Below are 121,896 nucleotides of genomic sequence, written 5' to 3'. Positions count from 1 at the left end.
GGCTGTTGTCACTTTTTCCTTCAATATTTTTTAGATGTTGCCCATGTAAGGGCTTGTTCTTCCAGCCATTTAATCTATTCTCAAACTGTTTTTTGTTGTATTCAGCTTTTATTTTGGTTGTTTTTAATATGTACTCTGTTTTCACAGCCTGAAGTAATTTTTCAGTACTTCTAATGATTTAACCATTCAGGCCTCTCTTTTCTTCTTCCACTACCTGATGTACTTGTAACAGTCCTCTTCCACCAATTTGCTATGGTAAATATAACCTGTCAACATCACTTTTCGAGGGTAAAAAGTAATGCATGTTCATTAGTTTTTGCGTTTTTCAATCCAATTTTTCTGAATCATTTTGAGTCTAACCTATTATTCCAGCTGGATATCTGATCACTGGTATCACCCATGTCTTTATGGCCTTGATTGTATTTCCACCACCACCACCACCACCATCATCATCGCCGTCATCATCATTATTATTCTCCACTTATGCTGTGTATACATATTCCAATCACTCTTTGATTATAGAAAAAAGAAAGGAAAAAGCACTTGTTAAAATGAGACAATTCCTTATCAAATTTGTAGAACAGAAGATCTGGTCATGACTAGACATGGGCACAAACAGAAAAAAAAGAACATGGTGTTTACATTGACGAACATGACCTGTTCATGAACATGTTCGTTGTTTGTTGTTCATGGGGGCCAGCAGGCTCTCCTGCAGCCATCAAGATCCCTACCACACCACTCCCAGAAACCCTACCAGAGCAGGCAGCAGGAAATGTACCAATAATAAATAATAGCTTAGCCACAGAGCCCCTCACCCCCCTGCTCTTTGCTTCCTTGTAACAAATTTGGAGCTCCAAACTTGAAAGGAAGACCTACCTATCAAGCTATATTGGGCTTCGATTGGGGTTTCCAGGGCAACCGCAGGAGTTCAGACAGAGTTCAGACAGTCCCTGCCTGAGTTGCCAAGGGAATTGATTGCAGGTGCCAGACTGTCTGGTTTGACCAACAGCAATGAATGAGGCTTGCAACAATCACCTGTTCGTTTAGAATGGGGCTTCACGAACACCTTGTTCGTGAACAGCCGATTGGGCTGTCCGTGGCTTTTTTTAGTTCGTATTGCTGTTCGTGTCCATTTCTAGTCATGACTATCACATTCAAAGCCCTGCATGGCCTAGACCCCTCATATCTGTGAAACTGCCTCTCTACCAAATGTCCCACCATGGCAGCTTTGCTCATCCGAACAGGGCCTTCTGCAGATACCAGTAGGATTGCCAGGTCCCCTGCACATGGAGGTATTGTGTGCACGTGCGGCAGCAGAAACACAAAAACACGCGCGCACACACACTGTTTTTGCAAAGGGGGAAACACTTGGGAGAAAGGCAGGAGCTTTCCCTCCCCCGGCGGCAGCTTTCCAAGCCCGCTTGAGCTCTCCTTGAGCCATTTCCCAGAGCTGCTGTGTGTCTACATGAGCCCAGTTGGCTCTGTGGCAAACTCATGAAGGAAGTAATGTTTAGAGTGACCCACTGTGTTAAAAATTATACCGAAAAGACAAATAAAAACAGGGATTTTGCCAAAGAGAATAGGTGGCACAAAACTGTCTTCTTGACCATGCACAAAAATGATAAGACATGAAAGAGCCAGTGTGGTATAGTGGTTAAGAGCAGCAGAACTCTAATCTGGATGAGCTGGGTTTGATTCTCCACTCCTCCACTTGAAGCCAGCTGGGTGACCTTGGGTCAGTCACAGCTCCCTCAGAGCTCTCTCATTCCCACCCACCTCAAAGGGTGATTGTTGTAGGGATAATAATAACACACTTTGTAAACTGCTCTGAGTGGGTGTTAAGTTGTCCTGAAGGGCGGTATATAAATCAAATGTTATTATTATTATTATTAACAAAGAAAAAGAGACATATTTGCGTATCCATCCAGTACAGACCTGAATAAATCAGTGCTCTGATTTACATTTAAGTTGCTTCATATTTTTCCAAATATTTCCCTTTCATTACAGGGTAACAGTGATGTCTGAATCCGCCTTACCTGGCAGCAATTAAATAATTGCTAAAATAAAATCATCCATTACTAACCTCTTGTAACTAATGATCCCTTCTTTCATTCCCGTTGACAGCAATATGTTTGAACAACCTGCCGAGAAAACCATCTTGAACCGGCATGCAATTAACATATGCTGCAGCGTCTCCTTATCACTTGGGGTGCCTGTTATCATTTGCCTCCTCATTAAACATCTAAGTTCCTTTTTGAAGTGCTCCCATTTAGACAGCATCTCACCATCATTTAATGGATTGAGACTAATTAATAATGGGTCACATTAAATCCCGTAATTGGCAAAATGCTCCAGATCACTTGAGACAAACCAAATGGGAAAGTGATCTTTGGTCTGTACCACTCCGTGCTCCAGATGGAGGGAGAGGGCTTGGAAATGGAAATGTGCCCCCATGTCACTACTTTAAAAAACTCTCCCTACTTATACAGAATTGCAGTGCAATTCTGGGCAGCGTTGGCCCAGTGTAAGCCCATTGATTTCAATGGACTGGAATAACTCTGCATAGGATTGTATTTTTAGTATGCTAGGGACTTTTTCCCTGACATGTTGCTTTTCTTCATGCAGGGAGTTGGGACAAAGAAGCTGCAGGAAGGAATGGAACAGAACTCACCCAGGACTTTTCCTAGTCCTTTAACAAGTGATATATATTTGGATGCTACAAATCCATTCTGCTGGCACTTTTCCACAGGTCAAGGAACCTTCCTCACATGCAAAGCCAGGCAGGAATCCAACAGGTGTAGCTTCCCCATCACTGCCTCTGAATGTCAGAAGACAGCGTTCTACTTCACCTGATGAATTTTTGGCCTGAAAGACAATTGTTAAAAGCATAAGAGGAATCCTTCAGGAAATAAAGCGACATCTGTAAAACGTTTATAAGTTGAACTTTTAAAAAATACGGCAAATTTCTCTCCATAGGAATAAGTCCAAAATTAATTCCAAAATGTTTGACAAGAAGCAGGGCACTTTTTTGTGTGTGATGGTACCCGCCACCAGTACTAAGTACTTTTTTTTTATGATACCTATGGTACGATAAAATAAAAGCAGACTCTCTGTTTCTGTATCATTATATTAGAAGAAGCCTCTTCACAATTTGGAAGAAATATAAGATGTATCTGGAAGATCAAATCCCCTCTTGGGTGGTCCCATATGAAGTAATAGACCCGAGAACTGTCGATAACGAACAGTAATGCTTAACCTACAAGGAGATAATACAAATACAACATTTAATGCCAAAAATAAAATCAGAAGAAGAATTGTCTCCTTGTTATAACTGGTTTCAATACAGACAGATTAGAGATCTTTACAAATCGGACTGTTCAAGAGGAGGAATAAGAATGGAAAACTCAGAATTGGAAGAAGTAATGCTACAAGAAGATAAGAAACAAATTTCAAAGATCTACAAGATACTTCTAAAATGGTATACTGAAGATGAAGTAGTGAAAGTACAGATGGTGAAGTGGGCAATAAATTTTCATAAAGAAATAGCAATGGAGGCATGGGAGCACTTGTGGAAGAATACAATTAAGATTACAACATGTACGAATATTAGAGAAAATGTATACAAGATGATATACAGATGGTACCTAACACCGAAGAAAATTGCGCTGGGGAACGCTAATATGTCAGATAAGTGCTGGAAATGTAAAAAGCACGAAGGATCATTATATCACATGTGGTGGACTTGTGAAGTAGCGAAGCAGTACTGGGGAGATATAATAGAAGTAATTAATGAGGTGTTACAAACCCAAATAAACAAGAACCCAGAACTGCTGCTACCAAACTTGGGAATGGAGAATGCAAAATAGTGCAAAATTGTTATTTTATATGACAGCTGCAGCAAGATTACTGTATGCGCAGAAATGGAAAATGCAAGAAGTACCTACTGTAGAGGACTGGATTTACAAATTGTTGTACATGGCAGAGATGGATAAAATGACAAGAAAACTCAAAGACCTGGATCCGGGACAGTATTTGGCGGACTGGGCGAAATTGAAACAATTTTTGGGAAAAAATGGGATGTGAAAGGGGAACTGTGGCAGTTTCAGAATTTTTAAAATAAGACATTTTAAACAGAAGAGAGAAGTGACTTTACCATTAAGAATTTATATCTATTTTAATCTAAGCTTGGATTATAATATAGTAGAAAAGGGGTGAAATTTAGAACTGATTTTGTAAAGAATAAGATAGGGAGGTTAGGATAAGTAATACCTTTTTTAGAGTATATGAATAAGGGAATAGTTAAATAAATATACTGATGGGGCATACTATATATACTATAATGTTAGTGGATCAGATTGTATATTATATAATGAATGTGTAGTACGGTGTTGTATGCCGTGCCACATTGGTGGCAGGGCACACAGTAGGGGTTTTAATACATATTATAATGACGATAGTATATTTGATAGAATATATGTTTAAAAGAAATAGAATATGTTTAAATTAAGACTTCTGTTATATATTATACTATATTATACTGGTCTGCTATATTGAGGGGTATAAGATCTATACTATATTGATAGTATAACTGATAGATGTATATTATACTGATAGAATATTTGATAGCATAATTGATAGAAGTATACTATATTGATAGGATATTTGATATATATGATAGAATACCTGGGCGGGGGGGAATTAGAATGTGCTTAGAGTAAGGGATTTATTAAGTAATAAGAGGGGTTAAGGGTTGGAAAACTGTTGGAAGTCGATAGAGAGGGGGGAGGAAAAGGGTGGGGGATAGGGTTAATTAGATATTGAGGGAAAGTATGTACTGAATTTGAAAAGTATACTCACCAATAAATTTTTTTTTAAAAAAAAACCAGTACTAAGTACTGAGTGGGCACCTTTTGTCAGGGCTCTTCCAGGTCCTAAAGGGGGAATGGGTGGAAATGGGTGCAACCTTATAAATGAGTAATGGCCCCTTTTGTTAACCCAAAATGGACTGACAAAAAGCGTTCTACAAAGCAGCAAAAATGTCAGCCTTGTGCCCCTAAACACAACCTCCTCCCCCTTTGTTGTGGCTGGAGGCAGGCTCAAAGGTTCCTGAAAGTGATATGATAGAGGCACCGTTTCCTGTGCACACACATTTCTTTTGCTCCCCGTCAACTCTGGCCAGAAAGACGGCATGAATGTGTACCTCTTTGAACCAAGAAGATACCACAATAACTCTGAGTTGTTTGTATGCACGCATTTTTCAGGCAATTGCACTTCTACTTGCCCGCCGACTGCCCCTTAAACAAAGCACCCTGTCTTCTGTCTCCTGGTGGCCGGCACATCCTCAAGGGAACCGGAGGGTGGCATAAAGAGGAAGTTGGAAGGGTGGATTTCTGCTACTCGAAGGAGTTTCTGACTGCTAGGAAAGGAGCCCGAAGCTTGCTGTCACTCAGCCCAGGGGGAGGGAGCTCAGCTGCAGGCATCTTAAGTTCCACCTCTGGCCCTGGTGGCATCAACCGCTATAGAGGAGGTGGCGTGTGGGTGTCTGGCTGAATGACAGGAGCAGCTGAGTCTAGCCACAAGCTTATAGCTCGAGCACAGCTCCTGAAGTGTCTTCTGACCGAACTAGCCTTTGGAGGGCACAAGACAGACGGAGGCCTCAGTCTGGAGGGCAGGTAAGGGGGTAACAGAGAGAGGGCAGGCCGGCACTACCTACGCATTGCAAGGCAAACCCAACTTAACTGCTGATCTTCAAGCATTCAGGTGCAATGCATTTTTCATACAACTCTTCTAATGTTGTGTTGGTTCTCTGAACTTAGCAAAGCAAGCAGAGGAAACGGTCCTTTGCCACTCCAACTCTGTTTGAGGGTTAAGATCCGGGTCCAATCACCCCTTAAAGACCAACCAGCCCCTATAGCTCTGCCTTTGTTCCACAGCTATTGGGGAAAGTTCACACCGATTTCTGTGCACCTAAAATCTTTCCGTTCATTTCTTCAGATAATGTTGTCGTTCAAAGCCAAAAAGCAGGCTGGGCTGGCTTTTTCTGATCAGTTGGCAACCTCTGTCTTTAGCTTTCTAAAAAAAAATCACCTGCTCTTTAGCTGCCAGAGCTTGAAAGGGCAAATACCCTGCAGCCCAGGACTCCTGAGTTTTCAATAGCTTCTCCTATTCCTGTGCTGTCATATTGAAAGAGACTGCATCTTGCCAACCCCCCCCCCTTTTGCATAGTTTTTAAAGCAATGCCTGAAATGATATTTGGCAACCCCCAGTAGGTGATGCAGTTTTGAGGGTAAAAATAAGCATGTGAATTAGGAAACCAGAATGTGGATGTATGCCGGTGAACATTTCTTGCCCTTGATAAACCAGGTGGCCCGGAAGCTTTTGCCCCATGGTAAGGAGAATTTTACTGTCCCTCTGCTTCGCAAAACTCGTGGTCAGGCGTGATACAATCCCCTTGCCTGTTTTACGGTTGGTGGGCTTATAAAGCAATTTCATGTACTCTGTCGTAAGTTATCAGTAAATTGTCCTCTGTATTCTTAGAAGGTGGGCTGCATTTTCTTGAGAAACGTTGTGTGAAACAGTGGATTGTTTATATAAGTATTCTTATTTACTTTTTAAATTATTAAATTATGCTTTTAAAATTATGCTTAAATTATGCCAAAGTGGCTTACATTGTTCTCCTCTGTTTTATCCTCACAATGATCCTGTGAGGTAGGTTAGGCTGAGAGGGTGACTGGCCCAAGATCGCCCAGCGAGCTTCTTTGGCAGAGTGGGGGGTTTCGAACCTGGGTCTCCCTATCAGCCTATCCGCTACACTGCATTGGCTCTAAAACATGTTAATGCCGCCTCTCCATGGAACTTAGGGCCCCCAAGGCAGTGACCATCAGAAACATTAATCATTTTAAAATAAATATACAAAAAAACCCAACCATTCAACAAAACACAAAAACAGGAAGGCGTGTCCGTGAGGGAATGCCAAGCAAAAGAGAAATGTGTCATTTTTGTGTCAAGAGACTGATTGCATAACTTTCAGAAAGATCCATTATGTGTCAATGAATTTGGAAGTCAGGTGGGTGGCAACCAGAAACGGGGCCTCTTCCGTGCTGGCACCCTGTTTATCGAATGTCTTCCCATTGATGGGATACCTGGCGCCATTGGGGCTCACTTTTAGGTGCCAGTCTGAACTTTTGCTCAGAACTTTTTTTGTGCTTCTGTTGGTAGTGTTTGAAGCTTCTGTTTCCTGTCTTGGCCTTGGTTCCCTTTTACTTTTTATTTAAATCCCTCATCAGGGATCCAAAGTGGCTTTTCTCATTGTTCCCCTGTCTTCCGCTTAATCCTCACCTCAACAAGCGTGTGAGGCTGTTAGGTTGTAACAGACCCCAAGAGTCACGTGACAGGCCTCCATGGTTGAGTGAGGGATTCGAACCCAGTCATCACAGATCCTAGCTCAACAGCCTATCCACTATATAACACAGGTGGACTCCAATTCACCTTTCTCCCCCAATGAGAATTCAAAGCAGCATTCATCGTTCTGCTCTCCTCCCTTTTATCTTTACAACAACCCTGAGAGGTAGGTTAAGGCTGAAAGGGTGTATGGTTGCATAGCAAACTTCCTTGGCAGAGTAGGACTTGAACCCGGGTCTCCCACATTCTAGTCCAACACTCTAGCCACTATGCCACACTGGGTGTTGTAATGTTAATTTACTGGCTGTTTTAATTTTTTAAAAATTAAGCCTTTCTATCTCAACTTAACTCCCTCATTTGGCAAACAAAATGGCATAGAAATGTTTTGAAGTAATATGACAGAAAGGGCATCTGTCCCTGAATGTTAATTAGGGAAGCATGGCGCTGTGGCTTGGTGGTATAGTCTACCGAACACCCAGGTTCAATCCCCAGCATCTCCAGTTAAAAGGATAAGGTGGAAGGTGATGTCAAAGACCTCTGCCGGAGACCCTGGAGTAGGGCAGCCAGCCTCCTGGTGCTGGCTGGAGATCTCCCAGAATGACAGCTGATGTCCAGGCCACAAAGATCAGATTCCCTAGAGAAAATGGCAACTTTGGAGGGTAGACTCTGTGGCATTATACCCTGTCAAGGTCTCCCCAAACCCCACCCTCTCCAGGCTCCACCCCCAAAATCTCCAGGAGTTTCACAACCTGGAGCTAGCAACCTATCAGAGTTTGGTAAAGGACCCTCTAGCTTGAGGATAGAATTTTGCCTCATGGGGGTGTGGCTTTCCACTCAAAAGGGGTGGGGCTTTGTAGGCAAGGGGTGGGGCTTGCATCTTGTGTGTGAAGAGTGCCCTCAAGTCATAGTTGACTTATAGCGACCCCTATCGGGGGTTTCAAGCCAAGAGACTAACAGAGGTGGTTTGCCATTGCCTACCTCTGCAGCCCTAGTCTTTGTCGGAGGCCTTCCATCTTAAGGTCCCCCAAACCATGACTCTGGTTGCCAAACTCCAGGTGGGGCCTGGATATCTCCTAGAATTACAACTGATGTCCAGGTGACAGAGATCAGTTCTCCCAGAAAAAAAGGCTGCTTTGAGGGTGGACTCTCTGACATGATATTGTCCCTCCCCTCCTCAAACACCGCCCTCCCCAGGTTCAACCCCCGACATCTCCAGAAGTTTGCCTATGTGTAAAACATCAGAGAAACTGTAACAATGCATAACTGTGGGGATGTCGTTTGTGAGTGACAGGAGGGCGCATGGCTCAGAGGAAGAGTACATGCCTTCTGTGGAGAAGGTCCCAAGTTCTATCCCCAGCATTTCCGGCTAAAGGGTCTTCTAACGGATGCTGGGAACCCCTTTCTGTGCTGAACAGTAACTTAAAACTATAGTGAGACCAATGGTGAGGGTCCTAATCCTAAGACTGCCAACCTCCAGGTGAAGCCTGGAGATCTCCTGAAAACAGTATCTAAAAGGCTTGGGTTCAAGTTCCCACTCTGCCACGGATGCTCACTGGGCAGCCCCGGGGCCAGTCACTCTCAAGCTGCCCCACCTCACAAGGTGGTTTGTTGTGAGAGTAAAAACTGAGAAGGGGAGAACAATGTTGTATGTTGCTTTGAGTTCTCCATTGCAGAGAAAGAACGAACGAAAGAACAAAAGAGCGAAAGAACGAAAGAACGAAAGAAAGATTACAATTACATTTTTCGTCAACGGGCTAACAGTAATTCAGCAGAGAGTCTTGAATGTTTGGGGTTGGGTTCTAGGACTGTGTAAGTGGGACTCTACTGGATAAACTGGGAGTTTCCTGTCTCCTGCAGCAACCATCTACCCCTCCCCACCCCAATATTGTGATCTTCTGTGTTGAAATGATCTGTAAGCTGCTCTGGACACCTTTGGCGAAGGCAGAGGCAAAGACATGATTTAAAGAGACAAACATAATATAACCAGCAACCGACCCATCTATATTCTTATACTTTTGAGAAACAAAACTATTCAACATGCAAACTGCGTTTCTATTTTTCTTTTCTTGTCTCTGTTTCATTCAAACAGCTTTCTGTTTCCTGGAACCTCGAACTTTCTGGCACGCAAGCTTCCTGCCCCAACCACACATTTACACACACCACCACTTCATTTTTACCCTTTTCAAAGATACTGGGGAGGGGCAGATGGAAAGGTGCCCCCCCGGGTACTGCAGCTTCTCCTTATCTCCCTCCAAATTTTAAAAAGGTAAGCCCTCTTCTGCACTGAATACAAGGCCTGTTCAGAGCTGAATCAGCATATCTGAGAGTCCAGCACAAATACAGACCGGTTGCTTGAACACACACAGTTAAAGGTTTATTTGGTTTGAAAATGAAATCTTGTCCTTCCTCCTTCCCTAGAGCATGCCTCAGACATTTCTGTCAGGCCCTTTACCAACACTGCCTTTTGTTTCTCACCTACAAACCCAGATTTTAAAGTGCCGTTTAGTATCCTAGTTCATAAGGCCCAAGCCAGACCTGAAGTGACAACTGATCTCCAGACAACAGAGATCACTTTCCCAGGATAACATGGCTGCTTTGGAGGCAGGATGGTGTAGTGGTAAGAGTGCTGGACTAGAATCTGGGAGAGCTAAATCTGAATGCCCATCCTGCCGTGGTGGGAAATTGGAGGGGGATATTGGGATAGTCTCCCCCTCCCCCCCCCCCCAATATTGTGATCTTCTGTGTCACTGGCCCAGGGTAGCATAAATAGTTCTCCACCTTCCATTTTATTTTCACAACAACCTTATAAGGTAGATTAGGCTGAGAGATAGTGACTTACTAAGATCTCCCAGTGAGCTTCTTGACCAACTGAGGATTTCAACACTAACCATTATACTACATCAATAGAAATTAAAAGCCAGCAGAAAACATATTATTTTTCAAAAGAAAAGAAAAACTGCAATTAGAAATTAAACCAGCAGTATAGCGTAAAATGACTAAGTGGTCAAAGAATTGAAACAAAGGACACATTGCTCTGTGTTCATAATCTTGCAAACCCTCATTTTGAAACATATTTTTCCTTCTAATGGAAGCAGTTAGCCATTCTCTGCCACTCCGTGTGAAAGTATTTTTCATATTAAAAAGGTGGGGCATATTTTAAACAGAGAGGAGGATGATAGGAAATTATGACTGTAAGGTGAAAAACGTTTTTTAAAAGCAAAGGGCAGATTCTAATGCAACTGCTCGACAGATTTACCAGAGGTTCATTTCTCTGTTTCTTGGTTGAAAACACATTCAGTTGAAGGGTTGCCAACTTTTTCCATTAGCCATACTCCTGTTTCTTCAACAGCTATCAACCATGCAGAAATCAAGCAAAAGAAGAGTTTCCTAGCAGGAAGGCCCAGTGATGGGGGGTGGGTGGAAATCACCTGGAGCCTTTCAGACTGACTGTTGTTAAAAGGCCTCGGAAAGGGGCCATTAAAAGTAGCTGGTTGCATAGTTCAGCTTTCAGATACACATGATCGTATGACGCAGAGATGGCACGAACTGAAATACGAACCAAAGTTTGTGATGAACCAAGCTGATTCGTGGTTCACGAACCGGTGGTTTGTCACAGCCCATTTCTGATGAACCACCATGAACATTAGGCTGGTTTGGTTCATTTTTTGGTTTGTCACTGCAGACAGCCTGGCACCGATCAATCAGTTTCCTAGGCAACAGGGGATGGACCTTCTGCTGGCCTGGAAGTGACAATTTGCTGATCTGGATGTGATGTTTTCACAAACCAAACGAACCAATTCGGGAACTGGGGCAAGTTCGTGAAATGCGATGAACCACGAACCGCACAGTTCGGTTATTTTTCTGGTTCATGCCCATCTCTAATATAAAGGCATTGTCACAGCCTCTAAGCCTAGCCCACCTCACAAGATTGTTGTGAAGGCAAAACAGAGGAGGGGAGAAATATGCGAGCTGCCCTGAACAACTTTAAGGAAGGTAGGTTAAAATGCAATAGAGTTACAGCCCCTGTTATCAGCTTTCTTTATTCATTTAGTACATTTGGATAGCTCAGGTGAGCCTGATCTTGTCAGGCCTCAAAAGCTAAGCAGGGTCCACCTTGGTTAGTAATTGGATGGGAGACCTCCAATGAAGACCAAGGTTGCAGAGGCAGGCAATGGCAAACCACCTCTGTTAGTCTCTTGCCATGAAAACCCCACCAGGGGTTGCCATAAGTCAACTATGACTTGAGGGCACTCTCCACCACCACATTTGTTATCCCACCCTTCTTCTAAGGAGCTCCAAGGGATATAAATCCTCTCTCCATTTTATCATCACAACAGCGCTGAGATTAGGTTACAATGAGAGACTGTGGTTAGTCCAGGGGCACCCAGCAAGCTTCTACTGCATAACGGAGATTCGAACCTGGATCTCTCAGATCTGAATCGGGCATACCAGCTCTTACACCATGTTCATGCTAGCACGTTCACATGCTTGCCTGAGGCTTTTCAATTTGCTATTTATGCTTTTTTTAAAATGTATTTTTATTTGGGCTTTGCAAACTTCCTTATGTTCTATTTTTAGTAGTAGAAATGCAAGATAGGCTGTCTTTCTGTCTGCCGTATGGACATTAAGAAACCCCTACAATAAAGGGGGCTTTTTAATCTGCGCATGATTCATCCACTTCTGTTTTTAATCTTCGCCTTTGCACCTGAGGAAATGTAAACATCATTTTCTCTGAAGTAAACAGGGAACTGTGGATGAGACATCCAGATGGAGGCTCCCCGACAGACTCTATAGGGAAGGGAGGGGCAGAGCTAAGCTCCATCTTCAAAATGGTAGAGCTAAACTCTGCAGTCCCCTCCCCTTTTTCTGCTCTTTAAAAGGCTCTTTTCATTACTTTACTAAGCCACGCTGTAAAGATATAGAAGAGCTGGGAAAAATGAAAAAGAAAACCATTGAAAAGGGTCTAAAGGGGACTGTAGGCCAGGGGTGGGTTGTGTTATGTAGGGTTTCCAGCTCTGGAATGGGAAATTCTTGGAGATTTAGGGGTGGAGCCTGGGAGGGCAGGGTTTCAGCTAGGTAGAATGCATAGTCTGTCCTACAAAGCAGCTATTTTCTCTAGGAGAATTGATCTCTGTGGCTGGAGATTAGTTGTTATTCCAAAAGATCTCCAGCTACCACCTGGAGGTTGGCAAATATAGAGTCGCCAACCTGTTGGTGGGTCCTAGTAAGGCTAAAAATCAACGTGTTCTGGAGGGTGGAAAACAGTCTTTCAGTTAGAAACAGGCCAGATCTTAGAGGAAAGAGAGTCTGGGTTTGTGGAGAGATAGAGCCTGCTGTTACTTTGGAGGGAGAAATTGAAGGAACAATAGGTAAGCTTGCAGATCTGAGATATCCTCCAAATGAATGTGTCTTTATCTGCAAAAAGAATTAACCAGGAAGGAGGACATGGACTGGTGCCAGGGCATTGTGAAAAATACTGAGGATGAAAGCAAACTGAGTAATATAATAATAATAACTGTGCTTATATACTGTTCCTCTAGACAGATTAGTGCCAAACTCACAGCGGTGAACAAAGTCAGTGTTATTATCATCGCCACAATCCAGGTGGGGAGCTGAGCTGAGAGGAGTGTCGTCTGCTGAACTCGTGGCAATAGTGGGAGTCAAACCAGCAGAGTGCTGATTCACAACCCAACCACTTACCCAAGGCCACCTGCTGAGCTCATGACAGGAGTGAGATTCGAACTAGCAGATAGACATGGGCACAAACGGGAAAAAAAACCAGAAAGCCCTGTTCGTCGTTCGTTGCCATCCACGAACAACGAACATGGATGAACATGAACTGTTCCTGGACATGTTCGTTGTTCATTGTTCATGGAGGCCAGAACCCCACCCCCAACACCCCCACTTAGCCCCCCTCCCCTCAAACCCTTTAAACTATCAGCCGGCAGGCAGCAGGGGGGAATCCTGCCCTGTCCTGGCAAAAACAGCAGTGTCTGCTGGCAGCTAGTTTGAGGGGTTACAAAAGTGACCTTCCCAGTGTCCAATACCCATCAAATTTGCAGGGGACATAGTCCTCACTGTCCTCTGAAGACCCCCCCCCCAAGTTTCAGAGACATTGCACCCCGGGAAAGGCATGATCCCTGGGTCTCCCCGTTGGCTGTCATTTTTTCTTCACAGTGGCAAAAACGGGACTCTCTGCTGGAAATACTTTGAAGGGTTAAAGCCAGAAGGAAAGCCAGAAGGAGTTCAGACAGAGTTCAGTCCCTCCCTGCCTCCGGTTGCCAAGGGGATTGATTGCAGGTGCCAGACTGTCTGGCTTGACAAACGGCTGCCAAAGGCAACGAACGAGGCTTGCAACAACCACCTGTTCGTTTAGGATGGCGCCTCATGAACAGCTTGTTCGAGAACAGCAGATTAGGCTGTTCGTGGGTTTTATCTGTTTGTAATGCTGTTCATGCCCATGTCAACCAGCAGAGTGCTGATTCGCAGCCCAACCACTTACCCAAGGCCACCTGCTGAGCTCATGGCAGGAGTGAGATTCATACCAGCAGAGTGCTGATTCGCAGCCCAACCACTTACCCAAGGCCACCTGCTGAGCTCATGGCAGAAGTGAGATTCATACCAGCAGAGTGCTGATTCACAGCCCAACCACTTACCCAAGGCCACCTGCTGAGCTCATGGCAGGAGTGAGATTCGTACTAGCAGAGTGCTGACTCGCAATTCAACCACTTAACCACTATTCTGCCCATAAAATCTTTTTTCTAAGGGGTTCCAAAGGTAGCCTGATGTTATCCTCCCAGAACCCCTACATGCTAAAGGCCAGAAGATGCCAAGGGTGAAAGCCAATGGAATAAAATCAAACAATACTTAAACCCATAAAGTTGTCTTCTACTGAGCCAGATGTTTGATCTATCTGTAGCCACTATAGCACAGTGGTTGAGTGGTTCAGCTGCAAATCAGCACTCTACTGGTTTGAATCCCGCTACTGCCATGAGCTCAGTAGGTGGCCTTGGATCAGCCACTCCTCTCAGCCCCAGCTCCCCAGCTGTATTGTGGGGATAATAATAACACTAACTTTTTTACTGCTCTGGGTAAGGCTCTAATCTGTCTAGAAGAGCGGTATATAAGTGCAGTTATTATTACCTATCACAGCAGTCCGTCTACATCTGTCATCAATGTCTACATCTCCCATCAATGTCCTTCATATCACCTTTAAGTGGGAATGCCAGGAACTGAAACTGTGACCTCCTGGCATGCAGTTGCTTTGCCACTAAGTTACAGCCCCTCCCCTCGCTGCTGTCTCACAACAAAGCAAGCATCTTTATGAGCCCCCTTCATAAGGGCTTGTCTCATGACTCCTTGAAATCTGCCTAAATCCACCTAACAGCAGTTTGAGACATGCACAAACATCAGCCTATTCCCTTGTAGATTCCCAGGCCAACCATCAGGCAGGACAATCAAGCTCTTTCTCTTCCTGAGCAAATCAGCAAAGGAAGGGCCATCTCGTTTGTGGTGAAGCAATTGTTGACTTTCTACAGCTATCACAAGTTCCAAAAAGCCAAGGGTTAAACACACTGGCTCCTAGACTGTCAACGGGAGACAGCTTCCAGCTCTAAGGGCTGCCTTCACTCCCAAGCTGCTGTACCAGGGCAACGAGACCACGGTCAAGCGTCACATCTACCAGGCCACGTATGAATCCCTTCCCCCTCTTCTCTTTCTCTAGCCACCTCTTTCCAAGCCACAAGCTCAAGTCTCCATCCGAATCTCTGGTTTCCAATATCCTCCCAAGCTCTCTTTCATTTTCTCTCTTCCTTCTAAATAAGTGTCACCCTTTTCAGAACTTCAGTTCCCACAAAGGTTCTCCCCGCCACCCATGTTTTTACTCTATCTTTTCTAAAGTTGCCAATTCCAGGTTGGGAAATTCCTGGAGATTTGGAGTGGAGCCTGGAGAGGGTGGAGTTTGGGGAGGGGAGGAACCTCGGCAGGGTAGAATGTCCTACAGTCCATCCTCCAAAGCAGCCATTTTCTCCAGGTGATCTGATCATGTAGTCTGGAGATCACTTCTAATTGCTGGTGATCTCCAGATCCCATCCGAAGGCTGGCAACCTTAGCTATGTTAATATGTCTTTTTATTCCCTTCCATTCCATGCTAAAATCTCCCCCACCGAAGATCTCAGCCTATTCCCCCGCCCCTTCACTGAAAATTCACCTGTTATTCAAGATTGGGAACCTCAGGTGCAGGATGTGTTTCGTAAATTTCTCATGTAACTGCAAAATGTTCATTTATGGCGGTCTTAAACTGGTGATATTGCAAATTTTGCTATTCATGCTGGGAGTTATAGTAGCCAGTTCCAGCTTGGGAAATTCCTGGAGACTTGGTGGCAGTGCCTGAGCAGAGCAAAGTTTGGGAAGGGGAGAGAACTCAATGTGGATGTTGCATGTCCTGTGATGTCACATCCAGGTCAACAATCAGTTCTTCCAACTCCACATTCAGGCTAACTGTCCAAATGCTTCTTCCCCTTCCTTAGGCATTTGTCCACAAACAGATATTTTTAATAACAACAAAAACATTCGATTTATATACTGCCGTTCAGGACAACTTAATGCCACAAGTCCCTGCCTCCCTTTTCACAAGGCAATTGGTTGTGCAAGAGTTTCCCCCTGTAACATTGTAAAGAGTCCAGTAGCATCTTTAAGACTAACCAACTTTATTGACGAAGAGATCTGTGGTTCTTGAAAGCTTATGCTTAAATAAAGTTGATTAGTCTTAGAGGTGCTACTGGACTCTACTGTTTTGCAACTACAGAAAACATGGCTAACTCCTCTGGACCCCTGTAACATTGTACCTCTTTGGCAAGTTTTCCCAAGTGCGTGAAACAATTGTGTTTTTTGAATAGATGGGTTGAGAATGGAGCTGGGTTATTTTCTCACCAGTTCTTTGAACAGGTCTAAGTGAGCCATGTAGAATACTAATGAGGTAATGTTAGATGCTGGGCATGCAATTTAATCCTTTTGGTTCTCAGTCTACGCATGTTTTAATTAGGGGATGGAGAAGTTATTTCCTGGACTCATTTCTTTCCTAGGCTACTGGAAGCTGTTGGCATGAATGGTGTGCTTAATTTCTGAAAAAGAGCAAAGATTCTGGATTGTGTCTAGAAAAATGCTCTGCCTCTGATCTATAAGCCCTTCCTCCAATATGTTTGGATTGTGTTGTTAGTGGTAGATAAAATGGAATCCACATAATATGAAATGCATGTGCTGTTAAAGTCTGTCTATCAAGGCAGCCTGTAACAACAGTAAATAATATTAAAAGTTTACATGAGAGTATAAAATATTTATAAGCTTGAGGCCCACTGGATTTTCCAAATTGTCCTTTCCTCCCAATTTCTGGCTGATGGAGCAAGAGTTTGATACGGTGTAAGGCAAGTTTCAGTGCAATCCTAAACAGAGTTACTCCAGTCTAAGCCCATTGATTTCACACCGTTTGTGTGTTAATGTATTTATTTATTGTTTGTTTATTTATGTCATTTATAATCCGCCTTTCTCACTGATACTCAAGGCGGATTACTAACACAGTTAGTATCAAGGACACTTCAATAAATAATGCCATAGGATAAATAAATGCAAGTTTTCAAAGACACAGCATTAGCAAAAATTTGATACAAAATTGAAGAAATGCCAAAACATAAGCAATAAGCAAAATTGAAGAAATGCCAAAACATAAGCAATTCTAGGACTGACGTTAGACAACACGTTACTAAGTACCTGGGGATGCTCAAGTGAATCTCATTTCATGTGTCCCCCCCCTCCAACTTTCCATGTGCTCGCTGGCACAGTCACACTTCAATTTGCTCCACGTGAATACATTCAAGCATTTGATATCAGTTCCTCCACAACTGCTAAAAGGATCCTAGTTTCCCCCACCTCCATTAACTGAAATGTAGATCTTGAGACTTTCTCACACCTCAAAGAAATGCAAATTGGCAAGTCAAAGGAGCCCACAGTACTTGATCTCACAGCGAAAACAGAGCATTTCCCAACCTGTGGGCCGTAATACCAGTGAAAGTGGGCCCCAGATTTTTGTAGTTTTTTATATTGCTGCATGCTATTTTTTTAAGTTGGTCACCATACCAAGAAATTTGGACTTGTAGGTCACCATACCAAAAAGGCTGGGAACCGCTGGTCTAATCCCCTTTAAAGCCAACCAAAATTAATAGACAGGCATTAATGGCTACATCCCATGGCAGTGAATTCCACAAGTTAGTTACTCTTTGAGTAAAGAGACCCTTCTTTTTGACACTCAAACATCCACTGCCCATCACTTTCAAGGGGCAGATTCTCTAATGCTACACGGGAGGAAGAAAGAATTCTCTCTATCCACTGTCTACATCCCATGCATAATTTTATAAATTATCATGTTTTCTCTTCAATTTCAAAAGTTTGCAGAAGTGTGGCCTGACTGCAACTGCTGCAAGCATCGTGGGATTATACAGGAAAGGGTGCATCGCAAGCTGTCTGCAGCTGCATTGCACACAGATAATTCAGCAGTTCTCTTGACAGCGGGGTGGTGTGCTTACCAGCTGAGTATTAGGAGACAGCAGTATCTGCTTCTCCTGAATCAGCAGTGCAGGGGAATTCTCTGGGTTGCAATCTGGCAACCCTAACCACAGCTATTGTGTCTTCTCATTAAACCTCTGTGGTTCTTGCTGTTCATGTGCAACATACTGTCATTTGTGATGGTGTCTGATAAACCTCTAGAAGCACACCTGACTAGTAACCGATGGAATCCCAGGTTGACTTGAGCAGACAGCCAGTAGCAGTTGGGCAATTAGACCAGGCTTCTAGTCTACACTGTTCCATGGGTGAATTTGACCTAGTTACAGTCCTTGATCATAACCAACCTCTCAAGGTTGTTGCAAAGACAAAGGGAGGGGAGAGCTTCTTGAAGGAAGGGGAGCATAAAAAACTGATAATCATAATTATGCTTGGGAAATTTTGTTTTCCAAGAAACAAAATAAATTGAACATTAGACACACACACCCGGACACTCACTCACTCACTCACTCACTCACACACACACACACACACACACACACACACAAGGAAATCCTGTTGCATTCCTAATCAAGAAGTACAAAAAGCCCTCAGGAATATACAATAGCCACAAATATCACAATTTCATATATTTAAAGTGCTGAAGTGCTCAGTGCAAACCATTCCATCCTACAAATTATCTTATTTCATGTACACCAAATATCAGCGGTGGTAAAAAGTCGCAGAGTTCCTACAGACAATGCATATAATGAGATGCTTGGAAGCAGAAACTTAACAGTCCATAATGATGCAAAATTTTGCCACAAGTATGTGGTTTCCAAGTTGTAGAAGTTGTAGAAGTCTTCTCATGAATAATGTACACTGCCTACGGGGTTCGCAGGCATGTAAGGGGTCCAGTCCCGTTTCGCACCAAAGGCTTCTTCACAGGCAAAACATAGCGAGCATAACAAGCAGTCTCATTCGACCATTGCAATTACTTCTGGACAATCTAGCGTCCTATTTATATGGTCACAATAGCAACAGAACAAAGGGTCTCAGTCTGTCTCTCTCTCCCCTCCCTTCTGACACTTTGAATTATTATTATTATTATTATTATTTTGATTTTGATTTTGATTTTGATTTTGATTTTGATTTTGATTTTGATTTTGATTTTGATTTTGATTTATAAACCGCCCATCCTCAAGGGCTCTGGGCAGTTAAAATCAATAATAACAAGAAAACAATAATTCTAAAATCAACATACAATAAGCAATAATAAAATAAATTAACCAAGTACATTAAAGTGCAATGGTGGGGATAAGCCCCTCCCCCAAAGGTGGGAGGCCGACATGGCACCACCCCGTTCAACCACCGAACGCCTGGCGGAACAGCTCTGTCTTACAAGCCCGGCGGAACAATAATATGTCCCGCTGGGCCTGGGTCTCCATTGACAGAGCGTTCCACCAGGATGGGGCCAGGACTGAAAAGGCCCTGGCCTTGGTTGAAGCGAGATGGGCTTCCTTAGGGCCAGAGACCACCAGTAAACATTTATCCACTGATCGAAGCGGTTGTGCTTAGGTTGTGTCCCAAGTAACAGGTGCCCTGTGATATGTTTCCAGGGCACTTGTGGAGAAATAAAAGGAAAGGAATATCTCCTCAATGGAAGGGACTAGAGAGTTGCTTTTTAAAAAAATGAAAGCTGGGAATTCAGAGAACATGCTGCATCTTTTATTACAACGTTAGGGTGATCTATTGATGTGAAACTGATGTGAAACTGAAAAAAGGTAAGTCTCTGCCCTTTCTATTGCAGAGATGTGCTTTTTCCTTTAAGGGAGAGGCTAGAGACTTACTTTTTTAAAATGAAAGCTGGAAATTCAGAGAACCTGCTGCACCTATTCTTACAATCAGGGCTTTTTTTCAGTGGGATTGCAGGAACAGAGTTCCGGCACCTCTTAAAAATGGTCACATGGCCAGTGGCCCCACCCCCTGATCTCCAGACAGAGGGGAGCTTAGATTGCCCTCCGCACCACCAAGCGGCACGGAGGGCAATCTAAACTCCCCTCTGTCTGGAGATCAGGTGGCGGGGCCACCGGCCATGTGACCATTTTTGCTGAGGGAAATTTAAACTTTAAAAAACTCCCCCCCCCTGTTCCAGCTGACCCAAAGTGAGGTCATTGTGCAGTCTTGAGTTCTACCACTGAGTTCCACCACCTCATTCCCCAGAAAAAAAGCCCTGCTTACAATGGTAGATCAATCTATCAATAGGAAATTAATTATTTTAAAAGATCAAATCAAAACCAGGAAGGGGGTGGGGGAAGAAGGACGGGGTGTGGTCTGACAATAATGAATGTATTGTCCAGTCATCAAAAACTGGGTGAGACAAACAAAATCAAAAGAAACATTATGCACAAGGAGAAATTGATTTAAAATTGACTTCCAGAAAAAAATCGAGGTAAAAGTGGTCTTAAAGAACTGGGGGGGGAAATGAGAGAAAACCAAAAAACTCAAAAACTAAAGGCAAAAAAATGCATGCTGAACTGGAAGCAGTGGGGGGCCAGAACCAAAGGTGGGGGGCGGGGGGTGGGATGTGCTGAAAAGCTCAGAGTCATCACTCATGACTAGTTTGGAAGGGGATTTGTCTTTGGGCCGGTGAAATTTCTTGCCACTTTGGCCTTTGTTTATAAAACATTCAACGTTCTCCCATTAGAATTGAGGTGAAGCATTAACTTTCAAGTGCTTGAACTCTTCTAGCTTAGGCAGCTCATGTTTTTAACCTTGCGTAGAGTTAGGGCAGGAAATGCCCCTCTGACTCAGTGGTTTTCTGTTTGTGGCAGCAAAAACATCACCTGTGTCCCTTTTGTTACTGTACAAAGCGATACCACAGAAATTACAATAAACCACCCTCTTTTCAAGGCACAGACAAGCGGCTGCTTCTGGGAGAGCAGGCAACCTTAAAGAAGGGGAGAAGAAGTAGTTGAGGCTGCCGAGACTTCGGGAAGTGGGGGGGGTCAGTTTGCCAACTCACTCGAAAACCCCAGCGTGGCTCACTCCTTTCACTTTGGTCTGCCGATAGAGGCAGGTGATGCGCTTCACAGCGTAGAGATAAGGGGCGTGAGGTGTTCATATCCGTAGATCGATGTGTGGTTAAAGACGCAGCACAGAGACTAGTTGAAAAGTTAGCACCCTAGAAGTGGGGCCTGGATTTTGCATAAATGCTCAGCTGTTTGTGGGGATGTGAGGACCACAAGCAATGACAAGCCTACATAAGACACAGCTCAAAGTGTCTGCAAAATCCTGAAGAGAAGGCCGATTCAGGGCAATATACGTCGCAGGAAAGCTAAGCTGAAGGTATCCTTTCGAAAGAGGGATCCCGTTCCTCCAGAGGGGGCAGGGAATCTCCTGCTTTTACCCTCCGCACCCCATCACCACTTACCTAGATGGGGGGGGGAGGTCCGGAAATGGGCCTCCCAGTCATGTTCCTAGGATGGTGCAATGATGTCACTTCCTGGGAGTGATGTCATCACGCCACCCCAAGAGCTCGCCCGTGCTTTGCAGCGGGCCAGTTTGGACCCCAAGTGGGCCAAAAATCAGGCCCGCATGTGTGTGCCCTCGCTGGCACAAGGAGCATGATGGGAGCGGCGAAAAGGTAAGCACCAGGTTCCCCCCCCCCCTCTCACCGGGAGGGTAAGGAGATCGGGCAACTCTGTTTCGAGATGACTTTATGGATTTTGGGCTTTCTCTGTTACAAACTAAACTACATTTCAACATTCTTAATTGATGGGGCTGCCAACTCCAGTTGGAGAGTAGCACCTTAAAGACCAACTAGATTTCCAGGGTATGAGCTTTCAAGAATCAGAGCTCCTTTCCTGACGAAGGGAGCTCCGCTTCTCAAAAGCTCGTACCCAGGAAATCTAGTTAGTTGTTAAGGTGCCACTGGACCCAAATCTTGCTCTTCTATTACAGACAGGGCTCATTTTGAGGGGGAACGTGCAGGAACGCAGTTCCGTCAGTTCCCCAAAGAGGTCACATGACAGGTAGCCCCACCCACCTGACTCTCAGCCATTTTGGGCCCGTTTCAGCCTGGATTGGGGCCGAAACAGCCCGGATCGGGCGTCTGATGGGTGGTGGATCACTCTCCCGCTCAGCAGCGGCCCGATCCCAACCATTTTGGGCCCCTTTTTGGCCATTTTCATCCCCTTTTTCCCATTTTGGGCCCTGAATGGCCAGGATTGGGTCCAAAACAGCAAGGATAGGTGACATCAGGGGTTGGTATATGCAAATCGGTTATGCTAATGACACACTTCTGGTGCTGGCAAGGGGTGTGGCATATGCTAATGAGTTATGCTAATGAGTTCCTCCAGCTCTTTTTCTATGAAATGACCCCTGATTACAGACCAACACGGCTACCCACCTGAAACCAACTCCAGTTGGGAAATTCCTAGAGATTTGAAGGTGGACCCTGGGAAGGGCAGAGTTTGAGTAGGAAAGGAGCTCAGCAGGGACGTGACGGCATAGAAACTGCCCTCCAAAGCCACCATTTCCACCAGAGGACCTGATCTCCATAGTTCGGAGATTAGTTGTAATTCTGGAAGAACACTTTGCCCCACCTGGAAGTTGACAACAACATTAATTCCTGGTTTTATCGTTTTAGTACTTCAGTGCTGCTAGGAGGATTGTCTGGTTGATTGATTTGTATTTATTGCAATACATATTTGTGCACCACCTCAAGCAGCTTAAAGAATTGGGTGGAATAAACGGAACGGTTGAAATAAAGAAATACTTGAATGCTAGCTCAACCTTCGGCTTTTCTTCTCTAGTAGCTCCCACTTTGTGGAACAGCCTGCCTGAGGAGGTCAGAAAGGCCCCCACACTTCTATCATTTCTCAGATGATGCAAAACAGACATGGACCATTTTCACACTGCTTACCGGCCAAGGAACATTGCACCGAGCTCTCGGAACGACAGCGTCTTCCTGGCGCAATTTTGTTTCGTGGCCGGTAAGCAGTGTGAAAACAGCCATGTTTCAGAGAACATTTTTAAAAGGGAGTAGAACTATAGTTATTCATTCATTCGTTAGGAAATGGAACATTTGTATGCCACCTTCCTACCCAAAATAGGGGTCCTCCTAAGTGCTGGCATCCAACAGGAGTTGTAGTGGATTAGAACATGCAAAATGGGCATTGTCACAATGCCACATCACTTCTGGTGCAAACCTGGAAGTGACATCAGAACATTGGTGTGACACTCTAGGATCCCACCAAAACTCTATGTGGGCACCCAAGTTCCAGGGAAGGAAGTTTCCTGCTATAGTTGGGACTTGAACACCATAACCATAATACAACAGCTTCAGAGGTTGCTTTTATAAGAGCTAGGAATGTCGTCTGTTACAAAGTTTATTGTCTGTATCCCCTTCCTTTTACTGCATCGTCTTCTGAGTTTGTAGTTCACTTTCTGCGTTCCAGTATGTCGCGCCTTTGACCATTTTTATTGCTGTGCGAAATTTTTTTTGTTTGCATTGTTTTCCATTTCTGTAATCCTAGCTCTTTCCAATTGGTTTGAATTTGATTTTTATATTTTGTAACCTGCTTGAAGTTAAAAAAATAACCCAGCCACGCACCCCCTGCTTCAGGCAAATTGCCTTTTTAAAAAAAAGTTAAAAGCACTGCACAAATATCAAGTAATGTATCCATTCAGTTGTCCCTTAATTTTTTTTTTTATTCAACACTGCTCTGGAGGTTGGGAGGAAAGTTTAGTAATATCACAGGGAGCAACCAATCAGTGCTGTGCAAAGCAGACTTCTTCCTTCATGTTGGCAGACTTTTTTAAAAAACTAGTGCTTGGCCTGGAAAGAAAAGGTACCTTTGAGATGAATGTTGGACCACAGAGAGGTCAAGAATCTTTGAATGCCCTGGGAGTGCTTCTTGATTGGTCAGCTTGCTGTGAATATGCTGATTTCCTCCTTGAAGTTTGGAGAAGAGCTGATCTCTTGTTTTTAATTTTTAAAGCAAGGCTGCCAGCTGGCTGGCTTCATTTCCATCTGGGATATAAATAACACTCTAAACGGCATCACGTTGAACTGAACCGGCTTCCTAGCAGTGGTTTGCAGTGTCATCTGTAAGCAGAAGTGACTCTGCTTTTTTCCTTCTTCCCTTTGAGAGCCATTTGTGACTTCTGTGAGCCTCGCTACAAGTGACATCTTACACGCGAACGGCACTTGATCATTTTCGCAAGTCTTTCTGGGAATTGAAGTCCCTCTCCCCCACCCCTTTTCCTTCTGTTCCTTCCCCTCTCTGTTAGAATGGCTGCCTGAAGAGACGGAGAAAGCCTGCTTTTGCAAATCGCTCCTCCAGTCACAAGCCTGCTCTCAATGATCTTTGGCGGTGGGCAGCTGCGACTTTCTCAGCTTTCTCCAGAGCATCTCCCCCCCAGCAAGACGATTAGCAAAGTCACAGCTGCCTGCCCCCAAAGATCACTGAAAGGACACTAGGACTTCACCGACATGTCAGCTTTCTCCAGAGCATCCCCCACCCCCCAGCAAGACGATTTGCAAAAGCTGCTGTCGTAGTCTTTCTCCGTCTCTTCAGGCAGGCATTCTAACAGAGAGGGGAAGGAACAGAAAGAAAAGGGGTGGGGGAGAGGGACTTCAATTCCCAGAAAGACTTGCGAAAATGATCAAGTGCCGTTCGTGTGTAAGATGTCACTTGTAGCGAGGCTCTGTGTTAACTTTTTTTTAAGAGTTCACCAAGGCAAATGCCTTTCCCAGCCTGCACTGACCAGTATCTCATTTCATGCCTTTTCCAGCCAGCAGGTCTTTTCCATTGAGCAAAGTCAGTGTGATGTTATTGCTGGGAGAATGCTGGGTCTTCTAGCAGAGCAGCTGAGCCGACAAATCAAGCGACATGGCCTAGTGATATCACAGGGAGTCCCCAAGCACAGCTATGTGGCCAATTTCTGCAAATTCAGCAGGTTGGGAGGCAAAAAGAGGAAGTGGTGTCAGGCGGGATAAAATGTTCTGGTCTGAATTCTTGGGCTTGCCGGGAATGATAAAGCAAAGCAGGGCATTTTTAGAAAGTGCCTAATAACATCCGCTTTCTGCTCGACACAGAGCCGACCATGTCTCCCTTTCTTCGGATCGGGTTGTCGAACTTTGACAGCGGTCCCTACCTGCCTTCGCAAGGCGACGTGATCGATCCATACTGCGCTGTAATGGTCAAAGAAGCAGTGGAAGCTGGTAAGCGTGTCTGAGCACGCGTGTGCTTCTGGGCATGGATGTAAGCTGTGTGTGTTATGTGCCATGAAGTAGCTTTCAACTTACGGAAAACCTATGAATTAATGACCGCCAAGATGTCGTATCATTAACAGCCTTGCTCAGGTCTTGCAAACTGAAGACGATGGCTTCCTTTATTGAGGAAGGGTGTAAGCTAGCCAAAGTGGGAGGTCCTGGGGGGAGGGATAAAGCTTGATCCTATATAGAATGCATCTCCAACAGCACATCTCACTGAATTAGGTGTGGCTTCTTTCCCTCTGTTCTTTTCTAAGCCAAAATTATAAGATATCAGCCAAGACAAAGAAAGGGCACAGAGTGTCTTTCTCTTTTGGTCCTGTACAAATTTGCCTTCCTCAAGCTGTTGGTGGAAGATTTGCGTTCCCCATATTTTCCCCATTATTTCTTCCCATGGGTGTAGGGCTGCTAAGCTCCCAAATAAGAGTGGGGGATCCACTCCGAGATGCAGCAGCAGATTTTTCTAAAAGCAAGACCATGTATGGCGCTAAGTCACTTCTGGTAAAAACTGAGGAGTGGCATATGGTAGCTCTAGGAATTGCTGGAAACTCTATGGTTTACCCAAGTTAGTTTTGCCATAGCATTTCCTAGTGATTCTTCAAACTACCCTATGTCACTTTTGGTTTTTAGCAGATGTGACATAATGCCACAGAGAGTGTTGCAGCCCCACCACATCCCACCCACAACCCAAACCTTCCCACCAGTTGTCACAACCCAAACCTTCCCACCAGTTGTCAGGAGATGAACAAATGCTTCTCATTTTAAAAGGTGACTGAGGTAGGGTCCCCATATCATTGGATAGAGAGCTGCAGTAAATATCCACCACTTGGGTTTTCCTGTGTGGAACAAGAAAACTCAGGAAGTAAATAATTACAAAAGAGCATTGTTGGATGACAAAGACGTCCAACCTAAGACAGACGCTGTTTCCACGGGGAGGATTTTCCCCACTTGGAGGACAGGAGGCCCTCACGCTAAAGGGAAGTGTCTGGACGACATCATACCCAATCTTTGCGCAACTCATCTGGTTCCTGATTATTTCCCCTCATTGCTAGGGAGAAAGAATAAAGTCATATTATCCAAAGTAAAAAGGAAATGGTGGGATGACAGTGGACAGAGAGTCCATTTGGACTTTCCTCATGACCATCGCAAGAAAGGGGCAGAAAAGTTCCTCCTTCAAAATGGCGGCGCAAAGCTCCGCTCATCGGCCACATACATCCAATCCTGTCAAGAGATTCTTCTTTTCCCCCTTATTTCTTTACTCAGCTGTGATTTAGCCCTACAGCAAGTCTTTAGAAACAAAAAAAGTGCTTTAACGGAATTTCAGGCAGTAGAGTTGCCAACTACTGGGAGAAAAATCCCCTGACCCTTTAATAGTGGCTTAATGGGATATTGTTTGCCAGGTGATGCCCATTTCTACACATCAAGCCTCTCTTAAAGGGACAGGGCATTTTTTCGATGGGCCTGTTGGCAGGGATGGAGTGCTGCACAATGCCCAGGTGTGACTGGGGAGAAGCAGAGATGAGAAGGTAGCTGTGGAGCAAGTGGTGCTGTACTGGATCACATGGATGCTGTTCCCAACTGGTTACTCTTACTGCACCTTTGTGTGACCCACATGTGAATGCAGTCAGGTGTTTTTACTGAGGAAGCTGTGGAAGACACCACAGCGTATTTTTTCCAGGCTGTTGTTGACTTAAAAAAACAGAAAATGAAATTGCAGTCCAAAAGGGCTGGCGAGCTAAAAATAAGTCCGCAGTAAATGCAGGAAAGCATTTAGTCATGCAGTGAAAGGTCAGTGAGTGACTGCAATGTACTTCACACACCCACATACATCCCGTAATGTCCTGTCAGGAAAATACTAAGAATCTTGAGAAGATCATATTGCCCTTATGGACTAAATTAAGGTAGCCAACTCCAGCCTGGGAAATCCCTGGAGATTGAGGGGCAGTGCCTGTGGAGGGGGGTTTGGGGAAGGGATTTCACCTAGAATCTGTGGTCTACCATTAGGGTTGCCAGGTCCCTCTATCCTCTCAGCGGGAGGATAGGGGCCTGGAAGTTACCCTCTGGTGGTGACGTCACTTCTGTAGGTGGGGCCAAATGGGAGCGCAGGGATGCTCCCACAGCCAGCGCGAGGGGTGGGAATGCGCGCACAGGGCATGCTCCTGAGGTGCATGCCAGTGGCAGGCATGCTCCGGGAGTTTGCCCCCTCCCTCCGCGATCGGCGGATAAAGGGGCAAATCCCCGGGAGTTTGCCCACCACTGGCGGGCGCCTGGTAACCCTACCTACTGTATATTTTGCCCTCTGACGCTGCCATTTTCTCCAGTGCAACTGATCTCTGTCATCTGGGGATTGGCTATAATTCCAAGGGGAATCCAGGCCCCACTAGGGGTTGGGAACCCTGCTGGAGGTGTTTCTTCCTTCTGTACTGAGACTCGGGGCCAATTCAAATGTGCTTTGGGTTTCCTTTGATTTACAGCCACATTTATTTATTTATTTTGTTTCATTTCATTACTTTTGTAACCTGCTCTCCCCACATGCAGGCTCAGAGCACTAACAACAGTCAAGAATGCATTGAAATATATTAATTACATTAAAAAACATACATTGCATTACATTAAAATCATAAAATCATGAAAATCTGTACAAGAGGCAACAACTTTTAAGAGCATATGCTGAAGCACCAGGGCTCATTTTGAGGGGGAACATGAAGGAATGCAGTTCCGGTAGTTCTCCAAAGAGGTCACATGTCAGGTAGCCCCGCCCACCTGATTTTTGGCCATTTTGGGTCCATTTTGGCAAGGATTGGTCCCAAAACAGCCTGGATTGGGCTTCTTACAGGTGGTGGATCACTCTCCCACTCAGCAGTGGCCCAATTCTGACCATTTTGGGCCACTTTTCAGCCATTTTCAGCCCCTTTTTGCCATTTTGGGCCCAATTTTGGCCCTGAATGGCCAGGATTGGGTCCAAAACAGCCAGGATAGGTGAGGTCAGGGGTGTGCGGCATATGCAAATCAGTTATGCCAATGACACACTTCTGGTGATGTCAAGGTGCATGGCATGTGCCAATGAGTTATGCGAATGAGTTATGCTAATGAGTTCCTGCAGCTCTTTTCCTACGAAATGACCCCTGTGAAACCCAATCTAAAAAACCCTATGGTATGGGTGATGGCATGTCTGTGTGGTGGGTTGGCAGACAGTCGGGAGGAGGGGGCTGTATTCTCCACTCAATAGGAGACTGGCTAAAAAAGTAGTCCACCCAGCCCCGACCTCAACCACATGCCTGGTGGAACATCTTTGTCTTGCAGACTCAGTGGAAAGATAATAAATCCTGCTGGGTCCTAGTTTCGACCAACAGAGAGTTCCACCAGGTGGGTGCCAGGACCGAGAAGGCCCTGGTCCTGGTTGAGGCCAGGCAAGCTTCCTTGGGGCCAGGGACCACCAACAGCTGTTTATTATCACTCGACCTGAGTACCCTCCAGGGAACACATGAACACACCAAGACTTCAATAGCTGCTGTGCCTTCTCTGTTAGAGTTAGAATTTGACTTAGGGTTGCCAGCCTCCAGGTAGTGGCTGGAGATCTCCCAGAATTACAACTGGTCTCCAGGCCACAGAGATCAGTTCACCTGGAGAAAATGGCTACTTTGGGGGGTGGACTCTCTGGAATTATGCCATGCCAAAGTCCTTTCCCTCCCCAAACCCCACTTTCTCCAGGTTTTTCCAGGTTTCACCCCTAGATTTCCAGGAATTTCCCAGCTTGGAGCTGGCACCCCTAGTTTGACTCCCACTACTGCCATGAGCTCAGCAGGTGGTCATGGATAAGTAGTTGGGCTGCGAATCAGCATTCTACGCTGCTGGTTCAACTTCCACTACTGCCATGAACTCAGCAGGTGGCCTTGGGTGAGTAGTTGAGCTGCAAATAAGCACTATGCTAGTTCGACTCCCACTACTGACATGAGCTCAACAGGTGGCCATGGGTAAGTGGTTGGACTGCAAATAAGCACTATGCTAGTTCGACTCCCACTACTGCCATGAGCTCAACAGGTGGCCTTGGGTAAGTGGTTGGGTTGCAAATCAGCACTCTGCTAGTTCGACTCCCACTACTGCCATGAGCTCAGCAGGTGGCTTAGGTGAGTGGTTGGGCTGCAAATCTGCACTCTATTAGTTTGACTCTCGCTACTGCCATGAGCTCAGCAGGTGGCCTTGGATAACCCACTCCTCTCAGCCCAGTTCTCCAGCTGTGTTGTGGGGTTTATAATACACTGACTTTGTTAACTGCTCTGAATCTGTCTAAGCGCAGCTGTTATTATTGTCATTGCTATTGTTGGTATAATAAGAGGTTCATAAGAGACAGTGAATTGAAAGGGTTTTTTTACTCCATGATAGTAGAACATGGGGTCATCCAGTGAATCTGGTTGCATCTGTTTAAGGGAATGTTACTACATCTTCAGGCAATTTAAAATGAAATAAAGGAACTTGCTGCTTCTGGATTATGCATTTATTTCTGTTTACACCTTGCCCCATGCTTTGGTCTCCAGGCTGCTTGCAACAGTTTTGTCAACATCCCCAAAGGGCTGACTCTCTACAAGATGTTCAGAGCTGAACTAAAATGGGCTTTTTCATTTCCTTTTCACTTGGGTTATTTTTATTGAAAACAGCTTTGTTTTACAGTGTTTTTTTTATTCTCACACACACCCCGACACACACACAGAAATCACTTTGGTTCCATCCAGGTTCCAGAAATTAAAAGAACTTTGCAAACACTTCTAAAGATGTTCAAATATGTAAGAAAATATGTTTGATTTAATTCACAAGGCACCTCTTTGGAGATCTGAACCTTGGGACCAATGAGGTTGCACAGTCCCTGAACTAGAGTTGCCAGGCAGGAACTGGCAACTGGTGGGAGAGGATTGCCAACTCCAAATTTGGAAATTCCAGGAAATTTGGGGATGGAGATTGGGGAGGGGAGAGACCATAATGGGGAATAATGCCATAGAATCCACCCTCCAAAGCAGCCATTTTCTCCAGGGGAACTGATCTGTGTTGTCTGGAGTAGAGATGGGCACGAACCAGAAAAAACCCGAACCATGCGGTTCATGGTTCGTCAAATTTCACAAACCACGAACTTTCACAAACCTGCCCCTGGTTTGCGAACCGGTTCATTTGGTTCGTGAAAATGTCACATCCGGGTCAGAAAATAATCACTTCCGGGCCAGCAGAAGGTAACTTCTGGGTCAGCAGAAGGTCTGCAGGAAGTCCATCCCCTGTTGCCTAGGAAACTGATTGATTGGCACCAGGCTGTATGCAGTCACGAACCAAAAAATGAACCAAACGAACCAGCCTAAAGTTCATGGCGGTTCATCAGAAATGGGATCTGACGAACCACAGTTCGCGAACCACGAACCAGCCTGGTTCATGCTTAATTTTGGTTCGTATTTCAGTTTGTGCCCATCTCTGGTCTGGAGATAAGTTGTAATTCCAGACTACAGAGATCAGTTCTTCTGGAGGAGATGGCAGTTTTAGAGGACAAACTCTATGGTATACCATAGATTCTAGGAGAAATCTTTCCCCAAATACCCTCCACTACAGAACTGCCCCCAAATCTCCAGGAATGTACCAGGCAAGAGTTGGTAGCCTCAGGAACCGGGAGTGGGAAGTAGCACTTGAGGAAGTGGCTTTTCTTACTGATTTCACTGCTTTTCTGATCTGCAGGCCCCCTCCCAACTGCAATTTGGCCAACAGGAGGAAACGTACCAATTTTCAGGTTTAGGGATGAGCAGTTTAGAGTTGCCGGCCTCCAGGTGGTTCCTGGAGATCTCGCAGAAATACAACGGATCTCCAGCTGACAGAGATCAGTTCCTCTGAAGAAAACAGCTTCTTTGGAAGGTGGTCTATATGGCATTATACCATACTGAGATCTGCCCCCGCCCCAAACTCCACCCTTCCTAGGCTCCACCCTCCAAAATCTCCAGGAATTCCCTAACTCAGAGCTGGCAACCCTAGTTTAAATCACAGAGAAAATAAAGTGCAGAATGTCATAGAGAGATAAAAACAAGACCAAGGGCAGTGGTGCAAAAGCAGGAAAAAATATTACTTAGCTATAAAAATCCCTATGCATGTCACCAAATAGGCCTTCAGGGGAATCTGTAATACAATATACAAGTACATTTATGTATTTGATGAAAGGCGCAGGGAATTTTTTTGCTGAGTTATAAAATATTCTTATCCTTTCTTGCACCAACAGCCTTGGCCGTGTTTTTATCTCCCCGATTTAGATCAAGACGACAACACAGGCAGAAACAGTTAAGCCTTCCCTGCCCCAGAACGATGCAAAATCGAATTATTCAAAAAGGCTTTTTACTCAGATAGGAGGGCCGTATTGTAGGGAGAGAGTCTCAGATGTTTCGCTGATGGGTTAGGGACTGTAGACTTTGTGAACTTGTATCTATTTACCCTATGGCGTTGTTTACGGAAATGTTCGTGATATTGACTGTACTAATCTTACACTGTGTAATCCACCTTGAGTCTCAGTGAGAAAGGCGGACTATAAATAAATAAATAGATAGATAATTAGATAAATAAATAAACTCCTCCTTTCCCAGACCACCACTGCCACCAGATTAGATCTGCAGTTTTGCTTCTATTTTTGCAAGTCTTAGCAGCCGTCCTGGGAAGCCATGCGTCTCCCATACCCTTCATGAAAAAATTCTCTCTTTTTTTCCATGAAAACATTCTCAATCTCCAGTCTAAAAACTCAGAATGTTATATTCCGTGTTCACTTCCAGCAAAGCAGTCCCTGTGTTCTCAAAGGTACGTGCACCTCTATGCTCTTTTGTAGCCCATAGCTGCAAAAGCCTGGCTTCTAACGTTTTTTTTAATCCCGCTGACTGCATAGCAATTGCTCCCGGAATAAAACCTAGCAGGTGGATAGTGCTTCTGAAGCTATCTTCTGAAAGAAGGCTTCTGAACACCAATGAACCCTGTGAAGTTCAAAGACCTTGCTCTTTCAAGACTGCCCGTCACCAAACCAGCCACCTGGATCCCTGCCTTTGTGGCATTTCCTTGATGAAAGTTGTGTGATTGTCACTTCTTAGCCAGGGAGGAAAACCTGCCCTTCGTAGCCTTCTCGTGATGCTTTAATCTTCCAAGCACTGGACTAAATTCATTCTTGGCATCGGGAAAAAGCTGTGGCACAAATAGATTTGCTTTAGGCTTACCATGATGAGCAAATTCCTCCCCTACACACACACCTATAACCCCCTGTACTGGATCAATGGAGTAGCAGGAGAAAAAGTGGAGCGGTAATAATGGAATGGCTGCTGTGACATCACTTCTGAGTGATCACCTAGAAGTGATGTCACAACTCCTCCCCCTGCCCATGACACTTTAGGAATTTCTGCAATCTCTATGTACTTTACCATAGAGACTGGGAATTCTGGAAAATCACCTGGAAGTGATGTCACAACAACTCGCCTCCCCTGTTACGCTCTAGGACTTCCTGCAATCTTTATGGTCTTTAGCATAGAGCCTGTGGGAATTCCTGGGACCCTTGTGACATCACTCCCAGGTGATTGCCCAGAAGCGACATCACATCATCTGTGACATTCCTCCTCCCCAGGGCTCACTCTTTACAGCTACACCAGTTTTATGCTATAACATAGTGGTTGTGGTTGGGATGGGAATCAGTACTCTGCTGGTTCGAATTCCGCTACTGCCATGAGCTCTGCAGATGGCCTTAGATAAGCCACTCCTCTCAGCCCCAGCTCCCCAGCTGTATTGAGGGGATAATAATATCACGGAGTGTTCTGAGTGGGGCACTCATCTGTCTAGAAGAGCAATCTGTAACTGCAGTTATTATTATTATTAATTTCCCAACCTGGAGATGGCAACCATACAGCATAATAAGGAGCCTCACATTGTCTCTGAAGAAGTGGACTCCGGTCCGTGAAAGTTCATGCTGGAGAGCCAGTTTGGTGTCATGGTTAAGAGCGCAGGACTCTAATCTGGTGAACCGGGTTTGATTCCCCACTCCTCCACTTGAAGCCAGCTGGGTGACCTGGGGTCAGTCACAGCTTCTCAGAGCTCTCTCAGCCCCACCCACCTCACAGGGTGATTATTGTTGTGGGGATAATAATGACATACTTTGTAAACCACTCTAAGTGGGCATTAAGTTGTCCTTGAAGGGCAGTATATAAATTGAATGTTGTTGTTGTTGTTAATAATAATGATGATGATGATAATAATAATAATAATAATCAGGGCTTTTTTTCTGGGAAAAGAGGTGGTGGAACTCAGTGGGTTGCCCTTGGAGAAAATGGTCACATGGCTGGTGGTCCCGCCCCCTGATCTCCAGACAGAGGGGAGTTTAGATTGCCCTCCATGCCGGTGTGGAGGGCAATCTCAACTCCCCTCTGTCTGGAGATCAGGGGGTGGGGCCACCAGCCATGTGACCATTTTCAAGAGGTTCTGAAACTCCGTTCCACCGCGTTCCCGCTGAAAAAAAGCCATGATGATGATGATGATGATGATGATGATGATGATGATGATGATGATGATGATGATGATGATGTTAGTCTAAGGAGCCTCAAGATATTTGTTGATTGTTATGGGATGCTAAAAGGGCTCTGATGACACTAATACGTTTTCTGCAGAACTGTAAGTGAAGAGTTACCAGTCATGCTTGATTACTGATGGGGAAAGATATGTTGCTCAATGGTAGAGCACCTATTTTGCATGCAGAATAACCAAGGCTCCATATCTGAACCGCCTCTGCGGCCGCATGCCAAAGCAGATAGCACACATCTGAACTGACCTATAGTCCTGGCCAATAAAAGGCGGCACCGTGTGTCCATTTGGCCCATTTACAATTATCACTTGTTGCAGAAGCCATCAGGTGACTATCACTAGGGCTGGACTCCGGAGGCCTCAACAACACCTACCCGGCAATGGAGGGGCACGAAAGGAGGAAGTATGGTTGTAGAGGCTCAGATTGCATCTCCAGAGGCCGCTGCTCCTACTCAATGGCAGTGGCTGTTCCCAAAAGGACAGTGGCAGTGGGTGGCCCCGGCGGGGCGTGCCTCCTCAATCTTTGAGCCCACTGGGACTTTCCCCAGTGGCCTTAATGACCGATCCACGGCAGAACAGGCCCATTTTGGGGTGCTGCGGTGCGCAGGAGCACTCCTGCACTCTGCAGCTGCTGAAAACGGGCCCAGTTTGCCATGGATCGGGCCCATTTTGAGCGCTGCAGAGCGCAGGAGCACTCACGTGCTCCACAGTGGCCCCGATCCGGGCCAAAATGTGCCTGATCCCAGAGGCTGTGGTGAACGGGAGCGCGCCGTGCTGCGGGGGAGTGCGCAAGGAAGGTGTGCGCCCCCCCTACTGCTCAGATAAGTGGGGGCAGGGTGTGAGGAGTGGGGATCCCCCACCCCCACCGGGGGTCTGGGATCCCTACTGCTGAGTCCTAAGTGTAACTTAGAATTTTAATATGTTTCCTTCACACACATTTGTACTCTTAATTTTACTGTTTGGGAGGCTAAATGCGCAAGAAAGGATGCTAGGAGGTGTGAGAGCAGAACCAAATAGGTGTGCTGTTATGGGGAGGAGTGTGGGAAATAGGGCTGGATAAATAAGTTTGCTGACCTCCAGGTGGGCCTGGAGATCTCCTGGAATTACAAGTGATCTCCAGGTGACAGAGATTAGTTCCCCTGGAGAAAACAGCTGCTTTGGAGGGTGGACTCTATGGCATTATCAGGGCCGGATCTAGGGTTGCTGGCGCCCCGGAGCAACCACGCACGCGCGCGCTCCCGGTACAGCGTGATGATGTCATTTTGACGACGTCATAACGCAGGGAGGTGGAAGCAGCATGCGGGGCTGGGAAGCTGCCCGCGCCATTCGCCTCCCCGCAGGTGAATGGCGCAGGCAGCCTCACAGCCCCCCGTGCTGCCTTTCGCCTGCCCCGTGGGACAGGGGGTGGCTGGCTTGCCGTGCACCCCCTGTCCTGCAGGGCACGCAAAAGGCAGCGCGGGGGGATGCGAGGCCGCCCGCACCATGCGCCTGCCCCACAGGACAGGGGGCGGCCAGCTGCCCCCTCTCCTGTGGGGCAGGCAAATGACGTGGGTGGCTGCTCTGCCCTTTGCCTGCCCTGCAGGACAGGGGGTGTGCGGCAAGCCGGCTGCCCCCTGTCCCACGGAGCAGGCGAAAGGCAGCGCAGGGGGCTGTAAGGCTGCCCATGCTGCCACCTGCGTGCTCCGGCAGCTGGCAGCTGCTCCCCTGCCCCCCCCCTTCAATCCGGCCCTGGGCATTATACCCAGCTCAGGTCCCTCCTCTCCCCAAACTGTCCCCAAATCTCCAGGAATTCCCCAACCCAGAACTGGCAACCTACAGCATGCTTGTCAGAATCCCACATATGTAAAAGCAGCCTAAATCAAAAACAGCAGCATTAAAAGCACACAAAGACAATTCAGCAAGCAGTCTGTTGATAAAATTAAGTTAGCAACCAAGCCAAGCACCAATTTAATACAATTGAGCAACAGTTCATATGCCCGTTTATGGACTCCCAACATTTGTTCAAATAGCCTGCTCCTGGACTATTTTAATGATTTTTAAAAAATTATTATTGATTTTATGTTTTTGTGATTTTAATGTATTTTTTAATGTTGTTAGCCACCCTGAGTCCATCTGTGGGGAGGGTGGGGTATAAATCGAAATAAATAAATAAATAAATAAACTCCTTTGAATGCAGAGGACCAAAAGCACAGCACAAGGCATACAACATTGCATGATCATAAATAACAACAACGTTTTCGATCCTAGAGAATGGCCAGGTGTACCTCCAGAAGAAGCCCACCATGTACCCCCCTTGGAACAGTACTTTTGATGCACACATCCACAAGGGACGGGTCATGCACATCATTGTGAAGGACAAGAGTGCTGAGATGGTGTCTGAAACGACGGTTGAACTCAACGTAGTTGCGGACAAGTGTAAAAAGAATAATGGGAAAACGGAAATCTGGGTAAGCTTTGAGGTCATGAAACCCTTGCTCGCATTTTTATTAAACTGCTTTGGAATGACCCCGGATGAGATTATTTTGTTTCTGTACATATGGCAATGAAATGTACTATTATACCTGTATATTAGTGATTTTATTATGTATATATACAAGGTTTTAGTACTTATATCATGTAGAACAATATTGAGGATGTTTTTAATCTAACTTTTGTATTTCTATTTGATTTATTCAGTTTTCAGGTGTTTCTAATTCACATTTTTAGATATATTTAATAATTTTAAATGTTTTCTTTCCTTTGTTCCAACCTCCTTGGTTACCCTGAGCTATCAACACACCAGACCACAAGATAGAGAAAAATTGAGTTTTAGATGAGAAATACTTCACGGTGGCTGTAAAAGCTATTTGAAATTCTCCGAGTGGGCGATGAATCACATTGACAATACTTGTTCCTGCAAGACTGAAACACACCTGGTTTCAATAATAATGTGAAAGATGGTGTCCTAATAGCTTTTGCTTAGAAAGAAAAGCCCTTTGGGAGGATGAGATAATAATCGACAGTCGTCCAAGTGACCTAGGGCTTGAACGACGTGAGGGCTCAGTGGGGTATTTTCTCCTCAAATCGAATTGAGAAATTAATGCAGCAGTGTAGATTGTATCACAGTTCTCTCGAATTTCGCCAAACTGCACTCACCGTTGTACCGTTACAGTGATAATGATATGATCTGGTGGACTAAAATGTGCTGAATCTCACAGATTGCTAGATTGGTTTTTGAAAACTCATTCTCAGTCAGAGGACATGGATCCTCACAACATCAAAAAATGCTACTGCCTATCTGTTCATCTTCTAAACATGAGGCCAAAGGCACATAACATTCCCTCCCCAATTCTATGTTATCCGCACGTACCTATGAGTTTCCCGCTAGTCAAGACCTCAGTACAAGATGAAAAGAGACTTCAGCCTTACCCACCTTGTTGTTTTCTCAACCTGAAGCAATTTTGGGAAGCTATTTGCCCCTCCTGGGGAGGGGCCTATATGTATTGACAGCTAGGTTGCCAACCTCCAGATGGAGCCTGGAGTTCCTTCAGAAGGACAACTGATCTCCAGGTTATAAAGCTCAGTTCCCCTGGAGGAAATGGCAGCTACCGGGGTCGCTTTTATTGGCATCACACTGCTGAGTGCCCTCCTTAGCTTCCACCCTCCTTGGGCACCACCCCCAAATCTCCAGAAATTTTCCAGGCTGGAGTTGGCAACCCTAACTGATGGGGAACACAACGTCTTCCCCAGTAGCACTCCAGGGCCATTTCAGGAATCCAGCATGAGGCTGAAGTCCCTTCTCTTTATGTGCTGGAAGTCCTGATCCAAATCAGCAAGCCACCATTTTTAACAGCCATTAATGTCCTTCTTCTTCATGACTTTGTAAAATCTCTATTTAAAGCCACATGAACCAGCGATTGTCATTATACGTTGCAGCAGTGGGTTCCACAAATCAATCACACTTTAAGTGAAGAAGTCCTTCCTTTTGTCAGTTTTGAATCTACTGTACCTCAACTTCATTGGGTGTCCGAGTTCTAGCATTATGGGGCAGGGAGAAATAAAGTTCTCTGTGTCCATCCCATACAAAATTTTATAGAGCTCTATCATGTTCCCCTGATATCTTTTCTTTCCCTGTACCTGGAAAATCTGTGTCCCTATTTCCCCTGGCTTTGTCTTTTAGGGATCCCTTGTTAAAATTTGCTAGCGTGAATGGTCTTTCTGTAGTATGACTGACCCAAGCAACCAGTGGGATGGTTGGGGGTGGGGACATGGGGTGTGCAACATTGGCTATTTCTCTACATCACTTCTGGGGGAAACCATAGAGTTTCTGACAATTCCTAGAGCTACATGATGTCACTTTTGAGTTTTCCCCAGAAGTGAGATAGAATCACAACCATAGAGTTTCTGGCAATTCCTAGAGCTACATAATGCCACTTTTCAGTTTTCCCCAAAAGAGACATAGAATCACAAGCAATGTCACCATTTTAAAAATTATTATTTTCCTCCCACTGCTGCTTAGAACAGCAACAAGCAACTAGGAGTGCCAGTGTGAGATCTCCCACCACACCTGGAGGCCCGGCAGCCGTATCCTGCAGGTGCATGACCTTTTATCTCACTAGAAATTAAATCCATCTCCCCATGTATGTTGTTTCTGAAGGAAAAAAATACATGCAGATGGAAAACAATAAGGACACAGCCACACCGGCTCCATTCTACTGCCATTGCTGCATCAGGCTTGCTCCTAGTTGGAGATTTCACAATTCTCACTTCTCCAGAGGGGGAAAAAATTCTTTTTCTGTGCATCACCAATGAGTTCATCATTTGCCTTTTCCATTAAGGTCTTCCAGAAATGATTGCTTGCTGGTTGTGTCAAAATCACTCTTCCCTTAAAACCAAACCAAAACCGATCAAAAAAACCTCTCTTCTTTTTTAGCTAGAACTGAAGCCCCAGGGCAGAATGCTAATGAATGCAAGATACTTCCTGGAAACCAGTGGCAAGTGACATTATTATTACGTTATTTGTTTCTATGTCTGGAGTCTGCTCCCCCCATCTCAAAGGCTTGAGTTGGGGGCACATCCATTTCAAGAGAAAAAAATCAATCCGGAATGGGAAGGACTTTTAACTAATCTCGGTTCAATAAAAAAAAGATTTCTCAGTCTTCAAAGACTAAAATGGTAGCAGAAAGCCCAAAGACTGACATTATGGTATAATTTTAGTTAGTATTTGCATTAGTGTTCCTTTTTATTTGGTATTTCATCTTTCCGAACTTTAATTCACCCATACAGGGACAATCGAGGGAGCATCAATGGTAGATGAGTACATTAGTGGCCTCCAATCTAAAGTATGTGTCTTTTCAATGAAGTCAGATTACGTGTTACCAGGAGCGTCTATTTCAGACATAAAAATCTTTACTGGACACTAGGGAGATTAATAATATCCATCTTTGCCACTTGAATTTCTCTCCGGATTTGAGAGCTCCGAATTACCTCATTGTTACAGAATGGCATCCGAAAGTTAATTATTCTTCTCTCATTTCCAGATACTATTCAGATCACCGTACATGTGAAATTCACGGCATTTTTTCAGTTCACTTTTCCCCTTAAAGACTTCTCCCCTTAAAAGTAACAGTTCAAAGGGTTTCCTGCCTACCCAACTAGGCAGTACTATTCAGCTTGGCTTACAGACTCTTTATCTACTGAGTCATCCACAACTAATTATTTTGTTAATGTAATAACTACCACCTTTCCCCTCTGCTTTCAGTCTTTTTAAGTCATCCTAACCAGAGGTACACTCTTCTAAACACTTTAACTTCAATTGACTTAGAAAGGTGTAACTCTGTTTAGGACTACACTCAGCAGCCAGTTTGGTGGTGGTTAACAGCATCAGGATTCTAATCTGGAGAACCGGGTTTGATTCCCCACTCCTCTACTTGAAGCCAGCTGGGTGACCTTGGGTCAGTCACAGACCTCTCTCTGAGCTAAAATACATGAGACGCATGACATGTGTTGGGCGTCTCGTGTAGTTTAGCCCTCAGCCCCACCTACCTCACAGGGTGTCTGTTTGCGGGGATAATAATAGCACTGACTCTGCAACCCCTCCTAGTGTGGCACTAATCTATCCAGAAGAACAGTATATAAGCACAAGGTTGTTGTTGTTAATACACAGGAGAACATAATGCACATCAATTAAACAACATCATGCAAGTCACAGGACCAAGCTACAAGTGAAAAATGACACAGGTTGGACACTTGTCAGTTTCCCTCAAGTTTTGATGGGAAATGTAGGCATCCTGGTCTTGCAGTTTGGCTCTCTGACTGCTGTCCAATGGACTTTTCAACTGTCACTTGTCCAACATTCCGCCAAGCTGCCTACATTTCCCATCAAAACTTGAGGGAAGCTGACAAGTGTCCAACCTGTGTCATTCGTCACTTGTAGTTTGGCCCATAGTCTGTTGTAGCAGAACAAAATCCGAGTCCAGTAGCACCTTAGAAACCAATAACATTTTCCACTGTCTAAGTTTCCATAAGTCAAAGCTCACGATGCTTTGACTCACGAAAGCTTATACCTTGGAAAATGTTGTTGGTCTCTAAGGTGCTACTGGACTCGAATTTTCTTCCACATCGTCCAAAGAATCACGTGATGGCAGCCTTTCTGGGCCATGCTTTAATCCATGCACCTGGGCACTTGTGTGCATCAGTAACCCGTGACAAGAAAGCAAAACAAAACAGTGAAGTGAAAATGATCACAAGCCGCATGTGACAAGCTGAAAATTTCCAGTGAAGAAACCAGCATGGGAGGGAAAGGGTTAAAGTTCTCCTCCTCCTCCTCCTCCTCCTCCTCCTCCTCCTCCCCTCCTCCATAAGGCAATCCCAGAGGACTAGTTTGCAAAAGGGAGCAAAAAGCAACTGTAATGTCTAGTTGAGATCTGCAGTTGTGATCCTGGGACTTTCTGCTGTAGAGCATGTCCAACTCCGCTTTCTTATGCAAAACTGCATGAGTCACGCTGTGTCTATGAACCCAGAAAAACAGCTGAGGAAGGAAATAACCTACCTAAACTGTCTAGATGAAGATTGGGGAAGGTGGCTTTAGAGGAAAGAGCCAAAGAGAATCAGCAAAATCACATCATTGCCTCATAAAGTAGCGTACCAGTTCATAGTAACCTGAACACATGAAGCTGCCTTACTCTAAATCACCTGACAATTGATATCCATTTCGAAACTAGAGGAGAGAGTGCAGCTTTGTGGAACCACACAACCACAAGTATATAGCGCTCTTGATAAAGAAGATACGAAACAGGAGTTCAGCTTGCACCCTGTTGAGCGCACGGCGGCTTTCCATCCTCCCTGCAAGGTTGGCGTCCTCCTTGTGAAATCTCCTGACTGGGGGCTGGTCATTGGAATGTGTTCATCATTTGACCACCGTGATTAAGTAAAAAGGAGTGACTCGCTTCATTAAGAGACAATTTTGGGACGTCTTCCCCGTAGGGGAGTGTGGACTTTCTGTTTGTGCAATCCTTGTGTTCATTTTGTATTGAAAAGGAACAGGCTAGTGGCCTTTGTGATTAACATTGTTCATAAAAGTGGTTAGTAACTTACACCATAAGTGTGTGCTGTACTTTGTAGACTTTATGTTAAGTTGCTAGTTATTACAGTTGTGGGTCTTTTGATTCATTACTCTAAATCAGACAATCAGTCTATCAAGGTCAGTATTGCCTACTCAGGCTGGCAGCTGCTCTCTGGGGTCTCAGGCAGAGGTCTTTCACACCACCTACTGCCTGGTCCTTTTAATGGAGATGCTGGGGATTGAACCAGGTTTAACCCTCGACATCTCAAGTTAAAAAGGACCAGGCAGTAGGTGATGTGAAAGACCTCTGCCCGAGACTCCAGAGAGCAGCTGCCAGCCTGAGTAGGCAATACTGATCTTGATGGACCGATGGTCAGATTCGGTATAAGGCAGCTTCGTGTGTTTTCATGTAATCCCTGCCCCTGCACGCACACACATTGTATAGTCCACCAAAAGCTATACCATGGAGACAGGGCTTTTTTTCTGGGAAAAGAGGTGGTGGAACTCAGTGGGTTGCCAGCACAGGGGGCAACTCCTGGTGGGAGGTGGTGCCCCTCGTACCACATGCTCCCAGGCCCACACAATGATACCACTTGGGGTCAGCTGGAACAAGCGGGGAGTTTTTAAAAGTTTAAATTGCCCTCGGCAAAAATGGTCACATGGCCGGTGGCCCTGCCCCCTGATCTCCAGACAGAGGGGAGTTTAGATTGCCCTCCGTGCCGCTCCAGCGGCGCGGAGGGCAATCTAAGCTCCCCTCTGTCTGGAGATCAGGGGGCGGGGCCACCGGCCATGTGACCATTTTCAAGAGGTGCCGGAAGTCTGTTCCACCACGTTCCAGCTGAAAAAAAGCCCTGCATGGTGACCATTTGATGATCTCACTAACAGCTGAGACATTTTAGGAAGCTTGCCTTACTATTTTTGGCATGCGAGCGAGGCAACTTGCAGGCTGATTTAAATAGCGTTATTTTGGCTTAGACCCTGACCACAGGATTTCTTCATCAAACCCAACGTCACTCTATCTTTCCTCTGCCCAGATGCTTCCAGATTCATTGACTGTGAAAAGGAAGGCTTCTTCTCTCTGCATCAGCGCCGAGGGGCTATCAAGCAAGCCAAGATCCACAACGTCAAGTGCCACGAGTTCTCCGCCACCTTCTTCCCCCAGCCCACGTTCTGCTCCGTCTGTCATGATTTTGTCTGGTAGGGCCTCTGGGTTTTCCGTCGGCCTGCGGTCTGTGAAGGAGGAAGAGGCTTGGCTCGGCTTGTTCCTTCCAATGCCCCGTCTCCTTTTATTTGCAACTTTTTTTGCATCCCTCCCTCCCCAAACTCCAAACGATGCAATAAATTAAGAAAAGGGAAAGGTATCTTGATAAATTACAGTCTATCAATTGGGGACATTGTTACTCACAAGCAGGGGTTTTTTTCTGGGAAAAGAGGTGGCGGAACTCTCAAGAGGGAAATGAGGAAGAAACGCGCAGGATTCTTTGAAATAATATTATTTTCAAGCCCTATTGCTGAGTATTTTCAAGCGGTGCGGGAACTCCGTTCCACCGCGTTCCCCCTGAAAAAAAGCCCTGTTCACAAGGAAGCTCACGCAAAACATTATAGAGGAGGGAGGGAGACAGCAGTTCCCCGGTCTTTGGGATATTGTGTACAGTTCTCGTTGCTGTGTCTTAAAAAATAGGCATTGCAGAGCTGGAGAAAGGGAGCATGCAAGATGATTGACAGGTTGTAGTACTTTTCCTAGGAGGATGGGCTGGAGAGTGCAGTGAAAAGATGGCAGGCGGTTCCATATGTTCGGGCTGCCAACCTCCAGGTGCAGCCTGGAGATCTCCCGGAATGACAACTGCACCAATTGCCTTCCTTCAAGCCTGGAAAATCACCCCAGCATCTTGTTTCCAAGAGTGGCCAACCAGATACTTTTGAGATGCCCACAAGCAGGGGGCCAAGGCAACAGCTATCCACAGCTCTCTGCCCACACCTACTGGTGCTCAAAGGTATACTGCCTCTGGATACAGAAGTTCCTCTGAGTCATCTTAGCAAACTGACGCTGATAGAGCTATCCAGGAATTGATTTTGGTGTGGCCTCAATACCACTACAGGAGATGCCACGTGCCAGACTTTGGGGCAAAAACAAGTCTGGGTAATTCAGGACCTCTCTAACATGTGTGTGAGACAGAGGGGAACCCCCCCCCCCCCACACACACACACACACACACTCCCTTAGGAACTACAGGGAATCATGTTTTTGAGCAAGCTCCATTAACTTGCAAAATATCACTTTAGGATGTGAAACCAGGAACATTTCTAGGCTTGCAAACCTGTAGAAAAGGTGGGGAAGGATTATGGAAGAGAAGACAGAATGCAAAACCAAGGAAGTTTTCCACTATCTCTAGTTTGTGGGAGAGGTTGGATTTGTCTAGGTTACAGTGCTAGTTTCTTAAAAATTAATTTTTCATTGAACTTAAATATAGATGGTTGGCATTTGCTATACTGTTCTAACAACTTTTTCTCCTTTTTATTGTAGGGGTCTTAACAAGCAAGGCTATCAATGCAGGCGTAAGTCTTCATAATATTGCCCTTTAATTATTATGTTAGTTGTTGTTGGTTTTCCGGGCTGTATTGCCGTGGTCTTGGCATTGTAGTTCCTGATGTTTCGCCAGCAGCTGTGGCTGGCATCTTCAGAACTACAATGCCAAGACCACGGCAATACAGCCCGGAAAACCCACAACAACCATCGTTCTCCGGCCATGAAAGCCTTCGACAATACATCAGTTATTATGTTACTTTGTTATTATTGTTTAATTAATTGATTATTATTAATATTAATGGCCAGAGAAGATATTGCAGTGCCTCTTGGATACAGTATGGGGAGGGGGATAAGGACTTTTTTGAGTCAGAGTTTGGCTGCAGCTTTGGTTTCTTAACTACATCATCGACGTCCCCTTACACACAGTATTGTTTGCTGGTTGTGTGGTAGAGAGTCAAGTCACAGCTGACTTATGGCGACCTGTTCCCCATTGTACTTCTCCCTTTTTTACCTTGCACTTTCCCCATGTTTTATCAGACCATAGCAAGAGATCAAACACTGGCAAACAATATAATATATAAGGGAGAGAGAGAAAGTATGCAGTTGTATCCAAGCTAGAGCAAAAACCTGATGCAGAAAAGCCCTGAAATTATAAACAAACAAACAAACAAACAAACACTCAGATCAGCCATAGGCAGGGTTTTTTTCCAGCTGGAACACGGTGGAACGGAGTTCCGGAACCGCTTGGAAATGATCACATGGCTGGTGGCCCCACTGGAATGGCGCAGAGGGGGATCTAAACTCCCCTCTGTCTGGAGATCAGGGGGCGGGGCCACCAGCCATGTGACCATTTTCGAAAGGTGCCGGAACTCCGTTCCACTGTGTTCCAGCTGAAAAAAAGCCCTGGGTCTAGCCCATGAGGAACCAATAGCAGTCTCGGAGCAGTCTCTTCCTGGCCACTCTCCTTTCTAGCCTACAAGGCTGAGCCCACCAGACTGTCATACAGCCAGCTGTTAAAGGGCCGGGTGTCATCTTTACAGGGTGCATTCACGCCCCCACTGTAACCTCTCTAATGTCCAGCCTGCATTACAATTCATATTCCAGTTCCTGCCATGCTTCAACAGTCTTATTCTAATGATGCCAAGAGTTTTTTCTTTTTCCCCAGAATGCAATGCTGCCATTCACAAGAAGTGCATTGATAAAATAATTGCAAAGTGTACAGGATCGGCAATCAACAGCAGAGAAACCATGGTGAGTCTGTGAACAAAGCAAAGCCTCGGGCATCTTCGGAGGCAGCTGAATACAATATCCGGCAGGAGTTTCAAAACGTCTTTCCCCATAAAGGGCTTTGAAACCCAGCACACGGGTGGGAAATCATGCCATCCTGTGTTAATTGGAGTGTGGGCCAGCAGAGAGTGTGATTTAAACCTGTGAGGCATGAGTTCTACCTCTGCCCGTTAACCTTCCAAAATGGAGCTTTGGGATTGCATGGTACAGATAGCCATTGGTTTAAACTGCTGTAAAGGGGGATTAGACACATTTGTGGAGGACAGAAACATCCACGGCACCTTGGTATTCATAGCCAGAGTTTGCTGGACCAGTTGTGCAAGGCAAGAAGGCGAACACACACAAACATGGTTGTTGTGGATTTTCTGGGCTGTATAGCCATGGTCTTGACATTGTAGTTCCTGATGTTTCACCAGCAGCTGTGACTGGCATCTTCAGAGGTGTAGCACCAAAAGATAGAGATCTCTCAGTGTCACGGTGTGGAGAAGATGTTGGCAGGTCATTTATATCTACTCAGGAAGGTGGGGTCGGGCTGAGTCATCCTGTAAGAGTTTCCCAGGGTGTGGAATGCTAATGGAGGGAGGCTTCACTGTATTCTGAGGAGGTTCCTTATACTGAGAGCCAAGCTACAAGTGACGCCTTACACAGGTTGGACACTTGTCAGCTTCGCTCAAGTTTTGATGGGAAATGTAGGCGTCCTGGTTTTACAGTTTGGCTCTCCATTACAGCTGCAAGACCAGGACGCCTACATTTCCCATCAAAACTTGAGCGAAGCTGACAAGTGTCCAAGCTGTGTCAGCCCATTTGTCCATCAAGGTCAGTATTGTCTACTCAGACTGGCAGCTGCTCTCCAGGGTCTCAGGTGAAGGTCTTTCACATCGCCTACTGCCTGGTCCTTTTAAATGGAGATGCTGGGGATTGAGCTTGAGTTTTTCTGCATGTCAAGCAGAGGCTTTTAAAAATTATTTTATTATTTATTAAATTTATAGACCACCCTCCCCGTGGACAGGCTCAGGGCGGATTACAACATACAGATAAAAACACATTGATAAAATGGTACATGAAATAATGATAAAAGCCAGATTTAACACCATAAAAACAAACTCTGCACTACGTTCTGACTCTGCACTATGTCCCAGGTTCACTTCACCCTTCCCTGCCAACCATGAGGGAAGAGAAGGGTGGGGACATGAGTTGGTGCAACATTAGCCACCGTTCCCTTAAGCCACAGCCCCATCCCTTCACAGGCAAAAAAAACCCCTGCTTGTAGAATAGGAGTGAGCCAAGGGAAAGACTTCTAGCCTCTCTTTGTCACTGACATGTTGGTTTACTATGTACAGAGAGGCTGCCTTTGGGATAGCATTAAATATAAAATTTAAATAGAAATGGAAAGGGACCGTGGCTCAGTGGTAGAGAATTTGCTTGGCATGCAGAGTGTTCCAGGTTCTAGCCCTGGCAGCAGGTGATGTGAAAGGCTTCTGCCAGAGACCCCAGACATCATCTACTGCCCGGACCTTTTTAAATAGGCATGCTGGGGATAGAACCTAGTGTTGGAAGAAGAAGAAGATCCAGCTCTGTCCCTCTTCTCAGGTTTCCGAGGGGGACAAACCGAAGAGTTAGAAAGATAGAGAGGTCAGGGCACTCTGTTTACTGCTCTCACTGTCCCTTTGATATGCAGATTGCTATTCTCAGGATTTCCTCCTCCTGACTTCCTCCCTCTCTTCCTGGCTTTGTTCCAGGCAACACCTTTCACTTTCTCCTCCCTCCATCTCGGCAGCAGGGATACAGGCCTTGCCCTGCAATCCATGCCCATCCTTAGACTGGATAGGTAGTTAGGATCTGTCTCTCCTCCTTTCCTATCAAAGTATGGAGTTCCTGCAATAAAGAACTCTTATTTCTTTTCTAAGTATAAACCAAGTGTATGCTTTTATTATTTTCATTCCTGCACACACACCAGAGCCAGCAGAACGAGCTCACAACCAACTATAATCACGTTTCCTTGCCACATGATAGACTCAGCTAACGGCCCAAACATGGAATCCTTTAATTCGGTTTCTGGGGCCTACGTAATGATTTATTTATCACCTAGGACCTTCGGCATGCCTAGCAAATGCTCTACCACTGAGCCATGATCTCCCCACTCAAGACACTCTTCCAGGATATGTGTTTGGCCACCAGGGGGAATGGGATGCTGCAATGGATGGTCCACTGATCTGATCTGGCAGAATTCTTCTTATGTTCATGTGTTATCAGAGACCATGGCACCATGCCATAGTGTCTGGGATTATAACCCTGTGAAGTAGGTTAGAGTAGCAATCAGACTAGAGGTATCTAGAGAGCTTAAATGACCGAACAGAGATCTGAACTCAAGTCTCTTGGTCTAAATCCAGCATAGGACTTTCAGAAACTTCCATCTACCAGACTTTCTATAACATAGGAATGACAGTGGCCTACTTTACAGGGTTGTTGTAAGGGGAGAACCAGAGGCTTGGGTCATATGCCTGGCTTTTGCTTGCATTCCTCGTCACCACTGCAGGAATAGCTGCTTTCTGGTTATTCAAGGGTACTGGATTTGCCTGAGCAGAAACACATAGTGCTGGAGGAATGCACGTGTCAATGGACAAAGAGAGGCCTGAAAGGATCCAAGCCCTAGAAAAAGAAGAACTTGCCTCATGCAGTTGAAATGATAGAACAAAGCAAAATTCTGCAACCAGAAAAGCCTGCTTCTGCAATCTGCATAGGTAAAGGTAAAGGTAGTCCCCTGTGCAAGCACCGAGTCCTTACTGACCCGTGGGGGGATGTCGCATCATGACGTTTTCTTGGCAGACGTTTTGTTACGGGGTGGTTTGTCATTGCCTTCCCCAGTCATCTACCTTTTACCCCCAGGAAACTGGATACTCATTTTACTGACCTCGGAAGGATGGAAGGCTGAGTCAATCTTGAGCCAGTTATTTGAACCCGGCTTCGGCCAGGTCGTGAGCAGAGCTTGGGCTGCAGTACTGCAGCTTACCACTCTGCGCCACGGGGCTCCTAAGCAATCTGCATACCTTCTGCATATAAAGAACGTTTGCATGGTTTTCTCCTTGCTTAATGTGTTCCTCCAGTTTGCTAGTCCTGGGAAAGGGAAGGGGTTTTCTGAAGCCTTGTACAGTAAAAATGATATTAATCTAACAAAACAAAATTCTGCAACAAGAAAGGCCTGGTTCTGCAATCTGCATCCCTTATGCAAATAAAGAAAGTTTGCATATCCTTCCAGTTGGCTTGTCCTGGGGAAGGGAAGAGGTCCTCTGAAGCCCCCAAATTCCTGGAAATCTTGCTCAGATGCTCCTACAGTATCTGAGATTAGAATTGTGAACACACTTTCAAATGTACCTTTGCAATCATAAGATCTAGAAACCTCACATTTTCAGGAGGTTGGATTCCTTGTTCAGCACCACTCTCTGCATGCTGTCTGTACTCATGTAGATACAAAGCGTGGTTTTCGCTAGGCTAATAGTCTGCTGTTCGTCCAAAGAGCTCAGATCAGCATTGCTAACGTTCCCAGGTTGTCTTTCCACCCAGGCAGTTAAGAGACCAGCCGGGTGGACTTGGCTTTAGCAACAGTCTTGTGCCCTGTGCCTTCAGGCATCTCTCTTTCTTGCAGTTCCACAAGGAGAGGTTTAAGATCGACATGCCCCACCGGTTTAAAGTCTACAACTACAAAAGCCCGACCTTCTGCGATCACTGTGGCACGCTGCTCTGGGGCCTTGCGAGGCAGGGATTGAAATGCGACGGTGAGTTGAGGTGATGATTGTGGCTCTTGCACACAGGCTTTCAAACTTTCTCCACTACCATCCTGCCCAGAATGGTGGTGGTTGATAGCCCAGAAGTTACGGCACATTCTTGAGTCCCTCCATCTGTTGTCTTGCAGCTTGAGGGTTGGCAATTGGGTGGGAGCCTGGCAACATGTTGGGAGACTGGATGAGGGACCCCAACTTATAGATCTGCTGAGACTTTGCCAGAACCCCCATGCTTGATTCAGAGATTATGCCCCTATCCTTCAGAAGTGTCTTGCCCCTGTGCCTAGGGCAGGGCTGACATTTTGAAAGTGTTAAGTGTGGGGGATGAACATGTTTGGGATGTGGGAAAAGAAAAACAACCAAGATCACAGTGTACAAACCCAAAGACAAACCATCACTGCAATTTATGGCCACTATGTTTATACTTAATAAAATTCCATATGATATTTACATATTGCATAAATGACAAAAAGTATCACAATGAATAATGTGATCCTGTATCACAAATTTATTCCCATCCTTGTGATATTGTTTAACAGCATCAACGAGCATCTAGATGTAAGCCCGTTCTATAACTGACCTTCCTCAGAAGTTATTCTTGCTCTTTCTCATGTTTTACCAGATAATATTAGAGCAGTAGGTTTTGTACCTGATTAAAGAAAAGCTACCAGACTGGCTTTCTTCCAATGTAAGTTTTGTGCTGTAGATAACAGGGAGCCAATTTCTGAGACAGATCCATTAAGAATAACTTCTAAGAAGGTTGTGGAGCTGTGGGCACATTTGCGCATTGTTGGTGGCAATGTCCATCAGTCATGACATTTTGGAATGAAGTTCTCGCCCAAATAAAAGAGATTACAGGTTATGACCTTCAATTTGATCCCCAAATTATCTTCCTTGACTTCTGGCAAAATATAAATGTTCTAACAATCAGGCGTGAATTAATTGACAGCTTACTGGTGGTGGCTAAAACACTAATAGCAGCAAGATGGAATCAGAGAAGTATCCCAAATGTAGATCAATGTTAAAGTCTGGGATCAGTTCATATTAGAAAAATTAACATACGTTGTACGCAAAAACGAGAATCTCTCTCTCAAATCATCTTTCTTTGAAAAGTGGTGGCCCTTCTTTGAATTTATTGCTAGTGAAGATATGTCTCCTCCGAATGACTTACACCAGACAATTCTTGATAGTTAATCACTCCATCTGTTAGTATATATAGTTAAGACTGTTCTATGTGTATCTTATCTTTGCTGTTGTTACTCCATGAGTTTACTGTTATTGTTCAACTTGTTGTTTCTTCTGTAGTTGTAGTTATGTTTCTTCATAATAATTTTCTTTTTAAAAAAGAATAACTTCTGAGGAAGGTCAATTACGAAACGGGCTTACATCTAGATGCTTGTCGGAGCTGTTCAACAATATCACAAAGATGAGACCTTTCTAAATTTATGATACAGGTTCACATTATTCGTTGTGATACTTTCTTGTCACTTATGTAATATGTAAGGATCATACATAATTTTGTTAAGTATAAATATAATAACCATAAATCACAGCGATTGTTTGTCTTTGGGATTGGGAAGAGCAGCAAGGTCCACACCACTCTATTCTATGTGGCTTTATTGGAATGCATTCAGACAGCATTTTTTAAAAACCATATTATGTCTCCTTCATAGCCTGTGCCATGAACGTCCACCACAAGTGCCAAACCAAAGTGGCAAACTTATGTGGTGTAAACCAGAAGCTGATGGCTGAAGCGTTGGCACTTATCGAGAGTGCGCAGCAGGTGGGTACGGGCTATGATTCTGCGTCTGCTTGGCAGAATGCAGAGGGAATTGGGTGGTACTCTCTGGTTCCAGGAGATGGTCTAATGGGGTTTTCAGGTGACTTGGCCGCTTGAGAAAATTCCGTAGCACCTCCAGAGCAAGAAACACCTGAATGCCCAGAAAACTATGCAAGAGTAACAACAGATTGGAAATCTGAAATTTGCAGACAGTGAGAAAACCAAATGAGAGGTCACCTGTGAGACTGGAGATTAGTATCTCCCCTAGTTTTTTAAAAGCAGCCATGGGTGGGGGCTGCTTTTAAATTGAAGCCATTCCCCTGGGAAATTAATGCCCCCCATGATAGATTCTATTTCCACTGGGCTCTATAATTTGTGTGATGTCTACAGACCTCTGGTATGCATGTCTTTTCTCTCTCTCATGTGAAACAGGCTCGACATTTGCGTGATCCAGAGCAGATTATGCGAGAAGGGCCACTTGAAATTCTCTCCCCTGACAAAGATGCGTCTGCCGCCCCTTCAGTGCCAGGCCTGCCAGGGGGGAAAAAAGGTACTGTGGATTATCGTTTGAGCATCCCCCTCAGTTAGTACCTTCCTCCATACAAGGTACTTCCCCTGCCCCAACATATATTTCTCCCTGTTTTCAACTCTTTCCCTGCCAGATTAGGAGATTTATACTGCAATCCTATACAGAGGAACAGCCTTCTAAATCCATTGAAGTCAATCAGATTGGAAGGGTATAAGGATTGCACTGTAAATGTGTGTCTATGCTGCAGGCTAAAACTGATTTAATAGTGATTCCCCCTCTCTCCTGCAAATTGCTACTAGGGCTTCCTGTACTCTCACAGCTTCAGGTGGGTACCTTTGTTGTAGTAGAAGAGCAAGATTTGGAACCAACTAGATTCCAGGGTATGAGCTTTTGCCGAAGGGAGATCTGACTCTCAAAGGTCAGAGTTCATACCTTGGAAATCTAGTTGGTCTTTAAGGTGCCACTGGACCCGAATCTTGCTTTACTCTTCTTGCAAGAATTCATGAAGCCCTATTGCCTAGAGCTGGCAACTGGTGGGCGATTGTGGGGGGCGGAGACCAACCTGATCAGCATCACACTGATGTTACGACATCACTTTTGGCACAAACTGGAACTGGAAAGGATGTCATCATGTTGGTGTGCAAGACTCTAGGATACACTCAAAACTCTATGGTCTAACCTAGATTAACCTAGTTAATCCTAGAGTGATGTGCCAACGCAGTGGTGTCACTTCTGGTTCATGCTAGAAATGATGTTGTGGTGTTGGTGGGGAGCCAATCTCTCCCCCCATTTTCCCTCTGCTGCCCTATCAAGTGGTAGCAGAGGACAGTAGGTTCAGGGTGGTAGACCTAGGGGAGCCCAACTTACTGGTCATGTGCAGCTGGCCATCAAGTGTTTAGAGGTGCTTGGAGGGGCGAAATGGGAAGGACTTTTTGGCCAGTTACCCAAGGTGATGAGGACTGAGTGGAGGCTGGTGGGAAGAGAAATGCCCCCCAAGATGAGCCACCATTGAAGCTAGCGCCCTCTGGTGGTGAGATGGAGGCAGCAGGGTAAACATATCAAGCAGCTGAGACTTTTGAGAGGGAAAAAAATCTACCTTTAAAGTAACTGAAGACTATTTTTAAATAACTTTTTTATTTCTAAACTTTCAAGACAGCAATAACAAAAACATATCAATAACAATAACATAACAGTAACTAGATTCCAAACATTCTTAACTAGACAGATAAATCTAACAAGGAGCATATTTACAGGTCATTATTGATCAAAAAAGACAAATATCTACCAAGGGCTTTTTTTCAGGGGGAACGCGGGGGAACGGAGTTCCGGAACCTCTTGAAAATGGTCACACGGCTGGTGGCCCCGCCCCCTGATCTCCAGACAGAGGGGAGTTGAGATTGCTCTCTGCGCCGCTGGAGCAGCACAGAGGACAATCTCAACTCCCCTCTGTCTGGAGATCAGGGGGCGGGGCCACCAGCCGTGTGACCATTTTCTCTGAGGGCAACCCACTGAGTTCCACCACCTCTTTTCCCAGAAAAAAAGCCCTGTATCTACATATTTCTTAGGTACAGTATAATCCTCAATGTGGGACTCTGTAATATAGTTTTAAAAGGGAAGCCAAAGAACGATTGATAGTTGGGGTTCTCAAGAGGCTATTTGGTCAGTTATTTTGTTAGAGATTAAAAGGTCCCAGACCTTTGATATCAATTGTTTGATAGTGGTTATATGGCCGGTTTTCCACTTTTGAGCAATAGTCGTCTTAGGGCCTACTATCATTATTAAAACAAGATCTACCCTGTATGAGGGTACTGTGTTTCTGTGCCGTTAAGTTCGTAACTGGAGACTATGAGCCAAGCTACAAGTGAGGAATGACACTTGCCTGGCAAGTGAACAGACTCACGTGTATTCCTCCCTGTTCACTTGTTGTTCACTTGCTCGCCACTTGATCAAGCGGAGAGCAAGTGAATGGCAAGTGAACAGGGAGGAATACACATGAGTCTGTTCACTTGCCAGGCAAGTGTCATTCCTCACTTGTAGCTTGGCTCTATTTTAAATGTCCTGTGATGCATTATAGAACCTCAAGGCGTCTCCTGGGAATCTCCAATAGAAGATGGAATGAGCCCCGATGCTCCAACGGTACCAGAACCGAGGATAGATCTGCCAAAATTAGGCATAGATGATTTTGTCTTGCACAAAATGTTGGGGAAAGGAAGTTTCGGCAAGGTAAGTTGTGAAAGGGAAACTGGGAAGCAAATTCAATGAGTGTTTCACAATTTGAGAAAACACTGCCCTTTCATATTCACTTAACAAAAGGCTGGTTTTACCACATGCCTATATATATAACAAATCTTGCCAGGCCTTAGTCTCTTCAGACAGAGCATTCCACCAGGCTGGGGCCAGGATCAAAAAGGCCCTGGCCCTGGCCGATATATATATATATATATCAATATGTGTGTGTGTGTGTGCGTGCGTGTGTGTGTGTGTGTGCATGCGTGCTCCAGGGAGGCTTGCCTGGCATCGACCAGGGCCAGGGCCTTCTCGGTCCTGGCCCCAGCCTGGTGGAATGCTCTGTCTGAAGAGACTAAGGCCCGGCAAGATTTGTTACCCTTTCGCTGGGCCTGCAAGTCAGAGCTGTTACGTCAGGCATATGGGGCAGTGCTAGGTGGAGCCCCCCTGGCCGGTTGATGAGGCCCTCCCCCACCACCGATAACCCCCATTTTTAAAAAACTTTTTAATGCAGAGGAGCTCTGAAGTTGTTTTAAATTTTTGATCAGTTGAATTCTGTGCCACTATGCTGATATTTATAATTTATAATTGTATTTTAATTGTGTAAATTAGATGTTTTCAGAATCATTAATTATGATAATTGTTTTATATATTTTAACCTTTATGAATCTTGTAATCCACCCTGAGCCTGCTGGAGATGTGGGGAGGGTGGAATAAAAATTGAATATATATATAATAAAATAAAATGTATAAAATGGAATATGCTCTTTCTAAGTTATCATGTCAGACACAAACCCTTCTTGCTTTGACATTTCTCCTGCCCAAAATGATATGTAGTAAATGGTTACAGTATCTTTTTCTGGTGTATTTACAAACCTGTAGGCTTCCCTTTTATATGTTGATTTTTTATACTGTTATCCAAAAGAAAAAAGTCAATACTTGTTTTTTAAGAAGTCCTATGTATATTTGCTGCAAAATGCATGACTAACATTTCAATATGTAACAGAACTGGCCCCATCTGGCATCCACCACAAAGATAAGAGAGAGAACAAGACCCATGTCATTTTTCAAAGCAATAGCACTGCATGCTATCAGAAAAGAATGTGCAATGCGCTTCAGTGCACTTGAGTGCTGCTCAACTACAGCTAATACTGTTTAAAGAAACAAAGGAGACTACCTGACAAATATTCTCAAGGCTGAAATTCAGGAACCCCTACCCAAAAGCTGACCAATATCTTGAGTTGCATGCTTATTTTGCACAGTGCAAGACTGGTATCAGTGGCATAGCATGGGGGAGTCAGGGGGGCAGCTGCCGCAGGTGCAAAACTTTGAGGGGGCGCCATGTCCATGGCCCCTCCCCGAGAGTGCTCCTGGCCCGCCTCCCTGCTCCCCTCCCTGCCCCTTCCCCTCCACCGCCCACGCCGCCACTGCCAGCTCAGCACCCAGTGAGCCAGGTGCCCCAGCAGCATGACAGGCAGTGCAGCAGGCAGCCCACCTCCCTGCTCGTCTCCCTGCCCCCATGGTTCGGGCCACTTGCCTCCCCTGCTCCTTACCTCTTCGCTGCATCCACCCATGTCGCTACCATCAGCTCAGTGCCCAGCAGTGGCACGGGCAGCTACAGCGAAGTGGTAAGGGGCAGTGAGGTGAGTGGCCTGAACTGCAGGAGCACTCAGGGGGTGTGTCCCTACATGATGACATCACTTCCAGGAAGTGATGTCATCGTGCAGAGCCCAGAGTGCGTGCGTGCTTTGTGTACGTGCACGGGGTCAAGGACACCACCTCCTGCCCCAGGTGCCCCTATCCCACACTATGCCACTGACTAGTATTGAGGGTTTCCACGACTGACTTGCAATCCGTATTCCATGTAGCAAAAACATTTTAACAGGTGACTTGCCCAAGTTTACACAAAGCGTCTGAGGAACAGCCGAAAACTAAACACAGAGAATCTTTTTTTTTTTTCTGGCAACTTTGGGTGCTTGAGCACCTTTAGGCTTAATGCACATTCAGTGAAATGGTTCGGAGCCGAAGCTGAATTTTTAAAAAATACTGTTAATATCGAGTGTATTCAGTGCTAAACCAGGAATCCATTGCAAGAAAATTCAGATTCTATACCAAGAAAGGCTAAATTATGTTACCTGTAAAAATAAATACAAGTTTTCTCTTACTTGGATTATTTATTCTTCTGCTAGTTGTCTAATTTTGGGGAAAGGTGACAGGGATTTGGATGGTGCTGAAGTCCTCCTCTTGGAGGCTTCCCATCCTACTAAGCCTTCTCTTCTCACCTTGAACATTTCATCCTGATCTGGGTTATGTTTTATTTTGTTAAATGAAAATTGGGATTCTTACAGTGTGATCCCATGCAGAGTTACCCCAGTCAAAGTCTATTTCTTTTAAGGGACTTAGACCAGAGTAGCTCAGCATAGGATTGCACTTATAGCCTCAAAACAGGTGAGATGCAGGAGATCCATGGCTAGATCGAGTTAAATCTGTGTAAAGTTCTGATTTAGATAAAAAAGATAGGGCTGCCAACCTCCAGGTGGAACCTTGAGTCTCCCGGAATTGATAAATAAATCGTTATGTAAGCCCAGGAAACCTAATTGAAGGATTCCATGTTTGGGCCATTAGCAGAGTCTATCATTTAGCAGAGGAAGCATGATTATAGGTGGTTGTTGTGAGCAGGCTCTGCTGGCTGGTGTGTGTGCAGGAGAGAAAATAACAAAGCGTACACTCGCTTATATTTAGACAAGAAATAAGAGTTCTTTTTTGTAGGAACTCCATGCTCTGATTGGAAAGGAGGAGAGATGGTACCTAACTACCTATCTAGTCTAAGGATGGACATGGATGCTAGGACAAGTCCTGCATCCATGCTTCCAAGATGGACGGAGGAGAAGGAGAGAGAGGTTGCCTGAAACAAAGCCAGGAAGAAAAGAGGTGAAAGGGAGGAAGTCAGGAGGAGGAAATCCTGAGAATAGCAGTCTACATATCAAAGGACAGACAGAGCAGTAAACAGTAAACAGATTGTCCTGACCTCTCTATCTTTCTAACTCTTTGGTTTGTCCCCCTCTGCAACCTGAGGAAAGGGACAGCGCTGAATCCTCCTCTTCCAACAGGAATTACAGCTGATCTCCAGTCCACAGGGAGCAGCTCCCCTGGAGAAAATGGCTACTTTGGAGAAAGGGCTCTATAGCATCACATTCCAGCTGGGCTCTCTCCTCTCCCAGACTCTGCCTTCCCCCAGGCTGCACCCCCAAATCTCCAGGATTTTCCCAACCCAGAGCTGGTAACCCTACATGTAAGTCCACAATATTAGCACGGCCAGCAAAGCTACAGAATTTGGATCTGGGTGAGAAATTCGTAGGGTGAGATCAGTTGTAATTCTAGGAGATCGCCAGGCCCTGCCTGGAGGTTGGCAACCCTACTTACACCCTACGATGCCAATCGATGAAGACAATCCCTTTTAACTTCAGGTCTTCCTTGCGGAACTGAAAGCCTCCAGCCAATTTTTTGCCTTGAAAGCGCTGAAGAAGGACGTGGTGCTGATGGATGACGACGTCGAATGTACCATGGTGGAAAAGCGGGTCCTCTCGCTTGCGTGGGAACACCCCTTCCTCACCCACGTCTTTTGCACATTCCAAACCAAGGTAAACAAAAAAACCTTTGTTTCTTCAGTTTATTTTGGAAACAAGAAGAAAAATGTTGGCTTTGGTGTGTTGTCCCATGTGAACACACCAACTTGGTGTAGCTGTTATATCAGACTGAGGCTACCTGGGGTCCAATCACAATTCGGACTTAAAGATTACTGGGTGATCTTGGGCCCATCACACAATCCCAGCCTAACCTATCTCCCAGGGTCGTTGTGAGGATAAAAAGAACCATGTACAGGCAGAAGAAAACGTCATTAATTTAATCTGAGGGGAGTTTTATGTTATACCTCTTAGCAGGGGTTTTTTTCTGGGAAAAGAAGTGGCGGAACTCTCAAGAGGAAAATGAGGAAGAAACACATGGGATTCTTTGAAATCATATTATTTTCAAGCACTATTGCCGAGTATTTTCAAGAGGTGCCGGAACTCCGTTCCCCCGCGTTCCCCCTGAAAAAAAACCCTGCTTCTTAGTGGCCTTTGGCAATTAAGGTTTTATCCTCTTAGTTGCCGTTGGCAATTTTGTGTGAACTGGCCCCATTTAAGAGCAATAAGTGATTGTTTGTTTGCTTGCTTGCTTCAGTTATACCCTGCCTTTCAACCCAATAAGTCCCATCTTTCTCCTCTCTTCTATTTTATCCTCACAACGACCCTGTAAGGAAGGGAGATTAGGCTGAGAGAGTGTGACTGGCTCAAGTTCTCTCAGTGAGCTTCCATCGCAGAGTGGAGATTCGAACGTGGGTCTCTTAGAGCCCTGTCCAACACTCTAACCAATATGAAAAGAGGTCCCAAATAATTGTTTTCATTCTTCAGACATCTTCAACTCCTGCCTAATCTAAGGACCAAGATGTACAGTCATGATTTGCTTGCTCTGCACGAATATGCGATTCTTTGCATTTGTAAACTGCTTTGAGTTTTCATGGTGGGATGTGTGTACACTTTCGTATTTTATATCACTTTTTTCAAAAGTGATCCAATCAGTAATATTGTAGCCTCTACAACTGTCTTGTAATCTAGACCTTATTGTCGTCTATACTTGGAGGCTGAAAGAGAGAGCAGAATAGGTCTGGTTACCTAGTAAATTTGTAGTGTAGTGGTTAGAGTGTTAGATCAGGATCTGAGAGTCCCGGGTTCAAATCTCCGCTCTCCCACGGAATCTCACTGGGTGACCTTGAACCAGTAATTATCTCTCAAAATAGCCTCCCTCATAGGATTGTCGTGAGGGATGAAGGAGGGAAGACAGATATAAGCGCCTTTCGGTGCCTACTGGGGACAAAAGTGGGGTATACATTTCTAAATAAATAAATGAGTAAACTCTTGTGCAACGCCTCTTCTCGAGCACTTAGCTGCTAGTTATGTTCCACAAGCCCTCGTGCAAAATCTCTGAGCCCCGTGGTGCAGAGCAGTAAGCAGCAGTATGCAACCCAAGCTCTGCTCACGACCTGAGTTCAATCCTGGCGGAAGCCAGGTTCAAATAGCCAGCTCAAGGTTGACTCAGCCTTCCATCCTTCTGAAATCGGTAAAATAAGTGCCCATTTCCTGGGGGTAAAGTGTAGATGACTGGGGAAGGCAATGGAAAACCACCCTGTAACAAAAGTCTGCCAAGAAAATATCATGATGTGATGTCGCCCCTCACCCCATGGGTCAGTAATGACTCGGTGCTTGCACAGGGGACTACCTTTACCTTTTTACTACAAGAGGTGAGTTCTGTAGCAGATCTCCAGATTCTGTTTAAGTGAGAGGTTGTACCACCACTTGGGTAACTTTGTGTCCAAGGGAAAGCATTGGTGCTTTTCCACAGTTGCTTCCACAAGAGCTTGTGCAAGCATCCATGCAGTACTTTGGTAGGTGAATTCCATAGCAATTCTTATGCTCCTGCTTGTGTAAGAGCTCTTGCACAGGTGGGGGGACATCTTTGAATTGGAGGCAAGTGGCACAGCACATGAATCTGTGGTGCAAAACAGCACTTCCACGTGCCGAAAGGCTGCATACATGTGCATCTTTGTAGACAACACATTTTGCTTGGAGATCAAGGAGGGGTAGAGGTAGTAAATAGAAAGAGAGTTGGTGTCAGTGTTTATAAGAGCATGCAGAACGGTTCCTATTTAACCTTGGACTCATTGGTGGTACTGACAGTACCTCATTTGCCCATCTGTAAAATGGGTATTTTTTGAGCATCAGTACAAATTCATTAACTAATAAAAGAGTAGCTTAGGCAATATTCCATTTCCTGCTCTGGTGCTTCCGAATGGCTCACAAATTAAAATCGTACCATTATTTGCCATCATTTGCTAGGAAAACCTCTTCTTTGTAATGGAATATCTCAACGGGGGAGATCTGATGTTTCATATTCAAATCTGCCACAAGTTTGACATGAGCCGAGCAAGGTAAGATGGGGTCAGTTTTGCTGCCCATTCTGAGAGATTATCCAACAATAACATTTCTGATTCGGTACAGTCCTTGCAGGAACATACCACCTCGGAATGTGGTGGTGGGGATCCTTGGTTTGAAAGGTAACATTTTCTGTGTGATATGAGCAGAACAACAGGGCTACCAGGAGAAGCCACTGGGTGGAGAAGATTCCTCCATGTCTCTGACCCTTGGGTGGTTCTACCCTATGGTAGATCTAGTGGTAAGGAGACTTACCTTAGGGGGCAATGATGCAGTCAATTCCAGCACAACCCGGAAGTGACATTATCCCATAGAGTTGACCCTCTCTCGTTCAAAACACTATGGTTTAATCATAGAGTTTAGGGTGACTGCTAGAGCAGCACGTAACGTGATGATGTCATGTCCAGGTTATGCCAGAAGTGATGTCATCATGGCATCTGTGTGCCATGCTGATCTCCACATTTTCCTCAGCATTTCCCCCACTACCACTCACCAAAGCTGCGTTGGAAAGAGCCAGTTATTTTGGACTGTAGCTCAAAGTTCTGGTGTTGATGCAAGTGAGTTCATAACTCTAGCTCCTCCTCTTCCTGTCACATGACTTCTTATCTAGTGAGCTCAGTGAGCCTCAGGCTTATTCAGTCCCAGGTGTGGAAAGTCTGACCAACACAGTATTCAAATATTCTTCTAACGTTTTAGATTTATTTTAGTCAGTTGACTTGTTGATTTCTTCCTCTGTGGATGTTTGCAGAAAGACAACTCGTACATATGAATAGAAACCAGTGCTTTTTTCCTAAAAATGTTTAGGAGGTACTCTCAGTTTGACTCAAGAAAATCACCATTTTATAGTTCAAATCGGGAAAAAATAAATGCAGTCAATGGACAAAATTACCAAGAACATGCATTACCTCATATTACACAGCTCACAATAACTTTCATCAGTAAAACACCACACTACTTCACAGATTAAACACTCGCTTCCATCTGAGACTCAGGAAACACCGTGAAAGGAAATGATGTCAGAAGACTGTCAGTGTTGAGAATTATGGGTATCAATATGCCAACCAAGCCCCTCTATAATGACACGTGCGCACAACCAAAGAGTTTCGGTATAGACAAACTCTTTGCACTCTTTGTGCAAAACGTACACAAATACACAAATTGGTCACCGCCATCAGGGGTAGCAACAAGACTGACCAATCACCGTGCTAGATTCCAACTACCAGAGCTCCAAGTGGCTTAGAGAAGACTTGTTTGTATTTGTCTGCACCCTAACGATCACCGATTATGCCAGCGATCTCGGTGGCGTGTTCGATGCTCAAAGACGTTCCATTTTTTGTAAGATGAACAGCACTCCTAGTGAGTTTAAATATAACTAAACATCTTTGTTGCCAACATACGCTACATAAAACGTAACAAATCACATAAATATCCATAATAATACGTTTGGAGTTGGTTTAGCAGGAATTCCAACATTTTAAATTTTTTACTTTCTCCCGTTAGATTCACATAATGTTTAGGGGTACGTGTACCCTTGCGTCCCCCCAGAAAAAAAGCACTGTTAGAAACAATGAATAAAACCAAGACTCTTGACTTTTTCAGGTTCTACGCTGCTGAAATTATTTGTGGGTTGCAATTCCTTCATTCCAAAGGAATCATATACAGGTAGGATTGTATTGTATTTTGCTGGAGAAAATGAGCACAGTTTTATCAATGTCAATACCGATAAAGAGTGTACTAGCAGAATCAAAGAAAAACACCAGCATATGCTGCATTGCTGGAACGTGCATTTTAAAAGGTAACAAATGCATATTTTATAATTAAATCCCCTTTTCCCTTCCTTACTCTGCCCTATTGCAAACTAGTTAGAAGAAATGCCACTGTGCTAAGACAGAAAGTCCAAATATTTATTTACCATTCAATATATTTGCAAAGGATATTCTTACAAAGATACACAGTTCTTTAGAGATAATACAAATGTTGTTTTTACAAGGATAAACAATTCATTAAAGAGATAGTACAACACTCCAAAGGTAAGAGCAACGAACACCAAAGTCTCTTATATTTTCTTTCTTCCAAGTGCTTAAAGAGATCTTCACACTTCCCATCGACCAAACATGCTACTGCTGTGGGTGCATTTTCGCAGACTTCCTCAAAGTTGCATATTATGCAAAATGTCACATGAAGCCTAAGCCTTTAGTTATTAAGTATTATTTTCTGACATCAAATTGTTCTTCCCGGAGTAGAATCCTCCAAGAGAAAGACAACCACCTGGTTCCTTACAAAACGGCCCAAAGGTTCTTGCAAACTAGGGCCATTTCCACACAGCTTACCTTCCCTCGGAACGACCCGGAACATCACGCAAAAAACCCAGAAGATTGCATTTTCTTGCACGAGATTTGTGCAACATCACGCAAATCTCGCGTGAGAAAATGCGATCTTCCGCCTTTTTTGCACGATGTTCCGGGTCGTTCCGAGGGAAGGTAAGCTGTGTGGAAACGGCCTAGGCCTGCTTAAGTCTGTGATATGCATTTCACAACTGGAAAGAGATGAGCGACCTTGTCACACCTGTGGTTTCCCACAATGTAGGCATGTGCTGGATTATTTCAGTTTTCCAGCTGTGGTGGAATTCACTTAACAAATCTGATGCCCCTGTGAGTATATCTCGATCCAGTGCTGTGTCCAAGTATTTTCTAACACATACAGATGATGAATTCCCAGGTTCTGTGAGCCTCCCACGTTACACGAGAGCTGTCCAAGTACATAAAGTATATGAAGACATATAGGACATGCTATGCTATAAAGACCCTTCTGTCTCGGTAGCATTTTCATAGAAAAGGCTTCACCCGTTTTTGTCTTGCAGAGACCTAAAGCTTGATAATGTTCTCTTAGACAAGGAAGGACACATCAAGATTGCTGACTTTGGGATGTGCAAGGAGAACATATTTGGAAATGACAAGACAAGCACGTTCTGCGGAACTCCCGACTATATTGCACCTGAGGTCAGTAGGCGTGACCCTATTGCTTAGAATGGCCACCGCCTCTGTTAGCCACAATCAGTAAATGGAACCTCCCTGTACACGGGCAGTATATCTTTTAACATCATGCTTGGAGAAAAGAACAGCAGAATGTCTCTTCCTTTATGCCTTATTTAAGAAGTTTACATGACTATTTGTCAAGAATGCTCTAGCTTTGAATATCCTGGACAGATCAAGGAGTTGAACTAAAAGGCCCCTTCCAAAACTAAGACTCTATGAATTGAGCTAGACACTGCTGGAAAGAGAATGCTGAACTAGAGCAACCTTTGAGATGATCCAGCCGTGTTCTTAATGGTCCCCATTTTGGGGGGAGTGCTTCTCCCATGCATACTCGCTGCATTTTGAATTTTGCAAACACACGAGTCTAGCTATCTTGATTTTGCAAAATGTGCGATCCCCCCCCCTCCAGAATTCAAACTTCCCAATCATTGTTGACATTTCTACCCTGGGCCAATAGTAGTCTAACCTCCAGTGTGAGTTTGAAGCCATATGGAGTGATATGAGTCCAGACCATCTTCTGAATTTCTCAGCAGATTTTTGACACTATAAATCAACATTCTATTAAGTCCTCTGATAGGGTGTAAGGAACGGCTTTGAAGCAGCTCTGTCCTTTCTGCTCTGAGCATTGCCAGAAAGAGCCTTTCTTATTCCAATGATTTAATTCAATGCACGATTTTAATCTTTTAATGTACTTTTACAAGAAAGTTGGTTTTCTTGCACATCCTTTTAAACCACTGCATACAACTTTTAAAGGTCTGACTAAACAATACACTGGGAGAGCCATAATCAACTCTTCCCAACATTTTTAAAGACCATGCAGGACTCTGGCTGACATAAAGGCCACTGAACTAGAAGAAGGGGGAGAAAGAACTCATAAAGCCCCCAAGTTATATCCCAGGCATTCTTAATTAAAAGAGATTCAGAGCCAAGCTACAAGTGACACCTGACACAGGTTGGACACTTGTCAGCTTCCCTTAAGTTTTGATGGGAAATGTCTTACAGCTTGGCTCTTCATTTAATTGAAGTTTACAGAGTGGCAGTCTATGGGAGGGAGAACATGTGGTCAGGAGGGAAGTGCAGGCATCAGGATCTTGCCAGGTGCCTCCCTTCCCCTCTGCTGGGTGTGTGTGTGTGTGTGTGGAGGGGGGGTCTGTAAACTTCAATTAAATGGAGAGCCAAGCTGTAGGACCAGGACGCCTACATTTCCCATCAAAACTTGACGGAAGCTGACAAGTGTCCAACCTGTGTCAGGCATCACTTGTCGCTCGGCTCTCAGTGACATCCTAAGAAGAATTATACCCTTCTAAGCCTATTGACTTTAAAGGACTTCGAAGGGTGTGACTTTTTGGGGAAGGACTGTGGCTCAGTCTAAGAGCCACAGTTTTGCGTGCAAAAGGTCCCAGGTTCAATTCCTGCCATCTCCAGCTGAAAGGACCTGGTGGTAGGTGATGTGGAAGACCTCCACCTGAGACCCTGCAGAGCCACTTAGACAATACTGACCAATGGTCTGAGCTTCATGTGTGAACTCTGCTTAGGATGGCTCTGCTCATGTTACATGTTTTGTTGGAGAAGACCTTTGTGCCCGAGACCTTGGAGAACTGTGGCCAGTCAGAGTAGATCGGGGATCCCCAACCTTGTTGAGCCTGTGGGCACTTTGGGAATTTTAAGTGGGTGCCACTACCAAATGGCTGTCGTGGGGTCTAGCTCCAATCATCAAATATTGGAAGGTTCCCATTTGGGAGTTCCAAGCCGGGGCCCTCTTATGATGAAGAGAGTTTTCTTCATGTGGGTTCTGACTTCAAACTAAAGGCCTCCTGGACTCTTCAGAAGAACCAACTGGTGCAAAGAGATGGAGGAAAGCCAGGACTTTGCTTGGGGGAAATACGGTTTTTTGGGGGGGGGGAAGGAAGTGGGCACCAGAAAACATGCTGGCAAGCATTGTGGTGCTATGGGCACCATGTTGAGGACCACTGGAGGACATATTACTAGCTTTGATATACCCTGGCTTGTCTCAGTGAAGGGCAACTTTGTATGTTCAAGTCCTCCTTTTCTTCAATTTCCAATTCCCTTCAATGGCAGATTCTCTTGGGACAGAAATACAACATGTCTGTAGACTGGTGGTCCTTTGGCGTCCTCTTATATGAAATGCTGATTGGCCAGTCACCATTCCACGGCCAGGATGAAGAGGAACTTTTTCAGTCGATCCGCATGGATAGCCCATTCTATCCTCGCTGGCTTGACACCTATGCAAGAGACCTTTTAGTGAAGGTGAGAAGGGATATATCCCACACAAAGAATCCCTTTTTTCCTAAATACGTCTCAATATTTTTTTAAGGGGGAGCTGTTTATATGGGGAGTTCATTTCCTTTTTCATTAAAATTGGAGCCTTCGCAAATAGAATTACCTTTACCAGAGGAATAGCACTTTAATTAACTAACATTTGGTTGGCAATGTTTCTGTTATTTGTGTTTGTTTATAACGTTAACTAGCCGCATTCTCTGCCCCAAGGCAGCACCGAGCGTGTTGAAATTCAATAAACACTGTCATTTGAGAAAATCAGAGCAATAAAACAGTATCAAACACTGACAGTCAGTTTATTAAATAGCAAATGATCATTTCTGATCTCTAGAGAAGGTCACCGGCTCAAGAAAAACATTGAAAAACAAAGTGTTTTGATTTGCCATTGAAAAATATCTAAGAATTAGTTGAGATAACGAGGGCTGCACCTGGGACACAAAAACAGTAGCATCAAACTGCATTTTTGCACAAGAATGAAAGAGAAAAGGGGTGAGAAGTAAGGGACAGGGGACAATGGCAGCATGTGGAATGGGTAAAACTCCTTTCCCACACTTCTTGTTGCTGTTGCCATGGCAGGGCCATGTTTTCATACCCCTGTCTTGATGAAGCCCTTGATTCAAAGTTGGTGGTCCGCGAGAGGCCAAGTACAGTTGATTCCCTGAGCTACGAATTGGCCATTCCTTTGGGGTAATCTGGTTGTGAAATAGGTCACTCCTTGGCTAGTGAAATAGGTCACTCCTTGGCTAGATTCACTTGATCTAGACAGGAATCACCCTTCCCGTCATTGCAGGTGAGTCTCTCCTGACGAGGGCCGTTTCCACACAGCTTACATTGTTCCGGAAAACAGCGAAATCTCGCACGACATTGCATGAGAAGACGTTGTTATCGCACAAAATCGCGCGAGAAGATACAATAACAGTGTCTTTCTGTGAGATTTTGCGCGAGATTTCGCTGTTTTCCGGAACAAGGTAAGCCGCGTGGAAACGGCCGAGGACAATTCCAGTCTAGTAGCACCTTAAAGACCAATAAAATTTCCAGAGTATGAGCTTTCAAGAGCCGAGCTCCCTTTGTTGGATTCTTTGTATAATGTTTTGCATATAAATAAGTTTTTGTATTTTGTGTTGCATGCAAATAAGTTTTGTTATTTCTGATGGTTAATGTTGGGTTTTTAATATTTGTTTCCTGGGGGTTTAAATAAAGGCCTCTAATATAAGAAGGAGTGGGGCTGGATGGGTGAGTGAAGTGCACTATGAAGTGAAGTGAACTGCAGTTTTTAGCCAAAATGCTGAGGGGAAAGTGTCCATTTTGTCAAGTTCAGTGAATATGTGTGGAGTTCTGAGAAATTCTGGCTAAGTCAGATAAACTGTGTGCGAGCCCAGCTCGCTCTGTGCGCATCTCAGAGTCTCTCTACACAAGACGTCATACACAGGAATGCTCAAGTGAAAGAGCTTACACTTATTCTCCCGTTGTGAATACACATGCACTGCTAGGGAGACAGAGTACATTTGAATATAAGACCACACAGAAAGTAAGTCACTTGAGCATCCCCGTGTAAGATGTCTTGTCTAGAGAGACTCTCAGAGCCAAGCTATAAGTGACGCCTGACACAGGTTGGACACTTGTCAGCTTCCGTCAATTTTTGATGGGAAATGTAGGCATCCTGGTCTTGCAGCTGTAATGGAGAGCCAAGCTGTAAAACCAGGATGCCTACATTTCCCATCAAAACTTGAGGTAAACTGACAAGTGTCCAACCTGTGTAGGGCATCACTTGTAGCTTGGCTCTCAGAGAGAGGTTATTCTAGCTAGGTCAGGCAATCTGTGTGGAAAAGCCTGAGGGCCAAGCTACACATGACGAATGACACTTGAACAGCAAGTGTATTTCTCCCTGTTCACTAAATCCACTTGCCGTTCAAGTGTCATTCGTCATGTGTAGCTTGGCCCTTAGTGAGTCTGTGTCTGTCCGTTAAGGTCTGTGTGGAAAATTCCTCTTTGTAACTAGGTCTGTGAATATGGCTTTAAGAATATATCGCTATTTTTTAAACAATCAAGCTTATGAACTTATTCTGAAACCGTTATGCTTTTCAGTGCTGTGCAATCATCATGCTTATGTACTTATAAATAAATTCTACTTTTGGTTATGCAAAAAAGGATAACTTTTTTACCTCGCAGCTTATGCAAAAAAAGGATCCCTTTTTTACCTCACTTGCTGACCATTCTGTCATACAACCATCCATAAATAAGCCTTCCTGTAATACCAGTTAAACTGATGAGATTTAAGGCAAAAACCTTTCATGACAGCAAAAACCTTTTGGGAACACTGAGGGAGTCAGGGTGGCTGCAAGATATAGGTCACACAAAATGCCACAGACAGTGTTAATGGTGGGAAGGTGTTCTTGAGGTAAAAGCCTGCGTAAGTAAAGAACACCTGAAGCTCTGTGTGTGTGGAAATAAAAGGAGTATTGGTTGTGTCCAGAGCCCTCCTGAGGTAAAAGTTTAAGGTAACTTAAGGAGGAGTTGTAATAAAGGTCTAAAAGCAAGGTTAAAACAAAACCTTGACTCTTGAAGCTCATACCCTGGAAATCTTGTTGGTATTTAAGGTGCTACTGGGGCTCAAATCTTCCTCTTCTGACATAGACCAACACAGCTCCCCACAGAAACTATCTCCTGAAGATGCATGCTTTGTTGGAAAAGATGGCCGCCCTTTATTGAAATATGGCCCAGCTTGGACATTGCCCTGAATTGGGAAATACCGGTTTTTGTTTGATCATCTGTTGCTTTTCCAGCTTTTTGTAAGAGAACCGGAGAGGAGGCTGGGAACGAAAGGCAACATCCGCCAGCATGCCTTTTTCCAGGAAATCGACTGGGTAGCTCTGGAAGGAAGAGCGGTGGAACCCCCTTTCAGGCCCAGAGTGGTGAGAACGCATTGTAGCAGATTGTTCCTTTTTCATTTCTTTGGTTCTCTGCACAGTGAACGGAGCAAATGGTAGCATGAAGGTGAGGGCAGATCTGCTTCTACCCAGACATTGGCTGCTTCCACACACGTTGGATAATGCACTTTCAATGCTCTTTAGTGATCATTTGGAACTGGGTTTTCGTGTGTGAAACACAAAATCCACGTCTAAAGGATAACTAAAGCGCATTGAAAGTGCATTATCCAACGTGTGTGGAAACGGCCATTCTCTTGGGGTTGAGCATTCTTGCAAAGGTGCTCCCATGTGGTCAGACTGAGAATACATCAGGTTTACAACCACCCCCAAACTCAAGCAGTTTGGAAACATGTTTCGATATAATTTTGATCACTTAGTGACAGCTTTGCTAGAAAGCATAATATGGGGGAAATAACAGGGAGAATTCACCACATTGTGACCTTTTCCTGTATTTAAAAAAATTCATCCTCTATAGAATTGGCCCATCCTCTATGGGCCAAACTACAAGTGACAAAATACACTTGATCATCAAGTGTATTCCTCCCTGTTCACTTGCCCTCCACTTGCTCTCCACTCAATCCACTTGCCATTCCAGTGTCATTCATCACTTGTAGCTTGGCCCTATGTTTGCCATTTGGAGGTTGGGAAATTCCTGGTGATTTGGGGGGCGGAACGTGAAGAGGGTGGGGCTTGAGGAAAAGAGAGACCTCAGTGGGGTATAATCCCATAGAGTCCACCCTCCAAAGTAGCCCTTCTCTCCAGGGAAACTCATCCCTGTTGGATGGAGATCAATTTAATTCCAGATTTCCAGGGCCCACCTGAATATTGGCAATCCAATCATACATTACTCATGCATTACTACCATGGCATGTAGGGACCAGTTCTATGAGGTACATAGTAAAGTGGGAAGGACCTGATTGGGCTGGGGAAATTATGACATTCCTTTTCATGCAAGCATGACAGCTTCCAGGTCCCCCGGTGTAACTCGGTGGTAAATACCACACTGGAAGAGACACAATAAATAAACACTATTAAATTTTATAAATATATAATTTTTTGAAAATTATTTTAGGTGAAAAATGACTAGTGCTTAATAAATATGTACCAAAATGTCTCTATAGAAAATCAATAAATATTACAAAATGACAAATTTACATACGTGTCGGCCGAATACAAAAAGCAAACAAGGTGCCTCTTGTTTTGCTTTCAGGTCCCCGAATGTGGGCAGTAGATTCCCCACCCCCACCATCTGCCCCCAAAACCACTCACCTGGCATGTGGGGGGAGGAAAGTCGGGGGAACAGGCCCTCCAGGTACGCTCCCGGAGCAGTGTGACGACGTCAATCCCAGAAGTGACGCCATTGCACACACCCCCCAGGAGGGCTCCCTCACTCTGCAATGGCCCAATATGGGCCCCAAATTGGCCCAGACCAGCCCACTGCAAAGTGTGGGAGTGTGTCTGGGCCCTGTGTGATGGCATCACTTCCTGGAAGTGACATCATTGCACCACTGTGAGAGCACATGCTTTGTGCACATGCACAGACATCAAAAAGGTAAGTGCCAAGTCCCACTCTCCTACTGGGAGGGTAAAGGGGCCTGGCAACCCAATGGAAGCCAGAGGTGCTGATGCTCTACCTAAATAAGTCCTCTTGAGATCCATTTCTCGGACCAAACCTCTTTCAAGAGGCTCCTGTATATATGTGTGAGTGCTGTCAAGTCACAAGCAACTTATGGCAACCCCAATAAGGGGCTTTCCAGGCAAGCGAAGAGCAGAGGTGGGTTACCATTGTCTTCCTCTGTGGACATAGTTCCAGAGGAGTTACCCGTCTTAGTCTGTAGTTGCATAATAGTAAAGAGTCCAGTAGCACCTTTAAGATTAACCAATTTTATAGTAGCATAAGCTTTCGGGAACCACAGCTCTCTTCGTCAGATGCATCTGACGAAGAGAGCTGTGGTTCTCAAAAGCTTATGCTACTATAAAGTTGATTAGTCTTAAAGGTGCTACTGGACTCTTTTCTATTTCCTCTGTGGAGGACCCCTGATCTTCCTTGGTGATCTCCCACACAAGTACTGGCCAGGGGCAACCCTGCTTAGCAGCCAAGGTCTGACGATATCCAGCTATATGATGCCACCTTTCCATCCAGGGGCTCCTGTCCTAGTAGAAATATATCCATTGCCTTTCAGGGTTCTTTTTCAGAGAATCCCAGGTGGTTTTCATACATATTCCTAGAGAATCAATCTGGGCTGCCAGCAATGCTGGACTTTTTTTAGGAGGGGTGTGGGAAGCCACTTGAAGAGTGTTACCCAATCGTATTAGTCTGTTTTGCTCTAGCCACTGGACCTCCAACCACCTGTTCCCTGTGACACGATTGGTGAGAGAAGTTCCAGAAGCATGGTGGGTGTGATTGTCTGAGATGGCCTTTTCAGCTGCAACTCCCAGACTCTGAAATTCCTTGCCTTTCCTCCTTCTCCCAAAATACTAGAACTTGGGGGCACCCAATTAAATTGATGGGCAGTAAGTTCAAGACGGACAAAAGGAAGTACTTCTTTACTCAATGAGTGGTTCAAGAGTGGCGTTTGCTGCCAGAGGACGTAGCCATAGCCATGGGCATAGACAGTTATAAAAGGGGAATAGACCAATTCGTGGAGGAGAAGTCCATCAGCGGCTACTAGCCTTGGTGTGACTAAAAGGAACCTCCACATTCCAAGGCAGTCAACCTCTAAATCTCAGTAGCAGGAGGGGACATTAGGGGAAGGCCTCAGCCTCTATGCCATGGCGTTGCCCCTCCAAAGTGACTGGTTGGCCACGGTGTGAGGCAAGATGTTGAACTAGATGGGCCACTGGTTTGAACGTGTAAGTCTCTTCTTATGTTCTTGTGTTCTGGTTCCGGGGGTGGGGGGAACTCAGTCAGCAAGTGTAGGGGGGCCCTGTCTGACCTGCACCCACCTCCTACCCGCCTAGCCAACTGCATGCCCTTGCTCTTCCCCAAAGCCTTCCTGAAATAGGCTTCTCTCTGTTGCACTTCAGTGGGTATGTTTGTGCTGTTTTTCTTTTCGTTGCTGTTCTTTTACTGTTGTGCTAGCTTGCTAACAATAATTGTTTTAATTTTGGCTGTTGTTTTACTGCTTTTTTTTATTTCTGTCAGCTGCATTGGGGATCCCCAGATGGGGATGGAAAGGTGGGTTAGAAGTGTTTCAAATAAATAAATAGAGATGTCAATCAATAAAGAGAGCTGCTGTACCACAGTGGTAAAGTGGTTCGGCTATGAATCAGCACTCAACTGGTTTGAATCCCGCTACTGCCATGAGCTCAGCAGGTGGCCTGGGGGAAGCCACTTCTCTCAGCCCCAGCTCCCCAGCTGAATTATGGGGTTAATAGTAACACTAACTTGTTCACTGCTCTGGGTAAGGCACTAATCTATCTAGAAGAGCAGTATATAAGTGCTGCTGCTGCTACTGTTGTTGTTGTTGTTGTCGTTGTTTTTTAAAAAGCCTTTTCAGGGGCACGATCTTCTCCTCCTCCCAAAAAATCTCTTCTGCAAGTGACATTAAAATGAACTGTCCTTCAGTCCAATGTATGCCTACCTAGGAGGAAGCTACACAAGGGCATATTGAGTTACTTCTTTGTTTCTTGCCCCTCCCCAAGATTATTCTGTTCTGGCTCCCTAAATTCCTTTTGGCATTTTTAGCTGAGACGTTAGGCTAGCTTTGTTTCTGGAGTGTAGCAACACCCCCCATAACCTTTTTGGGCAAATCCAGCAACTGTTCCCCAATATTCCCAGCCATCCATGCCACCTTGAATAAAGATGTGAAGGCCCCATGAAAAATAATCAAGGAAAAAAACCTACATTTTTTCTAGTATTTTTTCAGTTTTTCTGAAAGAAAAATTAGAAATTTTGGTGAGCGGCAGGTGAAAAACCTTCTAAGAAAGGTTTTCTCTTTTGGAATGAATGAAAGACTTTTTAAGACAAGGTTACTCACTCAACATGTGTAGCGTGAACATTTTAATATATGGCAATATAAAACTTCACAGAATGATTTCTGTTTGTACTGTCAATATACACGCATATCTTTTCAAGCATCTTTATCGTTTTATATGTAAGCAATTTTGTCCATTATCGTTGACATGCTATACTATAGATATCTGTCAAAAATATTAATGTTATGTAAAGTTTAACTCAATATCTATATCTGTGCTGCTAGTTCCACTGTGACATAATGAGATTGTGTCCATATCAAATACTTCCTTTTGTTTACTGCAACATTGGTTTTCTTCTATTTTCAACTTCTGTTTTTCCCTGCCTCTCCGCTAGCAAAAAACAAGGTACATGTGCTAAGGAAGCCTAGAGTACGGCAGTTTGAAGAGCTTTCTCTCTTTAATGTTGGATGTATATTCAGTTTCGCTGGTAGGAAATTAAAAACAGTGCATTACTGTGCAGAAATAAGTTGCCAACCTCCAGCTGGGGTCTGGGGTTCTCTTGGAATCACAACTGATCTCCAGACTGCTGAGATTGGATCCCATGAAAAAATGGTAGATTCAAAAGGTGGAGTTCATGATGACATCACACCCCTGCTAAGCTTCCTCTCCAAGCTTCACATTTACCAAGCTCAGCCCCCCAATCTCCAAAAAATTTTTAATCCAAAGTTGACAACCCTAAGTCCAGTCTAAACTTATTGGAACCAGTGAGTTTACACTAGAGTAACTCTTTTAAAAAATGTATTTATTTAAAATATTATGTGCCTGTCTTTCCTCTGACCATCTCAGGACCCAAAGTAGATTGCATTGTAAATATTTCAAAAATATGCCAAATAGTATAATGTAATATGCTGGGTATGTTGTAAATGATGAATGTTATGTCATTTAGGCACAAGTCTTGCATATATTTCAATTTCCCTTGAAATATCTGCAATTTCCAACAAAAAACAAGGACATTTTTTCCTAGGGATTCAAAATTTCCAAAAAAATGTACATCTCTAGCCCTGACACAGGGCTTAAGTATATGTTCCAGTTTCTTCTGTAAATGGAAATCTTATTTTATTCCATACGTTTTCATGGACTAAAGTTTATTTCTTCCTGTACATGAAACCTACTGCTAGAATAAAATGTTGATAGTCATTAAATTAATTCATAGGATCACCATAAGTCAGAAGTGATTCGCTGGCACTTAACACACACAAGATCATAGAACCATAGAATCATAGAGTTGGAAGGGGCCATACAGACCATCTAGTCCAACCCCCTGCCCAGTGCAGGATCAGCCTAAAGCGTCTCTGACAAAGATTCATCCAGCCTCTTCTTGAAAACTGCCAGTGAGGGGGAGCTCACCACCTCCCTAGGCAGTTGATTCCACTTTTGAACTACTCTGACTGTGAGAAAGTTCTTCCTAATATCCAGCCGGTACCTTTGTGCATGTAATTTAAGCCCATTGTTTCAGGTCCTACCCTCTGCTGCCAACTGGAACAGCTCCCTGCCCACCTCCAAATGACAGCCTTTCAAATACTTAGAGAAAGCAATCATGTCCCCCCTCAATCTCCTCTTCTCCAAACTAAACATTCCCAAGGCCCTCAGCCTTTCCTTGTAGGGCTCAGTCTCCAGACCCCTGATCATCCTCATCGCTCTCTTCTGCACCCTCTTGATTTTGTCCTCATCCTTTTTGAAGTGAGGCCTCCAGAACTGAACACAATACTCCAGGTGTGGCCTGACCAAGGCAGTATAGAGAGGGGCTATGACCTCCTGCGATTTTGACGCTATGGCCCCTTTGATACAACCCAGGATTGAATTGGCCTTTTTTGCCACCACATCACACTGACTGCTCACTAGACAGTTTGGTGTAGTGGTTAAAAGTGGCAGGACTCTAATCTGGAGATCCAGGTTTGATTCCCCACTCCTCCACTTAAAGCCAGCTGGGGGACCTTGGGTCAGTCACAGCTCTCTCAGAGCTCTCAGAGCTCTCTCAGCCCCACTCACCTCACAGGGTGATTGTTGTGGGGATAATAATAACACTTTGCAAACCGCTTTGAGTGGGCATTAAGTTGTTGTTGTTGTTGTTGACTCCCATTTATGTTTTCACTACAATACACTAACATGGCTACCCCCTCTGGAGTTTTTTCTGTGTTTATTTTAAATGACCTTTCTTTAGCAAAGTTTTAAAATACAGCTATCTGTAAGTTTTCCCCAGGAGTAAAGCAAGTTTGAGGGCAGTTTCTATCAGTGAGCAACTGTCCCTCTCTCCCAACCCATTCTCCTCCTTGATAAAGTGATCCCAGAGGCTGCGTTTGAAAAGAAAAAAGGGGGAAGTCATTTAAAAAACAAATATTTTAAATCAAATGCGAACAAAATTGTTAAAATAACGTATTACCGTCCATGACGTTGATCATCCTCCCACCACACCTAACTCTGGTTTTTCTTTCCCTTGGCAAGAAATCACCAGGTGATTGCAGCAATTTTGACACAGAATTTCTGAACGAGAAACCCCGGCTGTCGTATGGAGATGGAGCTCTCATTAACAGCATGGACCAAAACATGTTCAGGAACTTTTCGTTTACCAACCCCATCATGGAGAAGCTGATGCCCTGACAACCTGAGCTTGAAGAGTTGCTAGCTGAAAAGAATCTACACGTCGGTTGAACTCGTTCTTCTCTTCTCCTGAAGGCTGGGAGGTGGAACTTAATCGTAGCTCCAGACAGAAATCAGGGTGGCCAACTTCTAGGGGGGGCCTGGAGATCTCCCGAAATTATAACTGATCTCCTGACTACAGAGAACAGTTTCCCTGGAGAAAAATGGCTGCTTTGGAGGGTGGATTCTATGACATTATACCCCACTGGGGTTCTTCCTCTTCCCAAATCCCACCACCCCCAAGTTTCAACCCCAAATCTCCAGGAATTTCCCCTCCTGGAGTTGGCAGCCCTAGCAGTAATACTCAGTCTGAAAGCATTCATCTTGATCTACCCCACAGTGTATTCTCTGTGTTTCCCTTAGTTTAACATGTGAACTGGGATGGATCCTGCTTCAGATCTCTTCTTACCAATAAGGGGCCATAGCTCCACTGTAGAGAATATGTTTTGCAGGCAGAAGGTTACAAATTTCATGCTTGCAAAGTGCAGGCACTAAGAAAGACTTCTCTCTGCCAGTGCTGGAATGGAAGCTGCAAGATCTGAGTACAAATCTGTTTGGGTGATCTTGGGCCGCTCACAGTCTCTCAGCCTAACCTACCTCACAGGGTTGTTGTGAGGAAAAATGGGGAAAGGAGAACCAGTTGAGCCGCCCTGAGCGTTGTGGAGGAAGGGATGGATAAATAAGGTTGCCCACCTCCAGAGATCTCCCAGAATTACAGCTGATTTCCAGACTACAGAGATGAGTTCCCTTGGAGAAAATGGCTGCTTTAGAGGGTGGATTCTCCAAACTCCTTCCTCTTCAAGCACCCCCTCCAAATTTCCTAACACAGAGTTGACAACCCTAGCATTATATGGCTCTGAGGTCCCTCCCCTCCCCAAACCCAACCCTCCTCAGGTTCCACCCCAAGTCTCCAGGTATTTCCCATCTGGGAGCTGGCATGCAACCCTCTGCCAGTTAGAGAAGACAATACTGCTAGAAAGGTCTGAGGCAGTTTCATATCTTCACTCAATAGCCTTAAACAAGCTTTTCTCTCCATTCCAGCCATCTGTAATATTTATTACTAGCTTGATACCTGTGCTTTGCTATGATATTTAACTACTTTCCCTTACCTGATTTTTACCTCAGAACACAGAGTTCCACAGTTGACCAATCAGAGGGGGGGGGTGCAAGAAGGCAGGAGCCTGCCAGCCACACAGGAAAGCCAGGCCCCCCAGGGAGATTGGCAACCCTAGTGAACTTGGAGGGGAAAACTGGCAGGTGCATTTGACCTCAGGACACATTCAATGACTCCCAAAAGCAACTGCAGACTGTTTAGAATGTGGGGAGTGAGGAGGACTAATCAGGCCACATATGCAAATGACCTCTGTGATCCAACTGTCTCGGAGGGGGGGAAGAGGTGTGGAATGTTGTGAGCCCCAATCAGCCTGCATATGCAAATGACCTTGAAAGGCTGGCCCAATCAGGGAAGAGTGGTGGAGCTGGCAGTGGGCGGGGTCGCAAGCAGGCAGCAGCCTACCAGCCACAGAGGGAAGCTGTATCCCTTTGGGAAAACACATTTGACCCCTTTATACCCCCTTAGAGGGCGATTTTCTTAAAATCCCTTCTTAGTGGGTGTTTGCATTATGAAAGGAATGTTCTCCCCAAATTTGGGCTGGGCGTTGATGAGTTAGTCAGGAGGACACTAGTCTTTATATATATAGATTAGAGCTGGTGTAGTTAGTACATCAGTATAGGACCTGGGACAACTAGGTTTGAATTCTCATGCAACCATGGAAGCTCACCACGTCACCTTGGGCCTGTCACATCTCTCAGCCTAATCAGCCCCCACAATGTTGTTGTTGTGGGGATAAGGTGGAAGAAGGAGAACTGATATGATAAGCCACTTTGGGACCTGATCAAAGAGAAAAAAATGTAAAAGCATACATTTCAAAAATAATATTAATTGTATCCTGCCCTTCTAGCCAAAAAACAGACCCTTGAGTGAAATGGCATCAAAGTAGGAAAAAAATTAAGTTAGGGTTGCCAGCTCCAGGTTGGGAAATTCCTGGAGAATTTGTGGGTAGAGCTTGGAGAGGGCAGGGTTTGGGTAGGGGAGAAACCTCAACAGGGCATAATGCCATACAGTCTGCCCTCCAACACAGCTCTTTTTTCCAGACAAATTGGTCTCTATGGCCTAGAGATCAGTTACAATTCCAGGAGATCTCGAGCCACCACCTGGAGGTTGGCAACCTAAATTAAGTGCTTCAGAAGACCTCAATATTGCAATAAAATCACACACAGTTAAAAAAGCTTACAATTTCTCAGTTTATGAGCCTGAATGAAAACACCATTCAAGATACAGAGCCAACCTCAGAAGAAGAAACTCACCACCATAACCAGCAAAGGCCTCCGAAAAAGACCATATTTAGCATAAGACAGAACTACAACAAAGATGGGGTGAAGCAGGCTTCTCTTGGGAGAGGTTTTCAGCACTTCAAGACCCTCTTGCTCATAACTACCCACCATTCTCCAGGTACTGCGGGCATAGGGTGGAAGGCCTCCAGGGATCGTCTTAGTGCCCAGCCAATTCAACATGGGCATCAGTGAACTTTGAGACACTGTGGTCATGGTGTCCACCAGTGTTTCCAGGGGCCTACTTATTTCTCCCTCAAAGCAAAAAGCCAGTCCTGGCACTCTTCCACCTCACTGGAGAAGTGTTTCAGAAGAACCCAGCCAGTGGGCATCACCTTTGTGCCTTCAGGGCACACCCTTTTGGAATTAACTGCTTCTGTCACAAGACAGTGTTTAGAATATTGTAATGTTTTCTAGAGCCTTCTAATGTTTTGTGATTAGACCCAGCCATTAAGGCAGCCATTTTATGGTCAGCCACATGTCCATGGCAGCCATTTTGTTGTGGCCTTACTAGGTTTTCTCAGAATTCCAAGAGTTCAACAAGGTTGGAAGTCCCCTGCAATAGGGCTTTAAAGATTGTCCTTTGAAGTGGGCCTAGAAACTAATAGGCAACCAAAATATATTAAATAAAATAGCCAATGTACTCTACCAATATTGTAGCAGGCACATTTTGGACTTCTTGGTGGGGGGGAGGGGGGGATGGATACTGACTGTCTTATCCTCCAATCCCCTGATACTTGATGACCCAACCCTGTTGAGAGGTACCACACACAACACACACATTGCACTGTCCCAACCCTCAAGGATTTTTGTTGCAAATCAGCTTTCCATCTGGTCTCCCCTCAGCTTAACAATGGGAACTGTATTTGTACGTTTAAGCCCTAGAGTTGCCAACCTCCAGGTGGGGGCTGGAATTGTCCCGGAATGCCCGCTAATCTCCAGACTAGCAAACTCAGTTCCCTTGGAGGAAATGGCAGCTTTGGGTGGCAGGACACCCTTGATGAGATCCCTCCCCTTCACAAGCCCCATCCCCAAATCTCCAGAAATATCCCAAGCTGAAGGTGGCAACCCTAAACCCTTAAATGGCCAGGTCTCCCATTTTTGCAGAAGACCTGTTGCCATGGTGGCCTGCTGCCTCTCAGTAAAGAGGAAATGGGGGGTACGAATAAACATTGTGGCAATGCTGCAATGTCACGTCCAGCGCAAATCCAGCAGTGATGTCATTGCATCGGCATAGCACTCTAGGATTTCACCCAAATTCTATGGTTTTTGTATTTGTTTTGCCATAGAGTTTTGGTGGCATCCTAGAGTGATACACCGACATGATGGTGTCACTTCCAGGTTCATGCCAGAAGTGACGTAGTGGCATTACCATGACGCCTATTTGCATATCTCTGTCTCTTAAACTTTCCACTCATTGCCAGCGCTGAGCTGATAACCCTACACTCGAGTGACCCTAGTTGAATAGGTATCCGTTGGTTTTTTTTCAGCACGTAGAATACCTGTCTGAGCATTATACCTCAGATAATGTCAGGGTGTTGATTTAGAACTGTTAATATGTTTTTTTTTAATGCATGTGATGTTTGTACAGGTTAATAAAATGTTTTCCACAGAAATGTGCGCAGGTATGTTTCTAGAGAGCATTCCTAAAAGAAGTTTTGCTCTATACAGCTGGGTTCAGAGCGGGCCTGGACAACTCTGCCCAAAGCTGAAAAGCAAAACTTCTGCTACTTCCCTGGGGTGGGCTGGGGACAGACTTTGGACCAGTGGAAAAAACCCAACAAAATCAACTCCAAAATAATCAAGGAAAGCTGAGCTTTATTAGAAAAATTAGAAACAAATGTATTATCACCAACTAGAGAGCACCAGTTAGGCCCAAATGACACGTTCCCTGTAAGTTTGGTTGTGAGTTTCTCAATTCAGATTGGGACCATGTTTGGAGAACAGGGGGACTTCAGCTGTCCCGTTGCACTTTTTGAGAACTGAAATGGCCCGGGGGCATTATTTGCCCCAGTGGGCGGGCTACTGTATGTCTGTGTCTTTGACTGTTTTTATGTATTTTATAGTCTGCCTTTCTCATTGAAATTCAAGGTGAATTACACAATGCAAATCCGTGGGATGAGGAGACATCTAATAAGTGATGAAATAAGAGTAGGACCGCAGAAATCTGAACCAAGTACTCAACACGAGACGTTAAGCAGAACATGAAATGTCATTACATAAGTAGCAATATAATACCACAAGAGCAAGACAAATACATACAGCAACGGATAATCCATGTTAATAGTATACTCTGTAGTACAGTCTACAGGCCCGTTGCCTCCATTGAAACATCTGCCTGAATTGTTCTGTCATAGTGCAGCTTTGTTCCTTTATTAAAAATGACCAGTTCTGTTTTACATCGTTTATGAAAAGCCAAAAGCACGGCACCCTTCCTAACCCATCAGGTAGGGGCTGCTGTGGAGAATGCGCGTGCACGGGCACTTGCTGGCATTGCCCATTTGCAGGGCGGTGCCTGTAGAATCATCATAGAAAATACAGAGCTGGAAGGGGCCTTACAGACCATCTAGCCCAACCGCTGCCCAGTGCAGGAACAGCCTCAAGCATCCCTGACAAGGATTCGTCCAGCTGCTCCTTGAAGACTGCCAAGGAAGGGGATCCCACCATATCCTTAGGCAGCCGATTCCACTGCTGGATTAATCTTAATGTGAAGAAGTTTCTCCTAATGTCCAGCTGGTCCCTTCCCTCCTGTAGCTTAAACCCATTGTTTCGAGTCCTGTCCTCTGTTGCCCACAGGAACAGCTCTCTTCCCTCCCCTAAATGACAGCCTTTTACATTAAAGAAGTAATCCCGTCTCTCCTCAGCCTCCTCTTCTCTGAACTTTCCTCGTAGGGCTTGGTCTCCAGGCCCCTGATTATCCTGGTTGCTCTCCTCTGCACCCGTTCCAATTTGTCCACACCCATTTTAGTAATAACACCAACAATAACAATAACAATGACAACATTCGATTTATATACCACCCTTCAGGATAACTTAATGCCCACTCAGAGCGGTTTACAAAGTATGTCATTATTATCCCCACAACAAAACACCTTGTGAGGTGGGTGGGGCTGAGAGAGCTCTGAGAAGCTGTGACTGACCCAAGGTCACCCAGCTGGCTTCAAGCGGAGGAGTGGGGAATCAAACCTGGCTCTCCAGATTACCGTCCCGTGCTCTTAACCACTACACCAAACTGGCTCTTTTGACGTGAGGCCTCCAGAACTGCACAGGTGGGCCCTGACCAATGCGGTATATATTAGTGGGACAATGACTTCCTGTCCTGTTCAAAACAGTGAGGCTGTGTGTATCGCCCAATCGTTTTGACTAAGGGATACAGAGGCAATAAACACTCAAGTGGTGAAGGAAAGCATACAGATGTTATTGAACCAGAGGATTTAGCCGTGTCAGTCTGTAGCTGCAAAATAGTAAAGAGCACAGCTCTCTTTGTCAGATGCTTGCCCTCATCTGACAAAGAGAGCTGTGGTTCTCAAAAGCTTATGCTACAATAAAGTTGGTTAGTCTTAAAGGTGCTACTGGACTCTTTACTAAATGTTATTGAAAGCTCTCTGATGGTTCCCAGGAAGGAAATCAACAAGTTATAAAGAACAAGTGCATGCTTATGCCCCTTCTGTTGTCAGTCAAAATTACAGTATCAAATGAAGAATGGGAAAGGACCTGGGCATCAAAGCTACTTAACTATCCAGTCATCAGCACAAGATTGCAGGCCTATAAAATAATTCATCAATGGCACCTTACTCCCCCCAAATTATCCAGAATTTCCTTGGCTAAATCACCACTGAGTTGGAAAAAATGTGGAGAAGTAGGCTCATTTGGATGTTGCTGATGTCAATGTGAGTAAATAGAAGAATTCTGGGGAAAAGTCTTACATCATATCAGTCTAATAACAAGCTACACCATACCTTTCAAACCAGAACTTATTTTTCTGGACACTGGCAAAACCTTCCATCTCGACAGATAAGACAAGACTTGATTTCATCCCTTCTAGTAGCATCAGGCGGACCCCGGAAACGGAATCTCAGCCCAGGCTCAAACCACAGAGCAGTTTTATGAGGCCAGTTCCAGGGACCCACCCATTGTGGTTTGGTGGTTTCTAACAGCAGAAAGGGCGTAAGCGTGCATTCTCTGTTTAGAATATGTTGATTTCTTTTCTGTGAACTGTCAGAGAGATTTCAATAAAATCCGCCCACTTTCCTTCACCGCTTGTGTTTATTGCCTCCGTATTCCTTTAGCAGAAAAGAATTATTGCTTCTTGGCGATATACCATGAACAGCTTTGTACGTGACGGCCAGGGTAACTAATGGGCAGCCAATGGAATGACTGCAGAATGAGAACCAAGCTACAAGTGACGAATGACACTTGCCTGGCAAGTGAACAGACTCATGTGTATTCCTCCGTGTTCACTTGTCATTCACTTGCGCTCCACTTGATCAAGTGGAGAGCAAGTGAACAGGGAGGAATACAGGTGAGTCTGTTCACTTGCCAGGCAAGCGTCATTCATCACTTGTAGCTTGGCTCTGAGTGTAACAGGCACTGAATCAGGCCTCTGCAGCACTTCAGAATTTCCTGTTAGGAGCGCACAGATTTGCGGCAATTACGTTACACATAATCTGTGATCTGGCCCTTAAGGAACCAGTATCCTCTTTGCTAGCATTCTTCCACACTGGCTGGGTGCAAGCAGAGTGCAGGCACCGCCCCCCCCCACCCCTCTGCGTTGTGCTGCCCCGGTCACTTGGGTGGCTTGGCCAGAGAAATGGCCCCGAGGCTGCCACATGTCAAAAGACACCTTTGAAAGGTGTGAGAACAGCTTCTCCTCTGGAAGGCAAGCAGGCAGCTGGGGGTTTCTGAAAACCATCCCAAGAGGAAGAGAGCTGTCCCAGGGTAGTCACAATTGCTGCTTGGTTGTGCGGAAATGGGAACTGATTGCCAGGGCCATTGTCCAGAGACGAAATCTCAGTCTCACATCTCCACCCCCTCTCCTTCTTTTATGGGTTGTGGGGAAGGATGAATGGAATCCCATCCTGGGGCATTAGAAGCGAGACCGTAGAGCCTCTTTTATGCCGCTGAAATTAGAGTATGAACCTGTGATTTGACTGCTTTTTATTGTAACTTATTTGTATTATTTCTATGTTGTAATCCGCCCTGAGCCTGTTCATGGGGAGGGGGGACTATAAATTTAATTAATCAATCACCATCATCAATTAATTAATTGATGATGATGATGATGATGATGATGACGATGACGAAGAAGAAGAAGAAGAAGAAGAAGAAGAAGAAGAAGAAGAAGAAGAAGAAGAAGAAGAAGAAGAGATGCTGGGTCCCTCTGGAATTCAAGAGTTCTGCTGAACTCATTGGGAACACATTAACAAAGATCACGACTGATGGGTTTTCGTAAATAAAGAGGGGACCCACGAGGATTTGTGCATGATGAAAAATGCCGTCCCCCAAGCTGGCCACTGTTCCCTTCCTTCTTATTCAGACTCTACTTCCTCCCTTGCCCACCCAAGTATCCATTTCCCCTCATCTGTACCCCCCTTTCACCCATCTGATCACGGTTTCCTCTCCCGCATCTCTGTTCTCTGTTTTGCATGACGTCTCGGGTTCTCTTCTGTAAACAATTTGCACAGTTGGATCTCTTACCCTTTTTGCCTTCTCACTGGTACAAGAGAAAAGCTGCATTGCCCGCTGATGTGCTTTTGAGAATTTCATCCAACCTTTCTGTTATTCCTGGACCAGCCCTGCACTTTGGTATGAAAGGAGCATTTCTCAGAATTGGACATTAGGTGGCAGTGTTACCTATCAAATAGAGACGGGCTGTTCTGTTTATTTGTGAATTTCCCTTGGCATTTTTCTAGCCAAGGGGCATTCAATCTCCCTAAAAACTATCAATTTTAAAAAGGACATCTAAAACACAACTTAGAGGATTGATCCATCAGTGGTTATTAGCCGTAATGGCTATACGGAACCTCCATGTTCAGGGGCAGTGTACCTCAATACTTGTTGGGAAGGCATTGGCCTCTGTGCCCCCAACTATAGGTTTTCTAGGGAAACTGGTCCACGGGTCTGATCCAGAAGGATTCTTGTTATGGTCTTATCAAATCCAAAATCGTGGTGTTCTCAAAGTCAACAAAACAATTAAACAACAAATGGAAAATCGGTGCATACGAAGTACAACAGGTCAACAAATTGAGATATCTAGGAGTCGTCTTCCAGTCGAATTTCAAGCATATTCAACATCGTACACAGAAAATCGGCGTAGCTCTACTGGCTTTAAGGAAATTCTTCTTTATTCAAGGAGCTCAATATGTACCAGTACTTTTACAAGGCTCTTGTAATACCATGCATATTATATGGTTCCCCGATCTGGTTCCTGGGCCCAATAGAACAACTTGACAAGTTCCAGTTAACTTTCTTCCGGAAAATACTTGCTCTACCACCATGTATAGCCTCCACAGTCATACGACTTGAATTGGGCCTTCCAAAAAGTTCAACACTGATCTGGAAAGCCTCAGGGCCAAGTGACAAGTGACACTGGCAAGTGAACAGACTCACGTGTATTCCTCCCCGTTCACTTGCCATTCACTTGCTCTCCACAAGTGAGTGGCAAGGGAACAGAGAATAACAGGGGAACTTGTAGCTTGGCCCATAGTCAATTTCAAATACAGGCTGCAAAACTTGGAAGATCGTTCAGTCTTCTCTAAATGAGCAGCCCAAGAGTGCTGCTGGTTAAGGTGGAATAAAACTGTGGACACAGAAATGAACAAATTAGGTCCATGGGACCCAAGAGCTTTAACTGGGGAAAGACGCAAGCTACTTACAGAGAAGCTGATTAAGCAGGACTGGGACGCCCTTCTAAAGGACGCGGCACGAAAATGCTCCCTGCTCTACGTGGGAATTAAATATCCTATCCAGTTCGACCAGTTTCATTACCTTAGTATGCTAGTAGTCCCAAAACTGAGGTGGTTATACATGGTTGTATGTTGCAACGCATTGCCAACAGCCCAAATGAAGGGCTGCTTCCTCAAGAAACCATCGGATCAACACTTCTGCAACTGCCCTTTGGTTGAAGTTGACTTGCTATCCCATATCTTCTGTCACTGTCCAAAATAGGTTTGCCAGCCTCCAGGTAGTGGCTGGAGGTCTCCCGGAATTGCAACTGGTCTCCAGGCCACAGAGATCAGTTCACCTGGAGAAAATGGCTACTTTGGGGGGTGGGCTTTATGGAATTATGCCATGCCACGGTCCTTTCCCTTCCCAAACCCCACTTTCTCCAGGTTTCTCCAGGTTTCACTCCCCAGGTCTCCAGGAATTTCCCAACTTGGAGCTGGCTACCCTAGTCCGAAACACAAACTAGACAGAGAGAGATTTTTAAAAAATGGCTACTGAGGCATTCAAACATTTCTGATGCCTCAAAATTAAGACTATTACTGAGTAGTATGTAAAAACTGCATTGTAGACATGGCAACCTTTTCTTTAACCGTTGTTTTTAATTCTTAAACTTTGTTAGAGTGTATAGCCTATGGGCTGTTTAGCTGAATAAATGGAACTGAACAGTTATGGTCTTAAAACAGGGGGACAGAACTTTTACTGCATTCAGTGGAATTCAACGAAAGGTCTTACAAATAAAGGTCTGCACTTGCTAGCTGAAGCTGTAATATGGAATTATATAGCCTCTTGGAGGAGGTTATTGTGTAGGGTAACAGACATAGGCCCTATTTATTTACTTATTTTCTTATTTATTTACTGTCCTCAGTGGCTTACAGCCTTCTCTCTTCCTTCATTTTATCCTCAGAACAACCCTGTGAGGTAGGTGAGGCTGAGAGGATGTGGTTGGCCCAAGCTCACCCAGCAAGCCTCCAGAGCAGAGTGGGGAATCGAACCCGGGCGTTCCAGATCCTACTCCGGCTCCACATTGGCTCTCTTACTACTGGCTTTGCGCCCCAATCCACCCTGTGGATTGATGGCGGATAGATTTGTTGGCTGGTTAACTTGTTTCACATTTTGGGGGGGGGGGGAATGGATATTTTCTCTGTTTTTTCTTTTGACATTGTAAGTCACTTTGAGTGTGTGCTGATGACTTGAGGACAGGATTTCACTTCACTCCGTTTCTGACAATAGCTAACATGATTTTTTTGTTATGAAAACATTACGTTGCACCTACCCCCCCCCCAAGGGGTGTCCCTGGGAAACCCAAAAGGAGGGCATGGAAACCACAGTTGACCCCCCCCCCCATGTACATGATACCTCTTGAAAATGGTCACATGGCTGGTGGCCCCGCCCCCTGATCTCCAGACAGAAGGGAGTCTAGATTGCCCTGGAGGGCAATCTAGACTCCCCTCTGTCTGGAGATCAGGGGGCGGGGCCACCAGCCATGTGACCATTTTCTCTGAGGGCAACCCACTGAGTTCCACCACCTCTTTTCCCAGAAAAAAAGCCCTGCCTAGAGATATACTGCTTCTTAATCTGGAGGTTTCACTGAGCTGTCATGGCTAATAGCAATTGTTAGACTTCTTCTCTTATAATCTGCCCGATCTCATTTTAAAACCAGTGGCTATCACCAGACCTTGTGTCAGGGAATCGTGACTGTAGTTGGGAGTCTTTATTAGAAATAATGATGTCCGAGCATCTTCTGTTCCAATATGATTCAAAGAACACAATGTTCTTAATCCAGGCATTCTTATGGAGCTACACCATGTCTCCCACCCCAGTTTTAATGTTATTTATTAAAGCACCTGAACATTTTGCTAACGAAAAATGCATCGCCTGGTCGGCTCAGACCAAAGTAGATTGAGGGTAGCATCTGGTTCCCAACCATGGCCAGCAAGATATCTCTGAGGAGCTAACAAACGGGGCATGAAGGGAACTCTGTTCCTTGTAGTTTTTCCCCAAGCAGCTAATACTCAGGGTTAGACTGCAATTGAACATGGAGGCTCTGTTGAACTATCGTGACTAACAACTGTCAAATGGACAAATTAATGGAGGTTAAGGTTTATTTTAAAAAGTTTCCTAAGCTATTGTCACATCTTGAGGCAGGGCATGCCACAGGTTAACAACGTTTTGTGAAAGGAACCCCTTTCTTGTGTCTGTCCTGCAGCTTACAGCAACACACATAAAAATGATCAACATTAAAACCAGCAATAACTAAAACAATATTCAACAGCTTGAAAGAGTACCCATAAAACAGCCCTCAGCCTAGAAGCAGAGCCCAAAAACAGCTCAACAAGGATGGACTCTTTCAGTGAAAAGTCTAGATAAAGAGAAGTGTTTGTCTCTACATCTAAAAGACAGTAATGCAGGCAACAAGCGGAGGTGTCCCCTGTTCTCCACCAGCGCTTCTGAAGTCAATGGGAGAAAAATGGATGTGGAATGGGCATTGTGCCACTGTACAACATCACTTCCAGTGAAAAACTAGAACTGACATCATTACGTCAGCATGGCAGTCTAGGAGTCACCCAAAATTCTACGGTTTAACCATGGAGCTCTGGGTGAATCCTAGAGGGTCACCCCAATGTAATGATGTTATTTCCAATTTTTTGCCAGATTGTGCACGATGCCAGCACACCTGTCCTTGCCTCACAATACCTCCTGGTAGTCTGCGGCTGGCAATCTTGCTCCAGGGAGAAAGCAGTCTATCTGGCTTATAAAACAGGAGTACCGTGCCTCCCTCCATATTTTCTGAACTAAAAAACCCCAAACAGTTTAGCCTTCACTTGCAGGAAAGCTGCTCTGACCTCCCCGCACTCATTTTCATGGCCATGTTGCCTAGCTTTGATTCCCCCCCCCCCCCCGCATTGCCTCTTTCTCATGCCAACCAAGACCGCCCATTTGGCAAGCTGGGGACTTGGCACCGAGGGCACTGTGACTAGGGCCTTTTCTGATGACCAAGTCACAAGGCTGTTTGAACACAAAATGCTCTGAAATCAAAATAATAACGTGGCAGTTAAGCTGCCCGGCTTTAAACAGGCTGCATGCTATTGTTGTTGCCCCCGACGCTTACTTCAGCAAAGGTTTGGAACAATGAGCCACCAAAGGATGGAAAGAGCTCTGTGTGCGCAGTTGCCCTTGCCAAAGTGGCAGCTGTCAGGAACCAAAGCAGGCGGGGGCTTCTGCCCGGTAGGGCTGGCAACCGCCGGGCAGGGCCTGGAGATCTCCTGGAATTACAACTGATCTCCAGACGACAGAGATCAGTTCTCCTGGAGGAAACAGCAGCAGAAGAGGAGGGACTGTGCGGAACAGTATCTCCACTGAGCTCCCTACTCTTTCCAGTCTCTGCCATCCTCAGGTATCGCCACCAAATCGTCACTCGTTCCCCAGCCAGAGTTGGCATCTCCGCTGCCCAGAGAGCATGTGAGCTCATCAAGTGCTCGGTGCTCCCCATTTGAAATCAATCATGCTTCAATGTGCCCAGTTTGGGAAGAATCTAAAGCACCCCCTTTTGTTTATTTGTAGCTCAGGGTCAGGTAAGCAAATATTTGTGAAAGGGAAAGGGAGAGGCAGGGCTTTTTTTCTGGGAAAAGAGGTGGTGGTACTCAGTGGTGGAACTTTGGGTCAGCTGGAACAAGGGGGGAGTTTTTTAAAGTTTAAATTTCCCTCGGCGAAAATGGTCACATGGCTGGTGGCCCCACCCCCTGATCTCCAGACAGAGAGGAGTTTAGATTGCCCTCCGCACCACTCGGCAGCGCGGAGGGCAATCTAAACTCCCCTCTGCCTGGAGATCAGGGGGCGGGGCCACCAGCCATGTGACCATTTTTAAGAGGTGCCGGAACTCCATTCCACCACGTTCCCGCTGAAGAAAAGCCCTGGGGAAGGGGAAGGGGAAGGGGAAGAAAGAAAGAAAGAAAGGAAGAAAGAATCTGTTTCATTAATTTATTCATTTATATATCTATACCCTAATTTTCTCCTCAAAGGGGCCCAAAATAGCTTACAGCTTTATTCTTCTCTCCTTTATTTTATTCTCACAACAGCCCTGTGAGGTAGGATACACTGACCCAAAGTCACCCGGTGAATTTCCATGCCAGGGTGGGAATTTGAATCTCAGTCTCCCAGTCTTTTAGACTCAAACCACTAGATAACATTAACTCTCTAAAGCTAACCTAAATTTATCAGCTTTCACAGACAACAAAGAAAGGGAAATAATAATGTAGTAAGGAAATAGTAAAGAAATAGTAATGGGGCTAAAGCATATTCTCAAGGAGCATTGGGGGGGGGGCGGTTAGTTTAGGAAAAAAGGCACCTAAGGGGGGGAACAGATAGAGGTTTATGACATGATAGATAACTCAGGATTACCCAATGAAGCCAATCAACTATAGATTCAGGACTAACAAAGGGAATTCTCCACCCAGCTTCTTTGAAGCAAAGATTTCATGACACAAGCAGTGGTCATGGTTGCTAGCTTAAATTGCTTTTGAATTCATGACGCCTCGTTGTTTCAGCAGTTGTTCGCCATGACACTTCCATGGTCAGAGGTAATGTACATTTGAGTGCGCCATGCTGGAGAGATGCTACCGTCTGTGTCTCCACGCCTTGTATCCAACTGGCCACTGTAGGAAACAGAAAATGCTAGACAAAGTGGAGCTACTTTTTTAATTCAGAAATCAATTCTGCACATGGTCAAAAGAGGAAAGATGTAAGAAATTATGCCTCTGGTACCATGAAAAACCACTTTTTAACCACAAGTAAACTTTTCTTTTCCATCCAAGGAAAATCCCTTTTACTTATATATCTTTGTTACATAGTTTCAGAAGGACAGCTATGTTTGTCTTCAGTAGAAGCACAAGCTTCGGATCCTACAGCACCTTAAAGAAGTTGGTCTTTAAGGTGCTACTGGGCCTGAATCGTGCTCTGCTACATAGTCATTTGATGCGCATGTTTTTATCAATAATCTTTGGATCTCACTGCCACAATTGTGCTACACAATCAGAAACCCTAGAATCAGTTTGACAAGTTGGCAACGAGCAGAGAGCGAAAGGTAAAAAACGGGCTTGACTAATCTTTTTGCTTTACCCGCTTATTTTCTTCAACCCACAAGTTGGGCGTCTGTAGGACTGAAGACACTAGAGGGCGCTCAAGAATGAGAAAGTGTGCCCAGGTCCATGTTTGCAGAACAGTGCTCTACCATAAAGAATAACTTGTATTTAGGCAAAGCTCTACACTATGGGCCAAGCTACAAGTGAAGAATGACACTTGAATGCGAACAGACTCACATGTATTCCGCCCTGATCACGTAGTGATCGAGTGGAGCGCAAGTGAACAGGGAGGAATACATGGGAGTCTGTTCGCTTGCCGTTCAAGCAGCAGCAGCGCCAGGGTTTTTGGCGCCTGCGGCCGGCCGTATCTTCTGAAGTGAGCTCTGACTCTTTTTAAAAATATATTCATACATATCGATTGAAAAACAGAGTGATAGAATAGGGGAGATACAGAAAGGAAAAAAGGGATTATATAACATAATTGTATAAACCAGAAATAATTATATATGACAAAGTATACAAAACAAAAAATATTTCTTCCCAACATCCTTTACATTAAATTTTTAAGACACTAGCCATTTCTACACTACTTACCTTCATCCGGAACGCCACAGAACATCGCAAAAAAACTGATGTCGCAAGTTTTGCGACATCACGCAAAACTCGCACAAGAAGACACTATCTTCCGTGTTTTTTTCACGACGTTCCATGGCGTTCCGGATGAAGGTAAGTAGTGTGGAAACGGCCACTGTCTATGAAATACGATGGTGCTTACTTATATTGGGGTACAGTTATATTCAATATTTTAGCTTTCAAATTTCCTAACTAATCTATTTTACAGCTACAATATTGCTTTCATCATTATTACATATTCAATTAAGATGGGTAGCCGCAGGGCTTTTTTTCAACTGAAACGCGGTGGAACAGAATTCCGGCACCTCTTGAAAATGGTCACATGGCTGGTGGCCCCGCCCCCTGATCTCCACACAGAGGGGAGTTTAGATTGCCCTCCGTGCCCAGCAGCACGGAGGGCAATCTCAACTCCCCTCTGTCTGGAGATCAGAGGGCAGGTCCACTGGTCAAGTGACCATTTTCGCCCAGGGCAATTTAAACTTTTAAAAACTCCCCCCTTGTTCCAGCTGACCCAAAGTGACATCATTGTGTGGGCCTGGGAGCATGCGTGCACTTTGTGTGTGCACATGTGGTACCAGGGGCACCACCTCCCGCCAAGAGTTGCCCCCTGTGCTGGCAAACCAGTGAGTTCAACCACCTCTTCCCCCCCCCTAAAAAAGCCCTGGGTAGCCATGTTAGTCTGTCTGTAGCAGTAGAAAAGAGCAAGAGTCCAGTCGCATCTATAAGACTGCACAAACAAAAAAGTCCAAGAAGCCACAAACACAATGATATGACTTCATTGGTTCTATACCTTCAGAACCCACGTTAAAGGCACCATGTACAAACAAAAAGCCAGTGAGTCAATACAAATAAAGCTCCTGGCTGGAGTTGGCAACGGGCTGGCTGCCTGAGGCTTTAATCCCATTTCGCACTATTTGCTTCCTCAAAAGCCACATTATATCTGTCCCAGAATTTGGATCTGTAGGATCTCTCTGCTACTCTCTAATGTCTTCCTGTCCCTTTAATAGAAGCTTAATGGGTTTTTGTTTATTAGGCAATATTATTTATCTCCATGCCATGAAAATCTTCGGCTGTCCGTTTTTCACACATTATGCTGCTATTAAAGGGACAGGTGCATTTTTTCCTACATGTTTCTAGCAACCCTATTGGGCGAGAAGGCTCAGTGTTAAATTAGAGTTGCCTCCGCCTAATGTGTAAACCAGCCATCACCTCTTGCTCAGAAAGGATATATATTTATAAATACTAAAAATGAAAAAAAAGAACTCTAGACTCATTCCTTGCTAACAGATGTCAGAGACTTGCATTTTATGCTGTGGACAGGTAACTGTGAGCAGTTCCCCGAAAGGTACAGCACACTTCAAGAAGTTTCAAAACCGCCATGAGGAGAGAAAAGGGATCAACCTCCAGGCCAGGTGGGGGCTGGAGTTCTCCCAGAACTATAACTGTGTTTCAGGCTACAGAGATCAGGTCCCCTGGAGAAAATGGTTTTAGGTGTGTTGGTCTGCAGTAAAACAGCAGGGCTGTTTTCACACTACTAACCTGCTTCCATAACGTTGTGAAACGTCGTGCAAAAAATGTGGAAGATAGCATCTTCTCGTGTTTTGCGCGACATTTTCACGACCCCATCCTACCTCACAGGGTAGTTGTGAGGATAAAATGCTGGAGAAGCAAATCATGTTTGCTTCTGCATTTTTTCCACGAGGTTTCGCAATTTTACGGAAGCAGGTTAGTAGTGTGAAAACAGCCCAGGATTTGAATCCAGTGGCACCTTAGAGACCAACAAGATTTTCAGGTTGTACGCTTTCGAGAGTCAGAGCTCCCTTCTTCAGACACCAGAGCCAAGCTCTGACTCTCAAAAACTTACACCCTGAAAATCTTGTTGGTCTCTAAGGTGCCACTGGACTCAAATCCTGCTGTTCTAATTTCCCCCTGAGAACGGTCATTGTCTTCTCAGAAGTCACTTAACTCTCTCATTGATTAAGCAGAACCTTACAGATGTACAACCCTCATCCCTAAATGACTTCCCAAGTTCTGCTTTGAGGGAAATGATGCCGCCATTTTGATGAAGCGGAACACATCATGTCAGAAAGGTGACAAATAAATTCCCTGTCTCGTGTCTGAAAGAAGGGAGCTCTGCCTCTCAAAAGCTTACACTCTGAAAATTGTGTTGGTCCCCAAGGTGCCACTGGACTCCAATCCTGGAGAAAATGGCAGCTTGGGTGGACTCTATGACCTCATTCCACAGCTGAGGCCTTTCCCTTCTCCAAACTCCCCCATCCTCAAGCTACCCCAGATCTCCAGGAATTTCCCATCCAAGAATTGGCAACCCTAGCAGAGGTGATAGCCTAGCAGTTGTAAACATGTGTTGTATGTGGAGGGTTCCAGGTAGACTCCCAACGGTCTACAAACAAGGGTGTCTATTATTGGGGAAGATCTTTGTTGGAGACCTTGGAAAGCCAGCAGCCCGGATTCACACAGACAGAGCACCTTCATATATATCCATTTTTAAAAATCGCTGAAGAAACGGATCCATTGCTGTTCATCGGAGATCTCACATGCTTCTGAACAGCGCCATTCACAGTTATATGCCCTGGAGCTTAAATAGATCTCGCCAGTAAAAACTGTTGTCTGTAAAGAGTTATGAATGGAAATGTGTCCTTCAATAACCCTGCGGCTTTTTCCATTAAGGGGGAGGGGGCCGGCCTCCCTGTCCTTGATGTCTTTAACTTTGCAACAGTGATCACACAGCTGCCTTCGGATTGGCTCTTGCTCCTTCTCTTCAATTGAGAAATCATTTGTCTTGTGATGGGCTTTGAAAGTATCCCATAAGATTTGCACCTAGAAAGGAGCTTAAACCTAGACTATCCAGGGCCCACCAGCTACATGCATTGCAGAAGGCAATTGTATGTTTTCTTTTATGCCACAAAAGCCAGTCCATTTTAAATGCCAAGATAAGTTAGGGAAATATAAGTTGTGTGTAACAGCTATCAAAGTTCAAAACAGACCACTGTGTGTGAAGCGGGAAGTCAACGCTTAGCGTTCATGCACATTTACACAAATGTGCACTAGAGATGATAATGATGATGATGATGATGATAATAATAATAATAATAATAATAATAATAATAATAATAATAATAGCGCTTATATACTGCTCTTCTAGACAGATTAATGCCTCACCCAGAGTGATGAACAAGTTAGTGTTATTATTATCCCCACAAGCTTACCCAAGGCCACCTACTGAGCTCATGGCAGTAGTGGGATTCGAACCAAGAGAATGCTGATTCACAGCTGAACCACTTAACCACTATGCTAGACTTGTGGAGGGAGATGATAGGAAATTCATTTCAATAATATCTTAACAAAAGCATTCCTTCAAAGCCAAAAACAGGGCTATGATAAAGACGTGGGTGAGCAGAGCAGATAACTTCCAATAGCAATTGACCCTGATAAATAAGGACAATTGGACCATAAGGAACCTTTTTTCCTGACCTGCTAGGTTTCTACATTCAGGGGGTGTTAAGTGTGGGAGATTTATAAATACAGTCTGGCAATCCAGGAACGATTCTATGGCATGCAACCCACAGAGAACCCACTAATGTAATGAGCGGATCATTGCAAACGGAGGACAAAAAAGGCCAGTAATGATATGATATGCAATTTTTTTCTTCAATATTCTGTGAGAAAGTGCTCTGTGCCATAAAGCCAAAGTTAATGAACCAGTATATACACATCAATACAGGCCGCCAACAATCTTGATCCTGGTCAATTTCCAGTCTCAGACATAATCAGTTTCAAACATCCATATAGATACAGAAATCCAACAGGTGCAGACAAGTCAAAATATTCAAGCTTCAGAAGGCTATAGTGTTGGCACCACCTGTGAAGAGAAACAACAAGCACTCATTAAGCTATCATACCATATCATTAGTGGTCTTTTTTGTCCTCCATTTGTGGTGATCCGTTCATTACATTAGTGCATTCTATATTCTGCCTCTTTTTGTGTGTGTTGGTTACCCACAGAAAACCAACATGTAGCAGATACGGCCCTGTTCACGTTAAAGTGAAATGCACCTATAGTGTAGCCCTGTTCACATTACTCTGAATGCACATACATCCTGCATATACATGCATTCTTCTGTTCATGTGAAATATCCAAAATGTGTTCACTTTACAAATGAAATCAGGGGCCAGGGCCTGGATAAATATGGGGTTTAACTCACTTATTCAGCAGTACCAACGTTGCATGCGACATGAGAATTATTCAACATACATATGAAGAAAAATAAAGTGTACACTTTGCATGGCTTGCATTGACTGTAATGTGAACAGGGCTTCTGTGTACAGCGTACACTTCATTTTTAAAATATGGGCATTGAGTAATTCTCATGTTACATCAAGTATATAGAGCCAAAGATGTAATATAAACCACATATTTATCCGGGTGCTAATCACCTGTTTCAAGTGCAAAATAAACATATGTTGGCTCTTCCTTATAAACAAACGTACATGTGTTCCCATTAATTAATGAGAAGAAAAGAAAGAACAGAGAACTAGCATAAAAGTTGAGAGACAGAAGTACAAGATTTAAGCTACAGATGGAAAGTACCTGAAGGACTAACTTTCTAGTTTTAAACTACAAGAGTTACTTTAAGGGACTGAATCTATAGCAAAAATGTAAAATTATAGTTAATTGGTTAAAGAAACAAAATTGTAATATGTTGAAGATTGGATTTAAACTGTTGTATAAGGTAGAAGTGAACAAACTGATAAGAAAGTTAGGAGGGGAAAAGAAATTTAAGGGAATTTTTTATAGATTGCGAGAAATTCAAATTTATTTGGAAAAGAAAGGGGATCTGATCAGATAAGAGTAGTCTATTGATAACTATAGAAATGTAATAATAAAGAATAAGTTAGAACTTTGCCTTTAATAATAGGGACGAATGAAAGTAATGTAGAGTTAATGAAAAGAAATAAAGGATAAGATGGAAACAAAGACTTACAGTTTGGGCATATAATGTTAAAAATAGTTAAGGATGTACTGCTTAGAATAATGGAGAATATATATTTGTTTTAGATAGAGGAAGCTAATAAAAGTAAGGGAAAGGGGACAAAGGGTTGGAAAGCTGTTGGAAGTCAACAAAAAGGGGGGGGAAAGGGAGGGGGTTAGAGATGAAAAAATTGGGGAAAATTGAATGTAAATGTGGAAATAATGGATTCTAACCCAATAAAAATTTTTCAAAAAAAAAAAAAAAAGAAAAGAAATAAAGGAGTCAGAGGGCCAAGCTACAAGTGACGAATGACACTTGAACGGCAAGTGTATTTCTCCCTGTTCACTTGCCCTTCACTCAATCCACTTGCCGTTCAAGTGTCATTTGTCACTTGTAGCTTGGCCCATAGTGCTGTTGGGAGTCAACATAAAAAAGGGGGGAGGGGAGGGGGTGGGCCACATATATCAATACAATGGGGAAAATGCTGTAAAATGTTTTGTGGAATGTATGTTAACCCATACAATAAAATTTATTTTAAAAAAATAAATAAAACGTACATGTGTTCCCTGTAACATGTGGACAGGGCTAGCAGCACCACTAGCCACTTCTGCCTTCTCACATTGCATGGGGCATGATGAAGATCACTTGTTCAGTTGACTTTCATAGAATATCAGATAAATTCATGGAGGCCGTTAATGGTTATTGCCCTGACCTGGACAGCCGAGGCTGTGTCAGTTTTGTCCGATCTTGGAAGCTAAGCAGGGTCAGCCTTGGTTAGTTATTGGATGGGACACCTCCAAAGAATACCAGGGTTGCTATGCAGAGGCAGGCAATGGCAAGCCACCTCTGTTATTCTCTTGCCTTTCTTCACCACCACTACCAATGGCTGTTAGCCACCAAATGGAACTTCCATGTCTAGGAGCAGTCATTCAGAGAATAATGGAGGACAACAGCAGAGAGATGCTTTGGCCTCTGTACCCCACTTGTAGGCTTTGTGGGAGCACCTGGTTGGCCACTGGGTGAAAATGGATGTTGGAGTGCATGGACCACCGGTCTTACTCTTACTTTCTTCTGTACTGCTGGATTTAAGAGCCACAAGGTAAACAAGCTTCGCAATGCTGAGCTCTCCAGCATCTGCACTATGGCTACCTCTCCCACCTGCCCAGTGCCCAATGATGCCATCTTCTAGATCCCAGCCTGCTATCGCATGAGTCACTCACTCGGAATGAACATATCCCTTACATCTGTTGGTATTTTTCCAGCCTTCCCACCATCTTACATAACAAGAGCACGTTTGTTAGAAATGCAAGGACAGCACCCCAGACAGGATTCCTGCGACAGCGCCCCAGTCTGCAGCAGATTTTTGCAGACGGCAGACTGAAGACTCAGTTGCACCGGAATAAAGGGAGGGAGAAGAGGAATGTGAAGGAAATTTGATTTCCAAGGACAGGCTGGGAGAGACATTCTTTACTTAACATAACACTGCAAACATTGTACTTTAGATGCCATAATATTTGAACAGCTCATGCCTCATTTGCAAAATTTAACTTGTGATTTGTGGGACAAATGATACATTGGAAGGTAGTTTGGAAAAAAAGGTGTAGTGCCATTTATTAGTCCTAACCAAATGTCACAAAGTAGTGAGCAAGCTTTCAAATTCCACAGAATGTTTCATCAAGTTGGATACTAAAAGGGGGGGAATGAAGAGAAAAAGATGCTTCAGGGCACAATGAGAAGCCCCAAGCCTGCAGTTTGCAACACAAAATGAATTTCAAGATGTGCCGAAGGCCAGTGGGATGGGGAGGGGGGGGTGGAGTTGACACTCTTTTATGCTTAGAAAAACAATGTTTAGGCCCTGAATAGTAAATGAAGGTACAACCATGGGTTGTACCTGTTGCAAAATTGCATCCACTATCTCAAAAGTTACCAGAGAAGGATCTCAGAGGTTCTCACATGGTGGTGATTTTTCTCCTTTAAGAAGGAGCACAAAACCTCAGCCAAGTGAGGGCCAAGCTACATATGACGAATGACACTTGAACGGCAAGTGGATTGAGTGGAGGGCAAGTGAACAGGGAGAAATACACTTGCCGTTCAAGTGTCATTCGTCATGTGTAGCTTGGCCCTGAGTGACCTTTAGACAGAAGCTGTTGTGGTTGCGGGCATAAGTAATGGTATATTGTAGAGGGTAGAATTTCAGGTTTCAAGGGCAGAATGAGTTTCTACACTGCAATCTGGGAAGGAGGGTGTTTTAGTTCATCGTTGGGGTGCAAAGTTGCCAGGTATCCAACTTCCCAAACCCTGGAACTTTTCCTTCCTTCCTTCCTTCCTTCCTCGTCACATTTGTATTCCCCTCCTCCAAGGAACTTATGAAAGAAAAAGCAACAGCCCAGCAACATCTTAAACACAAAGTTTATTCCATTAGGCGCTTTTGTAAGTCAGACCTCATTTCTTAAGATGCAAAAGAAAAAGATGAAAGAACCCCTGAAAAAGTCACACAACTCAGCTGTGCTCCTCTATGTGTTTATTTCAGGTGAGTCCTCTACAATTTAGTGTGACTGAGTAGGACTAGATGCAGAGGAGTTAGCTGTGTTAGTCACCCCAAAAGACTAAGACCGTTTCCACACGTCTTACCTTCTGCCGGAACATCTCGGAAGACAGCATCTTCGTGCATGAAATCGCGCCAGGAAGATGTGATTTCATGCAAAAATCCCAGATGACAGTGTCTTCCTGGTGCGATTTCATGCGTGAAGACGCTGTCTTCTGCGATGTTCCGGCAGAAGGTAAGACATGTAGAAACGGCCCAAGAGTGTCTAGCATCTTCACACCATAGACCATACACTGCAAACTCGTGGAATGTGAGCAAGCCCACGTACACTCACAAATCTCATCCCAGCATAAGAGAAGTGGCAAAAAAAAGGAAATTTAAAAAGGAATTTGCCAAATTCATCAGTGGTTAATGCAGCCTGAAGCTTGCTTGACTCACGCCTCAAATGTTGGCAGGTGTGCTGCTTTTGAGCGCCCTGCTTTGTCGGTCATTTTGCGCTTATGGCTTCCACATGTACATCAAAAAGCCTCCACCAGATTATAGGAGATTATCATCAAACACTTAGCCTTAATTACAGGAAATAGCCCCCAAAAATGTGACTCTATTTGCCAACACAGAGTCTGAATCGGGCACAACTCCAGGGTTTATTCCTCTGGAGGCACTGCATGCTATACAAAGGATTCTGGGATATAACATTCGTTGGTTCGGAGCAGCAGTGGCATAATAAATTTACTTTCATGGGCAATTCTTTCCCTGGGAGAAAGAGAAGCTTGAAGATGGGTGACAGGACGACCGCAGGCAAAGAAGGTCTTCTGTGCTCTTAAATGATGCATAGCAGAAAGAATTTCTGCAAGTCCACCTCTTCTCATCTTTGCTCAAATCTAGTCTCCATCTCAGAGTGAAAGGCCCAGGAGCTGTCCCCATGTTTGCAGATGGCCACTTGAGATGTTAGTCTGGTGTTCACGTTAGTGCCAAGCCAGAAGTGACGAATTACACTTGACTGGCAAGTGAACAGACTGGCAAAAAGGGGCTGAAAATGGCCAAAAAGGGGCCCCAAATGGTCAGGATCGGGCTGCTGCTGAGTGGGAGAGTGATCCACCACCCGTCAGAGGCCCGATCTGGGCCATTTTGGCCCCAATCCAGGCCAAAACGGGCCCAAAATGGCTGAGAGTCAGGTAGGTGGGGCCACCTGACATGTGGCCTCTTTGGGGAACTGCCGGAACCGCGTTCCTGTGCGTTGCCCCTCGAAATGAGCCCTGGTTGTACCACGGTGGTACTTAGGGCACCATGGTGCTTTCCAGTGTGTTTTCTGGTGCCCACTTCTTTCCTTCTCTAAGCGTATTTCCCCCAAAGCAAAGAGCTAATCCCATCTTTCTTCCATCTCTTTGAGTAGAGGGTTCTTTAGAAGAATCCAGGAGGCCTCCCTCTTTCTGTCTGCAGGGAGCAGCCATTACAGGCGCGTACTTGGCTTGGAACCTCCCAATATTTGGTGATAGGGCCCAGCCGATAGGACCCAGATGGAAACAGCCATCACAGGTGCCAGATTTCCACAAGGCAGGAATGAAGCAGAGATTTGGTGGCCTGCACACCTCTTTGCATTGACTAACAGAACTAGAACATCGAAGCAGCAGTGGAATGGAATGCTATGAATCTCTGGAAGTCCCTGGTTTGAATGTTATCGCTGTTATTAGCTCGTGTTTTAGGAAAGCTGCCCTTTATTCATGTTCTGCTTCAGTATTTTTTCTGCTCTGTATTGGATTCTTGCTGATGCTATGTATTTAAACTTGTATCTATTTACCCTATGGCATTGTTTATGGAAATGTCCTTGATACTGTATTGAAATGTACTTGATACTGATTGTACTAACTCATACTGTGTAATCCACCTTGAGTCTCAGTGAGAAAGACGGACTGTAAATGACATAAATAATAATAATAAATAATAATAATCTGCCACTAAGGGTTGTGGTATACTAAGAAAGCCACTGTGGTGTAGTGGTGCAGCGGGAGCCAGTTTGGTCTAGTGGTTAAGAGTTGCAGGACTCTAATCTGGACAACCGGATTTGATTCCCCACAGCTTTCTCAGAGCTCTCTCAGCCTCACCCATCTCACAGGGTGATTGTTGTGAGGATAATAATAACACACTTTGTAAAGTGCTCTGAGTGGGCATTAAGTTGTCCTGAAGGGTGGTATATAAATCAAACATTATAGTAATGTTTTTACTAGACTCTGGGGCACCCAGGGTCAAATCCCCCCTCTGCCATGAAAACTTGCTGTCTGATCCTGGGCCAGTCACACACTTTCAACCTAACCTACCTTATAGGGTTGTTGTGAGTATAAAACCGAGGAGAGGAGAACGAAGTAAGCTGTTCTGGGTGCCCACTGGGGAGAAAGGGGGGGTATAAATGAAGTCAATAAATAGATAAGATCAGGGCTTTTTTTCTGGAAAAAGAGGTGGTGGAACTCAGTGGGTTGCCTTTGGAGAAAATGGTCACATGGCTGGTGGCCCCGGCCCCTGATCTCCAGACAGAAGGGAGTTTAGACAAGGTGCGGAGGGCAATCTAACTCCCCTCTGTCTGGAGATCAGGAGGTGGGACCACCAGCCACGTGACCATTTTCAAGAGGTTCCAGAACTCCATCCCACTGCGTTCCGGCTGGAAAAAAAGCCCTGGATATGATTGCAACTTACAGGGCTGTTGGATGACTGAGACGATGCATGCAAAGGGCTCTGAATGCTGTGCTATAAAAATGTTATCATTTTGGAAACCGGTCCCCCAAACTGACATAGTTTCTAAGATGCATTCTTAGCATGGGGCTATAAATTCAGGAAAATCCTGTGCAATCACCAAGGAGGTTGCCTTTTAAAAATATTTCCCCATGTTTTAAAAAAAATCTCTCCCTGCATATAGAAAAGTAGCATATCAGGGACAGAGTACTAGGCGAGAGCCTCCGTCTGCACTGTGTGTTTGCACTTAATTATGCAAGAAACCCCACTTCACGCTGCCTGCCCTGAATTGCGGCAAAGATCAGCTCTTCTACAATCCCGAGCCCATTCTAGGCTCGTCTCAGCATCCTTTATCCTCAGATGACCGACTGCCTTTGGAGGCTGTATCCCAGCATCTAATTACATTATCAAAACCACTCATGAAGCTGCATTTTTTAAACTGGTGCTACTGCCGGATGCCTTGGCAACAAATGCCCTGCGGGATTTGAGAAATTTGCAAAACCAACATTTTCGGAGCACGTGGAGGGAAAAGCCATGAAGCCGGTGGTTTTCTTACTAAGAAAATAAGCATGGGGGACAGTCCAGGCAGGATCAGTGGAATGCCATCAAAGCCCATTTTGCAACGGGACCTGACAGGTGGCGTTTATTTTTTTGACCAAGTGCCACTGTATTACAAAGCACAATCTAATCAGAAGGCATTAATTCCACCCACCTCCAAATTAAACAGAGAGCATGCCCCGCCATTTAATTAAAGCAAGAAAATGTATTTTGATCCAACCACATAAAAATACCAAAGGAAGGTTATAGTTGCAGCTAAGATAAACAGGAGTCTTGAGGCACCTTAGGACTTGCAAGTCTTTAATGAGACAAGTTTGTGTGAATCAAACAAAATCTTGCCAGTTTTCAGGGGCCACAAGTCTGTTCTTTATTTTAAAAAAAAACAAGGTTGTCTTTCATTATCAAAGGCGACATTCCAAGGAAACGCGATATTCAACAACAGTTCGTGTGATAACTGGAAAAGCAAGATTTTTGCGCCCACACAAATACTTTCCACGTATATATGATCTCAGTCAATACTTACCACTAAGGAAAATTACTAATCTTTTGATGTCAGTTATATAATCTATCCCCCCACCCCTTCCCCAGCAAACCACCAACTGTTCTTTCCAGGCCGTGACCATTTGATCAAACACAGGTAGGGAGAGCCAGGGACAGAATATTAACGGCTTGCAAAAAGTTGGTCCTTTGTGATGGGCAGGGAGGCCTTCCCATTTCAAGAGCAAGTTGGGAAGCCGTGTTAGTCTGTCTGTAACAGCAGGGCTTTTTTTCTGGGAAAAGAGGCGGTGGAACTCAGTGGGTTGCCAGCACAGGGGGCAACTCATGGCGGAAGGTGGTGCCCCCAGTACCACATGCGTGCATGCAAAGTGTGTGCATGCTTTCAGGACTGCACAATGATGGCACTTTGGGTCAGCTGGAACAAGGGGGGAGTTTTTTTTAATTTAAATTGCCCTTGGCAAAAATGGTCACATGGCTGGTGGCCCCGCCCCCTGATCTCCAGACAGAGGGGAGGTTCGATTGCCTTCCGTGTCGCCAAGCCAAGCAGTGCGGAGGGCAATCTCAACTCCCCTCTGTCTGGAGATCAGGGGCGGGGCCACTGGCCATGTGACCATTTTCAAGAGATGCTGGAACTCTGTTCCACCACGTTCCCGCTGAAAAAAAGCCCTGTGTAGCAGTAGAAAAGAGCAAGAGTTCAGTAGCACCTATAAGACTAACAAAATTGATGGTAGGGTTTGAGCCTTCGTGAGTCACAGCTCACTCAGGCACTCCAGATACTAAGATAAGCACCTCTTCAGTATCTGAAGAAGTGAGCTGTGAGCATGAAAGCTCATACCCTGCCAAAAATTTTGTTAGTCTTACAGGTGCTCCTGAACTTTTGCTCTTTACTACTGCATCATGGAAGAGTATGGAGCATCTCTATGCATTCTACACATGGAGACACCTTGGGGTTGCCAGCTCCTAGTTGGGAAATTCCTGGAGATGTGGGGGGTGAAACCTGGAGAAAGTGGGGTTTGGGGAGGGAAAGGACCTTGGCATGGCATAATTCCATAGAGTCCACCACCACCCCCTAAAGTAGCCATTTTCTCCATGTGAACTGATCTCTGTGGCCTGGAGACCAGTTGTAATTCCAGGAGATCTCCAGCCACTACCTGGAGTCTGGCAACCCTAAGACACCTTCCAGTTGCACCTCTATGGGAACCAGGTTAGTGAGGGCCAAGCCACCAGCAGTGAGTGGTTTTAGTGCCTACAGCATAGTCTCCAGTAGATCCCATTATGTTAATGATGGAGAGCTATTCACTTATATACCTTACTTAACAGGGCCAGGAGTAAAAGGCGTTCATTCTCTGATGATCACCAATGAGCCTAGAAGTTAAGAATCGAGAGTGCTTGTATCTACACACAGCAGGATCCTAAAGGGTTGTTGTAATCTCCAGGTGGAGCCTGGAGTTCTCCTGGAATTACAACTGATCTCCAGACTTCAGAGATGAGTTCCCCTGGAGAAAATGGCTGCTTTGGAAAGTGGACTCTATGGCATTATAACCTGCTGAGTTCCACCCATTTCCGAACCCCGCCCTCCTCAGGCTCCACCCCCAAATCTCCGGGAATTTCCAAACCTAGAGATGGCAAGCCTAGTTTCCTACCTGTTGGACATGCTAGAATGCCACCGACTGTATTGGCCTGACCTGGATAGCCCAGGCAAGCCCGATCTCATCAGATCTTGGAAGGTAAGCTTGATCAGCCTTAGTCAGTAATTGGATGGGAGACCTCCAGAGAAGACCAGGGTCTCTATGCAGAGGCAGGCAAGGGCAAACCAACTCTGTTAGTTCCTTGCTTTGAAAACCCCAGTAGGGTTCGCCATAAGGCATCTCTGACTTGACAGCACTTTTTACCACCATCCTCACTATATTTACACTGCACCTTTTGAGTGTTCAAAGTCCTCCCCATAGCATATTATGCTTCATGTTCAAGACAGAAGCATGGCCCAGGGGGGCGTAAAATGCAGGGAATCCAAGATAAAAGGTACTTACGTAAAATTTAAATCTAATCAAGTTTAGTACAGAGACCATTCACTAGCATTGCTAAACTAGTTAACACCTGGAATGGGGGGGGGAGGTCCAGGTGTTCCTAAGATGAGGTAACAACACCTGTAGTGAATGAGAACTCCCAATTCTTTGTTCAGCCCTGCAGAGGGAGGGGAATGAGATACTATTGAACGTCTTAAGGAATTCTAATTCAGCATTTTCACTGGTGGTTGTACATACCGCATATTTTCCTAAATAATGGAATGGGTTGTGCATACCAAAAGCACAAATCCCTTTTGCTTCAAAATGGAGGGAGGAGCCTCCTTTATCCTACGTTGATAACATTTTTGCAATTATTTTGAGCTAGAAGAAAGAAAATGATGGCCAGAAACAGTCCTGAGGCACAGACTTTTCACAATAAAGATACCCAAGATGGCACCTTTTCCTCATCTTGCTCCCAACCAGTGCCAAACTCAGTACTCCCTCCCTTCCCCCTCCCAGTCAAAATAGATTTCATAAACATTCCCTTGAAGGTCTCCACCCAAGAGGGTGGAACGTGCCAAAAATTCCAGCGGCCAGTAGCCACCAGCCATCAAAAGCCAGTAATCAAGACCTTCCACCCTCAAATGTCAAGCTATACAAAATGCAAGGCAGGGCCCTTTAGTAAAACCAGGGAGTGGATTTGCTACAATGTTATTTTCTGTGAATCTTACATTCTTAGGGGCTAGCATCACTAAAACTTTCGCCCCTAGGCTGAGCATCCGCAAAACAAATGAGATCCACCGCATTTTGCAAATGAATTGGTTGGCAACGCTCAAAAGTCTGTAACCTTCAAAGACAGACGGAGAGGTGCATTCCTTCATCAGCCGCTGCATTGGAATGCCCTAGGAATTAGCTAGTCTGTTTGGTAACCGTCAAGAGGAGACTGGAAAATTGCTCATTATTTGCATAAATTAGGGTTTGTTTTGGGGGAGGTGAAGTGAGGACACGGCTGGAGCTACTTAGAAACAGCATTTTTTGACAGGCCGCCTGCCCTGACAGGAGTCTTGGCTACATTTCTCCTGCGCACATCAACGCTTGCCCGATTTATTCCTCCAAATGTCCAAGGAGAAGCTTAACAAATCCACACCAAACCTCGCTAGACGTAAACTTGCCTCCAGAACTGTGATGACAGCTGGTTACAGTGTCAGACTGGGCGAGAGTTGGATACAGATACTCTCCCACAGGGCTCAACTTTGGTTTCTTCTGTGCTTATTTTAAACACCTCTGCAAATGAAGCCTCTGGGATGGCTTTATCAATTGGAGGAAAGGAACTTTAATTCTCAGAAGAAAAGGAACTTTAACCCTTTCCTCCCTACCATTTTCTCGCTGAAAAAAAACACTCCCGAGTGGCTTTTTCAGCTAACCTTGTTTCTTGAGGATGGGGGTGTTAGACAAGCTTTGTCCAGGAAGAAAATGGCGAGGGAGGGTCAAAATCTCCATTCTGTTCTGCTTCTTAACATTGCCAACCTCCAGGCAGGCCTGGAGAAATCTTGGAATTACAACTAATCTCCTGGCTGCAGAGATCAGGGCCATTTTCACACGTCTTACCAGCCACACAAAATCGCACAAAACGCCCAGAATAACGGCATCTTCCTGGTGCGTTTTCCTGTCATGACTCTGGTTTGTGGTGCGAATCGTGCCACAAACCAGAGTCATGATGGGAAATCGCGCCAGGAAGATGCCGTCGTTCTGGGAGTTTTGCACAGCCGGTAATGTTGGAATATAAAGACATGTGAAAACGGCCCAGTTCCCCTGGAGGAAGTGACAGGTCTGGAGAGCGGGCTCTATATTGCATTACATCTCTGCTGAGCTCTCTCTCTTCCCTAAACTCCGCCCTTCCTAGGCTCCGCATCCGAATCTCCTGGAATTTCCCAAGCCAGAGTTGGCATCCTTACCCCTTTTTGACAAAGCAAACCTGAAAAATAAATTTGCAAAAGAAGAAAAAAAGTTTGAGCCCTCCTGGGAAAGCTATCAGGTTCAGACTCAAAAAATAACTGGAGAAAATTATGATTCCTCCTAGCAGGTTTATAGGCTCTGTTCAGACGTGCCCTACTTTGCCAATTCATCAACAGTTGGGAGTGATCCCACACCCATTCTGAGTGGATCACTTTCCCTTGGAAATGGATCTTGTTTTCGTCTGTGTTCTGCAGTCTCTGTCATTCCACATACCAATGCAAAACTTCCCTTCCCATTCTGCTGTTTGTAGAACTGGGTATATATCCGTCTGCCAACTGATATAACACTTCATGTATCTGACAAAGAGGTTCCTCAGAGCTTATTTGGGAACACTATAGAGGACTGTGGACACTTTTGGGATTTTGAGGCTAGAAATGGCTGCCAGGAGGCTCTTCCTACGATGCAGGCAGCTGGTTCTGTTTCCCACAGACAGATTTTTGGGGGTTCTTCTGAAGCACCTCCTGCTTCAGTCAGATGGAAGAAAGCCGAGACTGGTTCTTTGTTTTGGGGACGAAGCTAGTGGGCAGTGGCATAGCATTGGGGGACAAGAGGGCGGTCGCCCTGGGTGCATAATTTTGGGGAGGCGCCATGGGACACCATGCCAAGGACAACCTGCGCTCCTCAGGAAGCCACTTGCCACGCCCTGGCCACCTGCCACGCTGACGGGCAGCCGTCCTGCAGCTGAGGTGTGTGCCAAGCTGGGGGTGGTGTGGGCAGCTCCCATGGAGGGCTGCCTGATGGGGGCGGGGTAGGGGTGCCAGACCCCCAGTGCGGGTGGGGGATCCCCACCCTCGCCCCCTATACCCTGCCCCCACTTACCTGGCCAGTGGGGGGGGCACACTCCCGCAGATCGGGCCCATTTTGGGACGCCACACCACACAGGAGCGTTCCTGCACTCCACAGCGCCTCAAAATGGGCCCGTTTTGGCCTGGATTGGGCCCGTCTTGAGCCGGTGTGGAGCGTGGGACTGCTCTTGTGCACTGCAGCATCCCAAAATGGGCCCGATCTCTGCCAAAACAACCAAGGATCGGGCCCGTTTTGGCACAGATCAGTCCCGTTTTGGGACACTGCAGTGCGCAGGAGCACTCCCGCACTCCACACTGGCTCAAGACAGGCCCAATATGGGCCAAAATGGGCCCATTTTGAGGCATTGTGGAGTGCAGGAAAGTTCCTGTGTGGTGTGGCCTCCCAAAACAGGCCTGATCCGTGGGCACATTTTGGGCCGCTGTGGCGTGCAGAAGCATTCCTCCACTCCACAGCAGCCCCCAATGCGAGCCCCTGTGGAGCGTGGGTGCTTGGGGGGGGGCGCGTGCTGCATGATGACATCACTTCCGGGAAGTGACGTTATCACACTTTGCGGGAGCAAAAAAATAAATAAGTCCTCAATATTCTTTCCACAGGTGCTGTTGTAGGCGCACAAGGACCCCACGACTCAACAAGGAGCCAGCGAATGTCTTGTATTGTCAAATCTTCTTCAGGAGTTGCCCAATAATCACACCTAAAATGAAGTAGACCACCACGAAGCTCTTTAGTGGTTACATCCGCACCACACGATGTCAGCCACTGATGAAGAGAGTATAAAGAATATTGAGGACTTATTTTTCTTACTTTTATGGATATTTACCTGGATAGTTGAAGCACTGACGTCTTCTTCTTCCATTTCTGTCCTATACCAGCATCTGCATTGGAAATATATAATAGGAGGGCCGTTGTTTGTAATACCTTTTTGGAAAAAAAATTGTATATTGGGTTTGGACATAGAGATACCATTTTGAACATTGATATTCATTATATATATTCTTTATGTAGCACTTTGCGCTTTGTAATATATTTGGAATGTACATATGCATTCTAGAATTTTTTGTAATTGTTCCCCTCTGTATTTTTGTTTTTGAGGATAAATGTACGGGCCGGATCCATACAGAACGAAGGATGGATCTTTCCCTTTTCCCCTCCTTCAGTCCCCTACAGGTTCCTATGCCCCTTCCCCAAATCTGATCAATTTTATACTGCTACTGCCAAAAAAAAATTAGTTAAATAACAGTGAAATCCTATGCAGAGTTACTCCAGTCTAAGCCCATTGATTTCAGTGGGCGTAGACTGGCGTAAGTCTGCTTAGGAGTTCACTGTAAGGCTTGTCTCAAAATGGCTAAAAGTATATTCAGTTCACAGAAAATGTACTGTTTTTTTCATTTTTGGAAACCTTGCTTCAAAGTTATGAATGCGGTTAGACCACGCTCCGTGATGTAAGAACTATGCTATATTGTCTTTCCTAACATATATAACATGCAGTAGCACCACTAAGTCTAACAAAATTTGAGATGGGGTCAGGGCCGGTGCCACCATTGAGGTGGTGAGGTGGGCATCATGGGCGCTGAGGTGCCAAAGGAGGTGCCCGAGGGGGTGCCAGGGGCGGAGGCACACACCACAGAGCTGGCATGCCTGGCCCGCAGCTGCTGCAGCCAGCCAGCCCCGTGCCACTGCCCCCACCGCCACCAACACACGCCCCTGGCCGGGCATACGAGCCGCAGGCCAGGCACAGCAGGTGTCTGGGGCGGCATGCATCACCTCCCCAGCCACCTGCCATGCCTGATTGGGAGCGCAGGCAACATCCGCGCACCGTCCCAGCCACCCGCCAGCCAATGGGGCTGGCTTGCTGCATGATGACATCATCACGCAGTGATGTCATCATGCAGTCCAGGGGGGCATGCGCACTGTGTGCGTGCGCCCATAGGGGCAGCTACGGGCGCCAGAAACCCTGGCGCCGCCCCTGGATGGGGTATGAGACTTCATGAGTCACAGCTCACGTCTTCAGAAGTGACTCGCGAAAGCTCATACCCCACCACAAATTTTGATAGTCTTAGAGGTGATACTGGAGTCTTGCTCTTTTCTAAAAATTTTTATATTGGGTTTGGACAGACAGATACCATTTTGGACACTGATATTCATTATATATATTATTTATGTAGCACTTTGCGCTCTGTAATATATTTTGAATATACATATGCATTCTAGAATTTTTTGTAATTATTCCCCTCTGTATTTTTTGCTTTTGTGGTCTATCTGTTAGAGGGTTGCTCCAGTTTTGGGGTTACTTCGTACGTTTATCCTAGCACAGAGACGGTGAAAGGTTTTATTTCGGCAGGGAATAAAATGAGTGAATAAAGAATAAATTCCTGCAAGCTGCTAAAGGCTCAAATCTGAGTCACCTGAGAAAGGTGGGCCTGGCAGTATAGCTGCACCCATTGTGCCAAAGGATCTTGCAGTTGGACTCTGCCCTCTCAGCAGGGAATGTGTCAAGAGGCACAGCCACATGATCAGTCTCGAGAAGACTTCTTTCCTGAGCAAGAATCACTGGGCATTGACCAGCCCTGGCGTCTTCCCAAGCTTTCAGATGTTATCGAATGTTATTATTTCTTAGCAAGGCCAAGAACTGCAGAATCAGAGCGTGCCAGGAGGAGGGGTTCGTTGCAAAAATGCCCCAGGTGTCTGGGCTTTGACACGCGGCTCAGCTGGGTAAAAGGGCAACGCCAGTTGATCTTTGAAACCGTGAAAGGGTGTGAGGGAGAGGAGGGGACAGCACACCCGAGTCACAAGCCTTGAAGGGTGTACGAGATCAAAAAGCAGCAGGTCGCATTGGTTTCGTCCTTAGGCTATGGGCCACCTTTCCTCCAGAAACCTCAGTGGAAGAAAGCGGAGGGAAAGTACATGGTCACAGGGCTGGAACGCCTTACCTACAAGGCAAAGCACGGACCTGGGTGGCTTGGCAGATCTTGGATGCTAAGCAGAGTTGGCCCTGGTTAGCACTTGGATGGGAAACCAGCAAAGAAGTTGAGACATGGAGGCATGCAACGGCAAACCAACTGTTTGTCTCTTGACTTGAATCCCCCCTAACCTCTATGGGGTTGCCATAAATTGGCTGCAACTTGACAGCACTTTATACAATTTTTTAATTTAATTTATGCTATTTATAGTCTGCCTTTCTCTCTGAGACTCAAGGCGGATTACGCAATGTAATTCCATGCAATCAACAGCTGGGGTGTACAATAAACGACACAACAAGCAATTTGACAGAACGTAATAAATGGCAGTAATAGCCTTTATAGAATCATCTCTTTGAACCGTTTCTTTATGGCACAGCCCTATTAAAATGCCATAAAAGAAACTAATCGAGAATATGCTTTGAAAAATGGGTGATAGGAAAAGGTTCACAAGATGACCCCAAAGAAACAACCAGGCATATTCATATCCTGGTTTTCAAAGGTGCAAAATAGTACAGAGTCCAGTAGCACCTTTAAGACTAACAACTTTATTGTAGCATAAGCTTTCGAGAGCCACAGCTCTCTTTGTCAGATGCATAAGCTTTCGAGAGCCATAGCTCTCTTTGGTCGAATCCACATTCACCCATTACCCGCATGTTTATCGGATATCTTCCGTTTGCCTCCAATCCGCGATTTTTTCCTCTTCGTTCACATTCCTGCTTCCGATCCGTCTTTCTCGCGCGTCCCTCCGGTCACACGGCCGCTTGAAAACCGTTTTTTGGGCGGGACCTTTTCTTCCCGCCCATTTTTTTAAATTTTTTTGAGCACACTTTTCCGTTATTTCGATCTTGCCTTATAAAGAAACATCATTGAAGATAATGATGCCTCTCTTTCACCCACTGACAGCACTGATGGCTCTTCCGTTTCTTTTTTGGAAATTTGGAAGCATGTGGGAAGCTTTCGTGGGCATTTCCTATGCAGGACAGTTCAGTGCCTGAATTTTACTGAAGTTTCACTTCCTTGGAGTGTCATTATTTCGATATTTCGTAATTTCGATATTACAGTAATATAAAATAAAAAAAATAAAAAACAAAAAGGAAGTTTCGCGAGTCCGTTCTGAGGATGGATTCACCCCAAAATGATTTTTCAAACTACCAGATTTGATTCAGAAACAGCATAATCAATAAATCCAATGCTATGAAGTCAAAAACAGTCTTTTGCAGACTACAAAACACTTGCAAGTTGAATCAGCCAATAGGAACTCTCGGAACGGCCGGAGAGACAGGAAGGGGGGTGGTTTTTAAAAAAAACGCGTAAATTGCGCATTGGCCTGTTCACGGCCACCGTGAAACTCCCGTTGAAAACCTGTGACCACATATTCGGGAGAAATGCGAATGAAATGCATCTGTTTAATGAGGTAATGTGACCGGCACTCGGGATTGCGTGGGGAATGCGGGGAACATGCGACTTAGAATGAGTAATGTGGATTCGACCTTTGTCAGATGCAAAGCAAAGAGTTTAGACCCAGCAATGCCAAGGGCAAGGGGAGTAACATTGACTTTAAGCGGGCCAAAATGCCTTCGCTCCAGATGTGGAAGTCAAGATTCCCTTAGGAATCCATAATTTCTCAAAGCTTCTGGTGCTCCTTGCTTTAGCTGACTGACTTAACCACACATTATATTTTCCTTGTATCCTGTCTGGATTCGTTCTGGGTTCTCATAGTCAGATGTGCCACATGCACTCCATGTGCAGAACACAATCCCCAGGTGTGCAGGGGCCTGGCTTGGAACGGTACCACAGCATGTGGGGGAAAGGGAGCTTAAACCTTTCCTTCTGACCCATTCTCTCAGCCTGAAATGGCCCTGTGGGAACTGGCATAGTGGTTAAAGGCTTGCACTAAGATCTGAGAGATCCCAGTTCGAATCCCCCCTCAGTCATGAAAGCTTGCTTGGTGGCCTTGGGTCTGTTACATATTCTCAGTCTAACCCACCTCACAGAATTATTGGGAGGATAAAATCGGGCCAAGCTAGAAGTGACGGATTACACTTGAATGGCAAGTGAACAGACTCACATGTATTCCTCCCTGTTCACTTGCGCTCCACTTGCACTCCACTCGATCACATAGTCGAGTGGAGCGCAAGTGGAGCGCAAGTGAACAGGGAGGAACATGTGTGAGTGAACAGGGAGGAATACACTTGAATGGCAAGTGAACAGACTCACATGTATTCCTCCCTGTTCACTTGCGCTCCACTTGCACTCCACTCGATCACATAGTCGAGTGGAGCGCAAGTGGAGCGCAAGTGAACAGGGAGGAATACATGTGAGTCTGTTCACTTGCCATTCAAGTGTAATCCGTCACTTCTAGCTTGGCCCATAGAGGAATGGAGAAGATGTGTAAGTCTCTTGGAGCTATGGCTTCCATCTCCGGGTTGGGAAATTTCTGGAGATTTGGGGGGCAGACCTGCAGGAGGGTGGAGCTTGGGAAGTGAGCTCCACAGCGATGTGATGCCATATAGTCCACCTTCCAAAGCTTGATCTCTGTAATCTGGATATCAGCTATAATTTCACAACCCCGGGTCCCTACCTGGAGGTTGGCAACCCTTCTGGGTCCCCATTCGGGAGAAAGGCAGGGTATAATTGAAGTTAAAAAGTTAATAAACTATGTGCAGCCATCAGCACACATTAAGTTTACAGGGGAAATAGCAGCTGCCAAGACTATTTCAGGTTAGCACAATGGCATGGTAGGAAACCATGCGCCTCTCCTCATGCACCAAGGTTGCTGCCTGAAAGAGGTTCCTATGTGCCTAGGAATAAAGTTCCAAGCATGGAACTCACAGTGCACTTCCGATTGTCAGGACTCAGAGAGGATGTGAGAGAAACAGAACATTCATCCCCGACATGTGACATGATAGAGGTCTCCAAAATTATGTGGGGATTCTCCCTCTCTCCTAATACTAAAAATGGATTGGCAGAAGACAAAAGGAATGTATTGCTTTCACACAGTGGGTGGCTAACTTGTGGAACTCCCTGCCTCAAGAAGTGGTGACGGCCATTGGCTTGGATGGGCTTAAAATTTGTGAAGACTGGCTTGATTGTTGGCTGTTGGTCATGAAGTCTGCAGGTCCAGAGGCAGAATACCTTTGATTGACAGAGGCTGTGGAACAGTCATCAGGAAAGGGTTGGCCCTACTTTGGAGGCTTCCTGGAACATCTGACTGGCCACTGCTGGAAACAGGATGTGGGTCTCTATTAGAGGTCTCCAACATGGTGCCCATGGGCACATTTGTGCCTGCTAACATCTCTTCTGGTGCCCTTTAAGTGTTTTTAGAAAGTAGTGGGACTTTTGTAAAGCATGGCTTCCAATTGGCCGTCAGAGTACTGATTGGCTGTGCAGATTTTTAACAGCACTGCTTTGGCAGAAGCTGTTTCCACAGCATAAGGATCTTCACTGTGTGACTGAAGGAATGCTGGAGCAGCCATTTTGTTGCTGGCTCAGCCTCTTGTGGCAGCCATTTTGTGGCAGCCATATTGTTGCTGCGCCCACCACACTGTGTTAGTATTCCAGATGTGCCCTTAGGGTCAAAAAGTTGGGGGCCTCCGGTCTATATGGACAATTGGCCTGATCCAGCACAGCTATTCTTACGTTCTTCTCTCAAGTTTACTGTAGCGCATGTGACATCAGTCCATTTTATCCTGTATGCGCATTTATTTCAGTGCGTGTAATGTTGTCTGTAGAAGTTTTGGGGGCTTATCTGATTCATGCAACAAGTTTTAAGCCAAAGTGGCTGAAAATGTTTCCTACCCTTGCAAAGGAAATTGGTTTCCTCATCTCTATGGGAACCAGACCTTCAGGCTGCCTGCCTGCCTGATGCACATTAAAATTCTTAGCCATGATACTGTGGGTAGACACGGCTTTGTGCGCTGGATCTGAATACGGCAAACCCCCTCAAATCCATTAAAAGTCATCACATGTTTCAGAAGAGCGTATTGAATTGATTGTCAATGAGCGAAAGCAAAGCGCATGGGAGAGGTTTTTTTTTTTTTTAACCCAACACAATAATTGTAATGGAAGCAGATCAATAAACACATGAGGTCTGATTTCGGCTTCATAGAAGAAAGGGTTTTTAAACACAATATAGTGATTCATCATTAGAACTTGGAAGCAGGAATGCGCATTCATTTATAAAGCAGTAAAAAGCCCAAATGTTGTTACAATGAAGACAAATTGGGAAAGGAACAGCATGTGTTCATTTTCATTCATATTTGTTGTTCTGGGGGTTGGAGAGTTCAGTTAGAGTTCAGACTTTGAAGTGAATGGGAGAAAGTCAGGAAATTATGGAACTGACGGGGAAACTTTCCAATCATCCCTGTCAAAAATGATTTGTTTTCTTACAGGTCATTCCACAGTGTTTCCACCAGTTACTTCCAGTTACAGAGCTTCCCCCCAGTCCTCTTATAGGCCTTTCCATATAAATTACAGATATGCATTGCAATTTCCATATAAATTGTTTGGAGTAGTTCTGATCTCTCTGAGACAGGGAGTTATTTTAAGCATCTTTCTGGAGCTTTGCTTTTAGCTTTGCTACAATACAACTGATCCATGTCATGCCTAATCACAATCACAATACACTCCTGGGCCTGTCAAATGACATGTTCCCCAAAATCCATTGGGGACTGGGGGAGGGGGTTAACTTTCCACCGTTTTCTCAACCAGAAATGGCCCCAGCGAACTGCTTTGTGCCTCATTGGGGAAACTTACCTATAATTCATCAATATACAGTAGAAAAGAGCAAGAGTCCAGTAGGATATGCGCTTTTGTGAGTCACACTTCACAGTCACACAGTTCAGCTGTGACTCACAAAAGCTCATGACCTACCACCAGGGGTCATTTCGTAGAAAAAGAGCTGGAAGAACTCATTAGCATAACTCATTAGCATATGCCATGCCCCTTGACATCACCGGAAATGTGTCATTGCCATACCTGATTTGCATATGCCACACCCCCTGACAGCATCTTTCCTAGTTGTTTTGTACCCAATCCTGGCCATTCAGGGCCGAAACTGGGCCCGAAATGGCAAAAAGGGGCTGTAAATGGCCGAGCAGGAGCCCAAAATGGTCAGGATCGGGGTGCTGCTGAGCAGAAGAGTGATCCACCACCCGTCAGAGGCACGATCCGGGCCGTTTCGGCCCCAATCCAGGACAAAACGGGCCCAAAATGGCCGAGAGTCAGGTGGCCTCTTTGGGGAACTGCCAGAACTGCGCTCCTGCACATTCCCCCTCAAAATGAGCCCTGCCTACCACAATTCTTGTTAGTCTTATAGGTGCTATTGGACTCTTGCTCTTTTCTACTGCTACAGACAGACTAACATGGCTACCCATCTTGATCTGCCTCATCAATATACAGGTAACCTATCGGCCCACAGTTTTCAAATAGGCAATATGTTCCATCAGTAGAGCATTCTAATAGCGTGGTCCCAAGAAGACAAAACTCATTTATTTCAAAGGGCTTCGACTGGAGTAACTCTTCATAGGGTTGCATTGTAAATTGGACCTCGGCATTTTGTTGGTCGGGAACTGTGGTTCACTTGCAGATTGGCTTCCTCGGCTCTCACGGACCCAATTCACCCTAGAAAAAATTGCTCACAGAAGAGGTGCTTTGCTTGTGTGTAGATCCAGAGGAGTTAGCGATGTTAGTCTGTAGTAGCAAAATAGTAAAGAGTCCAGTAGCATCTTTAAGACTAACCAACTTTATTGTAGGATAAGCTTTCGAGAGCCGCAGCTCTCTTCGTCAGATGCATCACCAGCTTTCGAGAACCACAGCTCTCTTCATCAGATGCATCATTAACTTTTGAGAACCACAGCTCTCTTCGTCAGATGCATCATCAGGTTTTGAGAACCACAGCTCTCTTCATCAGACGCATCATCAGCTTTTGAGAACCACAGCTCTCTTTGTCAGATGCATCCAGTAGCACCTTTAGGACTAACCAACTTTATTGTAGCATAAGCTTTCAAGAGCCACAGCTCTGTTCGTCAGATGCATCATGCTACAATAAAGTTGGTTAGTCTTAAAGGTGCTACTGGACTCTTTACTATTTATCCAACAGGAAAGAAAACACTTTACATTCTCCTTTATTGGTCCTTTTATATGAGTCCCATAAGAAGGAAATATCCAGCACAAGAGTGCTGAAATCACAGCAACATCACAGCCGGTGAGATTGTGCCTAGCCAGAACTGGGTCAGGCTGCCCGTTCCATAGGGTAGCTTCAGTCCAAGTATTAGAGCCAAACTGGGTCATGGGTGAGGCTATTTGTTTCCAGGATCTTTCTGTCTCCAGCGATCCTCCACATGCTGCAAGGTTAATGTCACACGGGAGAATGAATCAGAAGCATCTCTGAATCGCACGTTGAGAGATACGGCTCATGTGAGTCACTGGAGAAAGGTCACCACCACATTGCAACCTGCTTGGCATATGACCACATTTGAAAGGGCTGAGTCACACAGGTGAAGAATGCATTGAAGCAATTGCTGTGAAATCTCCCCAGCCTTTTAAGTGTATGCATGCCATGGATTTCAGCATATCAAGTACCATAAAGGTCCTGAAAGGATGGGGGAAATCAAATTATCCCTAAATATTTTGATTGGTTAGCTAAAGTAATAAAATAAGCCCAGTAGCAAAGCCAAATCTAAGGAAGCATGTCTTCTGAGCAGATAAATTAAGAAAGCAGAAGCAGAAAAAATTAAATTGCACCCACCCTTTATCAAGATAAAAATAAAACAGCAACCTAAAATAACTGACAGGTTGTTGTCCTTTATTCTCACTCCAAAACCTGCTCCAAGGGCAAGCTGTTTTTTTATCCTGCCCTCCCTCCAGATAGCAAAGAGAATTCACCCCCACCCCATTCCTTTGTCTTTATGATAACCCTGTGAGGTGGGTTGGGTTGATAAAACTGAACCTAAGGTCACCCAGTGAGGAGTTTGCCATGCTATGTCTTTAAGAGTTTTGCAGCAGAGGGTTTTTTTATTGTGTCTGAAGAAGGGAGCTCTGACTCTTGAAAACTTGAAAATGAAATGAAATCCTGCCCTCGAGTCATAGTTGACATATGGCGACCCCTGGCGGGGTTTTCATGGCAAGAGACAAACAGAGGTGGTTTGCCATTGCCTGCTTCTGCAACCCTGGTCTTTGCTGGAGGTCTGACCTTTTAGCTTCAGGCTCTCCTGGGCTATCCAGGTCAGGGTCTTGAAAACTTACGCTGTGAAAATCTTGTTGGTCTCTAAGGTGCCACTGGACTCAAATCCAAGGGTGGTTTTGTGTGTGTCTGTGCACACGTGCGCACACACACCCCTCAAAAGCTATGTCTTTTAATCCTGCAGCTGCCTGAGACTGTCTGTTCTGCTTCCTTTTCCCTCCTGATAGCGCCTCAGAGCCAAGCTACAAGTGACGCCTTACACAGGTTGGACACTTGTCAGCTTCCCTCCAGTTTTGATGGGAAATGTAGGCGTCCTGGTTTTACAGCTTGGCTCTCCATTACAGCTGCAACACCAGGATGCCTACATTTCCCATCAAAACTTGAGGGAAGCTGACAAGTGTCCAACCTGTGTCAGGCGTCACTTGTAGCTTGGCTCTCAGCGAGAGAGAGAACAAGGTTGTAGAGGGAATGAGGGACTATGCTGCTTAGGTAGCGTCAGGAAACCTGGCTTTGGAAAGTCCTGGAGATTTGCAGATGGAGCCTGGAAAGGGTGAGGGGGGGCAGCGGGAGGGCAGCAATCCCATAGAGTCCACCTTCCGCAGCTGTCCTTTTCTACAGATAGTTTCAGGTGAGTAACCATGTTGGTCTGCAATCGAAGAGCAAGATCCAGGTCCAATAGCACCATAAAGACCAACTGGATTTCCAAGGTAGGAGCTTCCAAGCTCCCTTCAAAGGAGGCTTTGACTCTCAAAAGTTCATACCTGGGAAATCTAGTTGGTCTTCAAGGTGCTATTAGACCCAGATTTTCTCCAGCGGAACCGATCTCTGTAGTCTGGAGATGAGTTGAAATTCCATGAGATTTCAAGGCTTCACCAGGAAACTGACAACCGTACCCACAGATTAATTAATATTCTCTGTTGGCTCTGCCCTTCGACCCTTTCACTCCACCCTCTGACCCTAGAACTCTGTCCCTGGACACATCGGATCTGACCTTTGACTCCACTGAGCATCACCTCTTGACCTCACTGGTCCCAGCCCTCTGTGGGTGGGCCTGAGGTGGGTGTAGGGTAGTGAAGTCAGGATTGGGAAATTCCTGGAGATTTGTAGATGGACTTTTAGGAGGGCAGGATTTGAGGAGGAGAAGAACCTCAGTGTGGTATGATGCTGTAGAGTCCACCCTCCAAAGCAGCCATTTTCTCCAGGAGAACTCATCTCTGTTGTTCGAAGATCAGTTTTAATTCCAGGAGTTCTCCAGTCACCACCTGGAGGTTGGCAACCTTAGGTGGCTTGATTGATTGATTACATTTCTAGCCCGCCCTCCCCGCAAGCTGGCTCAGGGTGGGTTACAGCAACAGATAAAATTACAGAATTCAACAAATAAAACAGTAAAACAATACAATCAAATCTTATATAGCAGCATACATTTCAATATCCCAGATGGGGCGCCATTCCCCTTTCACTGCACACCATACACAGGGGGGGAAGAGGACGGCAGTGTGGGTGTTTCTATCCTGGGGTAGGGCCACCCCCTTACCAAATTTGTTCCTTCCAAGATTTGCCAAGCCTTGTGGTGGTCTGTCAGCTGGTTTTGTTTTACTGTATTTCAAGGGTCTGATTTTATTGTATGAGAGCCAAGCTACAAGTGACGCCTGGCACAGGTTGGACGCTTGTCAGCTTCCCTCAAGTTTTGATGGGAAATGTAGGCATCCTGGTTTTACAGCTTGGCTCTCCATTACAGCTGCAAGACCAGGACGCCTACATTTCCCATCAAAACTTGAGGGAAGCTGACAAGTGTCCAACTTGTGTCAGGCATCACTTGTAGCTTGGCTCTCAGTGTATAATGCTGAAAGCTGCTTTGAGGACCTGCTTAGTTAAAAAAAAATCCAGGGTATAAATAATCTAATAAATATCCAAATAAATATGAATCATCTTCATCAGAGGTGGCATGAATTAGCCTGGAACGTGACAGTGAAATTGATTGTGACCTCTCTAGGAAATGAACTCCATGGGTGAAAAGTGTCAATTGATGGCCTGGATTCCCTCCCTGGATTCCACCCCCAAATGAATGATGCAAGAAGCACACTAAATAAGTAGGCAGCTGCATATCTCGAACCGGCACGTGTCAGGAAAGGAAATTCCCTTTCCCATCTGTCCAATGTCTCTTCAGTTTCAACACATTGCTATTAATAGATCAGTAGGATAACTCCTTCTCTTCTGTTCCCAGTTGGAAAGATGCTGATTGCCATATTACAATCAGGGCTAATTTCCCCAATTTTAGAATTTGGTCATGTGCAGTGGTAGAAACAGGGCCGGCACCACCGTTGAGGCCGTGAGACGGGGGCTGCGGGGGCCGCGGGGCCGGAGGGGGCCCCGGGGCAGAGGCACGCATCCTGCACCGCCGCCGCTGCCACCGCCCGCCCCCAGGTGAGCGCAGCAGACACGGGCCAGGAACGACAGGTGGCCGGGGCGGCTGCAGCATGCGGGTGGCCTCCTCGCTCCGCCCCAGCCACCCGCCAGCGGCACTGCATAATGACGTCATCACATGATGACGTCGTCACTCAGTCTGGGGCCGCACGCACGCAGAGCGCATGCACGAGGCTGGCCTCCAGCACCAGAAACCCTGGCACCGGGGCTGGGTAGAAATAGTTGCCAGGTAGAGGGGTGGAGTGCAAGTGGAGCGCAAGTGAACAGGGAGGAATACATGTGAGTTTGTTCACTTGCCGTTCAAGTGTAACTTGTCACTTCTAGCTTGGCCCTCAGATAAATATTGGCCCGGGATGGAAAACTGGCTAGAACCATATTCCTGCTCCACCAGTAGCTCCTTGGTTTTCTTTTTCCAGCTTGATAGTTTTGGGTGGGTAGCAGGGTTGGTTCACAGGAGAAGTGCAAGGTGCTAGTAGACTCAAATCTTGCTCTTAGCTAAGTAGTGTGCTGTGAAGTAATTATGTCTGCTTGTTTGGAAAGTACATTGGGAAAAATAGAACAATAGCCTGCAAAGCCTTTTCATCATTATGAAATGCTCCACAGCAGCCTCTCATTGTTCCATTGAGAGAATAATACGTCTCACCCTTGCACGTAAGTTTGTGTACAGGTGGAAAAAGCCCCCTGGGGATACCTTGACTAAGCAGGTTTCGCTGTCCATACAGAAGACTGGTGGTGCGGCTTTAGAAAAGGTGATTGGCTTAAGGACATGCTCCGTGATCGACAGCTTTGTAAGATGTGAGGAAAGGAGCTGCCGGTGGGTTCCTGAGCACATCCCCCTCTGCATGGTTTAGGGTTGCCAATCTCCAGGTGTGGCCTGGAGACCTCCATTTCCCTGGAGAAAAGGGCTGCTTTGGAGGGTGGAGTGTTTGGCATGATACCTGCTGAGGTCCCTTCCCTCCCCAAACACTGCCGTCTCCAAGATCCGCCCCCAAATCTCCAGGAATTCCCCAACTTAGACCCTAACACGGTTGAATGCACCCACATTCAAAACTCACAGCTGCTCACATCTGAAAAGCACAAACAGGGGGCAATTTGATCCTTACGAAGCAAGAAGCCCCTGGGTACAGTTCCTATGCCCTCCATTGGCACAGCCCTGCCCTGACACACTGTTCATCTGAATTCCTGGTGGGGGTTTTTTAGTTTCCGTTTCAAAGGCCGATTCCGCACACGTTGGATAATGCACTTTCAATGCACTTTATCAATCGTTTGAGGTGGATTTTTTGTTCCTCACACAAAAAAATCCGTTCCAAATTATCTATAAAGAGGTTTGGAAGTGCATTATCCAATGTGTGCGGAATCACTCAAAAAATGGTTCCTCTTCGTGCATTATAGAGTACACAGGTAGGGTCTGGGTTCTAGCTCTGTGTGACATTAAATGGTTTCCCTAGTGTATGTTCACCAGTATGTTACCTTACATAATCATAATCACAATCACAACAATCACAACCACAATCACAATCAACATTCAATTTATATCCTGCCCTTCAGGACAACTTAATGCCCACTCAGACTGGTTTACAAAGTATGTCATTATTATCCCCACAATAATAATCACCCTGTGAGGTGGGTGGGGCTGAGAGAACTCTTAGAGCCAAGCTACAAGTGACACCTGACACAGGTTGGACACTTGTCAGCTTCCCTCAAGTTTTGATGGGAAATGTAGGCGTCGTGGTCTTACAGCTTGGTTCTCCATTTAATTGAAGTTTACAGAAACCCCCCACACGCACCGAGCGGAGGGGAAGGGGGGCACCCAGCGAGAGCCCGATGCCTGCACTCCCCTCCCGACCGCATGTTCTCCCTCCCATAGACTGCCGCTCTGTAAATTTCAATTAAATGGAGAGCCAAGCTGCAAGACCAGGATGCCTACATTTCCCATCGAAACTTGAGGGAAGCTGACAAGTGTCCAACCTGTGTCAGGTGTCACTTGTAGCTTGGCTCTCATACTACTGTTGTCTTAAATATGTGTTCCTATGAGCTACTTATGCTTCATGTGGTCAAATGTCAGCCCTAGAATTGCTTATGTTCTGTTTCAGCATTTCTTCAACTCTGTACTGGATTCTTACTAATGCTGTGTCTTTATAAAATTGTGTTTATTTACCCTATGGAAGTGTCCTTGAAATTGACTGTACTAATCTCACACTGTGTAATCCGCCTTGAGTCTCAGTGAGAAAGGCGGACTATGAAATACATTGATGATGATGATGATGATGATGATGATGATGATGTTTTTTCTCCCTCCCCGAATCTTCTGTTACATCTTTTTTCTCCCCTTTTTCCCATGTGCACTTTTTTTTTTAATGTGACCATCTCCGCACGCATTGAAATCACCACATGGGAATTCGATATATGATTTTATGGCTATTGTTGTGTTTGGTTTTGTGGATAGCACGTTAATTCAGCTTGGGTATCTGCAAGGGAAAGCAGCCCAGAAATATTTTAAATGAAAATAAATTCCATGAAATTGTGCCAAAGATTCACTCTATCCTTTTCCACATTACACTGCCAAATTCTGTTTCATACAAAAAAACTTTTGAGAAAAGAACTATGAAAAATTTTAAGAAAGGCAGCGACATTTCTGCTGCTATACAGTTCTGCCAAAAAGCACAGGTCAAGGTAAATTTGGATAGCTGGGTTGCAATCTGCATGGAATGCTGAGGAACGTTAAGGAGTTACACTGTGACACTGTGACACTGAGAGATCTCTGTCTTTTGGTGCTACACCTCTGAAGATGCCAGCCACAGCTGCTGGCGAAACGTCAGGAACTACAATGCCAAGACCACGGCAATACAGCCCGGAAAACCCACAACAACCACCGCTAAGGAGTTTCTCGCTGCTTTAGCATAGCGGAGACCTGTTTCCAAGCAGGTTTTGGGCTTCAATGGCCTTCAGCACACAAACACACATGCAAACTGCAGCCCCGTGACTCTCTAATGTGAATGCTCCCCTCTATCTCATCAGGAGCTAAACCAGCAATAAAGATCAATCAACCAACAATCATATGACTACCAAATTCTTTTCCTTATCTAGGTTTGAATTAAAACGTGGCCTTGGCTGAAGAAACAGAACATGTCCAGAGGTCTTTGCGCTCCTTCGGTGTCTTGTTTAAACTGGGCATTGCAGCTATCCAGCTGTCCAGCAAGCACGAGTTCCCATGGGTTCTTTCCTTTCATGTTCAAATCAATCTGGAGGCTTACTTACATAGGTGTGTCTCTGTTGCTTGGATAACTGGATTGTTCTGGGCTGGGAAGCTTCAAAGATTTGGGGCAATCAGATCACAATCATCAAAGTAGAAGAGCAAGATTCGAGTCCAGTAGCACCTTAAAGACCAACTAGATTTCCAGGGTATGAGCTTTTGAGAGTAAAAGCTCTTGTTAGCTGTGACTCTAAAAAGGACATATCCTGGAAATCTGGTTGGTCTCAAAGGTGCCACTGGACTCAGCTCTACTGCAGACGAACATGGCTACTCATCTGAAACAACGATCATTGTAGAATCATAGAATCATAGGGAAGGAAGGTACCTCTAGGGTCATCTAGTCCAATCCACTGCACAATGCAGGAAAGTCACAACTACCTTTCCCACACACACACACACACACACACACACACACACACACACACACACACACACACAACTGCCCCAGTGACCCCTGCTCCATGCCCAGAAGATGACAAAACACTGTCAGGATCCCTAGCCAAACTGGCCTGTGGAAAATTGCTACCTGACCCC

At 45.1% G+C, this 121,896-nt stretch overlaps 1 protein-coding gene across 1 annotated transcript; it reads left to right on the top strand.

Moving 5' to 3' along the window:
- The first annotated feature begins 5,568 nt into the window (after nucleotides 1-5,568).
- On the top strand, nucleotides 5,569-78,360 carry PRKCQ (protein kinase C theta). Its single transcript, XM_054989193.1, has 18 exons — nucleotides 5,569-5,672; nucleotides 25,040-25,165; nucleotides 36,026-36,225; nucleotides 38,691-38,751; nucleotides 42,356-42,518; nucleotides 43,846-43,877; nucleotides 45,014-45,099; nucleotides 48,779-48,908; nucleotides 50,588-50,697; nucleotides 51,127-51,244; nucleotides 53,298-53,446; nucleotides 56,917-57,090; nucleotides 59,383-59,474; nucleotides 61,078-61,140; nucleotides 62,339-62,477; nucleotides 64,593-64,781; nucleotides 67,595-67,723; nucleotides 74,159-78,360. Exons 2-18 carry the CDS (start codon nucleotides 25,048-25,050, stop codon nucleotides 74,312-74,314), a joined length of 2,109 nt encoding a protein of 702 aa, XP_054845168.1. The 5' UTR covers nucleotides 5,569-5,672; nucleotides 25,040-25,047; the 3' UTR covers nucleotides 74,315-78,360.
- The last annotated feature ends 43,536 nt before the right edge of the window (nucleotides 78,361-121,896 follow it).

The sequence above is a fragment of the Eublepharis macularius genome, chromosome 9 (genome assembly GCF_028583425.1).
Source record: "Eublepharis macularius isolate TG4126 chromosome 9, MPM_Emac_v1.0, whole genome shotgun sequence".
NCBI classification, from domain to species: domain Eukaryota; kingdom Metazoa; phylum Chordata; class Lepidosauria; order Squamata; family Eublepharidae; genus Eublepharis; species Eublepharis macularius.
This window is presented reverse-complemented; position numbering and strand designations above follow the sequence as displayed.

Bases quoted from the DNA above. Each gene is read 5' to 3' on its own strand.
- PRKCQ (XM_054989193.1), top strand. From the start codon at position 25,048: ATGTCTCCCTTTCTTCGGATCGGGTTGTCGAACTTTGACAGCGGTCCC. The intron at 38,752-42,355 runs GCAAGTGACATT...TCCTCTGCCCAG, and splicing joins ATACTTCCTGGAAACCAGTG to ATGCTTCCAGATTCATTGAC. The intron at 42,519-43,845 runs GTAGGGCCTCTG...TTTTTATTGTAG, and splicing joins GTCTGTCATGATTTTGTCTG to GGGTCTTAACAAGCAAGGCT.